Source organism: Oncorhynchus clarkii, chromosome 9 (genome assembly GCF_045791955.1).
Source record: "Oncorhynchus clarkii lewisi isolate Uvic-CL-2024 chromosome 9, UVic_Ocla_1.0, whole genome shotgun sequence".
NCBI lineage: Eukaryota > Metazoa > Chordata > Actinopteri > Salmoniformes > Salmonidae > Oncorhynchus > Oncorhynchus clarkii.
In genome coordinates, this window is record NC_092155.1 from 24,935,371 (window position 1) to 25,039,805 (window position 104,435).

A 104,435-nucleotide genomic window follows, 5' to 3' on the forward strand; every position below is an offset into this window, starting at 1 on the left:
GGAATTTAGCCTTTCCTCCCATAGGGCCAGTGAACCACAGATTTATGTGGACAAAATTCCAGCTATCAAATGTCAAGTCTAAACCAGGCATTAAAAAATATCGCAGCCTAGGGGTCAATGTCTTGCTTAAGGGCAGAATGTCTTCTTTCTTCACCTTGCTGGTTTAGGGATTCGAACCAGCAACCTTTCGGTTATTGGCCAAACACTATTAACCGCCAAACACTATTAACCACTAGGGTAACTAGGGGTTCGAGCTAAAATTGGGCAGGAAGAGCAGGAAGAGGAAGAACAACCCACTACTTAACAGTCAAACATCTGATTGGTTGTAGCTGTAGTTCTTTAAAAACGCAGCCATAACTGTGGGGGAACGATTATCCGATTTGATCCGTGACAACCGAGAGGTCCCGTTAGTTGTAAACGCAGAGTGGATAGGTTGACGTTTGTTTGCTATTTACAGTGTTAGATTGTGCATTATTCTACTTTTATTATCAGGGTGACATCTGTGTCGAGGGATAGGCTACAGTATGTTTATTTTATTTGGATGAACCGAGCAGACAGCAAGTTTCAAGAATTGGATCGCCGAGGAGCTGAACCTGCCGCCTGCGAGCCTATGATCCGGTATATTTATCAGTCTATGAAGCCTACTGTATGAAATTCAAGTATGTCAGGAAAACATTTTAAAGGCCATGAAGTCAGTTGCTGCATCAAATATTTTATTTTTGGATTTAACATAATATTTTGGGTAAGTGTGTTTCTCTTCTTTCTATTTGCCACTCTTATTGTCTTACATTTGGGCAATTTTGAATCTGCAATCTGATGTTGTAAAATTCAACTGTAGGCCCAGCTAGAGGAAATGGCTTAAGTGATATTATAATAGCCTAATTATTGTGAATAATATTCCTATGAGGATTTTACGACCAAAGATGCTACACAAGCTGTTGGTCTATTGATGTATTAAATTATCGTCTGTTAAAAACTATAATAAATGAGAGCATGTGATCTTTCGATGTGTGTATAGCAGCAAACCACTTTGGTTGTGTTGCCATGCATTGCAAGCTATTTTTTAACTTGCTTATATTGGTTTGTGAATATGCACAATAGCCTTCACATAGACTGCTACTCAGAGCACTTTTTAATTTTCAGTCTCCACCGTTCCCGGTAATCCGCTTTCTGTCCTCGTTTGTCGGGACCAACGAACATCATTGTGAAAAGTTTTTCCTCACATGCGAATGGTTGCATAAACATGAATATGTACTAGTTATTATCATCATCGGGACTACATTCCCAGTAAGCAAAATTCTGTTGAAAAAACGTTTAAAATCCGAACGTTGAAGTGGCATCTTTTCTGGAGATTGAAAATAAATATATTACAGGCGTTTTTCGGTACTGAATGAAAGTGGAAAATATGTAATTTATACGTATTTTTTTGTCGTTGATTCTATGGACACATTTCAAATGCACATACTGTACATGCTCAAGTAATCCATATAATATAGAAAAGATTGCAATATAGAATATTTATTATTGCTGCCATATGTCACATGCACTTATGTTAGCTTTTACAAAAGCTTAAAATTGTCAGTGATAATGTTCAAAGTAGTCCTACTAAATAAACCAACAGTCCACTTCAACTACAATAACAGTCTCAGTAATTGACCTGTTGTTGTTTATCTACCCTAATTGAATGCATTGATTGTACGTCGCTCTGATTAACAACATCTGCTGAATCACCAAAATGTAAATGTGAAAATTAAACACATGCAAAGCATACTGTTCTAATGAGCTCCGCCCCCAAACATGTACACATTTGGTCAGTCTAGACTAGTCTGAAGGAATCATAGACGTCTAGTCTATATTTCATTAGTTTGAACAGCACTATAGAGTATGGCACAGCTCGGTACAGTAGAGTACAGTACGGTACAATACGATACAGTACAGAAGATTTGTATTCCGTAGAGTATTGTATAGTTTAATTTAGTAGGGAACAGTACAGTAGAGTACATCAGAGTAAAGTAGGGTACAATACAGTACATTATACTGTACTCTACTGTGCTCTACTGTATTGTACTACACTCTACTTTTCTTTACTGTACTGTACTCTACTGTACTGTGCATTGCTGTCTAAACTTGTGAAACACAGGTGTCTATGATTGGTTCAGATTTGGTCTGATCCGGACCCATCAAATGATTGGTTCAGATGTGGTCAAGTCCGGACCAGACCAAATCTGAACCAATCATAGAAAGCTAAGTTGAAGTCGGAAGTTTACATACACCTTAGCCAAATACATTTAAACTAAGTTTTTCACAATTCCTGACATTTAATACTAGTAAAAAATGTAACTGAGTCAGGTTTGTATGCCTCCTTGCTTGCACACGCTTTTTCAGTTCTGCCCACAAATGTTCTATAGGATTGAGGTCAGGGCATCGTGATGGCCACTCCAATAAATTGACTTTGTTATTAAGCCATTTTGCCACAACTTTGGAAGTATGCTTGGGGTCATTGTCCATTTGGAAGACCCACTTGGGACCAAGCTTTAACTTCCTGACTGATGTCTTGAGATGTTGCTTCAATATACAGTTCAATATACAGTTACATACACTTAAGTTGGAGTCATTTAAACTTGTTTTTCAACCACTCCACACATTTCTTGTTAACAAACTATAGTTTTGGCAAGTCGGTTAGGACATCTACTTGGCAGTGTTATGGCAGTTTTGGAGCAGTGGCTTCTTCCTTGCTTAGCGGCCTTTCAGGTTATGTCGATATAGGACTCGTTTTACTGTGGGCATAGATACTTTTGTACCTGTTTCCTCCACCATCTTCACAAGGTCTTCCTGCTGTTGTTCTGGGATTGATTTACGCTTTTCGCACCAAAGTACGTTCATCTCTAGGAGAAAGAACACGTCTCCTTCCTGAGCGGTGTGACGCTGCATGGTCCCATGGTGTTTATACTTGCATACTATTGTTTGAACAGATGAACGTGGTATCTTCAGGCATTTGGAAATTGCTCCCAAGGATGAACCAGACTTGTTGAGGTCTACATTATTTTTCTGAGGTCTTGGTTGATTTCTGTTGATTTTCCCATGATGTCAAGCAAAGAGGCAGTGAGTTTGATGGTAGGCCTTGAAATACATCCACAGGTAAACCTCCAATTGACTCAAATTATGTCAATTAGCCTAACAGAAGCTTCTAAAGCCATGACTTCATTTTCTGGGATTTTCCAAGCTGTTTAAAGGCACAGTCAACAAAGTGTATGTCAACTTCTGACCTACTGGAATTGTGACACAATGAATTATAAGTGAAATGATCTGTCGGTAAACAATTGTTGGAAAAATGACTTGTCATGCACAAAGTAGATGTCCTAATCGACTTGCCAAAACTATAGTTTGTTAACAAGAAATTTGTGGAGTGGTTGAAAAACAATTTTTAATGACTCCAACCTAAGTGTATGTAAACTTCCGACTTCAACTGTATGTTTCACAAGTTTGGAAAGGAAAGCACAGTACAGTAGAGCACAGCACAATCTTTTCCCGACAAATCTATGTCCATGGACGTTGAAATCGAGGCCGTTCCAGATCGCACCAAAGAAGAGTAAAAAAAAAAAAGTCCACAAAAAGACTTGTAAAAGACGTTGGCCTCGATCCATGCGTAGTGGGTTATGTCTACTCAATTCCCACTCAGTTTTTCCTTGTGAAAAGTAGGCCTGGCCTAATGAATGTCCATTCCAAGACAGCTTATTGTTTACCTAACACTTAGCCTCCACACCTAATCTAATTGTGACTAGGCCTATTAGTGAATTGTCTCAGATCTACTGCGAACCTACAGTATACCATTGATTGTAGGACTGACAACACTGAAAAAGGAGGATAGCTTCTAAAGATCCCATCATTATTTCAGTGACTTCATCTCAGACAGGGAGAGCTCATTATATGATACCAAGTAGCTGGAAAAATAGGTTAATTTACTAAACAAAACCTCACTATTGTTGGGAAAACATGTTTTGGACTCACGTCTGTGTTTCTTATTCCCCTTTAGTTTTAACTGCCCTGTTAGAGAAATGCATGAGCCAGAGTTTAAGGGTCATGTCCAGAGGGACAAAGACCATAACAAGGACATTTTTATATAATAAGCCTATCTCTGAAAAACAAATTTGTCTCTTCAATGTCTTTCCTTGAAGATTCAAAAAAAGGCAAAGTCTTCCCATGATGCTTTTCTTCTTCTGTTGCCTCTGTAAGGTTTTTGGACTGGGAATAGCTGACCAAGGAGAGCTTTTCCCATTAGGATTACGTACAGGTCATGTGACTCTCTAAGGTCTTATGCTGGCTCGCAGGAGTTTGGCAGAAATGGTCGCCTGGTTAATTCAATGCTAATGTAATCCCATTCAACGTCCTCCATCGCCTTTGTTCCCCTCAACCCCTCCCTCTGACCTTCCTCCTAAAGTCCGTCCCATTCGGCATTGTCTGCTTTCAGTGCCATTGACCATGTCCATGGTCGTGAGAGCCAGTGGTCTGCTAATGGTTTGAGCATTATTGTGGTCTTAAGTGATGCGGCTGCAAGAGCCTGATTTCACCTGCCATGATAGTTCTAGCCATGTCGCTGGCATGGCTCTGCATTCTGTACTATAATGTACTTTTGATCATCTATTTGTGGTAAAGCTGGTACAGATGTTGAGATTAATGGGAATGATGGTGAAGAGTTATGGAATTTCTGGGTAATGCCTAATGCCAGTAACGTCTCTGATTCTGAGATAAAGCAAGCTAGGACCATAGAGATGGTTTGCATGTGAGAAGCCCTTTACGGTTGCCCGTTGTCGTCAACATGTGACAATATATATATATATATATATATATATATATATATATATATATATATATATATATCCAAGATCCATGTGAGAGGGCTTTGATAAACTACACAACTCTATCCTAAATGTCTTTGGAGGGTATTGCGTTGTGTAATACCGAAGTGCTCATGATATCAGATTTATAAATGGAGCTGGTGCCACTGAAGAGAGGTTGCGTCAATAATTTATTGGCCGAATTTCCAATGGGATCATGAGTGCAGTATCAGCGTTAAACTTTCTGTCACTGTGTATTCTTTTAAATCCAAGCTTTCTGTTTGTCATTGAAGCCACACATCCATGCCATGGCCAACAATAGGCCTGACTCACTGAAATCCCTATCAACCACATTTTAAAACTATCATTAATAACCCAAAGAATTGTCATTTTATCTGACATTGGAATGTAATATTTGCAGGCTTTCGCACATTTGTATCAACATCGTATCAACATTGTATCAACATTACAACGAGTTCTCATCGGGCTGTAATGAATTAAAGTCCGGTGGATGAATAAAGGCTTTGGACACAGCTACAGCAACAGAATGGCAGCCAGGAGAAACATTGCTTGTGGTATTTTTGTAATAGTTTTCTCTCTGGGGGGTCCATCTGGGACCATTGTCTGGAGTACCTCACAGTGTCTGGTGAAGTTCGAGATCACATATTACACAACTGGAGTCTTTACAAAACAGGGACCATGGAAACCAAAGGGTTTGCGTTGTGATTTGTCATTGTCACGTCACGTCAAATGTGCCAAAGAGGAGTGAGTGTGAATTATGACTACAGCTTTATACACAATGAGAATCCTCCGACTCTCTTTACCCTATCACTACAGTTGTGAGTTTAGAGTTCAGATTGTCCTCTGGCCCGTGGAGATATTACATTTTTAGTCAGCTCTTCTCCCGTATCTGACTGTGTTGATTTGAAAGATTTGTCATGGGCCCTCGTATCCTCAAAAAGTTCTACAGCTGCACCATCGAGAGCATCTTGACTGGCTGCATCACCGCCTGGTACGGAAACTGCTCGGCATCCAACCGCACGGAGCTACAGAGGGTAGTGCGTACGGCCCAGCGCGTCACTGGGGCCGAGCTCCTTGTCCAAGGCTCCGGCCACCCAAGTCAGTCTGTTACCGCACGGCAAGCGGGAGCAGTCTGGGACTAAAAGGCTCCTGAACAACTTCTACCCCAAAGCCATGACTGCTGAACAGTTAATTAAACAGCTACCCAGACTTTCTGTTTTCACCCCCTACCTACATGTACTTCAATCAATCACCTAACCAAACCTACATGTACATATAACCTCAGTCAGTCACTCCAACTACCTCATACCCCAGTACACTGACTCGGTACCAGTGGTACTCCTTGTATATAGCCTCGTTATTGTTATTTTGTTGTATTACTATTTTCTTTTGATCTATTTGTTAATATTCCTACTTGTAAACTGCATCTTTGGGAAAGGGCTCCTAAGTAAGAATTTCCCTGTAAATTCTACACTTGTTGTATTCGGCGCATGTGACGAATACAATTCGATTTGTTTAAGTATATGGATTAGTCTCGTGGTGAATCATCTCTGAAGTGATACACTTGCCTAATGTATTCTGCATCCCAAATGGCACCATAGTTCCTACATAGTGACCTACTTTGGGGTCGAGTTACCTACATTTGAATGTTTATTTGGTTTTTGGAAAGCTACCAGGTCTTGCCAGCCATTTTGATATTCAGTGTAATCTCGGGGAATTACAGAAGTGGCGTAGGTACAGTTTGCATTTTCCTACAAACGTTTCAGCCGTCTTGCTTTCAATGGCTGAAGGGATCATTTATTATAGTGATACTGTTCATAAACAAATAGCTAATAGGTTTGTGTACTAAGTAACCAATAATCGATCTTTCAACGATTTACAGAAAACCAACCCTAACCTGACATGTATGCAGTTCAACCCTACTCCCAAGGGTTATTTTATTTAGGGTGACTTTATTCATCATGGCTCATCCTTCGACGAGGACACATTCGAAACGGGCCCCAGAGGACCAGACACATTTTCTCTTTTCCCTAAATATGCAGATTGTGCTTCAAAACGCACAGTGAACCAACCATATCTAGGCTACATGACCCACAGTGTGTGTCGGCCATAAATTGCCCCTGACACAGCATTTAACAACCTGAGATTTAGCCTGACACTATTATTCTCATCCCAATTCTGGTTCACACACTGTATGACAATATCCCTTTATGGTAATACAGTTTACTTTCTCGCATTTGACTCCATTGTCGCTGAACTGGTAGCCAATAAAAGTGCTGAAGAGGAAGGAATCCGCTCAAGGATTTCACCATGTGACCAATGGGGACTTTAAAATAGTTACAGAGTTGAATGGCTGTGCTAAGAGAAAACTGTGGCTGGATCAACAACATTGCAGTTATTGCGCAATGCTAACCTAATTGACCGAGGGCAAAGAATAAAGTCTGTACAGAATGCAAACATTCCAAAACATACATTCTGTTTGCAACAAGGCACTAAAGTAATACTGCAAAGAAATGTGGCAAAGCCATTCACTTTTTGTCCTGAATACAAAATGTTTGGGGCAAATCCATTACAACACATTACTGAGTACCACTCTCCATATTTTCAAGCATAGTGGTACCTGCATCATGTTATGTTTATGCTTGTAATCGTTTAGGACCGGGGAGTTTTTCTGGATAAAAAATAAACTGAATGGAGCTAAGCACAGGCAAAATCCTAAGGGAAAACCTTGTTGTCTGCTTTTCAGCAGACACTGAGAGATGAATTCACCTTTCCAAAGTCCAAATCTACACTTGAATTGCTTACCAAGAAGACAGTGAATGTTCAAGAGTTACAGTTCGGACTTAAATCTACTTGAAAACCTATGGCAAGACCTGAAAATGGTTGTCTAGCAATGAATTTTGAAAATAATAGTGGGCAAATGTTGCACAATCCAGGCGTAGAAAGCTCTTAGAAACTTACCCAGAAAGACTCACAGCTGTAATCACTGCCAAAGATGCTTCTACAAAGTATTGACTCACAGGTGTGAATACTTATGTAAATAAGGCATTTCTGTATTTTATTTTCAATAACATGTTTTAACTTTGTCATTATGGGGTGTTGTGTGTAGATGGGTGAGACAAAAATCTATTTTTTGAATTTGAATTCAGGCTGTAACATGAGAAAATGTGGAATAAGTCAAGGGGCATGAGTACTTTCTGAAGACATGGTATGTGACCGTGAGCCTTGCTGAGATGAATGACAAGTCGAAGTGCTCTCTGTTGTCACGACAACAGATGCCTTTAGGCATTGTTGTCAAGGGGAAGGAACTTAGTAGTTAGGCTGTTCTACGAATCACCAAGCATTTTTTTTCAGGATATTGATATAATCGCCCCCCCCAAAACCTAGCCAGTTTGTTTGTGCTATCATGCCAGCTCCCTGTCACTCATGGTCCTGTTTGGCTTGACTGACAGCAATAGCGTTGGCAGGAGCACAAACAGCTCTGGGCTACCCAAAACCACCCTCATTGTCTTTAGGTAGAATTCAAACAACTCAGAGCCGTTACATTTGCCAACACCCACCCAAACAACCATTAGGGCCTCACTGTAGGCAGAAACCAAGATGGAGGAGGGTTGCTTTAACCGGGACTATCCATCCCTCTGACGTGTTGTTTTAGCCACAGCTGGGGTATCTGTGTTTTTATGAGAACATCAAGCTACCACATTACTGTGTGTATACATGCACGTGTATCACTCCATTTGTGATTTGCACGTGTGTGTGTGTGTGTGTGTGTGTGTGTGTGTGTGTGTGTGTGTATGGGTGTGCATGAGTGTGGGTGTATGAGTGCATTGACTATGTCCATCACCCAGCTGTCGAGGCTTGGCTCTTGTCTCTCATGTTAGTGTAGCCTATTGATCCAAGCCGTTTGGGTATCCCAGCCATCAGAACACACAGGACGGCTCTTTCTGGTCCTTCCTCTCACATACAGTAAATATGCAGAGCACTGACCAAACTGCGCCATCACCCTACATGTTGCAGTCATTCTTCTCCAGAGTGACAATGAACTTGTATCATTGATCATAGAACGATGTCTGATCGAAGTTTAGGGGTGTGCTGCTCTTCTTTATAGCTCTAGCCACATGTCTCTGTTGGTTGTGGCACCCTCTTTATACTTGCCCCTAGGCCTCAGATCTCAGACCAGCCCTTAGCCAACAGCTCTGTATTACAACCACATGAAGTGGCCCTGGTACACTAACAGGAGAACAGTGTTGTTCAGGATAGAGTAATAGTTTGCAAACGATGCCAGACTGCAACCAGATGGGGTGCAATGGCCACTCTGCCAGTGTCCCAATGTCCCCTGTAGCTGGCGTATAAATGCAGCCGTTTGTTCATATCATTCCGTGACATATAGCAAAGTTGCACAGCGCTGGCTGATAGGGCCTGTTCAATCCGAGCTGGAAGGTTGGACAGCTTGGGCCTGTCTCGTTCACTTCCTGTTGTTGTCATTTGGAAATGGTCCGCTGCATTCAGACAGATTCCAGACGCCTGGCCCCACCCCACAGCTTCCTCTCAGACAGACAGACGGATGTACGGACAGGCAGGCAGAGAAACAGAATAGACAAACATACGGACAGACGGTCAGATAGGGAGGGAGGCACCTCCAGACTTGTCTCTCCCTTTCAACTGAGATAGCAGTTGAAGATGTTATCACCAAGTTAGTTAGTTAGTTCTGTCAAACGTCCATCGTCAATCTATTTCATTGGTCAAACCTGGCTTTTCAGAATAAGGGTTTCACAAAATTGTCCCAGAAATCAAATCGCTAATATTCTGACTGGGCATATGTTTTCAGTTGAGTGAGGAATTCCTTGGGAGAATTGTACATTCTGGCTTTTTTAAATCCTTGACTCCTGTTTATAATATGCAAGTGAAGATGTTCAAACATGCAATTTAGTATTGGAAGGTGAAATAATGAGAGTTGTGTGTTTATGTAACTGACGAGCATCGCTGACACCCATGATGTGGAGGAAACCTTTTTAAGTGTCAAGGGTGAAATTGAAAGATAATACATTTCGACAAAGGTGAACTTGAGTGCAGGAAGGAGAGGTTTCACCCTCTTTTTTTGTCTCTGAGATTTGTGACAGCATACGATGCACGTGATTAATGTGACATATTGTCTTTCTGTCGTCCCTTTCAGTTGCTGGGTGTGGCCTTCCTTGGAATCGGACTATGGGCATGGAATGAGAAGGTGAGTAACATAAGGAGACTGGGTAACATAAGGACCCAGTAAGACCATCAAATAAGGTCTTATTTAACAAAGAAATGTTCAATTAAGTGCAATATACAATCAGTCTTTTCCCACCCATTGTCATTTACCCCCCTTGTGTCTGGAAGAGAAGGAAGCCACCTGCTGACCAGCACCAGGCTTCCAAGCATTATCTTTGATATAAGACAGCCCAAGTTCTCAAACTTGGGAGTATTTGGAGTAATTTGTGAAAATTATGGAAACAACACCAGAAACACCCATAAGGGCACTGTCTACCCTTTTGCCTTGCTCTGACATACAGGCCTTGTAGGAGCCATTTTGTCTTACTAATGTGCTTGTTGTGTTGTCTATAGTTTGTCTATCCTGGGTCTTGGGTCTAACCAGTAAAGAAGCACAAAACCAGTAAGGAGGAAGTGCATGAGTTGTTTTAGTTGAATACAAACATAGTTGTTTTTATTAGAATGATAGAATCCGGGGTGGCAGTTAGCCTAGTGGTTAGAGCGTTAGGCCAGTAACCAAAAGGTTGCTGGATCGAATCCCCGAGCTGACAAGGTAATAATCTGTTGTTCTGCGCCTGAATAAGTCAGTTGTTCTTAACTGACTTGCCTAGTTAAATAGAAAAAAATTCAAAAAATCTACTAGGGAGGAGCTGGGAGAAAATACCAAGGCTGACAGCTTGACATACTGTATTATAATAGGGAGTTAACCTTAGAATGATAGTGGTGCCTGGTACTGAGGTATCCCAGGCCAAAACAGAACCTCTGTTTGATCAAGGACTTTTTATGAATTCCTTACACAGGTTTGGGTCGTAGTGGAATAGAGGAACTCTAAATTAGAAGTCTCTGAGTTTTTTTAACACTTGACCCCTTACATGTCCTATTCATCTTGCCTTTTATGCATTCTATTCCCTCACATGGTTTTATAGCTTCCTTTTTAACCAACACTTTCTCTCTTTCTTTCTCTCTCTCTCTCTCTCTCTCTCTCTCTCTCTCTCTCTCTCTCTCTCTCTCTCTCTCTCTCTCTCTCTCTCTCTCTCTCTCTCTCTCTCTCTTTCTCTCTCTCTCTCTCTCTCTCTCTCTCTCTCTCTCTCTCTTTCATTTGTTTGTTTGTTTGTTTGTTTCTCTCCAGGGTGTTCTCTCCAACATCTCGTCCATCACAGACCTGGGGGGCTTTGACCCTGTCTGGCTCTTCCTGGTGACGGGAGGGGTCATGTTTATCCTGGGCTTCGCCGGCTGCATCGGAGCGCTGAGGGAAAACACCTTACTGCTCAAGTTTGTACGTCCACGACTCTCTCACTCCCAGTTGGCTCCCATAGACATACACATTTCTATGTGTGTGTGTATATACATCATTTATGTATGTTATATAGATGATTGGCTCCCTCTTGAACTCCCACACCTTCCCCAGACTTAGCGCCTGTACTTCCCGCGGCTCTGTCCCACATGTTTAGTCCATGATGTGTAGCCTTTTTCTGGGGCTGGGAAACCATGTCCCGTCTCACACATCAGTTATTACAGAACACTTCTGTCAGGTGTGTTAGTGCTGGGCTAAAACAAATATGTGCACTGCCTGGAGGTTGATTCCCCAGGAATGGAAGGAGAAACACAGGACCAAATCTTCAGTGCTAAATCCTAGCTTTGTGTATGCTTGTTACCCTTTATCCCTCTCGTTCCCTCTTTCACCCTCTCTTTATCCCTCTCTTTCCCCCTCTCGTTATCCCTCTTTCCCCCTCTCGTTATCCCTCTTTCACCCTCTCTTTATCCCTCTCTTTCCCCCTCTCGTTATCCCTCTTTCCCCCTCTCTTTATCCCTCTTTCACCCTCTCTTTATCCCTCTCTTTCCCCCTCTCGTTATCCCTCTTTCCCCTCTCTTTATCCCTCTCTTTCCCCCTCTCGTTATCCCTCTTTCCCCATCTCGCTATCCCTCTCTTTATCCCTCTCTTTTCCCCTCTCGTTATCCCTCTTTCCCCCTTTCTTTATCCCTCTCTTTCCCCCTCTCTTTATGACTCTCTTTATCCCCCTGTTCCTGTGTTCCAGTTCTCTGTATTCCTGGGGATCATCTTCTTCCTGGAGCTGACGGCTGGAGTGTTGGCCTTTGTCTTTAAGGACTGGATCAAGGACCAGCTCAACTTCTTCATCAACAATAACATCCGGGCGTACCGTGACGACATCGACCTCCAGAACCTCATAGACTTCACACAGGAATATGTAAGTGTTTGAAGATCAGTGTGTGTGTATGAGAAAATGCAGTTATTACAGAGGAGAAGCGCTGGTTTGAGTAAGGTGAAGAGATGGTCTTGTAAGATGCGGGGGTAGGAGCATGTGTGTGTTGGCGTGTGAGAAAGCGATAGAACCTGGTTGCCCCACTCACATTTCCCGATGCCTTGGCAACGTATACCATGTTTCTATAGCAACTAGGGGAGGCAGGGTGGCCTACGATTCTCGTCGGATGTGTAGCGCTCTTAAGAATTTTTGTGAAAAGGATGTTTTTATCCATGGCATGAGAATCTCCCATAGTATCTTCAATATTCCTCCCAATCCAGGAATCAGGTACATTTGAAATCTGCTGTGGAGTACATACCACCCAGCACAACATGTTTGCAGTCAAAAATGTGATTTTTACAGTGTTTTATATACAGTTCCTTCAGAATGTATTCAAGGTGGGATTAATTGTCCTTTTTTTGTCAACGATCTACACAAAATACTCTGTAATGTAAAATACTCTGTAATGTAAAATACTCTGTAATGTAAAATACTCTGTAATGTAAAATGCTCTGTAATGTAATGTAAAGTGGAAGAGAAATTTGAACATTTAAAAAAATAGTCTCTACAGGCTTCCTTCTTTACACTATGTAATTTAGGTTAGTATTGTGGAGTAACTAACTACAATGTTGTTGATCCATCCTCAGTTTTCTCCTATTACAGCTATTAAACTCTATAACTGTTTTAAAGTCACCATTGGCCTCATGGTGAAATCCCTGAGCGGTTTCCTTCCTCTCCAGCAACTGAGTTAGGAAGGACGCCTGTATCTTCGTAGAGACTGGGTGTATTGATACACCATCCAAAGTGTAATTAATAACTTCACCATGCTCAAAGGGATATTCAATGTCTGCTCTTTTTTTTTACCCATCTACCAATAGGTGGCCTTCTTTGCGAGGCATTGGAAGAACTTCCCTGGTCTTTGTTGTTGAATCTGTGTTTGAAATTCACTGCTCGACTGAAGGACCTTACAGATAATTGTATGTGTGGGGTACAGAGATGAGGAAAAAGTCATAAAAAATCATGTTAAACACTGTTATTATTGCACTTATGAGTCCATGAGTCCATGCAACTTATAATATGACTCGTTAAGCAAATGTTTACTCCTGAACTTATTTAGGCTTGCCATAACTAAGGTGTTGAATACGTATTGACTCAAGACATTTCAGCTTTTCATTTTTTATGAATTTGTAAAGATGTCTAAAAACATTATTCCACTTTGACATTATAGGGTATTGTGTGTAGGCTAGTGACACAACATCTTAATTTAATCCATTTTCAATTCAGGCTGTAACACAACGAAATGTGGAAAAGTCAAGAGGTGAGAATACTTTCTGAAGGCACTGTACATCTCCACACTATGAGTTTGGAATAATATTGTGAAAATTCATATAATGCTCTTTTAGAGTAAGAGCTGAAACAATATTCTCTATGGACACAAAGTTTGTTTGTTGGCAGTGTACTTGTTGCTGATTATGACTACATATACTCTTGGATGACCACTCACATAAAGACTATGATTTAGAAGGCCAGATCCAAAAGGTCCAACACTAGTGAAGTCCCGTTTGTAGAAAAGCACAGGGCAGACCTCATAGCAGATTCCCTAGTCTCACAGAATTGGACCCATTAAAAGGTCTACCCTAAGATCCAGAAGGCCAAAACCAGCCAGGATCAAATGAGGGAGCTGTACTCTGCCCTGTCCACTCCAACCCAGAAGGAGGCTTTCTACGGGATTTCGAAAGGAGAAATATCCTTGGCTTATCATGGAGAAAAACCCAGAACCGGTCAGGGATGATTACCTGGAACAGATGAAATCTGAGAACTTCTACAGTGCAAGAATATCTCTTCCACATTTGAGAGACGCACTCAATGGTCCAGAAACACAGAAACGAGTGGGAGAGAGGGCAGGAGATAAGCTTGCGCGGGGCTGCCTTGCAGAATGTTCTGAGGACCATGGACCGTCAGAACACCAGCATAGAGAGACTGTTTGAACCTGATCAATATGGAGAAGAGGGAAGAACTGTTCTATTACAAGGCCAAGCACTCAGAAAATCATGTTGGATTGGGCGTCCAGATGACTTTTTTCAGACCGTTTTTGAATGTCTTTCTCTGAATGTGCTAGCAGGTAAATCTCATTCATCGTGACGTGAGTCTCGCTGATGTTATACTGAACTGCAATCCAGACTTGAAGCCAGTTATTCCACACATTCACTCCCATCCAGAGAAGATCATCTTCAGCCTGGAAGGTTTTGATGAGTTGAAGGTTTCTTTCTGTGTTGCAGCAATTTCCAGCAATGACCTCAACCAGAAAAGATCCCTGGAAGATAATCCTGGGGACCTTTTGAGTAAAAACATCTTTACCCAGATCATTTCTACTCATCGCTAGCAGACCAGGAGCTTTAGACATTCTGAAGACACTCCTTGAAAATCCATGCTATATAGAGATTCTTGGATGTTCACAGGAGGGAGTTGAGGAATACGTTCAGAATTTCTTTGACAATTCCTGGCAAAAAACATAAACTGTGATGTATGTGAAAGGAAATTAAAAATGTGTTCACAACATGTTTCAGTCCAGTTATGTGCTGGTTTGTTTCCACTGTTTTGAGAGAGCGTTCTGGAGAAACGCACAGATCTACAGTACATCATGCTTTGGACACATTTTACTCATACATCATGGTCAAGAATCAGGTGCTCCTGCCTGAAACCTCCTTCAATGTCTTGGCAATTTAGCAAGAAGAGGAATACAGAAAAACAAGTTCTGTTTAAAGAACAAGATGTGATTCAAGAGTTTTCTGTGATCTCCCAAGTGCCATCACTGTTTTTGAACAAGGTCTTATTGAAGAAGACAACCCACTGCCAAACAGTTTACAGCTTCGATCAACACATACTCCAAGAGTTATTTGCAGCAATATTATACACTGAGCGTACAAAACATTAGGAACACCTTCCTAATATTGAGTTGCACCCCCTTTTGCCCTCAGAGCAGCCTCAATTTGTCGGTGCATGGACTCTACAAGGTGTCAAGCCTTCCACAGGGATGCTGCTGGCCCATGTTGACTACAATGCTTCCCACAGTTGTGTCAAGTTACCTGGATGTCTTTTGTGGGGTGGATCGTTCTTGATACACATGAGAAACTGTTGTGTGTGAAAAACCCAGCACGTTGCAGTTCTTGACACACTCAAACCGGTGCGCCTGGCACCTACTACCATACCCCTTTCAAAGGCACTTAAAACATTTGCCAATTCACCCTCTGAATGGCACACATCCACAATCCATGTCTCAATTGTCTCAAGGCTTAAAAATTATTCTTTAACCTCTCCTGCCCTTCATCTACACTGATTGAAGTGAATTTAACAGGGGACATCAATAAGGGATTATAGCTTTCACCTGGTCAGTCTGTCATGGAAAGAGCAGGGGTTCCTAATGTTTTGTCAGTGTATGTTCTCTGTGATGAAGAAGAGTGTCATGGCTTGACTTTAACATTAATCTGAAGACCCAATTTTTTAATTAAGTTACCATCTCCTGAATTAAACTCTAAAAGGTTTACCCATCACATCTATAAACATATTAATCATAACCTCATATCATATCATTCTGAACAGTCGTAACCTCCTTGCATCAGCCTTACTTATGATTCAGTACTACACAAATTGGTTTAATTATTTATTTACTAGCTAATTACATGGAACACAGGATAAACATACACACTCTGTACCGGTTATTGACTGGAGACTTAATATGCCAAAAACATGTCCCTAGCGGAATGACAACAACCTGGCTGCTTGTTAAAGAAGAGATGGAGAGGGACACTTAACATTGGTACATTCAGAAACTACTCTCGCCGCAGTAACCATATACTTTGCACAAGAAATGCCGCCCACTGTGAGTAAGAAATCCTGAATGTATTTACGTGATAGGCTCTGATTTTCCAAAATGGTTCCAACAACTCTTCTACTGTTGTCCTTCTTCCTAGTTGTCCGGTATCCGGTGACTTGTCATGTAGTCCTGAACAGAACTACAGAGTTGATTTTTCTTCCATTCGCTCTTGATAGGCTAGCCAGCCGTATCGATGGTTCTTCAGTGGGGTGATGAGAGTCGCATAACACAATGGTTTGAGAAGAGGAACAGGATGGTTCATATTTCGCTTTTGAAGATACTTTACTTAGGACAGCTAATCAGCCATACCAGTGATTGTCCAGGAGGTGAGTTTATCTTCTCCACCTCGTGTTGAGATTCAAAGTTCAAACCATTTTAAACGTGCAGCTGCAGCTTCACGCTTTTCTGGTCTAATCATTTATACATTTTGCTCGAAAGGGGCGGTTCCGGCAGGCACGTTCTCTGACCTCACTCCGGGGCGATGACTACTGAGTGTGCAAAGTTAATGGAAAACAATTATCTCTTATAGCTTCTCAAACACATCCCTCTCTTAAAAAAATCACCTTCATCATTTTTCATATTACATGCACCACGCATAGTATGGAAACTTCATATATGTAGTGTGTATACTTTCCAAGTTACAGTATTTCCTTTAACATTTTTAATGACATAAAATAACAAACGAAATGACATTAGTGTTCTATAGATTGCCTCTGATATTCCCTGGTTCTACGTTAGAAATATTGTTCCAGTATTCGCTTTTGAACTTGTCAGAGTTTCAGCGGGAAAAAGTCTGTTGAGACAAAGAACATTCCTTTGAATCCTGAGAGCACAGGCCTGAATCTTCTCCCTTGATTTACAACAGGGCGTGAGTTGATAATCCCCACTAGTTCTTTCCTTCCCCCTCTATGGGTGAGAGTGGGTCTAATTGAAGTTTCATTGCAAACCTTATCTGACCTATTTTGGATTCTCGTGGACAGTCATGACAAGAGCCAAAGAGAAGTATTGCTATTGGGAAGTAGTATCTCACCTCTTATCCCTCTCAGATTCTATGCACACCTGATCAAATGAAGCTAGGTTTTTCTTCTAGCTCTTTAAAATATACTTTTTTTTTGCCTTTTCTTTCTGGCCTGTTCAACAGAAAAACAAGGTGCTTCCCGAAGGAGGAGTTAAACCTTGCCTTGCCAGCTGATTCACAGTTACTAAACTGGTTAAAAGATGGGTGCCAACGCTTAGTCTATCATATTGGATTTCTGTTCAAATGTCTCTATGAGCAGCATGATAAAATGTTTGTTGGACAAATGTCTCTATGAGCAGCATGATAAAATGTTTGTTGGAGACGTGATTCAAAATCATGTAAGTATAAAGGTCGGTAGCTTCCACAAAGAATTCTCATGGCCGTTATAATATTGCTTTGACAATTGTAAACAAATTAAGAGCCTTAGTCTCAATTGCAAAGAGGTTAAAAAATACTGCAGCATGCCTTACATAAGTGTGTAAAGGTGCTTGACTTGCTGAATGGAGGATTTTAAATACTGTGCTCGTCACGGAAATCTCCAAATTGTAATTTAAAAAAATATGAATTCTGGTCCCCCACATGAAGTGATACATCTTTGGTCTGCTCTTCTGGAGTCTCACTCATTTCAATGTGGTCATGAATGATCTATTTGGTTAAGCAAGTGGCATGGCTGCTCAAGACCCTTTTTGTGAAGCAGTCGTAGTGGGTACTCTGGTGGAGGAGACTGCATCAAGTTTGGCAAGCCTCGTGCTGAGCTGTGAAAATCTGCAGACAGTACTGATTTCCATCAATTATGTTCCTGCATAATTCTTAGGTTCTTTTGGCCAGATTCGCCAGAGACGGCTGTACTTGTAACATCTCTCGGTGTAAACGCTTTTGGACAAAGGTCTCATCGTAAAGGGCTTCACGGTGAAAGATAGACACTAGTATTATTTTAAAATTAGGAGTCACAACACCGGTGATCAGATTCAACATGTTTACTTAACTCAATCTGCGCATGTCATACATCAGTACAGATGCCCTCAAGGGACACTGAAGCCACCTCAAGATATTAAAGGTGGATCAGACTGCTGACACAGGAGGCGATCAGAGTACTTTATGGAGCCCAAGGGCTTACAGTGAACTGTTACTGGTTGGAGATGTGACAAGCCAGTGGATCAGTGCTCTTACTGGATAAAAGAGGACTGCAACTCTTTTGTAATACACTGGAGATAGATGGGGGAGGAATCACAGATTAGCTACTTGGAGCAGATATTGTGGGAGAGGTCATGTGAGGATTTTCACTGGGGCTGACTTACCCAGGTTCTTGAGGGCCCCAGTGTCTACTGGTATTTGCCTCTCCCTTGAATTTAATTAATGAACTATTGCTGTGAAACTGCAGTTACTACTGTACCATTGCTGTACTTAGGTTTTGTGTAAGATTACTAATGTTGTACATATGTATCATAGTTGGTCCCTACATTTGTTCAGGTCTGTTTTAAATTTGTTTGGAAAATGTTTTATTGCTCTGTGTGTAAAGGGTATATACTTGTGTATGTCGTCAATAACATTCTGTCTGTATATTCTGTGTATCGTCTGTCTGTATATTCAGTTTATTGTGTATATTCTGTGTCTCGGCTATCTATATATTCAGTTTATTGTGTATATTCTGTGTCGTCTGTCCTGTATATTCCATGTATTGTGTATTGTCGGTCTGTATATTCAGCTTATTGTGAATCATCTCTCTGTACATTCCATTTATTGTATATATTCTGTGTATCGTCTGTCTGTATATTCAGTTGATTGTGTATATTCTGTGTATCGTCTGTCTGTATATTCAGTTGATTGTATAGATTATGTGTATCTGTCTGTATATTACGTTTATTGTGTAGATTCTGTCTATTGTGTATTCTGTTTTATTATGGCAACACCATTTCACCAGGTCACATTCCTGGTACATGCAAATGTACTTTGCGATTAAAAGTGATTGTGATTCTTCTTTAGACTGAAGGTAGCCTGACGGAGTTGTAAGTCGCTCTGGATAAGAGCGTCTACTAAATAACTCAAATGCACACATCGTAGTCCTAAGGACCTAGGACCTAAATGAACCCAAAATAATTGTCTGTTTTTAAACTGTATTTTATGGAGTTGCTTTTATAAAGACTAACATTAAAATGAGACCGAGAGAACGGTGGAAGGGAGCAAAGCAGTTGATGGCTAATGAACGTGTTCAATGCAATTTACCTCAGCACTCGTTCAACCACTTTCACTTATTGGACTGCTAATCATATCATACAATGATGAGGTGCTAAAGCTATTACCATATTAAAATGAGTTATGCTGAATTACTTTCAATGCAATACAGTGGTTCGGTAATTAAACATTAAATATGATATAATATACGATTCATTCGTTTTGCTTCACTCAATAATGTGTTTTAAAATCCTCACTCGGGCTCCTTATATTGTTATCAGAAATGAATTGATATGCTTTAGCCAACAAATGTATTGAATTCACAAGGGCCTTGTGTAGAATCTCCTCTCTGGATTGGTCTTCGTCTCAGTTTCTCTATTCAGTGGCAGGCCTTTGTTCGTGTAGCCAGCGTATTCCATCTGGGCCTCTATTCACAAAGCGTCGTATAGTAGGAGTGCTGATCTAGGATCAGTTCACCCCCCCCCCTCTTCTTATTCATTAGGATCTGAAAGGCAAAACTGATCCTAGATCCGCATCCTGCTCTGAGACGCTGTAAATATGTGCCCTGTTTTCAGCCTTCCACAATCTCTGTCAGTCACACACCACCCACACTGATGGTGTGAAATGAGAGAGGAATTCACTACAGTCATTCCCTCTAAACATTGGACTCTTTGTTTTTACCATATATGATAGCACTGCTATGCTGCAGTATGTGTGTGTGTGTGTGTGTGTGTGTGTGTGTGTGTGTGTGTGTGTGTGTGTGTGTGTGTCAGCTCTTTGTTCACCCGCACGCAATTGCTAACAACCCATCTGCAACTGCCTGACTATATGTGAAAATCTGAGGCCCGACCCTAACCCACAAATATAGAAAATGCGCTGTACAGTAAGAGATGGCAGAAAGATTTTTTGACAGGCCTTCCTAGATAGGCCTACATTTGTGCTTTAAAATTTCCAAAATGTTGGTAGGCTAATTGTTAGTCAACTTGTCTATAATTAAATACATGCAGCTTCTGTCATTACTTGTTGCACTAGAAGACTAAATTAACCCTTGCTCACCAGAATGTCATAAATTGATAGAATGAAAACTACAATCTAGTTGACATCGGTAAAGTTGGTTCTCTCTTTCAGCTATGCTTCTCTCACGCAGCAAAGATGTTTAGGGACCGGGTAGAAAATGCAATAACCCCCCCTAAAAAAAGAGTTTGGCTGATTTTAACACATTTTAAAAGCTGTTAAAACACTATTAGATTTCAGTTCGCTTTGGATGCATATTTTATGTGGTTGAAATACTATCAGCTTTTATGATGCTGATAAAGATAGCCTCACCACCTTTACAGATGATCCCTAACCGCACATTCATTCTCAGATGCTGAAACACTCCTGTTCCTGAGTCAATGTACATTTTGGTGTATCATTTTACTGCAAGAGATACTTCCTTCTGCAGGAGTTAATATTATATTAGGCTATGTGAGAGGTCATAAACTTAGTCAGTGGTTAGATATTTTTTGGACATATTTAGTCATCGATCAGACGCTCCTATCCAGAGCAATATCCAGGACTTTATTATATAATCTCGTGGACTGTGGGTTATGAGTCAACCTGTGCATTGTGAGGTAGTGGAACTTCCTGGAACTTCCTGGAACTTCCTGGAACTTCCTGGGTATTTAAAGTGAAAAACGTTTTAAATTAAAGGAAGAAACGTGGATGTGCTGTTGACGTTCTCTTCTCTGTTGCTTTTTGTCAGTGGGAGTGTTGCGGCGCATTCGGAGCAGACGACTGGAACCTCAACATTTACTTCAACTGCACGGACACCAACCCCAGTCGGGAGAAATGTGGCGTCCCCTTCTCCTGCTGCACCAAGGATCCTGCGGTAAGAAAGTCTCACAGGGGCTAGGTAGGGTTGGTCAGAGACGTGGGGTCATGGAGTTCGGTAATCAAGCCTGGATTCCAAACTGAAAAACAACTCTCTTCCCCTTTGTCCTTGGCTTGCTGTTGCAGATCTGAAAATACTGGATGGGTAAAAAGCAATATGGTGGAAACTCCTTTTAGCCAGACTTATACAGATATACTGTATACTGGCTCTTCTTTTAGCGGTATTTAGTACACTGAGCCAGTCTCCTCAAATATGTGAGGGGGAGTTGTCAAGGACGGAGGAAAGTGAGTCTCCTATTTGGAACACAGCCCTAAACTGCTTTCATAAGAGTGCCTCAATTGGAGTAGAGGGAGGTAGTAAGAAATATTGAGTCAGAGAGAATGACAAGCAAAGTGAGCAACAAAAGGGTTTGACTGAAGAATAGATACTGTGACACTGGGACATAGGAGAGGTAGAACGTGACAGAAGAGAAAAGAGGGAGGGAACAAAAGTCCTGGCAACAAAGGGAGGGAGAGAACACTAACAATGGCCTCCACACATGCAGAAAACATCAGTTACATGGGACTGCCTGTGACGAGCATCAAGGGATAAATTATGTTCATAATGGTATGGGGGAGATCAGGACTAATACAGTAACGTCTTTCATCATTGGGGCACTTTTCAACAATGAATCCTACAAGATGTAGTGGAAATTGTGTTCCCTTACTCTCTGATGAATGTGTCACACTTTTACAGTTAAAGGGGTAGTTCACTGAAAATTATTTTGCTTCTGGTTAGTCCCAAGTGGCTCCCGAGTGGCGCAGCGGTCTAAGGCACTGCATCTCAGTGCTAGATGTGTCACTACAGACCCTGGTTCGATTCCAGGCTGTATCACAACCGGCCGTGTTTGGGAGTCCCATAGGGCGGCGCACAATTGGCCCAGCGTTGTCTTGGGTTGGCCGTGGTAGTCCATCATTGTAAACAAGAATTTCTTCTCAACCGACTTGCCTAGTTAAATTTTCAAAATGGCAGTATCTATGAGATAGCAAAACCCATTTCTCAGACTGGCATTAATGCTAACATGCTCATATTATTGGTCAGAAACTCAAACATGAATTGACACACGAACAGGAAATGGTCATGGGTGTCAGTAGTATTAGCAATGGGGGGTAATTGGGGGGTATTGGCAGCTGACTTCTCTTTTTGATAACACTTGTATTTCTCTTCATTAGGAGGATGTGATAAACACGCAGTGTGGCTATGACGTACGAGCCAAAACGGTGAGTGCCGTTCCATTTCTCTCCTCTTTCCCCCTCCGCCTTCCTATTTCCTTCCCTTACATTTGTCCTCTCGTTTCCCTGATATAGTAGCCTCTATTATTATGATGTAAGAGACATTACTGAGAATATATAAAGTTCTATAATATAATGAAGGGCTATGTAATACGATGGTTGTATAATGAAGGCATATGCTTGGTTTTCATGCCATTTGGAGGCTAAGAAGCTCCCTGTACGGGAGACCCATAGGGCAGCGCACAATTGGCCCAGCGTCGTCCGGGTTAGGGGAGGGCTTGGCTGGCAGGGATGTCCTTGTCCCATCGCGCACTAGCGACTCCTGTGGCGGGCCGGGCGCAGTGCACGCCGACACGGTCGCCAGGTGTACAGTGTTTCCTCCGACATGTTGGTGCGGCTGGATGCCGGGTTAAGTGGGCATTGTGTCAAGAAGCAGTGGGGCTTTGTTGGGTCGTGTTTCGGAGGACGCACGGCTCTCGACCTTCGCCACTCACGAGTCCGTACGGGAGTTGCAGAATTGAGACAAGACTGTAACTACCAATTTGATACCACAAAAAGGGGCACAAAAAGAAGCCTCCCTGTAATAAACGTGTCATTGTCGTAGGACGCAGAGCAGAAGACCTACATCCATGTGAAAGGCTGTGTGCCACAGTTTGAGAAGTGGCTACAGGACAACCTGACAGTAGTGGCTGGGATCTTCATAGGAGTTGCACTGTTACAGGTAAGAGAAACATTTCTTTGACTACTTTCAGCTTAGAAAGAGAGCAAGCCACTCTGATTCAGGACATTAACTTGTCTCAGCAGTATATAGTGATGTTTAGACACACTACACATGACTGATATGGCTGGTGTCCATCATATTAGTATCTTGTGGAGATAAAACACATTGCATTACAACTGCCAATCCCAAATGAATCCGGGACGTTATAAGTATCGTCGAAGAGCAGAAATTTAGAGCATGAGCAGCTTGCATGTGACTCAGTTAATGAAAACATTTAAGTACAACAGACATCACATTCATAATTTATTTTCTTTCTTTTACAGATATTTGGAATATGTCTGGCACAAAACTTAGTGAGTGACATTGAAGCTGTGAGAGCAAGCTGGTGAGAAGAAAATACATCTCTCAATTTCATTCTGTAACGTCTTATGCATTTCCCTACATCTTTCATTATTATCTGGATTCATTATTGATTTCCATACTCCTTAGCATAAGCATTAGCGGCATTGAAAATCAGAGATTTCAAAGTTCTACAATTGTTTTATTTTGAAAGTGGGCCACCATGTGGGCTAAAGTTGCAGCACGGCGACATGGAAATCCTTTGACCATGGAATCACATTTCAAAACCAGATTAACATTTTAGAAAAAGTGCCTCCCTCATTTGGCACAGAATAAGAGTCGGAAGACCTTGGGCCATATGTATCAAGCTGCTGAAAATTAAACAGTGGTTTAATAAATGGATGAAACCAGTGAAAATGTACTCCTACTGTCAGAATGAAGAAAGAAGTTACAGCATTGATGTGTGTAACCACTACATCAGCCTTTTACCAGATTCTTCGTTTTTCTGATGTACACATCGATCCAGAGTAGGCTGTCCAGTAAAACTTTTAGTTGTAGTTTCTTTGGCTTTGCTCTGGTTACTCACGTCACCTCCTAGTTTGACAGAGTTATTTCACATAGGTTCTGCCCCTCTCATTTTTACATTTGTCAGACACCGTTATCCAGAGTGACGTGTAGGAGTAATTAGGGTTAAGTGCCTGGCTCAAGGGCACGTCGACAGATTTTTCACCTAGTCAGCTCGGGGACTCGAACCAGCCACCTTTCGGTTACTGGCCCAACACTCTTATCCGCTAGGTTACCTGCCACCCCAGCTGGCCACTCAACTAGGAGACAGGAGCACAGCACCCCCCACTCACTCATGCCCACCCCCAACCCTGGCAGGGTGACTGGGGGATTAGCTGTTACACACGCCTACTCTGCCACACCATCGTCATGCCAACTCACCTCACGCTTCATTCTTCCTCCCCCATGCTTCGTCAGGGTGCCCCCGCCCTCTCTCTCCATGCGCCGACCCCCGCCTCACTCTGGAAAGAAAGGGTCTGCGTACTACGCGTGAGGAACATGCTCGCGAGCGTGTGTATGTACTTTAGCCGGTGGGTGTTGTTGTTGTCCTCTGTGAATCAGTACTAGCCACCGTAGTCAATGATATACCACAGCCCAGACCCTGCAAGACCCCTGCAATTCGACCCAATGAGTTGAGGAATATGATATAATATATAACATAAATCTAATGCTTTGCTGGCTTACAGTATAATGTTAGACTCTTTAAGCTAAAACGTCTGTGGGTAAACACAGGCTGAAATGACAGACTTAAATGCAGGTTTAACTAGCCTGCCCTGTATACACTGTCTGCCAGGGGTGTAGTGGGTTCTGTACATTTCCAAAGACACATTGCCCTTTTTCCAAAGCCAACGAATAGCCAAAATGTCTGCCTATAGAAGGACCCGTCAGTTCTCTCCACATCCTGTTGTCATGAAGAATGGAAACGCTTTCAGACTATTGAGAAAGGATTCCTCCACCTCCCTCAGATCCCTCCTCCACTCCGTCACTGTGCCAAACCGTCCCTCCGTGCCCCCCTGACCATGCCCACCCCAACCTATCCACCAGGGGTGTATTCAGGATGCATTACATGTTTACCGCACACTCAAACGCAAATGGACTTGGTTCCAGAGTATTGTGAACACTACTGAAAAACACTTGATAACATTTAAAAACTTTACGCATTTTGAATACACTCCCTGGCTTTGCTCTTGTGTACCAGAAAGAACATGCTTTAGCTTTTTTTCTTTCTCTTGCTGTGTAGTTTGTTTACCTGATGTCACGGTTTACCTGTCTTCACCCAGGAATGCACAGGTAAGGATTACCAAGTTAGCTAGCTGTGCTTTATAGTGCCCTTATGTCACAAATACAACTCTGTTGTTGACATTTCTCAAAGTTCACCCCAGTAATACATTGACATGGGACTAGGATTAGTTTGTTTTAAGAGCTGTGACTGACCTTGATGTCTGTTTCTCCCAAGGTCTCTTCAGCATGGCTACGCCATTCTCGGCGCATCAGACAATGCTCAAAGCCTGCTACCACTGGGAAAGATTCCTGAGAACACCTGCACCATGGTGACCTGCACATTCTGATCCTTTTTAAAGATGGCTTTAGGGTTGCAAATTTCCAGTAACTTTCCAAAAATTCCCAGGTTTTCCAGAAATCCCAGTTGGCAGTTTTCTGGAAAACCTGGGAATTTTGGGAAAATGACCCTGTTTTGCATCTCCATTGTTCCATGGGATTCCATCCATGTGACAAACACTTTGTGTAGAAATGTACAGAAAATAATGACCCCAAAAAACTTGGGGGAAAGTTGTTTGTAAATGCACTGCATGCCTGTCCCACATAGGGTGGCCACATTTAAAACACCCAAATGCAAGACTACAGGATGATATTGCGGGACAGTGTAGCCTACATGAATAAAAACATTTGGCAGCCCCCCCCCCCCCCCAATTTAGACTGAACTGAAAGGATTTTTACAAATGTGATTGGTTGATGATATGACATTGCCTACGTCTCGTCTGGCGCTGGGCAAAATATCAGATCTCAACAACGATTGGAGAAGTGTTTAACATCACCAGTATTCTTAGACTACCACATCCTAATGATATATCTTTTTCATAAGCGCATATTAGTGGTGCTTGAATTTGTTGATAAAATGCGGGACATGATTGTTTCGTTGCAGGACGCGGTACAAAGGGGGAAAAATGTGGGACTGTCACACGATCCGGGACATGTGGTCAACATACTGGTCACGGTAGCATGGATTCTGGTTTTGTTTCATTAGAATGTGCAAAAGTTATCTTATTGACACAAGTATTTTTAACAGTAAAATAGTAGCTGTATTTGTGGTGACACTGTGAGCTTAGGAAAGAGAGTAATGGTGCTAGAGGGCAAATGTACAGTAGTAGTCACAGCCTTTAAGTCACGTTTCCTTTGAACTGCTGAAGCGTTGTCGGTTCAAGCGTTTTTTGTCGCACAAATGAGCATTCGTTATATCCCATGCCATCTCTACCACCTGGTGAAATACATACAGGTATTTCAGATACTTTCAAATACTTGAGGTGTGCTTGATTTAGCATGTTTGCACTTTTGGGACTAGTCTCTTGGTTCCATTTTAACAGGCAAACTAAATCAAGCACACTTAAAGGTCCAATGCAGCCGTTTTTATCTCAATATCACATACTTGTTGGATTACAATTAAGTACCTTACTGTGATTGTTTTCAATTCAAATGGTTGAAAATAAACACAAATATATTCTTGGCCTCCCGAGTGGCGCTGTGGTCTAAGGGTCTCCTACGACCGGGAGACCCATGGGGCAGCACACAATTGATCCAGCATCGCGTTAGGGGGGGGGGGGGTTGGCAGGCAGGGATATCCTTGTCCCATCGCGCTCTAGCGACTCCTGTGGCGGGCTGGGCACATGCACGCTGACACGGTCGGCAGGTGTAGTACGGTGTTTGCTCTGACACATTGGTGTGGCTGGCTTCCGGGTTAAGCGGGCATTGTGTCAAGAAGCAGTGAGGCTTGGTTGGTTTGTGTTTCGGAGGACGCACGGCTCTCGAACATTCGCCTCTCCCGACTCCCTATGGGAGTTGCAGTGATGAGACAAGACTAACTACCAATTGGATCCCACGAAATTGGGCAGAAAAAAGGGATACAAAAATTATAATAATTGTTTCAATCTCTTCTTAGCAAAGAGCAATTTCTCTAGGACTGTGAGTGGTCTGAGTTAGGAGGGGGAAAACTGAAAATTAGCTGATATTGGCAGAGAAGTTTGGAACTCTTTCTTATTGGGTGGCAGGTAGCCTAGTGGTTAGAGCGTTGGACTTGTAACCGAAAGGTTGCTGGGTCAAATCCCTGAGCTGATGAGGTAAAAATCTGTTGTTCTGCCCCTGAACAAGGCAGTTAACCCACTGTTCCTAGGCCGTCATTGAAAATAAGAATTTGTTCTTAACTGACTTGCCTAGTAAAATAGTAAAAACATTTTTTTTTGTCTATTTACTAATTTACAGCATGGTGGTGTCAACAGTGAAGGGTAAAACTACATCCACCAAAACAGGATGACATTTCAGGTGGTATTTTCAAACAGCTCTGACACTAAAATAACATTATCATGTTCACAGTATAAAATAGACTTAAAATATAGGAAAATCACATTTTTGACTGCACTGGGTGTTTTTAAGTATCAATGTATTTTGTCTGATCTCTGCACACTCTACATACAGGTTTTTAATGGTTAAAACACACTTTCAGTTCATGTCCACTATGGTGGTCTTCTGTTTTCAATACCTCAAAGTGAATAGTGTCAATCTTTAGGAATCCCTGCTACTCCTTATTCAATTTTGTTCTGAGGGCTGAATGTGATTGGTTGGATGAAAGCGAAACAACCATTGGTGGGACATTACAACGGCCAGAGTGAAAAGAAAACTCAGTTGCTGTCATTTGTAGGTGGTGGATTGTGTAGCACTTGGGTTGCCATGCTGAATGTCCCTGTTTCAAATCCCTGTGTGGTTTCAGTTGTCTAGCTAAAGATAAGGCCAAGTGGGAGGTTTGATTGGTTTTGACAAGATGGGATACCACTTTTGTCAGATTTGACTTTTCTTAGCAGGTTAGGAGAATTTACATAGCAGGTTAGAAGAATTAGGATAAGGGTTAGATAAAATGCCCCAAAAATTAACTGACTTAATTTAACAAACGCTTATAGCCATGACCGAGGTGGATGGACTTTTAACCAAGTTAACCAATCACAGCCAGGACCAGTGACAGGTGAGAGTTCAATCAAATAAATCCTGTTAGGGAGGTAGGAGGGCATTAAACATGGGTTGTGAGACACAAAGTCCCCGGTTTGAACCTTTCTAAAGTTGACCTTTAACATTTATTTTGACTGTTTAGAGTGAAAAGACCAAAACGTTAGGCTGGTGGGTGGTGTCCTGGGTGGCAGAGGGCATAACACAAGGGTTGCCATTCAGTGGTTTCTTCACTTGATTCCCAGTATGGCCTTTAACGTGACTTTTATGAACTTGAACAATCTCACTCTTTTCTGCCCTCAGAACAAGTTCCTGTTTTTCTTTCATTTCCATGAAATAAATAATTTTCTTTGTTGACCTGATGACTTTGTTAATAGTGTTAATTGTTAATAAAGAAGGGACATGACAAAGTGATTTGGCTTCCTCTTTCACTGCCGGACTCCATGACACATTCATTTCTTTGTCAACGGTGCTTTGTAACTCAGTTGGATGTCTCGAGTCTGAAGGAACGATTTCTAATTGATTGTGGACTACAGGAAAAGGAGGACTGAGCACGGCAAGCGGTACCAAGAGGCTTCTAAACAGCTTCTACCCCCAAGCCATAAGACTCCTGAACATCTAATCAAATGGCTACCCAGACTATTTGCATTAATAATAATAGTGATTTATTTCAGCTTTTATTTCTTTCATCACATTACCAGTGGGTCAGAAGATAACAAAATTGTTAAACTTGGGTCAAACTTTTTGGGTAGCCTTCCAACAAGCTTCCCACAATAAGTTGGGTGAATTTTGGCCCATTCCTCCTGACAGAGCTGGAGTCTGGTTTGTAGGCCTCCTTGCTCGCACACACTTTTTCATAGGATTGAGGTCAGGGCTTTGTGATGGCCACTCCAATACCTTGACTTTGTTGTCCTTAAGCCATTTTGCCACAACTTTGGAAGTATGCTTGGGGTCATTGTCCATTTGGAAGAACCATTTGCGACCAAGCTTTAACTTCCTGACTGCTGTTTTGAGATGTTGCTTCAATATATCCACATAATTTTCCTTCCTCATGATGCATCTATTTTGTGCACCGTGCACCAGTCCCTCCTGCAGCAAAGCACCCCCACAACATGATGCTGCCACCCCCGTGCTTCTTCGGCTTGCAAGCCTCCCCCTTTTTCCTCCAAACATAACGATGGTCATTATGGCCAAACAGTTCTATTTTTGTTTCATCAGACCAGAGGACATTTCTCCAAAAAGTGTTTTTTCTATGGCGGTTTTGGAGCGGTGGCTTCTTCCTTGCTGAGCGGCCTTTAAGGTTATGTCGATATAAGACTCACCTTACTGTGGATATAGATACTTTTGTACCCGTTTCCTCCAGCATCTTCACAAGGTCCTTTGCTGTTGTTCTGGGATTGATTTGCACTTTTTGCACCAAAGTACGATCATCTCTAGGAGACAGAACGCGTCTCCTTCCTGCGTGGTCCCATGGTATTTATACTTGCGTACTATTGTTTGTACAGATGAACGTGGTACCTTCCGGCGTTTGGAAATTGCTCCCAAGGATGAACCAGGCTTGTGGAGGTCTACGATTTGTATTCTGAGGTCTTGGCTGATTTCTTTAGATTTTTCCATGATGTCAAGCAAAGAGGCACTCAGTTTAAAGGTAGGCCTTGAAATACATCCACAGGTACATCTCCAATTGACTCAAATGATGTCAATTAGCCTAGCAGAAGCTTCTAAAGCCATGACATAATTTACTGGAATTTTCCAAGCTGTTTAAAGGCACAGTCAACTTAGTGTATGTCAACATCTGACCCCTGGAATTGTGATACAGTGAATTATAAGTGAAATAATCTGTCCGTAAAACAATTGTTGAAAAAAATGATTGTGTCATGCACAAAGTAGATGTCCTAACCGACTTGCCAAAACTATAGCTTGTTAAAAAGAAGTTTGTGGAGTGGTTGAAAAACGAGTTTTAATGACTCCAACCTAAGTGTATGTAAACTTCCGACTTCAACTGTAGGTGTTAATCTGATCAATGGACATTCCATCACCACTGTTAAAACTACCAATGTATGCCAGAATTATCAAAGGGCCTTAAAGCCTGGCATGTGAGGCTAGATTCCATTCTAGATGGGGCTCCTACTCACCCCTACCTAGTTGTCCCAGATCCATGAAGAGGAGTGAACTAGGATAGAAGGGAGGGGGCAACCTTCTGGAATGGAATGCAGCCTAGGTGACACCATAGCTCAGAAAACCCTGTTTGGCACACAATGAATGAAACATGAATAGAGTGGCTTATGAATGATACGAAAAAGACTCCCCCCCCCCCCCTCTTCTTAATATATCAACAGGCAGTACAAACTCTAGGAACAACAAATACATTATCGCCAGCAATCATCTTTAATTATCTGTTCGAGTTACAATCTTCCAAATGTACAACTCATCAATGACATTTACAACAAACATTTATGTTTATAATATCGTAATGCAGTTACTTTGTGGTTACATCTTGATTGGATTGTGTCTTTGTAAGGTTACAAATCGGATAAATTACCATTCATACCTGACAATAAAGAACAAAGTGCCGATTAATAAACAAATAATTTATAATAAAAAAATGCCTATGTCACCAGACGGTGCCTAACGCAGTATCCAACATGCTGGAATGTGCATGTTATCGATACTTTGAGTGGGAGAAACCATCACACATGCAAACCAAGAACTGGCAGGGAGAAACCATAGAGCAGTACCACAAGTCGACAGGGGAGGGTGTCCCCAGACTGGCCCATTCTGATAGGCTTATGGGGGGGGGAATAGTGTTAAATAACTTAGGAACCACTTAATATGATATAGGAATCTTCTGAAATGTACAGCGCTACCCCATTGGTCCCCGACTCATGATAAAAGCAACAAATCCAGACAGTATATACCTGGTATGGCTGACTGCTTCACTGTACACTCTCAGAGACCAGGGAGTGAGTAACTGGGTTCTTCTGGAGGTTCTAACTTCTAACCTACGCATGATCTCCTCCATGTCTGAGGACGCTCAGGTGGGCACTTGTATGTGCTAGTGGAGCTCAAGCCTGGGGTATGTTCAGTTGGGGGTGAAACGTTCACAACATTGCAGATAGAAATGTAACAGGAGTCAACAACATACCCTATTCTACTTGACATATCTGTTCTACATGATATATTTATTATATATATTCTGTAACGATTCACCATTCTAAACATTCCCCTGATATAACAGTAAGGTTGTTTGGGACAATAAGTCAGGTTTAGTTTGGGTTTGTATGAAAGTGAAAGGGGAGAGAGAGGATTGAGTGGGATTATCAAGCAAACTCCTTTCAAACGGCAGTTTAAGTACAAACATGATTGAACACTATTCTCTGTAAGATTTGCCACAGGGCTGTGGTTTCGTGTACGTGACAGGTTCAAAATGAACACGGATACACCATCAACTGGACTAAAACATGCACGTCGACTTCAATTCGGGCTGGTACTCAAGCTAACATGGGACACGGAAGTAAAGAACACAGCAAGGATGCATTGGCTGCTAAATTTGTTTTCAAACCACCAAACTTAAATCGTTTTTTTTTTTGTGTTATTTTTTAAACATTTTTTTTAACGTTATCGGCGAGTTATTGAAGTGAATGGGTTTCACAGCTATGGTCATCATAAAAAGTGTTCTCTCTTTGTATGTCTATCTATTGCGAAACGAAAAGGCTGTCTACTGGTGCCTTGTTTTTTTAATATGGATGGAGCTGCTGCTTGGAACGGAGGATGAATGCACGGGGGGTGGTGGGGGGGGGGGGGGTAGTTAGCTGGAACAGCTGGCTGTTGACAGGGGAGAGGAACAGGATACCTTGGCACGTGACGATGGGAAACACACAGAGGGAGGAAGGTTCTGTAGAAAGGAATGGGGGGGCAGGGATTGGCTATGAGGCAGGCATTGGGGGTCGGGGGGCTGTGGGAGTTAAGAGTCATTTAGCTCTGTGCCGTTAGCCTCTGCTCTGTGAGCGACGCCTGGTGGGACACCGTTTTGTTCTCGTGCGACCGCAGCTTGGAGACCACGTCGATGAAGGCCAGCCCCTGCACTTCTTTATGGAGAGGCTCTGGAGGAGGGTGAGAGAAGAACAGGTCCAAAGCAGAAGTGTCTTTAAAGGAAGCACAAATCTAAACCCTAATTCAATACCGCTATGTCCATACTAGTATACTACTCTGTGCAATGCCCTAGTTTGGATATTGGCGCAAAAGTTGCAGCTTAGTTCTTCCAAGTGGCTGATTCAAAATGTCCGGCCTTTTACCTGAACCCATGACTGCACAGATGATGACCATAGAGTTGTATTTGACCTCCGGCGCACTCATCTCGTCTGACAGCAGTTTGTGGAGCACCTGTACCAGGCCAGCCCCAACAAAGTCCTTTTCGGCCCCCACTGAAACCATGACAAACACACTGTGACCAATTATTTTGTACAATTGTTTAAATGCATTCCAATGCACCATCAGAGTCAATGTTTTGCCTCTGAGATAAGGGTGTGTATTGAGCACACTAACAAAAGCTTCAACAGTGAATTATATTTATACACTTTCACTAGGTCCCAAATTGCTTTGCATTGTGTGTTCTTCTAACCCGCCCTGTACATCCTCAAACTACTTTCATTTTATTCTAGCGATGCAATACATCGGGTCATGTTCAGTAAGCACGGGGATAGAAAATATTTTGAAACAGAGTAAGACAGGGAAGTGCTACCTGATCTTGTCCGGAAACAGTTTTCTTTTCATGTTTTAAAACATTTTAGTACAGTGTGCCCTACTAAACACAACCCAGGCACTGTTAAAGAAAGTGCTACCAATCTGGACCTTACTATACCATGTGGCTAACACAGTAGTTAGAATTTGGCTGCACCGTGACATCATGACCTTGACTCTTACCCAGGTCCAACCCGGCGATGAGGCCCAGAGCCACCAGCGCCTCGTTCTGCATGATCATGTGTTCACTCGTCGCCATGACTACTAAATGCTTCACTCCTGCCCCCTGGATGACTGTTTTTACGACGTCCTGAAAACAGAAACAAATTAAGAAACAAATACATTTCAAAAATGGGTGCACAAATCTAAATCAGGGGAAGCCAACCCTCATCCTGGATGTAGATTCTGGGTGTGCAGGGTTGTGCTCCAGTCATGCACTGACACTCCTGCCTTCACTAATCCCGCTGCTCATCAGGAGCTGAAATCAGGTGTTAGAGCACGATAGGAACAAAAACCTGCACACCCAGTAACTTTCCAAGAGGGTAGGCCACTAAAGTCAGTCCACCTCAACTCTAAATAATATAGGACTCTTCTGTACAGTGCACTTGTAGGACCTACAGTTGAAGTCAGATGTTTACATACACCTTAGCCAAATACATTTCAACTCAGTTTTTCACAATTCCTGACATTTAATCCTAGTAAAAATTCCCTGTCTTAGGACATTTAGGATCACCACTTTATTTTAATGTCAGAATAATACTAGTGAATTATTTATTTCAGTTTTTATTTCTTTCATCACATTCCCAGTGGGTCAGAAGTTTACATACACTCAATTAGTATTTGGTAGCATTGCCTTTAAATTGTTTAACTTGGGTCAAACATTTCGGGTAGCCTTCCACAAGCTTCCCACAATAAGTTGGGTGAATTTTGGACCATCCCCCTGACTGAGCTGGTGTAACAGAGTCAGGTTTGTAGGCCTCCTTGCTCGCACACATTTTTTCAGTTCTGCCCACAAATGTTCTACAGGGCTTTGGGATGGCCACTCCAATACCTTGACTTTGTGGTCCTTAAGCCATTTGCCACAACTTTGGAAGTATGTTTGGGGGTCATTGTCTATTTGGAAGACCCATTTGCGACCAAGCTTTAACTTCCTGACTGAGGTCTTGAGATGTTGCTTCAATATATCTACATATTTTCCTTCCTCATGAAGCCATCTATTTTGTGAAGTGCACCAGTCCCTCCTGCAGCAAAGCACCCCCACAACATGATGCTGCCACCCCCATGCTTCACGGTTGGGATGGTGTACTTCGGCTTGCAAGCCTCCCCCTTTTTCCTCCAAACATAACGACGGTCATTATGGCCAAACAATTATTTGTTTCATGGAGGACATTTCTCCAAATAGTACAATCTTTGGCCACATGTGCAGTTGCAAACCGTAGTCTGGCTTTTTTATGGCGGTTTTGGAGCAGTGGCTTCTTCCTTGCTGAGCGGCCTTTAAGGTTATGTCGATACAGGACTCGTTTTACTGTGAATATAGATACTTTGTACCGGTTTCCTCCAGCATCTTCACAAGGTCCTTTGCTGTTGTTCTGGGATTGATTTGCACTTTTCACACCAAAGTACATTCATCTCTAGGAGACAGAATGTGTCTCCTTCCTGAGCGGTGTGACGGCTGCGTGGTCCCATGGTGTTTATACTTGCATACTATTGTTTGATGAACGTGGTACCTTCAGGCTTTTGGAAATTGCTCCCAAGGATGAACCAGACTTGTTGAGGTCTACAATTGTTTTCCTGAGGTCTTTGCTGATTTCTGTTGATTGTCCCATGTGTCAAGCAAAGAGGCAGTGAGTTTGATGGTAGGCCTTGAAATACATCCACAGGTAAACCTCCAATTGACTCAAATGATGTCAATTAGCCTAACAGAAGCTTCTAAAGCCATGACATAATTTTCTGGGATTTTCCAAGCTGTTTAAAGGCACAGTCAACTTAGTGTATGCAAACTTCTGACCCACTGGAATCGTGACACAGTGAAATAATCTGTCTGTAAACAATTGTTGGAAAAATTACTTGTGTCATGCACAAAGTAGATGCCCTAACCGACTTGCCAAAACTATAGTTTGTTAACAAGAAGTTTGTGGAGTGGTTGAAAAACAAGTTTGAATGACTCCAACCTAAGTGTATGTAAACTTCCGACCTCAACTGTACCTCTCTGGTGCTTCCACAGGGTTCTATTCTATCTAGCGATCTGCAAATAGGACAGAAATGTTTAGAGCCTGGAGCTCATAAATCTACAGTCTAAGAATGAGACAACCAGAGTCTGAGGTGCCCCCGAGTCATTCTCCTCAGATGAGGGACCGGGTAGGAAATGTAGCAGAACTGACAACGCTGTCTCTGGGCGTGAGTCAACAAGGAACACCGTATATCAGGAAGAGTTAGAACATGACTCCCACCTCAGTTGTTCTGTTCCCTTGATGAATAAGGCAACATAAAGCATGGTTTGGATTTTGAGCTGAGAGTTAGATTAGTAAAGACAAGCTAGTTGATACTGCCTTTGATTAAAATATAGCTGATAACATATACATTCTGTGTGTGTGTATGCAGTCCAGATATGGGTCAGGATGTAATCTGTGGTGGCAGCCAGCCAGCCAGCCACAGATGGTGTGTTTTCATGGCAGCCGGCCCTAACCTTTGACTTGCTGTGGCGGATGAGGGCTGAGAGCAGCCTATTGGACTCTCCCATGACCCCTGCGTGGTCCTTTGCCTCACACCACTCTACCAGACGCTCCACCAGCTTCCCATTGGTCCCCAGCTGGTCTGCCGCATCCGCTGGGGGATTGGGGGGGGGCACAACATAAGGTAATGCTTTATTTCTCAGCTCTATTACCATTGGTAGCTTTCTGGTATATAAACTAGAATTACTTGGTTCCTAATTATTATTATACTTGGTAACTTGAAAATACAAAAAAAAATGGGTAACTTCTTGGTAACAATTGGCACTTTCTAGTATTTGGTACAATGAATCTCTGAACTCCAGGGAGGAAGAGGTAGAAAAAAACCTCTCAGAATGACATGGTCAGAAAAAGTGCACGCGTTAGTTCTATCACCTTGAGTAGACTGCTATTCTAACACCCTGTCAACATCTCACTGTCGCACTCCGTTCCATAGCAATTCAATCAAAGATGGATGCCATCGATATCCATGTCACTCTGGATCTAACTGGTTTGCACTTGGCCTTGCCCGGTCCTCCCCAACCCAACCCCTTCTTCATGAAGATTCAACAACATTTGACAGAAACGTATCGTATTCCGAGGCTCTTTTGTTGGAGTACTTTCCTATCCAACTTTCTGCTGAATAAAAAAATACATACGGGTCAATTTAAGGATAAAAAGTGAGGTACAGAACGCTTCAAGGTTAGCGCATCATAAGGAAGGAATTCTAGCCTCTATTTTGGAAAATGTTGCTATATATCTTTATGGGTGGAAACATTTACACCTGTCACTGATACTGGTCAATTTGAAGACGGAGCGCGAGGCACTGAAGACGGAGGGCGAGGCACAGTCCGATGGTTTATGGCATCATTAGGAAGGCGTTCTACAGTGCGTTATAAAGGTTATAAATGTGCTATAAATGTTATAAATGTGCTATAAAATGTGTTCTACCTTGTGTGTCGATGAGCATGCGTAACGTGCCCAGCAGTTTGAACTGGACAGGAGGCATCTCTGACGGGAGGAACTTCAACACCGTATCTGACACACCCGCCGACAGCATCTTAGCCTTGTTCACCACTGAAGGGACAGGAGAAGAAGAATAACCAACGATGAAACATGTGAAATAAATCAATACATAAATAAATACATACAAACTATTCTCCCTTAAGACATGTAGCAATGAATTATTTTACTTATTTAGGTATGGACTATACAATGCAATTCAGCTCTAAGCTGCCAATGCAGTACACCATGAAAATAAACAAAATACTAACTTTGTTACTATTGTAATCAACCAGTATTAACCAATTAAGGCTCAAAGAAAGAACAACTTCTAGTCAAAGTGCTGCTCCTGTACTTGTTTGCAGTTACATTTGCCAAGACCTACCCCCCCTACCCACAGATAACAAATGAGTGCAGGGGAAGCACATGGAACAGGAAATGAATGTTAATACACAACATTGACAGTATACTCAATCAGGCTTGGAATGCCTTGGGAGTCTCACCAGGAATGGCCAGGTTGCGCAGGGCGCTGAGTGCCGCGTGCTGCACGGTGACGTTGCCCTCGTCCACGTGGCGATCCAGCAGCTCCAGTAGCTTCTGAACGATGCCTGATTCCACCATGTGGATGCAGTTACCATCTGGGGGAGAAACAGAATGTCATAATTTAACCCACTGCTCAGTAAAAGCTATGGGCTGTGCAGGCATTTGCTCCCACCATGCTCTAACATGTCTGTTTCCACAAATCAAAGTTCTGAAGAACCCCCTATCCCCAGATCTAAAAAAGGACTGGATAGGTGTTAGGAGAATGTTCCAATGCCATTTCCTTCTGACCGTAATTTTACCTTCATCGTTTGATAGAAAAGAGGAAAACAGGTTACATATTATTCTCTTCACATCCATGTACGGAATAAATCATTCGGCTATAATAATAAGGACTTTTATTTATCAGGGTGAATGTTTGAAGTCAGCCTGGATGCAGGATTCGCTGACACGGGACAAAACGCTGTGGTTTAGATGAGTAATGATATGGAATGACTAATGGCCGGGCCTGTGATCTATATTCAGCACACTGAGGCAGCAGGTTTTATTAGGGGGAAAACTGATCTAGAAGACATCTGGGAGAATGTGGAGCGATGTGCCGAATGCTGATTAACTGTTCTACATGACAGAGAAGCATTTCTACAACCTGAGTGTTGTGCTGATTCCCTATTCTAATACACTGAAAAGTGTGTCTGTTCTACACACTATGTTCTATACATTTCTACAGTATCGCAACGTTCTGTGAAGTCACACCCCACGTAACGTGACCCAGATTGTGGTCAATATTAATGCCATCCGAGGGGAGTTTTATCCTGAATAAAAACCCTTTTTTGGTTCAATCTGTTACCATAGGCAATGTGTACCCTCCTTCATAGAAATAGAGTGGTCTAAAGGGCTTTGTCCCTTCTATTAACTGTATTTCTATAGCCTCCTCACCGTTGCGGGCGAAGTTAGCGATGGCCAGTGCCCCTGCCAGCTGCAGCTGGTGGTTGTGGGATGGCACCCAGGACAGGACCCTCTGGAACACACTGCCCTTGCCCCCCTCAAACAGCTTCTGCATGGACTCATCTGAGGAGAGAGGTGGGGAGAGGCTGTCAACACAAACACCTACCTACTGCAGCAGTAAAATGACAAAGCAGTTATTTATTGAACAGAAAAGCATAAAAAAGACCACACGCGTGTGCACCAACACACAGAGACACAAACAAGCATGTATGTTTTGGTCAGAAAAGGTTACAGGATAAATGTCCTCCTAGCGTCAGTATAAATGAAAGTGGATAGGAAGAATAAGGAGTCTAGGAGAATGCTATGGAAACCAGATGATGATATCGAGGCCTCTAACGCACCTAGATCTACAACCACATTCTCCCTCACATTCGGTTGTCATAAAATATTCACAAATGGATTCACAATGTATTCTCCAGCACTCTGCTCTAAGTAAGGCTGAGAGTCCCTCTGAAGAATTACTCATCACACAACCATCGTATTCCCCTTCATATCTTTCTTTTCCCAACCTGCTCTTTCTTCCTACCCTATTCTTATTCACTCGCACACTCTCATTTCCTCCCGTCTATCATTTGGCCTGAGGGGAACGGTTTCCATGCACGCGCTTGAAACCCAGTCAAAGCAACCACAGCACAAAGGGTCAATACATAGATCTATGGGTTTTTTATCTAGGTTTGAATCATAGGCACGGAATCATCCTTATCGAAGACATGTTGATGTTGCAGTCGAGATGCGACGGAAGCATTTTATTGCGTCGGCAGGACAGAGCGGCTGCATCCGGTAAGACCAGGGGGTTGGGTGTGTGTGTCTTTGTTAACAACAGCTGGCGGACGATCTCTAATATTAAGGAAATCTCAAGGTTCCGCTCGCCTGAGTTGGAGTACCTAATGACAACATGCAGACCATACTATTTACCAAGAGAGTTTCCATCTATATTTTTCGTAGCTGTCTATTTACCACCACAAACCGACGCTGGCACTAAGACCGCACTCAACGAGCTATAAGCAAACAAGAAAATGCTCATCCAGAAGCCGCGCTCCTAGTGGCCGGTGATTTTAATACAGGAAAGCCGAAATCCGTTTTAGTTCATTTCTAACATCATGTCACCTGTGCAACTAGAGGGGGGAAAAAAACTCTAGATCATGTTTACTCCACACAGAGACGCATACAAGCTCTCCCTCGCCCTCCACCTGGCAAATCTGACCATAACTCTATCCCGAGTGGCGCAGCGGTCTAAAGCACTGCATCTCAGTGCTAGAGGCGTCACTACAGACACCCTGGTTCGATTCCAGGCTGTATCACAACCGGCCGTGATTGGAAGTCCTATAGGGTGGTGCACAATTGGCTCAGCGTCGTCGGGGTTTGCCCGGTGTAAGCCCGCATTGTAAAGAAGAATTTGTTCTTTACCAACTTGTCTAGTTAAAAAAAGGTTAACAATTGACTCCTGCTTACAAGCAAAAATTCAAACAGTAAGTACGAGTGACACGCTCAATACGGAAGTGGTCAGATGAAGCTGATGCTAAGCAACAGGACTGTTTTGCTAGCACAGACTGGAATATGTACCGGGATTCATCCAATGGCATTGAAGAGTTTACCACATCAGTCACCGGATTCATTAATAAGTGCGTCGATGACGTCATCCCCACAGTGACCGTACGTATACAATGCATTAGGAAAGTATTCAGACCCCTTCCCCTTTTCCACATTTAGTTACGTTACAGCCTTATTTTAAAATGTATTAAATAAATGTTTTTCCTCAACAATACCCCATAGTGACAAAGCGAAAACAGGATTTTTGATGTTTGCAAATGAAATATGAAACAGAAATACATTATTTACATAAGTATTCAGACCTTTTGCTATTAGACAAAAATTATTTCTACAACTTGGGAGTCCGCCTGTGGTAAATTCAATTGATTGGACATGATTTGGAAAGGCACATACCTGTCTATATAAGGTTCCACAGTTGACAGTGCATGTCAGAGCAAAAACCACCACAAACCGAGGTCGAAGAAATTGTCCGTAGAGCTCCGAGACAGGATTGTGTCGAGGCACAGATCTGGGAAGGGTACCAAAACATGTCTGCAGCATTGAAGGTCCCCAAGAACACAGGAAACTCCATCATTCTTAAATGTTAGAAGTTTGGAACCACCAATACTCTTCTTAGAGCTGGCCGCCCGACCAAACTGAGCAATGGGGGGGGGAGAAGGGCCATGGTCTGAGAAGTGACCAAGAACCCGATGGTCACCCTGACAGAGCTCCTTTGTGGAGATGGGAGAACCTTCCAGAAGCACATCCATCTCTGCAGCACTCCACCAATCAGGCCTTTATGGTAGAATGGCCAGACGGAAGCCACTCCTCAGTAAAAGGGTCACGACAGCCCGCTTGGAGTTTGCCAAAAAACACCTAAAGGACTCAGACCATGAGAAACAAGTTTCTGAAACCAAGATTTAACTATTGGCCTGAATGCCAAGCGTCACGTCTAGAGGAAACCTGGCACCATCCCTACGATGAAGCATGGTGGTGGCAGCATCATGCTGTGGGGATGTTTGTCAGCGGCAGGGCCTGGGAGACTAGTCAGGATCGAGGGAAACATGAATGGAGCAAAGTACAAAGAGATCCTTGATGAAAACCTGCTCCAGAGCACTCAGGACCTCAGACTGGGGTGAAGGCTCACCTTCCAACAGGACAACGACCCTAAGCACACAGCCAAGAAAACGCAGAAGCTTCGGGACAAGTCTCTGAATGTCCTTGAGTGACCCAGCCAGAGCCTGGACTTGAACCCCACCGAACATCTCTGGAAAGACCTGAAAATAGCTGTGCAGCATGCTCCCCATCCAATCTGACAGAGCTTGAGAGGATCTGCAGAGAAGAATGGAAGAAACTCCCCAAATACAGGTGTGCCAAGCTTGTAGCGTCAGTCCCAAGGAGACTCAAGGCTGTAATCACTGCCAAAGGTGCTTCAACGGAGTAAATGGTCTGAATACTTGTGTAAATGTGATATTTTTTTATTAATTTACAAAAATGTGTAAAAACGTATGTTTTTGCTTTGTCATTATGGGGTATTGTGTGTAGATTGATGAGGGGGGAAAACATTTGCAATCCATTTTAGAATAAGGCTGTAACGCAACGTGGAATAAGTCAAGGGATCTGAATACTTTCTGAATGCACTATATATCCCAACCAGAAGCCATGGATTACATCTACACTGAGCTAAAGGCTAGAGCTGCTGCTTTCAAGGAGTGGGACACAAATCCAGACTCTTATAAGAAATCCCGCTATGACCTCCGACGAACCATCACAGGCAAAACGCCATTACAGGACTAAGATCAAATCCTACTAAACCGTCTCTGACACTCGTCAGATGTGTCAGGGCTTGCAAACTATCACGGATTACAAAGGGAAACCAAGCCGAGAGCTGCCCAGTGATGCGAGCCTACCAGAAAAGCTAATTGCCGTCAATACTCACTTCAAGGCAAGCAACACTGAACCATTCGTGAGAGCACCAGCTGTTCTGGATGACTGTGATCATGCTCTCCATAGCCGATATGAGTAAGACCTTTTAACAGGTTAACATTCAGACAGATTACCAGGATATGTACTCCGAGCATGCGCTGACCAGCTGGCTAGTATGACATTTTCAACCTCTCCCTGACCCAGTCTGTAATACCTACATGTTTCAAGCAAACCACCATAGTCCCTGTGCCCAAGAATGAAAAGGTAATCTGTCTAAATGACTACCGTCCCATAGCACTCACATCTGTATCCATAAAATGCTTTGAAAGGTTAGTCATGGCTCACATTAACACAAGCATCCCAGAAACCCTGGACCCACTCCAATTCGTTTACCGCCCCAAGAGATCCACAGATGACCCAATCTCTATTGTACTCCACACTGCCCTTTCCCACTTGGACAAAAGGAACACCTATGTGAGAATGCTGTTCATTGACTACTGCTCAGCCAGCTTTCATGACCATAGTGCCCTCCAAGCTCATCACTAAGCTAAGGACTCTGGACTTCCTGACGGGCCATCCCCAGGTTGTGAGGGTAGGCAACGCCATATACGCCACGCTGACCCTCAACGCGGGGGCACGTGCGCTTAGTCCCCTCCTGTACTCCCTGTTCACCCACAACTGCATGGCCATGCACGACTCCAACACCATCATTAAGTTTGCCGACGACACGACGGTGGTAGGTCTGCTCGGCATCCACTTGGCATCCAACCGCAAGGCACTACAAAGGGTAGTGCACACGGCCTAGTACATCACTAGGGCCGGACTCCTTGCCATTCAGGACCTCGAAACCAGGCTGTATCAGAAGAAAGCCACCCAAGTCAGACTGTTCGCCGAGTGCCAAGTCTGGGACCAAAAGACTTCTGAACAACTTCTACCCCTAAGCCATAAGACTGCTGAACAGTTAATCAAAATGGCTACCCGGACTATTTACATTGACCCACTTTATTTGTATTCATTTGCATTCTCTCTCCTGATTGCCTAGTCACTTTAACCAATACCTACCTACATGTAGATACTACATTACCTCAACTACCTTGTACCCCTGCACATTGACTCGGTACCGGTACTCCTTGTATATAGCCTCATTAGTTATTTTATTGTGTTACTATTTCCTACACACACACACAACCGTTCAAAAGCTTGGGGTCACACAGAAATGTCCTTGTTTTTTAAAGAAAAGCACATTTTTGTCCATTAAAATAAAATAAAATTGATCAGAAAAACAGTGGAGACATTGTTAATGTTGTAAATGACTATTGTAGCTGGAAACAGCTGATTCTTTATGGAATATCAACATAGGTGTACAGAGGCCCATTATCAGCAACCATCACACCTGTGTTCCAATGGCACCTTGTCTTAGCTAATCCAAGTTTATCATTTTATAAGGCTACTTGATCCTTAAGAAACCCTTTTGCAATTATGTTAGCACAGCTGAAAACTGGCCTGATTAAAGAAGCAATAAAACTGGCCTTCTTTAGACTAGTTGAGTATCTGGAGCATCAGCATTTGTAGGTTCGATTACAGGCTCAAAATGTCCAGAAACAAAGAACTTTCTTCTGAAACTCGTCAGTCTATTCTTGTTCTGAGAAATTAAGGCTATTCCAGGCGAGAAATGGCCAAGAAACTGAAGATCTCGTACAATGCTGCGACCCTACTCACTTCACAGAACAGCGCAAACTGTCTCGTAACCAGAATAGAAAGAGGAGTGAGAGGACCCGGTGCACAACTGAGCAAGCGGACAAGTACATTAGTGTCTAGTTTGAGAAACAGACGCCTCACAAGTCCTCAACAGGCAGCTTCATTAAATAGTACCCGCAAAACACCAGTCACAACATCAACAGTGAAGAGGTGACTCCGGGATGCTGGCCTTCTAGGCAGAGTTACAAAGAAAAAGCCATATCTCGGACTGGCCAATAAAAAGAAAAGATTAAGATGGGCAAAAGAACAGACACTGGACAGAGGAACTCTGCCTAGAAGGCCAGCATCCTGGAGTCGACTCTTCACTGTTGACGTTGAGACTGGTGTTTTGTAATTAATTGTAATCGAACCCACAAATGCTGATACTCCAGATACTCAACTAGTCTAAAGGCCAGTTTTATTGCTTCTTTAATCAGGACAACCATTTTCAGCTGTGCTAACATAATTGCACAATGGTTTTCTAATAATCAATTGGCCTTTTAAAATGATAAACTTGGATTAGCTAACACAACGTGCCATTGGAACACAGGAGGGATGGTTTCTGATAATGGGCCTCTGTACGCCTATGTAGACATTCCATTAAAATAAATCAGCCGCTTCCAGCTACAATAGTCATTTACAACATAAACAATGTCTACACTGTATTTCTGATCAATTTGATGTTATTTTAATGGACCAAAATGTGGTAGTGTATATTTTACTGCTTTTTAACTCTGCATTGTTGGGAATGGGTTCGTAAGTAAGCATTTCATGGTCAAATCTACACCTGTTGTATTCGGTGCATGTGACCAATACATTTTTATTTGGTTCAGAGCCTTAATTTGGCCTTAGTTTAAGTGTTCGCACATCCATGAGTCTCTCTCTCTGTGTGTGTGTGTGTGTACAGTTGAAGGTGGAAGTTCACATACATTTAGGTTGGAGTCATTAAAACTTGTTTTTCAACCACTCCACAAATTTCTTGTTAACCAACTATAGTTTTGGCAAGTCAGTTAGGACATCTGCTTTGTGCTTTACACAAGTAATTTTTACAACAATTGTTTACAGACAGATTATTTCACTTATAATTCACTGTGTCACAATTCCAGTTGGTCAGAAGTTGACATACACTTTGTTGACTGTGCCTTTAAACAGCTTGGAAAATCCCAGAAAATGATGTCATGGCTTTAGAAGCTTCTGTTAGGCTAATTTACATAATTTGAGTCAATTGGAGATTTACCTGTGGATGTATTTCAAGGCCTACCTTCCAACTCAGTGCCTCTTTGCATGGCATCATAGGAAAATCTAAAGAAATCAGCCAAGACTTCAGAAACAAAATTGTAAACCTCCACAAGTCTGGATCATCCTTGGGAGTAATTTCCAAACGCCTGAAGGTACCACGTTCATTTGTGCAAACAATAGTACGCAAGTATAAACACCATGGGACCACGCAGCTGACATACCGCTCAGAAAGGAGATGCATTCTGTCTCCTAGAGATGATCGTACTTTGGTGCAAAAAGTGCAAATCAATCCCAGAACAACAGCAAAGGACCTTGTGAAGATGCTGGAGGAAACAGGTACAAAGTATCTATATCCACAGTAAAACGAGTCCTATATCGACATAACTTGAAAGAACTCTCAGCAAGGAAGAAGCCACTGCTCCAAAACCACCATAAAAAAAGCCAGACTATGGTTTGCAACTGCACATGGGGACAAAGATCGTACTATTTGGAGAAATGTCCTCTGGTCTGATGAAACAAAAATAGAACTGTTTGGCCATAATGCCCATCGTTATGTTTGGAGGACAAAGGGGGAGGCTTGCAAGCCAAAGAACATCATCCCAACCGTGAAGCACGGGGGTGACACCATCATGTTGTGGGGGTGCATTGCCGCAGGAGGGACTGGTGCAGTTCACAAAATAGATGGCTTGATCAGGGAGGAAAATTACGTGGATATCCTGAAGAAACATCTCAAGACATCAGTCAGGAAGTTAAAGCTTGGTCACAAATGGGTCTTCCAAATGGACAATGACCCAAAGCATACTTCCAAAGTTGTGACAAAATGGCTTAAGGACAACAAAGTCAAGGTATTGGAGTGACCATCACAAAGCCCTGACCTCAATCCCATAGAACATTTATGGGCAGAAAAGTGTGTAAGTGCAAGGAGGCCTAGAAACCTGACTCAGTTACACCAGCTATGTCAAGAGGAATGGGTCAAAATTCACCCAAATTATTGTTGGAAGCTTGTGGAAGGCAACCTGAAACATTTGAGCCAAGTTAAAATGTTTAAAGGCAATGCTACCAAATACTATTGAGTGTATGTAAACTTCTCACCCACTGGGAATGTGATGAAAGAAATAAAAGCTTAAATAAATCATTCTCTCTACTATTATTCTGACATTTCAAATTCTTAAAATAAAGTGTTGATCCTAACTGACCTAAGACAGGGAATTTTTACTAGGATTAAATGTCAGGAATTGTGAAAAACTGAGTTTAAATGTATTTGGCTAAGGTGAATGTAAAACTCTGACTTCAACTGTATGTATGTATGTATGTATGTATGTATGTATGTATGTATGTATGTATGTATGTATGAAGTCAGAAGTTTACATACAGAAGTTTACATACAACTGAGTTTAAATACATTTAAACTAAGTTTTTCACAATTCCTGACATTTAATCCTAGTAAAAATTCCCAACTGTATGTGTGTATGTAGTACCTCCCAGCAGCAGCAGCACCATGAGGTCGGATGCTGTTTTGAGCTGCGCCACATCCTCCTCCCGCACTCCATCCACTGTGTGAACTACCACATCTAACAGACACTCCACCAGGCCGGCCTCCACCAACTGCAGCTTGATCACATCTGAGAGACAGAAAAGGGAGAGGGAGAGAGAGAGAGAGACAGACAGACAGAAATTCAGTTACACAGAATTAACAATGACATACACTGCTCAAAAAAATAAAGGGAACACTAAAATAACACATCCTAGATCTGAATTAATGAAATATTCTTATTAAATACTTTATTCTTTACATAGTTGAATGTGCTGAAAACAAAATCACACAAAAATGATCAATGGAAATCAAATTTATCAACCCATGGAGGTCTGGATTTGGAGTCACACTCAAAATTAAAGTGGAAAACCACAATACAGGCTGATCCAACTTTGATGTAATGTCCTTAAAACAAGTCAGAATGAGGCTCAGTAGTGTGTGTGGTCTCCACGTGCCTGTATGACCTCCCTACAACACCTGGGCATGCTCCTGATGAGGTGGCGGATGGTCTCCTGAGGGATCTCCTCCCAGACCTGGACTAAAGCATCCGCCAACTCCTGGACAGTCTGTGGTGCAACGTGGCGTTGGTGGATGGAGCGAGACATGATGTCCCAGATGTGCTCAATTGAATTCAGGTCTGGGGAACGGGCGGGCCAGTCCATAGCATCAATGCCTTCCACTTGCAGGAACTGCTGACACACTCCAGCCACATGAGGTCTAGCATTGTCTTGCATTAGGAGGAACCCAGGGCCAACCGCACCAGCATATGGTCTCACAAGGGGTCTGAGGATCTCATCTCGGTACCTAATGGCAGTCAGGCTACCTCTGGCGAGCACATGGAGGGCTGTGCGGCCCCCCAAAGAAATGCCACCCCACCGCCAAACCGGTCATGCTGGAGGATGTTGCAGGCAGCCGAACGTTCTCCACGGCGTCTCCAGACTGTCACATGTGCTCAGTGTGAACCTGCTTTCATCTGTGAAGAGCACAGGTCGCCAGTGGCGAATTTGCCAATCTTGGTGTTCTCTGGCAAATGCCAAACGACCTGCTTGGTGTTGGGCTGTAAGCACAACCCCCACCTGTGGATGTCGGGCCCTCATACCACCCTCATGGAGTCTGTTTCTGACCGTTTTAGCAGACACATGCACATTTGTGGCCTGCTGGAGGTCATTTTGCAGGGCTCTGGCAGTGCTCCTCCTGCTCCTCCTTGCACAAAGGCGGAGGTAGCGGTCCTGCTGCTGGGTTGTTGCCCTCCTACGGCCTCCTCCACGTCTCCTGATGTACTGGCCTGTCTCCTGGTAGCGCCTCCATGCTCTGGACACTACGCTGACAGACACAGCAAACCTTCTTGCCACAGCTCGCATTAATGTTCCATCCTGGATGAGCTGCACTACCTGAGCCACTTGTGTGGGTTGTAGACTCCGTCTCATGCTACCACTAGAGTGAAAGCACCGCCAGCATTCAAAAGTGACCAAAACATCAGCCAGGAAGCATAGGAACTGAGAAGTGGTCTGTGGTCCCCACCTGCAGAACCACTCCTTTATTGGGGGTGTCTTGCTAAATGCCTATAATTTCCACCTGTTGTCTATTCCATTTGCACAACAGCATGTGAAATTGATTGTCAATCAGTGTTGCTTCCTAAGTGGACAGTTTGATTTCACAGAAGTGTGATTGACTTGGGAGTTACATTGTGTTGTTTAAGTGTTCCCTTTATTTTTTTGAGCAGTGTAGTTAATCCTATGGTGAGAACGAGCACCGCCTGGTCATGCACGCTGTGAAAAGATGTCAAGTCAGCAGTTTATCAACAACTTGTGACACACACACAGCATCTCTCCCACAGACACACGCCAGGTTTGTTTATACACCCCACACACACACATATACACACACACATATGTGTGTATATATATATATATATGTGTATATATATATATATACATATGTATATATATATATACATATGTATATATACATATATATGTATATATGTATATATGTATATATACATATATATATGTATATATGTATATGTATATATATATATATACACACATACACACACACACACACACACACACACACACACACATATATATGTATGTATGTATGACATACATCATTGTCTGTTTTTTTGTCCAGCAAAAGAGCAACTAAAATGAACTATTTCAGAAGCTTTGTGCATTTCTTGTTGGCTAATCTTCCACAGTTGCCATTCATCCGGCAACGGATGACTCCCATTGGCTTCATCCAAAATTCTCAGACACAAAATCCCAGTGTGCCGGCAGTCTTTTCTTTTTTAGGATGCATACCTTACTTGTGATGTTTACTTTGCGATTATTACTTTTTCAGACCTAATTCCACTTCCCCTGCTCGAGTGTCAAAGGGTCCAGACATAGGTGCATGTCTCTAGTCTACTCTGCACTGGGGTAATCATTATGAAACATCATGTTTGTCTTCGTTTTGTTTTTCAAAAGTGCGAGTGAGTCATGAGACTGGTAGCAGCACCCTTGGCGTTCCTTATAAGGCAGTAGACATCTCAACTGTAACATAAATATGTCTTAGATAATGAAGATGTGTGAGTATATATATATATATATATATATATATATATACATACTCACACATATATATATATATATGATTCAAACCTAGATAAAATGGTGATTGATGCACTGGCCTATTGTGCTGTGCAGTACTACTATGTAAGGAAAGTCAGTCTTTCCTGGCAAGAAGTCAAAGTGAGAAACAGGAGGGTGGTATAGACGACAGTTGGTTCATCAAGACATGCATGGTAGCAGGGTGAACTTCATTAAAATAACATCCATTTAACTTGTTCAAATACCGGTTGCATGCAGTCAACTCAAGAACATGGATATGAAGTGGAAGTCCTGGCTCACTCAAGAAATCCCGCTTGTGGTGATCATTTTCAATAAACATCTGGGGGAAAGCGTTTTGAATGACCTACTTATAACCTAAATTGGAACGCAGTGGCTGTACAAGTAACATACTATACATGATGTCCGAGCTCTGGGTCTTCATTTCACAGCTCTGCATGGGTTTTGACTGACGGCCATTCCGAACTTGAGCACCACGCGCAAAGTTGCCCCGTCCCTCCCGTTAATTGGGTAACCTTTGCAAACGTTTTGTTGTCGGAGCGAGGGAATTGCTGTAAATTACGAGGACTTGATGTATTTTGAAAGATGAGACGTTGAGGATAATAAATACAGCTTCGAATACTGCTATCGTGGTTATGCATATGCTTTCCATAATTATTCTGTAAGAAAATGTACAATTTAGCCCTATCCATATATGCCAATTAAACTGAAATTGCGGTTGTCAAGGTCATATAAAATAGCAAGCTGTTACTTGAATTTCCTGAAACGCTTCACTGTGTGTTTATTTTTCTGTTGTTGTGTTCATCCTGTTGAGGTGTGGGGTAGAGGCCTTCACGGGTCCAAAATAAACTGACCCGTCCTGTAATGGACCTGGGACTTTTGAGAAAAAGAGAGAAAGAGAGAAAAAGAGCGAGAGAGAAAAAGAGCGAGAGAGAAAAAGAGAGAGAAAGAGAGAAAAAGAGCGAGAGAGAAAAATATATATATATATATATATGGCCCGTTCTGAACAGACCAGAGGACAACTAGACCCATTCCGTATAGATCCGGTAGGTTCAATCTTTAAGCTACTTTATTAACCAGAGCTGATAAGGTCTGAGGGAGGGAAAGTAGCGAGAGGTGATGCGGTGTCTGTAGGCTACTGTGAGTGTAAGCAAGTGACATGGTGAGCAGGGAGATACCAACAACAACAAGCTACATGTGCCACTCTCGTGAAAAGCAAGAACAGAATCTCACACACACACACACACACACACGGAACCCGGATCGTGTATTGGGTATTCAAGTGGATCGGTGAAAACTTCTAGTGTAGGTTACAAATCAATATACATTGTTTTATTGTACCAACTCCGCAGATTGTCCGATCTGAAAAATGTATAGGCTAAATAATGCTAAATGCTTCACTTGTGGGGGGAGGCCTTGGTGAATGCAACCGTTTGTTTTCTTTCTTGGGACTAATGTGTTTGTAAAGCCCAAAGAAGACACTTGAGGAAATTGAAATAAAACGGTGCAGAATGTACCCTTAATTAGTAGTTTATAATACTTCTTATTTACATTGACCCATGTATATTAAAGGCCTATATCATAACATTGTTCAATATTTATAGAAATTAATTAGCAACAGTCTTGGAGCAATCTACAGTCTCTGGCCCCACCCTACGACGACACAGAAATGAAGTACTCATGTCACACAAATGACTTTGGTTCCGTTGTCACCCACAAAACCAGGGTTAACTTATAACGGAGCCTATTCCTCATACAGCAGTATTGTCAAAGATAGGAGAGAAGGATACAGGGTTCATACAGGGTTTAAAATCAGGCGGTGTCAAAGGAAGGCCCGAAAAAAATGGACAAAGACTCCAGCCACCCAAGCCATAGACTGTTCACTCTGCTACTGTCTGGCAAACGGTACCGGAGCATCGGCTCTCGGGCCAATAGGCTCCGAGACAGATTCTATCCCCAATCCATAAGACTGCTCAATAGCCAGACTGTGAAAGTAAATAGTCAATGAATGGTACGCCAACTATCTGCACTGACCCTACGCACACTCACAAGACATTATAAATACACATACATACTGACATAACAAAAGCACACATATTACACACTTTTACACTCATCATTTGCTGCTTCTACACTGTTGTTTATTTTACTCTTATTATCTATCCTGATGTCTAGTCACTTTACCCTGCCTTCATGTACAGTTGAAGTCAGATGTTTACATACACCTTAGCCAAATACATTTCAACTCAGCTTTCCACAATTCCTGACATTTAATCCTAATTAAAAATTCCCTGTCTTAGGACATTTAGGATCACCACTTTATTTTAAGAATGTGAAATGTCAGAATAATAGTAGAGAGAATGATTTATTTCAGCTTTTGTTTCTTTCATCGCATTCCCAGTGGGTCAGAAGTTTACATACACTCAATAGTATTTGGTAGCATTGTCTTTAACTTGTTTAACTTGGGTCAAACGTTTCGGGTAGCCTTCCACAAGCTTCCCACAATAAGTTTGGTGAATTTTGGCCCATTCCTCCTGACAGAGCTGGTGTAACTGAGTCAGGTTTGTAGGCCTCCTTGCTCGCACACGCTTTTTCAGTTCTGCCCTCAAATTTTCTATACAATTGAGGTCAGGGCTTTGTGATGGTCACTCCAATATTAAGCCATTTTGCAACAACTTTGGAAGTATGCTTGGGGTCATTGTCCATTTGGAAGACCCATTTGCGACCAAGCTTTAACTTCCTGACTGATGTCTTGAGATGTTGCTTCAATATATCCACAATTTTCACCCCTCATGATGACATCTATTTTGTGAAGTGCATCAGGCCCTCCTGCAGTAAAGCACGCCCACAACATGATGCTGCCACCCCCGTGCATCACGGTTGGGATGGTGTTCTTCAGCTTGCAAGCCTCCCCCTTTTTCCTCCAAACATAACGATGGGCATTACGGCCAAACAGTTCTATTTTTGTTTCATCAGACCAGAAGTAATTTCTCCAAAAAGTCCGATCTTCGTCCCCATGTGCAGTTGCAAACCGTAGCCTGGCTTTTTATGGCGGTTTTGAAGCGGTGGCTTCTTCCGTGCTGAGTGACTTTTCAGGTTTTGTCGATATAGAACTTGTTTTACTGTGGATATAGATACTTTTGTACCCGTTTCCTCCAGCATCTTCACAAGGTCCTTTGCTGTTGTTCTGGGATTGATTTTCACATTTTGCATCAAAATACGTTCGTCTCTAGGAGACAGAACGCGTTTCCTTCCTGAGCGGTATGATGGCTGCGTGGTCCCATGCTGTTTATACTTGCGTACAATTGTTTGTACAGATGAACGTGGTACCTTCTGTCGTTTGGAAATTGCTCTCAAGGATGAACCAGACTTGTGGAGGTCTACAATTTTGTTTGACGTCTTTTTCCATAATGTCAAGCAAAGAGACACTGAGTTTGAAAGTAGGCCTTGAAATACATCCACAGGTACACCTCCAATTGACTCAAATTATGTCAATTAGCCTTATCAGAAGCTTTTAAAGCCATGACATCATGTTCTGGAATTTTCCAAGCTGTTTAAAGGCACAGTCAACTTAGTGTATGCAAACTTCTGACCCACTGGAATAAACATTGTGCGTGATAAAGTGAATTATAAGTAAAATAATCTTTCTGTAAACAATTCTTGGAAGAATTACTTGTGTCATGCACAAAAGTAGATGTCCTAACCGACTTGCCAAAACTATAGTTTGTTAACAAGAAATTTGTGGAGTGGTTGAAAAACTAATTTTAATGACTCCAACCTAAGTGTATGTGAACTTCCGACTTCAACTGTATCTACCTCAAATATCTTGTACCTCTGCACATTGATCCGGTACTGTATAGCTCCATTCTTGTGTATTTTATTTTATTCCTTGCATTTCTATTTTATTTTTAAACTCTGCATCGTTGAGAAGGGCTTGTAAGCAAGCATTTCAAGATAAAGTCTACACCAGTTGTATTTGGCACGTGACAAATAAAATTGGATTTTATTTGTATGAAGGGAGAAAGAGATTAAAATACGCTTGAATCTAGGATTGTATTGTGTGTGTGTGCATGCGACAGAGAGAGGGATAGAGAGAGACCGAAAGAGAGAGAGACTTTTCTCTGCAGTAGAGTTAAGTAGGATGTTGTCTAGGAGACTGGCAGAATGGGAGAATCCACTGTGCTGCCCAGAATGATAACAGTCAGTGACTCTCTCACACACACACACACACACACACACACACACACACTCCTTCTCCCCCACCCACACACTATTCCAAGCATGCTCTTTTTTTGTGCTAAAAACAGCTGACACATTTTCATACAGCAGCCTCAGCCGTGCAGCTGACAGCTAAGGATGCGCGTGCCGCTTCACTCCAATGATCAGTTACCAAGGCCACAGGTGACTCCACATAATGTAGTCCCGAGTGCCGTGAGTGAGAATTCAGAGGAAAATACGCAGTGTGAAATACATTCAACTGGTAACCATAATTCTCCCTTTAAATGATCCTCATATAATTCAATAAAATCACTCTGCGTACGCATTGAAGCCAGGATATGTCTTTACTTGGTTTTAGGCACGGACCCAAATATTGCAGTGGTGGCTATATTTATTTTGCTGTTCCAATGTGCAGTGTGACTTCAACAAAGGTAGTTTCCTCGCCAAACTGTGACTTCAACTAATTCATTATTCACTTCTGACAAAGGGGAGTTTAAAAAAATCTGAACTAGATCATTTCTAATGTGCATGCCCGCCCCACACAGACCACTGTTTCTGTATGCTTATTTGAAGTGTAATCATGGCTAATGGAAATGGCCATATGGATGCAATCATTTGTAATGCTAATTCTACAACATCAAAACACTGGCTCAATAATTCAGTACTATATTCCTGTACCCCAACTAGGTTTGGGCGGAATACCGTATACTGGTGTATTTTGAAATACAGACGTGTTTTTTTTTTTTACGGTATTGAAAATCATATCTACGTTAATACATTCATTACGGATAGTCCTGAATGAATTGTGAATAATGAGGAGTGAGAAAGTCAAAGATCATACACCGCAGACATGCGAACCTCTCACCATTACCAATAACACTCAGCACTTTCTCAGTCATCATTCGCAATTCATTCAGGATTATCCACAATCATGGTAGCCTCCACATGAATGTAGAAGTGTTTAGAAACATATTCTACTCTTAATTACAATAAGTGGCTCCAACAAGACAATAAATCATTTACTATTCATTTCAATTGGTCACAAAATAATCTGAAACAGAACCAAAATGAGTCACAAGCTTGATGTAATCACTGCGTGTTAGTTTATTTATAATAATCTTTATGGGTGTCAATCATTTTGAGAAAGATTTTGTTTAGCATGTTAGGTAAAATATAAATTGTTAAACAAAATCTATTTCTCTGAGAAATTAATTGTATTAGTATAAAATAATAGAATTTCCCCAGATTTTTTGGGGCATATAGCCTAGCTCAGTATTTACATTTTTGATTTTACACAGTTATTATTGCTTAATAAGGGTGTCAATCATTTCAGACCCCACTGTACTTACACAGTATGACATCACATTCCCCTGACAACAGTATGTGGATCGGAAAATAACTCCCGCCTACTGTATTATACGTTGACATTTGATAATTGTAACCCGACTTGCCCGTCTTAATCACCTCTGTAGGGATAAATAAAGTTGTATGGAATTACCGTTCTCAGCGAGTGGAGCCAGGACCTCAAAGATCATCTCCTTCTTCTCGTGCTCCGCTTGCCTCTGGAACAGACGCACCAGCTCCTCGGCGATGTTCGTGGAGGCAAACTGCTCCTTGCTCGACTCTGCAGAGAGGGAAGGAAAAGTTCAATCAAGACGACATGACTGGTCCAGTCTGTTTGGGATTCAGCGGAATCTTCCCTGTGTTTATTCATCATCGCAACGATCGCAGAGTTAGCACCAGGCTAGCTAGCGAAGACAGACACAGGAATCGGTTCTGTCCCTGGTTTATATATGACAAAAAATGTGAAGCGAGTCACCGTTCAACTTCCTACTAGGGTTGACAGTTTTGAATTATACGGCAAGATAAAAATATATGGTACGCTTTTGTTATCTATGCCGATATGGTATGGTATCTTGAATTACATATCGATGGTAGGTTTATGCTCAAAATCCCAGACAGTATTGTAGAAAAACTGAACCGCAACCAGAATGGCAGATCAACAGTGTTCTGATGTGTGTACCCACAGAATTAGAACTCTACATCTATGGCAGGCATACTCACCGAGCTCGGCAAGGTTTCCGAAGGCAATGAGGCACATCTCTGTGAGGGCTGTGTTGTCAGAGTGGAGCCCCAGCAACTTCACCAGGGTGGGGATCACTCCCATGTTGATCAGCTGGGCCTGCAAGGAGTCTGGAGAGGACACAGGGGGAATAACAAAGGGGAGGTATGAGCACTGCCATCTAGAGTTTGGGAGTTGAAATTACATTAAGGCCAGTGCGGGGGGGGGGTCTGTGTGTGTGTTTAAAAGTGTAATCAAGCCAAAAGGGAGGTGTCAAGAAATAATTCCAAAGTCTTAAAATAAGAGTCTCAAGAGGATTGTAAAAGGCCATTTCTAAACAAAAGGGAAAGGGGTTGCTGCAAACAAAGAAAGAAATCTGCACAATTGTTTTCTATTTGCATAATGTAGACGAGCTATATATTGTCCTTAAGGTCCATGTCATATACAGTACGTCAGAGAGCAGATGTATTTCCCTGGGTATAGTAAGCTCTGCAAAACCAGCTCGCGCCTATAGAGGGGAGATAGGAGAAAGAGTTGATTAAGTTCATTTTAAAAGATGACCGACACTGACAAACAAACAGATGACAAAGGAAGGATGGATGAAGAGAGAGGAAGGGGTGGAGGGAGGGGGGGGAGAGAAGTAAAAAGAAGGGACTAAAATGAATGAATAAGCACATTTTAAAGACAAAAAGATAGAGATTAAAAGGGTATAAGGAGAAAGGGAGGGGAAGCGAGTGAGTGAGTGAGAAAGGAAGGAAGTAACCAATTGATAAAAAGTTATCTTGGTGAATTAACGAGGGTCCTCGCTGAAATACAAGTGAGGTTTGTTATTCTTTCAAAACATTAACCATAATCCACATTATGCCTCGACACAACCACAGGCCTTACGGGAGGCGAGCGAACTCCAGAAACATAAACCAACTTGGGTCACAAAGTTATCATGACCCAAAATCTCCAAAAAATAAATAACATTTACAAAATCTCGATTTCTATGTGTTAGGGAATGTCAAACAAGGCCTTGTAGAAGTAATTGTCAATTTGCACAGCCGCTGTAAAAACCATTGGATGTGCGGATCCTCCTATAAATATTAGTGAAGGTTACATTAGCTGTGGTGACAGTTTACAAACAGCCAGCTGAAGGGAGCGGACCGCTGGCGGCCACAGAAACTAATTTGCATGGTGTAATTGCAAAATGCTCCGGCCCGCGATGTGCAGAGTGGATCAACTCCATTACTCTGACGTGTTAGATTCCGTAGCCCAGGGTAGAGGACAAGACCGTGGTCGCTCTCCTCTCTTTACAGTTCCAAGGACGTGTAGCGCATGTGGTAATTTTACGCATTATTATCAACTAGCCGATCAGTACTATTTTTTTGCTTTACCGATTTCTTTGTCAAAATCAAGTCCCGGCCAGAAAAAGGTCAGTTCTTTGAAAATATATAGGGCAATTATCATACTTTCTATCTAGTTTAAGATGTTCAAGTGTGTTTGATTATAACTCACATATGTCAAACAGAACATTCACGATGTTCAAGTTTGGACTGGAGTGTTTTTTTTTTTTTTAACCAAAACAATAATTCCCCCATCCAATGGGCTGGATTGAATGGGCTCATGGGCAAAGCCATAGTTTGCCTACACCTGGTCTAGAGGCTATATGAAGTGTTTCCGTCCTGTTTTCTCAAGCATCCTTCCCATGGAGCGGCGAAAAATGGCCTTAATTCAAAGCTAAACAGATTAGTCCATAAATAACCATAATTGAGAGAAAACACGTCTGTGTGAGATATTTTAAAATGGGATTTGACTTGAGGCTTTGCTGAACCCCGTGAAGTGGTTTCATTTAGTGCCCTGATAGTGGTGCGTGGCGACTGGGGCTAAACGTTGGTGGCACCGCTATAAAGCAGAGGACAGTGTAATCAACATATAAATAGAATTCTACCCATCATGGAACATTGACTTGAATGGGGATGTCCATTCTAATAAATATATTTCTACTGAGTAATCACAGCACTGTTTAATGTTTGATGATTGGGGTTATGGGTTATGGAGAGAAAATCCACTTAGCTCCATGTTTAATTGTGGGAAAGAAACATTTGACATTGAGAGCCTGAGGGGTAAATTTTGAGCTGTCGCATGTGCCTCCCCTGAACGCCACGTTTTCGTACGCATTTATTTTTCCTCAGTCTATTTTGGTGAGTGACCTTGGACTGGTCGGGGATCGTACGGGAGAGGCGATAGATCGAAAAGTAATTACTGTTCCGCATCTTGCCGACGGAGGAGAGAGAAAAAAAAAACTTGGGCTATTCATTAATTATTTACAAGATTCAGAGAGCAGCAGTACATCGTGGAACCTCAGAGGTGTAAACACCCGTGAGCATCCCTCTCTCTAAACCACAAACCAGCCTTGGGTAGATTCATTAATGCAAACCTTAGCAAAACATTTTGCAACAGAGAGTGTTTTGCAATGAAAACGAGTTTCTAATTGGACAAATTCAGAGAGATCTCGCTCGGTTTCTGCCCATTTGCTTCCTAGTGAATACACTCCTGGTGAACCAACAGTCCAACCAAGACTACAACTCAACTTTCTGCCCTGGGTTCCAGTTACATTTTCTACTAACTTTAAAAGATGTTAGGGTTGTACGTGTACAGTAACTTGCAAAATAAAATGTTACATCATTATGACAAGACTAGTTACTTAGCTACCACAGTTAAAGGGTGCTAAACCATGTGTTCATGTGAATAGTGAAGCTATCTATGCATAGTTTCTTTAATAACTCTACCTACATGTACATACTACCTCAACTAACCGGTGCCCCCACACAGTATCGGTACCATCCCTGTATATAGTCTCGCTATTGTTATTTTACTGCTGCTCTTTAATTACTTGTTACTTTTATCTCTTATTCTTATCTGTATGTTTTTGAAACTGCATTGTTGGTTAGGGGCTCGTAAGTAAGCATTTCATTGTATTCACCTGTTGTATTCGGCGCATGTGACTTATACAATTTGATTTGATCCCAAATGGCGCCCTATTCTCTGGTGAAAAGAAGTGCACAAAACAGGGTGCCATTTGGGAAGAAGGCTAATTAAACTAGAAAAAGGTTTTAAGGTTGACAGCAGAAGTGAACATTATTGATTACACGGGACCTCGCACCTGGATAGACTATAAAGGCTCTGCAAGGAAGGTTGTGGGAGAAAAGGCAATCTAATTACAAACCAGAGAGTGACATGTAAGGGGGACAGAGAAATGGCTACAGCATAAGCTAAGGAGGGACACCCCCAACTACAAGACAAGCCGTCACTACTTTAAGAGGAAAATGACTAAGAGCTCAAGCAGGACACAACAGAAAGCAATGGACAGACCACTCTCCAAGGGACACATATGCTCTTGCACCACGACCTCCTGTCACCATAGTGAGTAAAGTCTGAGTAGCATAAACTTGAACACTGGCTAACATATAGGCTAGAGTGACAATGACTTAAAGGTCCAATGCAACTGTTTGTATCTCAATATCAAATCACTTCTGGGTGACTGACCATTAAATACCTTACTGTGATTGTTTTCAATTAAACGTTCAAAACCTGTCTAGGACTGGGGTTCCGCTGCCAACAGCCAATGAAATTGCAGTGCGCCAAATACAAATCAACAGAAATCTCATAAATCACATTTCTCAAACATACAAGTATTAGGCACCATTTTAAAGATAACATTCTCGTTAATCCAGCCACAGAGTCTGATTTAAAAAATGCTTTACAGCGAAAGCTCCACAAACGATTATGTTAGGTCACCACCAACTCACAGAAGAACCCAGCCATTTTTCCAGCCAAAAAGAGGAGTCACAAAAAGCATAAATAGAGATAAAATTAATCACTAACCTTTGATGATCTTCATCAGATAACACTCATGGGACTTCATGTTACACAATACATGTATGTTTTATTTGGTAAAGTTCATATTTATATCCAAAAAACTTTACAATTATTTTACATGGTATGTTATGTTCAGTAAAACATGCAGTTCCAAAACATGCAGTGATATTGCAGAGAGCCACATGAATTCACAGAAATACTCATTATAAATGTTGATGAAAATACGTGTTATACATGGACATATAGATAAACTTCTCCTTAATGCAAACACTGTGTAAGATTTCAAAAAAACTTTACGGAAAAAGCATAATCTGAGTACGGCATTCAGAGCCCAAACCAGCCAAAAGAAATATACGCCATGTTGCGCAGTCAACATTAGTCAGAAATAGCATTATAAATATTCACTTACCTTTGATGATCTTCATCAGAATGCACTCCCAGGAATCGCAGTTCCACAATAAATGCTTGTTTTGTTCGATAATGTCGATCATTTATGTCCAGTTATGTCCAAATAGCTTCTTTTGTTAGGGCGTTTGGTAAACAAATCCAAAAGCGCGTTCGTTCAGGTCCAGTCGGACGAAAAGTTCAAAAAGTTATATTACAGGTCGAAGAAACTTGTCAAACTAAGTATAGAATCAATCTTTAGGATGTTTTTAATCATAAATGTTCAATAATGTTCCATTGTCTGTAGAAAAGCAATGGAACGAGAGATACCTCTCATGTGAAATGCGTGCGACAGAACAAGGCTGCTGGCAGACCCTTAGTCAAACAGCTCCCATCCGGCCCCCCTTCACAGGAGAAGCCTGAAACAACGTTCTAAAGACGGTTGACATCTAGTGGAAGCCTTAGGAAGTGCAACATAACCCATATCCCACTGTGAATTCTATAGGGGCTGAGTTCAAAAACTACAAACCTCAGATTACCCACTTCCTGTTTGGATTTTTTCTCAGGTATTTTCCTGCCATAGGAGTTCTGTTATACTCACAGACATCATTCAAACAGTTTTAGAAACGTCAGAGTGTTTTCTATCCAATACTAATACTAATATGCATTTATTAGCATCTGGGACTGAGTAGGAGGCAGTTTACTCTGGGCACGCTATTCATCCAAATGTGAAAATGCTGCCCCCTATCCCAAAGAAGTTTTAACAATGAGAAATTTCTCAAGCAAGAATTTTGCTAAGACTGGGAGTGGTCTGAGTGGCGAGGGGAAAACTGAAAACTAGCTGTTATTAGCAGAGAGGTTTGAAACTCTTTCTTGTTGGTCTATATCAATAAGACTTCACAACAAGGTGCAGAATGGTTCAATTTGCATGATGGGGGGGCAAGAAGATCCTCAGCTCCACGAAAACCATTGACAACTGTGTGCCGTTTAAAGCGATGTTAAATAAATGTTAACTATTTGGTTCTAATATCATCACCTATTGAAGAACATAGTCAGAACTACACATGTCCGATTATTCCATGCAAAACAGTTAACGGTCTTGTTCAGGGGCAGAACGTCAGATTTTTACCTTGTCAGCTCAGGGTTTCGATCTAGCAACCTTTCGGTTACTGGCCCAACACCACTAGGCTACTGCCGCCCCAAAGGTAGCTTACACAATAACTCTAAATATTGGCCACCATTAATTGGATATTTCAGTGATATAAAATAAAACTAGACGTGACAAGTATGAGTGGTTTAGGTTCATTTCCCATGCTTTGTGGGCTGTCTGTCAGTCAAAGAGCAGAGGGGCGCATTTGACGATTTACTGTCATCTAACGATGTTAGTTTACGGTAGAGCTACCGGTAGAAACTTACTACAGTTGGCTAAACAGTGTTAACTAGACCTAATGTACTTTTTTCTACACCCAACGTTGGCCTACCTAGCGAAGTTAGTTAACACGATCCCCTTTTCAACATTGTTTTTAAGAGTGTTTAATCACGATTGCTGCTGACAGACACGATTACATTGATTGATGGACCACGTCAAATTGGCTAGCTAGCTAATAACAGATCATGTCAATATGGCTAGTTAACGAGCTAACTTTCAGTGGATAAACTAGATTGCTATATCCAAATAGTTTGATTTGCTTGCCATCTATAGTGGTGATAATATATGATCAACTGATGTTACTGATCATAAAAAGCATGCAGTTACTTGCTGTATATCTCTGATGATATAGCAAAAAATGTGCACAATTGTTTAGCATGAAATAATCTGACATTTGTAGTTCTGACTATGCTCTTCAAGAGGAGGATAATAACAAATAGTTAACATTGATTTCACAAAACGGCACATAGTCGTCAATGGTTTTAGTGGAGCTGGGAGTATCCTTGCCCCTCGGCAGCCAAATCGAACGCTCTGCACCATATTGTAATGTTCTATTGATAATGACCTATTAACTAATTTACTGCCTGGTAATGTCACCAGGCAGGCCAAAACTCCAACCCACCAAAACAGCTGTTACACTAAAAGGGCATTAGCATAATTTCCCCTATTTGCCCATACTATTCCAACCTCATAGTGTATTTAAAAACACAGCAAAATATCATTTTTGACTGGACCTTTAAGAACTGAATGGGCCTTTAAGAACTGACTTTGAAAGACAGTTCACTTCAAAATCCGTCAGACATTTTCAGACCTCAATAGCAGTCGATATGAATCTATCCCATCTAATGAGAAGATCCAGTTAAATTAAAATATAGGCACAGTCTAATAGTTTGAAATTAGACTGTGCCCATGTTAGCAACTGATTTGGATTTGAGGCATATAGCTGAATCAACCCAACAGATGGCCTGGGACGTGGACTCATCTCACCAATAGACTACATAAATGTCTGAATTTCAAAAATAAAAATCACACAAACGTTCATATTAAAGTGAACTATCACTTTAAGACTGGATAAAAGCTGTCAACATAACATCTAGAACAGTCACCGACACTACCAAAGTAGATTCATTCTTAAAAAAGGTTTACTCTGTTTAGTTTGGTTAATGTAGTTTACCCGGGGGGAGTTGGTCATTACCATTATCATTGCTATAGTTCATCAGCATGCCACAAAAGACAGTCAAGAGCTTCCCATTGTCCGGGTCAGTATTTTGGGACAGTGACTTTATGTGTCCAGCAACTATCTGAGCCCCTCCCGCCAGGTCAACTGCACTCCTGCCCTCATCTGCAAAACAAAGAGGTCAGGGGGAAATCAAAAAAGAAGAAAAATCACAATCACAACAACCAACCTGGGGAGAAAAAAAATCTATAAAAAAAAGGGAGAGAAAGTTAAGCAAGCAGTAAAAATAAAATAAAAAAATCCACAAAATCACATAAGTAAATAACACATGCTATAGAAATACGGCCATAAATAATAATTATAATAATGAATCATAACGTGAAAAAGGAAAAGGCAAAACAAAAAATTACTTGAGGCAGCTAACTAGAAATTAAATCACACATAACCCAAGCTAATACCTGTTGCACATAGCTCAGAGACATGAAATTACATATTGTGCGTTTTGCCGTTTGTTTTGGTCATCCCCACCCCAAACCTCAAAATGTATTGGTGCGCTTGTGGCGATCAGTCTGAAGCAAAGACAAATTTAGTGACAGTGCTGATGAAGCCAATTAGTTAAAAATAAATCCAAATGACTGAATGCTAATTGATTTTCATCACAGGTAGATTCTTCCAGATTTCAGAATCATGGTCAAATTCTAATACAGTGTGGATATGAGTGGAAGAGACAACCGTACAACAGAAGTAATGGAGAAAGGATATGTATATGAGCATGACTGTGAACAGCAAATGTATGGTGGTAGAGTGACTGAGTCCCAGCTGGATTGAATAGAGAATAAATCTGTTCGCTTTGTGCAATAAAAAAAATCCTGCATCTTGGGAACTGAAGACCAGACAGCCTAGGGACCATGGGAATTGAAGTTGTCACACTCAGTGACTCCAGTCTGTTTTTATGAAATCATTTTTAGCAGACGCCTCATTGAGTGGCCTTAATTAGCACCGTATTACTACAGTACCCTTTTAGGACTCTGCTCTGCTCAACATAGCAATCTACTACTGCCATGAAAATATATGCTAAACAAAAATGCAACAATTTCAAAGATTTTACTGAGTTACAGTTCATATAAGGAAATCAGTCAATTGAAATAGACTCATTAGGCCCTAATCTATGGATTTTACATGACTGGGCAGGGGTGCAGCCTTGGGTAGGCTTGGGAGGGCATATACCTACCTACTTGGCCGCCTGGCCTACCCAATCAGAATGAGTTTTCCCTACAAAAGGGTTTTATTACAGACAGAAATACTCCTTAGCACTGCCCCCCCATTCCCCCTCAGACGATCCCGCAGGTGAAGAAGCTGGAAGTGGAGGTCTTGGGCTGGTGTGGTTTCATGTGGTCTGCGGTTGTGAGGCCTGTTAGACGTACTGTCAAATTCTCTAAAACGAAACATGGGACCAACACTTTACATGTTGGGTTTGGATTTTTGTTTAGTATAGTATTATTTTTTTTACATGATTTTGGACACAATTAGCCTATGTCATATTTATAGAACATCAAATGAACCTCACTAAAGGGTTAAACATGTTGTCAACAATGTTAGATATATTTTTTTACCTATTTTAAAAAGTCGATTAGTTGGTGCGCCCGAAGTTATTGGTTAAACTTTAAGGACATCACCTTTGCCTGCAGACACCACATGTACTGTAGACCAGGATTGCTTGATGTGCCAAGATATAATGTAGCAGGATAGACCATAGACGTAGGGAGGCCATGTGCTCTCATGGTAGCACCATCATGTGACAGTACACTAATGTTAGACATAAAAGGCAAAAAAAAAAAAATATATATATATATCTGAATTGTGTTAGCCGACACGGGAACATAGACACATAATAAAGTGTGTGCTTGATGATGGCAGAGGAAATGGGGATGTCTGGGACGTAGCTAGCAGAGGAAGTGTTACAGTATGGGTCTTGTCAGTATATTATTGTCTTCATTAGTTGTTTTAACACAGGAACATATTGACACATTATACAGTCTGTGCTTAATGATGACGGACAAAATAAGAATGTCTGGAACGCGCAGCTGCATAGCTTGCAGAGGAAGTGGTAGATGATGAGTCAGGAAAAGAAAAGAGGTGAGAGAGCGAAAGAGAGATGGGCAGGGAGGGGGAGAGAGAGAGTTGTAGGAGAAACAAAGCAGAGAAAGCAAGGGAGAGGGACTAAACAAATTGCATGGAATCTGGTTGCCATTGATGGACAAAATGATGGTACTGTTTTTCTGCTGCTCGGTCTGGAAGTTGTTTGAATGCACAACGATTGGCAGTTGAAGTGGTCAGTTTGTCTTGTGGTAATTACATTTTGAAAAAGGGCCAGTACCGAACAACTACAGACTCCTTCTAAGCTGATTTCTTCAGTGGTGTCCCCGTTAAGAGTTGAAAACAGCTGCAGCTCCGACTGAAACACACATTTCTGCCACTATGCTCTTACACTCTTTATGACCCTATCAAACCATAGACGTCTCACCTTTCAGTGATGGGAAGAACAATTCACCAGAAACAATAGCTGCCATTAAGGCCTCTATGCAACACATTTTCCCCTTAAATGTATTCACGACAACTCTTGATTAATTCCCCTAAATCTTTAGTCTAGTTACTTTTTTGAAGCGGGGGACGCATTTGGTCTCCAACGAGGTCTGGAGGGTCCAACTGAAATGTGGTTATATTTTCTCGTCGTCAAGATAAAAAATAAAAAAATCCTCTATCCATAGTTGTTTGAATTTTCAATGCTCCCTGACTGTAAAGCTTTCATTTTGGTGATTATTTAACGAGCTGGACACAGTCAAAAAACTATATGAATGTAGGTCGTCTAATTTCTACACTTCCCGTAACCCAAAAATGTGTTTTACTCAAACCAGACTGAACAAGACCCTTACGGGCCGGATCTGTATGTTTGACACCCGTTCTAGAGGCATTGGGGGAAGTGATTGTAAGCAGTTTTATTTTTGTGTGACAGACTTTGAAGGTGAGGGTGTCCGTCTGGGGAAAGAAGTGCTGCTCTCAGCAGGAACTCAGGGCTGACTAGTTCCCCAGACTGACAGGGGATTGGCAGTCACCATGGCGCCTATTAAAATGGACAGAACAGAATTCCTGAATAGTGTTATATTAGAGCTGCTTAGCGAAGCTTTTGCTACTCAGATGAAAAATTATGGATTTCACATTGACTTTCGGGTTGAACCATGGAATATCATAGTCATCCCACAGTAGAGAGCCTGTATTTTCAGATACTTTTGTCCCTTTATTGCCAGAGTATTCCAAATTATACCCAGAGTATTTCCCACTTGTGAAACAGGCTAGTCTATATCCCATTACGATGACCTAAGACTAAACCGATTTTCAACATATCAATGCCATACAAAAGGGCAGATATTGCTAATAGCCGGTTCGGATTCTGCTGACACCAGTATTCCCCAAGATGTAAGGCACCTCCTCAGGGAGAGCAGAGGGGGGACAGTTGTCAAATAAAGGCACTTCAATACTTCCTCTACAATTACACCTAAGGCAAGATGGCCCCCCCCTCCTAATAAAGTGACTTCCCCATATAACATTTTTGAATATATTTTTTTTAATCTATTTGAAAATGTTGATGGTGGACCCATTGACACCGATCCCGGGTCCTTTTCCACCCGGTGAGAAACATGTCAGGGAAACCTATGACAGGGTGTACTTACGGCTGTCGTAGCAGATGTTGCCTAGGGCACGGCCTGTCTGCAGCAGCACCTCATGGTCCTTGGAGTGGAGCAGCTGCACCAGGGGGGGGATGAGGCCCGCCTCCACACAGGGGCTACGCATGAACTCTGGAGGGGAGACGAAGCACAGGCAGGAATAGCAGTTAAGCTTGAGAGTGAAGTTTCCCCTAGGTACAGATCTAGGATCTGCTTCCCTTCCCCACAATCCTAATCTTAAAGGGATACTTCAGGATTTTGGCAATGAGGCTGTTTATCTACTTTCCCAGAGTCAGATGAACTTGTGGATAGCATTTTTATGGCTCTGTGTGCAGTTTGAAGGAAGCTGCTAACTAGCGCTAGTGCAATTGCTAATGTGACGACCCTCCCACTCTGTCTGCCGAATTCTCTCTCTTTGCCCTTGTTTTCCTTATTAGGATGTCGGTGGGCGGAGCTGGGAGGGTCGTCAGCAAAATGGGACACACCTGGGTTCGGGTATGTCCTGGGGATAAATACACCTTCCCATTCATTGAGGAGGCTCTCGCCATGCAGACACACTGTTGGATTTTGGCTGTGGCATTTTGTGTCTGTTTTGGCCCCTCATTATCACATCAATGTATGCAACCACTCACACCATTGTTACTTGTTTATAGGTTACTTTAGTTAATAAATATATTTTGTTATTCCTTGAGCTCCACGTTGTCTCCTTTTTTAGGAGGCTGTTTGTGACAAGTGGGGGCCCATCTGAGATTATAAAGTTGGTTCCTAGACATTTTGTTGGATATTATTTTGCTGCATTATGATGGGGTAATGCTATTTGGTATGCGCTTTGGTTGGTATTCACTGCATAGTCTTATAGGTGTGCGGTATAGTGCCTTAGACGTATCAGTGTTTTTGGTTGTCCGGTGACCTCATCAAACGTGTTCCATGGAAAAGTATGCCAGTAGGCCCAATACTAGTGTTAAGCTGACTGGTATGAGTACTTTGTTTGGGAGAAAATATGGAATTAGTGTTTGAGGACTTTGTTTATATTTTGTGACAGTTATTTATTTGTTTGTTTTTTTGCGCTGTTGGGTAGGCCCAGTGTTGGTTGCCTTTTTGTTTTTTTGGTAAACTTACCACTGCGGTGGATAGATGGTTGTGTACTGCGTTGGATAGAGTAACATTGGTTAGTTTCCAGGTCCCTGCCCAGATTGGAAACGCTTTCTCTACTTGCTGTTGGGACAGCGGTCTGAGGTGAGAAACAATCTGCTGTGTACCTCAGTGGGAGATTTGGGTAGGGTAGTGCCATTTGCTACCCGGAGCTATAGCCTGTCTTTCCCCTGTTAGGCTTAGCGACGTGTTCCACTTTGGAATACGTTGGGCATGGTTGTTTTGTTTGTTATTTTTGTCTGTGGACTGAGCAGTGGTCTCGCGGGCACATCCTTGGCTTGAGGGTAATCCGCCAGTGAGCTGGGGTGTTTTTCCATGCCAGTGGGATTTTCCATGCCAACGGGCTACAGTGCATAATTACCCACTGCGAATCTGCACAAAGACTAGAGTGGAGTTATTGTAGGATTTGGGGGAAGTTCCTAAAATATCTGATCTCTCTCCTGTGGTGCCCTGTGTGATTGGTGCTTCTCTTGTTGTGGTCTGGTGTGTTCAGCAGAGGGGAAGAGTGAGATTATTTTTAGTAGTGACTGATGTCTAATGTACACACTAGTTCATACGTGTTCCATCAGAGGAACTGTTAGAATAATGTCCTAAAGAACAGGTGTTGAAGATCGCTGATCACGACCAGGTTGAAATTAGTGATAAACGTCTTAAATTATGTTAGGTTGATTTGAATGCCAATCTGATGGAGTGTGGTATACTAGAAGTTAATGGCCGCTCCGATCTTACTAGGGCTAATGGCCGCTCTGTCAGTTATCCCTAGTAGTCCGTTTTTTGAACAACAGAAAGAACTGCTTCTGTTACAACTAGCGCATGAGCAAGCTAAACTAGAGCATGAGTGGGTTCGGGAGTGGGTGTTAGAACAAGCTAAACTCGAGCATGATCGCGTTAAGTATGGAAAGAAATTTGAATTTAAACAGAATTTGGAGAGTGGAAATATCAAGCTGCGAAACAAGGGTGGCTAGAGTTGGTTAGGGAAGGAAAGCGCTCTGGAGTTTGCTCTGGGAAAGTGACCCCGATTTTCCTACTGTAGGGGTCGCTCCTCTCTCGATCAAGTCCCAGACACTGTTGCCAAAATGTAATGAGAAGGACCCTGAGACGTTCTTTTCATTGCTTGAGCATGTTGCTGACGCTAGGAGTTGGCCTGATTCTGATAGCACTTTAATGTTAGTGTTGAATGGTAAAGCGCAGGAAGCATATTCAGCTCTTAGTGTAGCTGACAGTGTCAGCTCTCTGCTAAGGTTCAAATGGCTGTTACAGATTTACGAATTGGTTCCTGATGCTTACCGCCAACGATTTAGAACTTTAAAAAAAAGGCTGATAACTCACGCAAACTCAACATGGGTCTTATCTTCAGTTTAATTGCTGGTGTACCGCTTCTGCGGTTATGACTTTCCATGAGCTGTGTGATCTGATTATGCTAGAGCAATTTAAGGGTACAATCCCTGATCGTATAGCCACGTACGTGAACGAAAAGTGAAGACTGTCTCTGAAGCTGCGGTTTTTGGCGGCGGAGTATGTTTTGACTCAGAAAAGTGTCTATGCAGAGCCCCGTATTCGGAGTGAGTGGGGACGTTTGGCAAGATTTGGTCCTCGCCCACTGGTTTACGGGCAGAGTTTCATCTAAGGTTGAGCCTGGCTCCCGTGGTAAAGCTGACTTTTGTCAAGAGTGTAACTACTGTCATGGTTCAGGTCATTGGAAAAACGAATGTCCTGTTCTCAGGGCTAAGGGTAAATGCAGTACTCGCGCTAACGTTAAACCTAAACCTACGGCGTTAGCAGTGCCTGTCCCACATCTGTTCAGTCCTGTCACTCTGTTTCATGTCCAGGGGCATGTGAAAGTCCCAACGGACCCAGATTGTTTACCTTTCGTTACGGAGGGTTTTGTGTCTCTCGTGCCAGTGAAGATCCTGAGTGAAACAGGTGCCTCTGAGTCTGTGTCCGAGTCTGTTACCCTTCTCTGCTGAGACTGATTCTGGATAGTGTCTTGATTAGAGGAATCGTTTTGAACACTGTCAGTTCCATTGAATTCTGAACTGGTGAAAGGCGAGGATGTTGTAGGGATGCGTCCTTCGTTGCCTATTGAGGGTATCGATGTTATCCTTGTGAATAACTTGGCTGGTGAGAGTGTATGGCCTGTCATGTTCATCTCTAGTGGTTTCCTCTAAACCGTCACTTGTAGGGATTCCCGATGAGTGCACAGTTTCCCAGAGGTGTTCTGTGCGGTGATGCATTCCATGAGCTGTGGTGACCTGGTCGCTGCACCGGCTAATGACGATGTTACAAAGAAATCTGTCAATACTTTCCTTGTTATTCTGGTTTCTGTGCCCTGGTCTAATCAAGGAGCCACGGGCTGACCCCACATTAGAAGAGTGACGTGGCCACTGTTTAATTTGCTGTCCTGTTCTGTCACTCCTGTCTGTTCCCTTCTGTTCTCGTTATCTTCTTTCCTCGTAAATGTTGCTTTATGCAAAGGTTGCTGAGGTCTAGGGAGGACGAGGTTGGCTGGAGCAGTATTTTGTTTGTTTGGTTGGTGTGGTGTGGTGTTCCAGGGTCATTGGTGGTCCCCGGTTTTATGGGTGTGTGTGTGTCGACCCTCTCACTCGGTCTGCCGAATTCTCGCTTTGCTCTCGTTTTCCTTATTAGGATGTCGGTGGGCGGAGCCGGGAGGGTTGTCAGTGAAATGGGACACAACTGGGCCCGGGTGTGTCCTGGGGATAAATGCACCTTTCCCCCCATTCATTGACGAGTCTCCACACAGACACACTGTTGGATTTCAGTTGTGGCATTTTGTAGCTGTTTTTGTTTGCTTGCTTTGGCCCCTCAACATCACATCAATGTACACAACCACTCACTTACACGATTGTTACTTGTTTATAGTTTACTTTAGTTAATAAATATATTTGTTATTCCTTGATCTACACGTCGTCTCCCGTTTTAATTTTTTTACGGGCTACGAGCCGGTTCGGGACACTAGCTAGCGTTACCCAGTGACTTCCAGTCATTGAGCGATCTTCTGTACGCTAGCCGATACAATAGACTTCCAGTCATCACCCTAATGCTAATTAGCATTGGCTTGTGCAACTGCCTCCAACTTCATTACATTCTGGACACAGACAAGTGGTATCCATGAGTTCATCTAACCCTGGGGGAGTCGATAAAGGGCCTCATGGCCAAAATCCCCAAATTACCCATGAGCAGTGTCTCGGTGAAACTTCCCCCTCTGAATGGACCCTAGAGAAAGGTGGTGCCGTGCGGTCTCGATTAAAGATGCAGTCCGGGATCCTAAGTACTTAAATATTGTACATACAAACGGCCAAAAAACAAATGTAAAAAACTCCAGGGACTCGTTTTGGCTTGTGAGCACTACTTTCAAAACTACTGACTGAAATTATACAAAACCTTTGAAGCAACAATTTAAAGCTGTAATCAGAAGTTTAAACAAAGCATTTCCATGCCCTTGTTTCAGTAGAAGGCTGAGGGAAGGGGCTTCAGAAATGTAACCACTCTCAAATTCATAAAGCTATGAATGCAATGACTAACCATCCATTATATCATAACGCTACCAACACTACTTACACAGCATGGTAACCTAACACCAGCACACTATCCAGGGATTTTCTTGGTGGCCTTTGATACATTTTCAGGATTGAAAATCGCTTTCAATGTGAACTTAAACAAGAGAGGTCCATCTTTTTATTTGAAAACAATCACCAAAATAAAAAGCACAGATTGTTTGATCAAAACACAGCATTCTTTGCGACTTAAGTGCGACTCGATTCCGAGTCTCAGACTCTAGTTTCCATCTCTGCATTCTCATTGTAAAAGGTACAGAGAGAGAGTTCTTATTTTCATAAAGTCTAAAATGTGTATTTATAGATAAAAAGGAGTAGAAGCATAGCTAAATGAATTAATCATTGTGGCAACCAATGTACTGGCTCTTTTAGAATTAATTCTCATAATGAGATGATATCATGATTCAACACGTGAGGTAAGAATGTTCTAGTTCACTGGTATTCAACTCTTACACTACGAGATTCGGAGCCCGCTGTCACGATTTCCGCCGAAGTTGGTCCATCTCCGCCCCCTCATGTCCTTGTCGGTGATTGTTTATCGTAAGTGCTTGCTCACGTCTGTCCTGGTGTGCGTCGGGTTATGTACCCATTATTTGATTGTTTTGTTTTCCAGTGGGTTTTTTTGTTATTAAACTGTGCCGTTTGGAAACACAGTTTTTGCTCTCCTGCGTCTGACTTCTCTGTCGCCAGTAACGCCCCCCTTACACCCGCTGGTTTTCTGTTCTACCTCATCCTTAAATGGCACGCACCTGGTCTTCCAGGTCCAAATCAGTCTGATTAGAGGGGAACAATGAAAAAAAGCCGTGGAAATGGCTCCAAGGTCCAGAGTTGAATTTCTAGATCATCAAAAGTGTTATTAGCATGATGCTTCTTTTCAGGACCATAGTCCAACAGCACGACAGTTGTACAGCAGCCCGTGTCTTGAGTCAGTCCAGCTAGAAGACATTGAACTGTACAATACACTGAGACCTGTGCAGGAGAAGACCGTGTCTTTAATTTCCTGCACTCTGACATTAGCCCTAATCATAAGAATACATGATTTTTTTTTAAAAACAGGCTATGCATTTCCCAATCGAAATGTACAACTATTACTTCCCATTGCAAACATCTTGATCCTTTTTAGCACACAAAGTAACTGGTGATCTAAAGTTTAAATGCATAACGGATCATTTTCAGAGATATCGCTAACAGCAAGTAAACTGCAATCAAAAAAAAAAAAACCCAGTTCCACTCACCTGATTTGATTTGATTAGGATCTCTTTTAGTACCCATTTGGACTAATCTTCCAAGAGTCCTTAAACATTAACATACAATTTATAATACGATCACATTTTCACATAACACACTGTTACAAACAGACATATTGACCAGATAAATACTCCAGCACAACTTTCCTATGTATTGTTTGAATTTATATATTGAAAAGGTTTCTGGTTTGCTCAGATAAATTATTACATTTCTTAACTGCTCTAAATCAAAATGTTATTTTGCCTATTTCTCTTTTCTGTCTGGATAACACAGATGGTGGCCAATCTATTCCTATTATTTACTGAATGTTTCTTACCAACTGAATACTGTTGCGAATAGAGTTTGGCCGTTTCAAATGGTGTATATGACATAAAATGAGCATGTCTTTTTTTTATTATCTTGATTGATAACAAACCAAGAGCATTGAGCATGACTACAACAAAAAGAAATCATATCTCCACCTTAACAATCCTTGCTGCTTTGTTCTGTGCAATCTGCAGCCTCCTCATTTCACTCGCTAATGCATTTCCCCAGAACACAGAACAGTAGTTCACCTGACTCTCAATTAATGGTTATTTTCTTAATCTTTCCTGGTGAATATTTAGCCATCTTTCTGATCATGCATGCAGTTACATCTTTTTTCATACATACATACATACATATATATACACATATATACATATATACACACACACACACACACACACACACACACATACATACATACATACATACATACATACATACATACATACATACATACATATACACACACACACACACACACATAATTAGTTATTAGATATTACCATGATAAGCAGGTGTCTAGCTGCACTCCGAGTAGTTTGGTTTCTGCCACGTCCTCAATTTGTACCCCTCCCATACTTCATTGTATCCCATGCTGTGTTGGCCTTTTCCTGGTGGATCAGACCAACTTAACTTTGGTTTTCTTGGGTGTTAAAAACAAATTTGTTCCTGCAAACCCACTCCCTGATATTTTCCAAATCTACTTGAGGTTGCTGCACCTGTTGAATCAATTGATCATTTGAAATGTAACTTCTTGTTGAAAGTTAACCACTCCTATTTACCATTGTTTCAATCTAAACCTACAGGAAAGTGTGTGCTCTCAGGCCTGGAAGGAAGCTAAATTAATTATGCTACCGAAGAACAGCAAAGCACACTTCATTGGTTCAAACAGCTGACCAATCAGCCAGCTACCATGCCTTAGTAAACTTTTGAACAAAACTGTGTTTGACCAGATACAATGCTATTTCACATTAAACAGATTAACTACTGAATTTCAGCATGCTTATAAGGAAGGGGACTCAACATGTATGGCACTTACATAAAAGCAATAATTGGCTGAAAGAAATTGCTAAGAAGATTGGGGGAGCTGTTTTGTTTGACTTCAATACAGCTTTTGATATTATCAAAAACAAAATATTTTCTACTGCTGAAAAAAAACAAAGGTGTTATGGCTTACATCCTCTGCCATATCATGGATCAAGAGTTACTTGTCTAAGAGAACACATAGGGTGTTCTTTAATAGAAGTCTCTCCAACATAATCCAAGATGGCTGCCAATCAGTCTTTCCGTTTGTATGTCTGATCCTTGAGATCCGAGTTGTTTTAATGACCCGATCATATCTACAGAAGTAAACACTTGATGTGAAGGTGGATGCTGCATATAACTATTTTTAGATCTGTCTCTATTTTACAAAATGTGTTTGTACAAATATGTCTGATTGAGAAAGCGTTTTTTTCCCCTTACTCGAGCTGCTCGTAACTGTAGCCTACACCTTTTTGGAGTTGGAGCGAACAGAGTCGGGAGAGTCTGTCTGAGCGCAAGGCCTGCTACTCGAGCGCAGGTGCGCACTGAAGGCTAGGAGCAGAGAAGCAGTTGACAGATTGGAAAACCCGATGCACCGTGTGGAAAATCTACGTCGTTGTCTACTGGTCGTCACCTGTGCTGAAAGACCTCTAGACCCTTTACTCAATGCCTTCCTGGATGAAATAGACTGAGTGATCAATGGGGTGAGTTAGTTATCGTCACCTTATGCCCTACAATTTGCAAACACTCTGACGAGACCATGTTAATACCACCAGGAACTTGGTCTCGCTCTGTAACTGCATTTGTACCACTCTCAAACGCAAGTGGGGCCACACATGATAGCACACTTCCAAAATCGCAAACTCTTGAATTACTTTTTTTCCTTGTGTCGAAAGACTCAGCTCGTTTCATTGACAATGTGTGCTGGCTCTGCCAAGTCCTCACGCATTGGGCAACTGAGATGTATTGTTTACGTTTGTATTGTTGCCCTCCGTTAATGTGCGACCAAACCCTGGGCCGGTTAGATATCATGCAATCTACCGACTCCTATGATTTTAAAAACAGCAGGTTTTGGCCTCTTGCATGTTAATGTCAGTCTATTTCCAAAAATCGACATGATTCGAATATGGGCCAATACGACATAATGGTTATCATCAGAACCTGGCTAAAGAAATCTGTTTCAAATCTCTATTGGTGGGTACACGTTTTTTTAGAACTGATCGGATGAGTAAAGGAGGAATGTTATGTCACATGTGCGGAATACAACAGGTCTTGCAGTGAAATGCTTACTTACAATCCCTCAGGACGGTAGTTATTAGCATCTATCTCCAAACTCCCTATCCTGGCCAAAGTCTATGAATCCTCAGTTAAAAAAAACTTCCCCATTGAAAAGAACATGCAGGGTTCAGTCTGGCTTTAGATCGGGGCACAGCACCACAACTGCAACTATTATGGCAGTGGCAAATTACATCATGCACTTGATAAAAAGCAACATTGTGCTGCTCTGTTTGTTGATTTATCAAAGGCATTTGATTCAGTTGACAATGAATTGTTGCTCGCTAGACTCAATAACATTGGTCTCAGTGAAGGGGCAGTAAACTGGTTTAGGAACTAATGTTCTGACAGAACACTATGTGTATATGCTGACAATCACAAGTCTAGCTTTCTTGAGATTAATAGAGGTGTGCCCCAGGGCTCCATTTTAGCTCCCGTGTTGTCCTCAATTGTATTAATGATTTGGGAAATGGGAAGCAACCAGCAAAGTTGCAGATGATAGTCATATATTCATGTGCTCCTTCTCTGGTTCATGCTGTTGAAGAGCTCCAGACTGCTTTTCAGTCACAGCAGGCCTCCCTTTATGGTCTCAAACTCATGAATGTAAAAAAAAACATGACCTTTACCAGAGCTCACACTCAGGCCAGAGAAGGTTAGCATTGTCACATATGGTGGCTTATCCATTGAAAAAGTGTAATCCTACATATACCTAGATATATGGTTGGATGACAAGTTGTCCTTTAAAGTAAATTTGGATAATTTTGAGAGGAAGCTTAAATTGAAATTGGGGTTTTATTTTTCTTAATAAGGCTTGCTTCCCACTTATGGCTAGAAAGAAGCTTGTTTTCTCTCTAATTGATTATATACTTGTTGTATATGCATGCAGCCTCTTCTGTCTTATAGAGGCTGGACTTTGTTTATCATGCATCCTTGGGCTTTATTACAAATGCCATGTCACTAACCCACCATTGCACCAAATGGTAGGTTGGAACTCACTTTATATGTGCAGAAAGTTACATTTGTAGGTGTTTCATCTACAAAGTAACTGCTGGTGGTCTCCACCACCAGCAGTTACCATACACCATCTGCTAGGTGGTTGCTACTTAAAGTCCCCAGGACATGGCAGTCTTGCCTAATACGGTACTTCTCTTCTTGTGCACCAGAGGCATGGAAAAGTCTACAACCCATGCTGTATCTAGATATGTTTGTGCCATTGAATTAATTAAATATTTTGATGGAAGACTGTTACAGAGGAGTGTAAATGCTTTTTTTTTAGGCTGGATCATGTTGTTGAATTGTATTGTTGTATGTTTTAGTTCTGTAATGTATTGATTGTTGCGGCCTTCTTGGCAAAGTCTCCCTTGAAAGAGAGACTCGGTCTCAATGGGCTTTTCCTGGTTAAATAAAGGTTAAATAAAATAAAGTGGGCATACCCCAGGGAAGCTGTCTAGGCCTCTTACTATTAAAAATGTTTACTAATGACCTGCCAATGGCACTGAGTTAAGCCTGTGTGTCTATGTATGCTGATGACTCAACATCAGCTACCACAGCAAGGGAAATCACTGCAACACTTAACAAAGAGCCACAGTCAGTTTAAGAATTGGTGACAAGTAATAAGATCGTCCTAAATATTTATAAAACACAAAACATTGCATTTGGGACAAATCATTCACTAAATCTTGAAATGAATAATGTGGAATTTGAGCAAGTTGCTTGATGTAACCCTGGATTGTAAACTATCATGCTCAAAACATATTTATGCAACGGTAGCTAAGATGGGGAGAGGTCTGTCCGTAATAAAGAGCTACTCTGCTTTATTGACATCACTATCAACAAAACAAGTCCTACAGGCCCTAGTTTTGTCGCACCTGTACTACTGTCCAGTCATATAGTCAAGTGCCAAAAAGAGGGACATTACAGTTGGCCCAGAGCAGCACGACTGGCCCTTAAATGTACACGGAGCGCTAACATCAATAACATGTCAATCTCTCCTGGCTCAAAATAGAGGAGAGATTGACTGCATCACTACATGTCTTGTGAGAGGTATTGACATGTTGAAAGCACAGAGCTGCCTGTTCAAACAACTAGCACCCTGCTCAGACACACATGCACACCCTGCAAAACATGGCACCAGGGGTCTCTTCACAGTCCCCAAGACCAGAACTGACTCTGGGAAACGCACAGTACTACATGGAACTCTATTCCACATCAAGTAACTCAAGCAAGCAGTAAAATCAAACTTTACTTAAAACTACGCCTTATGAAACGGACTGTGAAGAGACACAAACAGGCGCATAGTCGAAACTTACAAATACATTTTACTCAGGAATGAAAGAAAAAAAAAAGAACAAAAAAAAAAGGTTATTTTAGTCCAGTAGGTTTGACACAGTGAGCCTGCAACAGTGAACTGGGCATAGATATTTCTAGGGCCACTGACAGATAAAATGCCAGCGGGATGGTGTAAATGATCAGGCTGGCACATCAGCAGGCAGCGATCATTAGATGCTGCTAAAAGTACATTAATTATCTCAACCGTTTCCTCCCCCAACTTGGTCACTTCCGTTCAATTCGGTGCCTGCCTCTCTGAAACCCACTCATATTTACCCTACAAGCATCTTCTGACACTGCAGCATCTGGGTTGAGGGGCCATGCATATTATAATTTGTCACATGGCAAATGGAAGACTACTCGAGTCCAATATGTGGCCAAGAAAATGTGACTTCTTTACAATTGGAGAAGTCAAGAAGCTGTCAACTTATTTTAAATGACCAATCTCATCCGTGCTATCGTAAAGCACTATTTAGCTGTTATGTCATGGGTAATAAGAGTGTTATTAATGCCTTATGTTGATAGAATGAATAAATCTATCCCCTAATCTCACCTTTTATCTTATGGTCTCTAACAAACAGTTCGTGAATCTCAACAACCAGCCACTCACTGCTGTGCATGTTCCTTTGATCAAGCCACAGTATGGCATGGAGTAAATAAATGATTCACTGTGCCGATGTGTTAAAATTTCTACTGTCTAGGAAAGCAAGATAGATGGCAACACCAACAAACAGGTCTCCTATGGTGCCTGCTGTTAGGAGTCTGAAGCCATCTGTTGCCGTTCGAACGGGAAAATGCAGAATTTCCAATTGTGAGTGGGGTGTACAAACAACAAACAAGGACAAGTACACAATCTAGGCTACACAGCAAAAATATATAGACTATCACCCATACGAGACTATCGAAGATTGAAAGCACGCGACATTTTCATCCATAGTCTTGAGCATCAGCCCACAAATAGATAAATCACCATCCCATTCAATAAACCCTTTTGAACCCAAAGTGGCCGTCGACCACCTTTCTTTAAATTACTATAGCGGCTGCGAACGGGCTTGTTTTTATAACAATACCGGTGTCAACCTCGCAATATTATCTTGCTAACGACCCGCTGTCGCATTCGCGTGGATGTTGTCATCAACCAGAAGCAGGGTATGCCGTCATTTGACTAACTTTTTTTTCCCCCAATTCATTACTCAAAATGACAGCTCCAAAGCAGACACGACTTTTCACTGTGAAAGAGGCTTTATCCATGTTGGTTGGCGATACGGATTCGCACAGTTCCTTGCACTTAAAAAAAAAGAGATGATGTCGAGGTGAGTGAAATGAGGAAACAGCATATATATGTTTTGTGTTGTGGATGTTTGATGCTGTGTTTTATCTGTTGGGCTTAGGTTATGGTTTGTCATGTTTGCTTGGGGCAGATATTCATAGGCTATACAATGCCTCGTATCCTGTCGTGTTAGGGTGGGAGATGCCAGCGCAGTGGAGCTCATTTGATGAGTTGGATTTTTTTCTTCATAGCCAGCTAACAAGTTGCTTGTTTTGTACTGTTTCTACCGATGCAATTAATTTGGAAACTGTCCGAGCTTCATAACTAAATCAGCTAACATCGGCAAACTCTGCAGTTAGTCTGTCAGGCAAGAAAGCAAGAGTTGATTGGAGGAGAGAGATAGTGTGTGTGTGGGTGGAACGGGAGGCGTGTGACTGTATCACCCATTATAGAAACCCCTTATTAGTAAGAGAGTATGTGTATGTTGAAAAAAAGAAAGAGGACGGGAGAGAGAGTGTGAGACATTATGTTCCTGACTACAATTGTATCCTATTTGTTGCTCCTCTCACTCTGTTCTTGTAGGTCAGTGAAAGAGAATGAATTGACGTGGAGAGTCAGGGCTCAGCAGCAAAAGGCAGGGAGGAAGAGGAGTTAGAGATGACTGGAGAGTGGGAGGGAGAGAGGAAGAGAGTAGAAGAGGAGGTAGAGGAACACGAGGGAGAACGAAGAAGAGCACAAAGTCCCACTATTCACCCTTGTGCCACACAGCCTGGGGCTAAAGCAGGGGTGTCAAAGTCAAATGGACGGAGGGCCAAATAAAAAAATCAGCTACAAGACGAGGGCCGGACTGTTCATTGAAAAATTTTTAAATGACGCATATAGTCTAGTGAACCTAATTGAACCTACTGAAAACCTAACAAATATATTACAATATGATCAGATAAATAAAGCAATATTTTCTTATGGCTCTGTCAGTAATCTTTAATTTTCAACAGACACAAAAGACAAATTTCCTTTATATAAATATCCCCATAACATGAACATTAAATGAAAGAAACCGGTATTCAAGGCACCATCAGTAGACTATATTTTCTATTTTAGCAAAAGTGGGCTAAATTTACTTCAAAGAAAAAACAATAATAGCAATTTTCTATCATCCACTCAACTGAAATATTTTTAAAATATAATTGGATTGAAATACAAAAAAATAAAGTGCAAAAATCTATTAATCAAAAACAACACTTTGTTTAAGGAGAAGTAACATGCAGTGAAAACAAATATTAAATTTTAACTTTTAAACTTGAACTGAGTAAAAACTCTAAATATGTGATTGCACAGTAATGTTCACTTGTTTGAGGTTGAGGGTGATACTTGGTGGTGTCCCATCTTTTCCACAAGTTCATCAATGTTCGGGGTAAGGCTCTGAGCTGAAGAAATCCTCAGAATTGAGTGGAGGTGTTCAGCAGTAAGTCGACTTCTGTGTGATGTTTTGTTCAGGTTCATCAAAGAAAACAGTTGTTCACACAGGTATGTGCTGCCAAACATAGACAACGTTTGAGCAGCCTGGATGCGCAGCTGGGGCATTGTGCCGGGGAGGAAACGGGCGAACTCCGCAGCACCCACTGCCGCATATTTTGCCCTCAGTGCATCATTGCATTGGAGGTCAATCAACTCCATTTGGAGGTTTGGTGGTGAGCTTTCCACGTCAACAGCAAATGGGTTACCGAGCAGTTCCAACCTGCTTTTTTGTGCTTCAAAGTCAGCAAATCGGCGTCGAAAGTCAGCGGCAAGCATACCTATTTTATCAGCCAACTGTGTGCTCGGGAACGCACTGGTAGAGAGCTTCTCTTTCATGGTCTGGCAGCTGGGAAAGTGGCTCAAATTTTCTTTCCGCATCTGCGTCTCCCACAGAGTCAGTTTGGTTTTAAATGCCTTCACTGTACTGTACATATCAGAGATGACACGATCCCGACCCTGCAGCTGCAAGTTTATTGCATTCAGATGACTCGTAATGTCACACAGAAAAGCCATTTCACACAGAAACATTTCGTCTCGGAGTTGTGTTGTGTCTTTCCCTTTGCTGTCCAAGAACAGACAAATCTCCTCACGAAGCTCGAAACATCTTTGAAGCACCTTTCCCTGGCTTAGCCATCGCACCTCTGTGTGATAAGGCAAATCACCATGCTCCGTTTCTAACTCCGTCAGAAATGCCTTGAACTGGCGGTGATTCAAACCTTTGGCTCTGATAAAGTTAACTGTGCGCGTGATGATGCTCATTACATGCTCCATTTTCAAGGCTTTACCGCACAACGCTTCCTGGTGTATGATACAATGATAAGCTGTCAGCTCACCTGTCGCGTTTTCCTCTTGCATCTTTTCCCGTATCTTCGCCACCAGTCCGCTCCTGTGTCCACACATCGCAGGTGCTCCGTCGGTTGTCAAACCCACGAGTTTTTCCCAAGGCAGCTCCATCTCATTTACACATCTTGACACCTCTTCATACAAATCATGCCCCGTAGTTGTGCCATGCATAGGACGTAAAGCCAAAAACTCCTCTGTCACGCTTAGGTTGGAGTCCACTCCGCGGATGAAAATTGACAACTGGGCAATGTCAGAAATGTCGGTGCTCTCATCCACAGCCAAGGAATATGCAATAAAATCTTTTCCCTTTTTCACAAGCTGCTCTTTTAGATTGATGGACAACTGGTCTACTCTCTCGGCAATGGTGTTTCTGCTCAGACTCACATTTAAAAAGAGTTGCCTTTTTTCTGGGCAAACTTCGTCACAAACTTTAATCATGCAGTTTTTGATGAAATCCCCCTCCGTAAATGGCCGGGCTGATTTAGCGATCTCTTCTGCCAAAATAAAACTGGCCTTGACAGCAGCCTGGCCTTGTGATTTGGCTTTTTTGAACAGAGCCTGTCGAGATTTGAGGCCTCGTTTTAATTCCTCTGCCTTTTGTAGCCTTTGTTCCATGTCCATATTCTTGTTTTTGTCCGCGTGTTTCGTTTCATAATGTCGTCTCAGATTATACTCTTTCAGTACCGCCACACTTTCTCCACACAGAAGACACACAGGTTTTCCAGCTACCTTCGTGAACATATACTCCGACTCCCACCTTGTTTGAAACCCCCGGTTCTCAGTATCCACCTTCCGTTTTGCCATTTTTGATGGGTATCTGAAAGTTAATTTTACTGTGATGCTGACGACTGCTGTGCCAATAAATATTGAAATGAAGCAGCCTACTGCTCGGTGCGTCACCTTTGCATTGTGGGAAATGTAGTATTGGTGCGTGTAAAAGATCTGCGGGCTGCCGGCTTGCTGCGGGCCGGTTCTAATAATAAATCAAGATCATCCCAGGGGCCGTAAAAAACCTTCTTGCGGGCCGGATGTGGCCCGCGGGCCTTGACTCTGACATATGTGGGCTAAAGTGACAGTGGCAGGGGTTTTGGAGTTGTTTATAAAGGTGGTAGGAACGTATCTGTTCCAGAGCTTGTAATGTTTCACAACAATAAAATGGGAGGGGTTGACCATCTTGACCAACTGAGGAGCTATTCCAATGTTGGACGCACAGGCAGAAAATGGTGGAAGTACTGTATGTGTTTTGGGGGATGCTCAACATTGCCATCATAGATTTGTACATTGTGTGGGGGGACCCTGCAAAAGCCACATCACAGAAACCGCAGGCGCTGGTCCCAGAAGGCATTCAAAACGCAGCTTGTGCATCGACTTTGATATGGCTACAGTGCCAGGAAGAGGAGAACCAAGAGTGTGACACCAGGGAGTGTAGACTGAGTTTTAAGTCATAATTTGAAAGCAGGTGAAGTTTGAAGGGCGCGAGAGAGGGTGTGTGGTGTGCATCCTGAGTAGATTCAAGGCAAAGAGTGGGAGATGTGTAGAAACCTCCTTTGGGTGCTCTACGTATTTGGCAACACCTTGCATGATGAGGCCGTGCTTCCAGCAGTTCCATGACATGTTGTAGGCTAAATGCCCTGCATGATGAGGCCGTCCTTCCAGCAGTTCCATGACATGTTGTAGGCTAAATGCCCTGCATGATGAGGCCGTGCTTCCAGCAGTTCCATGACATGTTGTAGGCTAAATGCCCTGCATGATGAGGCCGTGCTTCCAGCAGTTCCATGACATGTTGTAGGCTAAATGCCCTGCATGATGAGGCCGTGCTTCCAGCAGTTCCATGACATGTTGTAGGCTAAATGCACTGCATGATGAGGCCGTGCTTCCAGCAGTTCCATGACATGTTGTAGGCTAAATGCCCTGCATGATGAGGCCGTGCTTCCAGCAGTTCCATGACATGTTGTAGGCTAAATGCAAACACTAACGTGACGGTGTGAAATATGAATTTGTCCTACAGATCTTTTACTGTGTCTGAACAGTTTTTTTTAAATGTATCTTCTCTCTCTAATGCTGGTTGCAGTTACTGAGTTGTCAAAGTAGGCTATTATTTCTACATTTTGTGTCAGGCCTGGTCTGTACTAAACCTTATTGAGAGAGGTTATCTACATGTTGAAATAGTCTCTGAACAGTTGTTTGCATTTTTACAAGAATAGTTGTCAAATTCAAAGCCTACTTTGTGTGGGTTGTGAAATACTTTCTGAATATTGTCCTATGGTCACATTTTGGATACATTTTGTACATTATGTAAATAATATTTCTAAGTATAATATATTATACTTGCTACATTTTGAGTGACTAATTTAGTAAAATTTACTACAATTGAAATACTCTAGGGTTTGTTGTTAAGTGCAAATATTTTTTGATAGTGTCTATACACAATGGAAGACAAAATTTGTGTTATTCCTACTGACATGAATGTGTCATTAAAGAGCTCTTTAAAACTAAGTTAAATTGTAATTGACATTTGTTCTTTGTTTTTGAGCCATGTCTGTGTGTTTGAAATGTGTGAGAAAAATTTGCTTTATCTTAAATTCTCAGTAAGCTACAGCAGCATCTTAGTAATTATATTGGGGTCTAAAGGCTTAACATCAACTAAATGAGAAATACATACATACATACAAATGTAGGCTAAATCGCCTGAGAATAAACAGAGTGTAAAAATTGGATACTGACAAGATGGCGGAACCAAAAGTGAGAAGAATGATGCTTCCTGGGGAGGATGAGATGAGTTGAGAAACCAAGCGAAGGGTGCCTCACCATTCTTGGCCACCTCGGCTATGATGTTGGCTACTTTGGGGGTGCAGGAGGACTGTGGGGCCAGCAGGGTGGGAAGCAGGGGGAGAACGCCCATCTCCTGGATCTTCTCACTGGCGTCAGCATCTAGGAGGGGAAAGGAGAAGGGGAGAGAGGAGGTGAACAGTTGGAAAAAAAGGGCTTTCTCAATTTGCCTTTCGATGAATCCTTGCATTCTATCCCCTTGTCCCCATCCGAGTCAGCAGGTAGCCTAGCGGTTAGAAGCGTTGACCCGTCAAGGTGGAAAAATGTACCGTTCTGCCCTTGAGCAAGGCAGTTAACCCCAAACAGCAACTGCTCCCCAGGCACAAATGATGCAGACGCTGATTAAGGCAGCTGTCCACACCGGTCTGATTCAGAGGGGTTGGGTTAAATGCGGAAGACACATTTCGGTTGGATGCATTCAGTTGTACAACTGACTAGGATTTGCCTTTCCCTTTCCCTTTTGAAGGAGAAGATCCAAGACCCTGCCCTCTGTCCTTCTCCAAAGCTTTTTGAAAACGAGGCAAGTGGAGAGGACGTATGGGTGAGCTGGGCAAGGGGAAGCGGATGATCCTTTCCATCCCATCCAGGTCGTTCAACTTGTTGGGCTATTTATGATCATCCCAAGCCAGGCTCCATGAATAAAATGACTAGCAGTTCGAAAATAGCGCAGCCATTAAATTATTATTGTAACCAAATATTTTTTATTATTAGGCTCCAGGTGGTATCAGAAAAAGTGTGCAGGCATTTTATTTATTTTTTTCTTGGTCAGCACCTCACCCAAACAGAACATTCACTTGCCAATGCCAAGAGACAGGAAGTGGGTGGGTTGTGCTGCCAAGTGCAGTAAAACATTAAAGCTACAACAGTAAACACAAAGCTAAAAGATAGCTGAGGATGCAGATAGCCAGCAACTCAATTAACTTAAAAAAACACAAATAAGACCAATAAAATGCTCAAACAACAAGATACTGGATAGGCCGAGCCAAAACAGGCAGATGGTTATGTTACCCAAACTAAGGAGGACGGACAGATGTGAATAAGGCTGGCTGAGATGGGCCTTGCACGAAAACAAATGTGAGCCTGGTGACTAGAAAGTTAGATACTATATGTTCTCCATCATTTTCTTTTGATATTTTCTATGGTTTTGATAGTCACACAAGAGGTCGACCGATTCATCGGAATGGCCGATTAATTAGGGCCGATTTCAAGTTTTCATAACAATTGGAAATCTGTATTTTTGGACACCGATTTGGCCAATGTTTTTTTTTTTTTTTTACACCTTTATTTAACCTTTATTTAACTAGGCAAGTCAGTTAATAAGAACACATTCTTAATACCACTGACGGACTAGGAACAGTGGGTTAACTGCCTTGTTCAGGGGCAGAACGACAGATTTTTTACCTCAGCTTGGGGATTCAATCTTGCAACCTTATGGTTAACTAGTCCAACGCTCTAACCACCTGCTTTACATTGCACTCCACGAGGAGCCTGCCTGTTACGCGAATGCAGTAAGAAGTCAAGGTAAGTTGCTAGCTAGCATTAAACTTATCTTATAAAAAAGAATCAATCAATCATAATCACTAATTAACTACACATGATTGATGATATTACTAGTTTATCTAGCGTGTCCTGTGTTGCATATAATCGATGCGGTGCGTATTCGCGAAAAATTCTGACTGAGCGATGGTAGGCAGCAGCAGGCTCGTAGGTATTCATTCAAACAGCACTTTTGTGCGTTTTTGCCAGCAGCTCTTTGCAATGCTTCAAGCATTGAGCGGTTTATGACAAGCCTATCAACTCCCGAGATTAGGCTGGTGTAACCGATGTGAAATGGCTAGCTAGTTAGCGGGTGCGCGCTAATAGCGTTTCAAACGTCACTCACTCTGAGACTTGGAGAGGTAGTTCCCCTTGCTCTGCAAGGGCCGCGGCTTTTGTGGAGCGATGGGTAACGATGCTTCGAAGGTGGCTGTTGTTGATGTGTTCCTGGTTCGAGCCCAGGTAGGGGCGAGGAGAGGGATGGAAGCTATACTGTTACACTGGCAATACTAAAGTGCCTATAAGAAAATCCAATAGTCAAAGGTATATGAAATACAAATGGTTATAGAGAGAAATAGTCCTATAATTTATATAGTAACTACAACTTAAAACTTCTTACCTGGGAATATTGAAGACTCATGTTAAAAGGAACCACCAGCTTTCACATGTTCTCATGTTCTGAGCAAGGAACTTAAACGTTAGCTTTCTTACATGGCACATATTGCACTTTTACTTTCTTCTCCAAAACGTTGTTTTTGCATTATTTAAACCAAATTGAACATATTTCATTATTTATTTGAGGCTAAATTGATTTTATTGGATGTACTATATTAAGTTAAAATAAGTGTTCATTCAGTATTGTTGTAATTGTCATTATTACAAATAAAAAATAAAAATAAACTATTGAAAATCGTCCGATTAATCGGTATCGTTTTTTTGGGGGTCCTCCAATAAATCGGTATTGGCGTTGAAAAATCATAAATCGGTCGACCTCTAACCTCTAAGCCCCTTAGCTATCAGAACTATTGCATTATCTAGAAGGATACACTAAATATAACCCATTAAAGGGCAAATGTGTCAATGATGTTTTGAGCGTGGAGTTAATCTACTGGAAATGTCAGAATTCTGACTTCAGTGATTTGACCTTGTTTTAATCAGTTCCCAGTGGTCTTGAAAGCACCATAAACTTGCATCCATCCTGTACTGTGCATAAGGTCCTGAAGGGTACCCTCCAGCAATGTCACAGTCTGAGGAGTGTGGGTCAAACTTACTGTTGTGGGCCAGTGCTTTGAGCAGGCAGTCCAGGCAGCTCTCCACACTGTCTGTGGTGCTGTCAGCTGAGGCTAGCTTCAGCTTCTTCAACGCATCACTCAGGTTATCTGCTGGGAGAGGGGGAAAAGTGAAAAGATAAATGGGCAGTGGTCCTGACCTCAGTTTACTCCTAGGTCTTAGGTAGCCTACACTGTTTTTATCAAGGGCTGGATGGCAAATTTGACCACAGCTGCTACCTTGAGCCATACAGTATAGAGCAACCCACAAGTAATATCACACAGTTTAAAAGGCATATGAGAAGACGTATAGGCTACACTAAATTCACCATCCATAATTTTGTCAATGTCTGAATCTGACTGTTGAACAGTCACCATTCGCCATCCTCTGCCAAGTATCCTGCCCCGAACCTTAGTCACTGTTACTAGCTGGCTATCACCCGGTACTCTACCCTGCACCTTAGAGAATGCTTTGCCCTCTGTACATTGAGCCATTGAACACTGGTCACTTTAATAATCTTTACATTCTGTTTCACCCACTTTATATGTACAGGGCATTCGGAAAGTATTCAGACCCCTTGACTTTTTCCAGTTTTGTTACAGCCTTATTCGAGAATGGATTACATTTGGGGGTTTTTCGCTCATCAATCTAAACACAATACCCCATAACGAAGAAAGCAACAACAGGTTTAGAATTTTTTGCAAATGTATCACATTTACGTAAGTATTCAGCGATGTTGCCAGGTTTCCTCTAGACGTGATGCTTGGCATTCAGGCTAAAGAGTTCAATCTTGGTTTCATCAGACCAGAGAATCTTGTTTCTCATGGTCTGAGAGTCGTTTAGGCACTGTCATGTGCCTTTTACTTAGGAGTGGCTTCCGTCTGGCCACCCTAACATAAAGGCCAGATTGGTGGAATGCTGCAGAGATGGGAGAAGCTTCCAGAAGGACAACCATCTCCACAGAGGAACTCTGGAGCTCTGTCAGAGAGACTTTCAGGTTCTTGGTCACCTCTCTGACCAAGTCCCTTCTCCCCCGATTGCTCAGTTTGTCCGGGCGGCCAGCTCTAGGAAGAGTCTTGGTAGTTCCAAACTTCTTCCATTTAAGAATGATGGGAGGCCACGGTGTTCTTGGGGACCTTCAATGCTGCAGAAATGTTTTGGTACCCTTCCACAGATCTGTGCCTCGACAAAGTCCTGTCTCGGAGCGCTACGGACAATTCCTTCGACCTCATGGCTTGGTTTTTGCTCTGACATGCACTGTCAACTGTGTGACCTTATATACCAGGTGTGTGTGCCTTCCCAAATCATGTCTAATCAGAAATATCTCAAGGATGATCAATGGAAACAGGCTGTACCTGAGCTCAATTCCCAGTCTCATCGCAAAGGGTCTGAATACTTATGTAAATAAGATATTTCCGTTTATTATTTTAATACATTTGCAAACATTTCTAAAAACCTGTTTTCGTTTCGTCATTATGGGGTATTGTGTGTAGATTTGAGAGAAATTGTTTTAATCTATCTTAGAATAAGGCTGTAATATAACAAAATGGGGAAAAAGGAAAGGGGTATGAATCATTGTAGAATGCACTGTACTCACGTCATGGCTAATCCTATACAACTACTGTTGTACACCTTCAATATTCATATACTGTCTATACGCACCATTCCAGACACTGCTCATTCTGATATTTCTTAATTTTTACTTTTTGGATTATGTCTGTATTGTTTTGTACTGCTATGTATTATTACTGCACTGTTGGAGCTAAAAACAAGCATTTTGCTGCACCTGCGATATCTGCAAATATGTGTACGCCACCAATAGAATTTGATTTGATTTGAATAGAAATGTGTCTCAAAACAAGAGACCGAAAAACACTTCTGTAGCGTTATTACACAATCAGAGACTGAAAGGTCGACAGACAGACAAACTGACTTAAAACCAAAGCCCTTCTGGCTCCTCCTGCATAAGGATGCACACAGCTGTGTGCCGCACCGCCACTTCCACTGTTCCATCTCCCTCCATTCTCCTTCTCAGATGGTGGCTCTAGACAACACTGTGACAGATTGGTCATAGAGCAGTGGTCCCCGGTATAAATCAGGACATGAGCAGTTGCAGAGCTCATCCCTGAGGAGCTCTACAACCGTAGGCAGAGCTGACATGTGGCAGTGGGCATCAGACCATTAGGACTGCATCAACAAAACATTGGGTAAACAGGAGCATGTCAACGCAATAATATTGTATGGATATGAGTTCAAGTCATGATGGGAACTGCCTCAGTCACAGGCAGTACTGGGTCCTTATCATAATGGACATTCTCCGTCTAAGCAGTGCGCCTGGTATGCTGGGCCAACTCTAATAATTATTTAGAGATTTTGACATCCAGAGCTGTTACAGAGCTCAGCTAATGGGCTGCCCCAGGGGAAGAGGAGCTGAGGTGACAGCCACACACTCACAGAGAGGGTGGATGAGTGAGTGAGTGAGTGAGTGAGTGAGTGAGTGAGTGAGTAAAGACCCTGACATTCCCCCTCCCACAGATGGTCTCTAATGTGTGCAATGAGGATTTGGATTAAACAGTGTGACAATTTTAAAACCAGTCAAACAAGTTGTTTTTTTCCTTTTCCAGCCTGGCCTCCATTATATAATGGATTTTTCTTGCCATTCAGATTATGGTATCAGTCAGGCAGGGTCCCTCCCTATGGCTAATGAGGCCTGAGTGACACATTAGCGTAACACAAGACATGTCATGAAAATGTTAGAAACATAACAGGCCATGTTTGCATAAAGACTACGCCAGTCAATTATCCATAACTCATAAGTCCAGCTTGCTGTGCCTATTGATGATTCTACCCACCAGTCTTCAATCAAAGCATTGATAAATGCAATTAATGTAGTGTGTTACTGCTTGGTAGGAGCAAAAGCCTGCACCCACACTTACCTTCAGGGTAAGATGACCAACCCTGTCCTATAAAGATATGTGTCTGTGGATGGATGGGTTCATCTGACCTCCTTTCTGCAGAATCACATAATGGAAAATTCTGGAGGCTAGTACCGTGTGCCTGCACATTGTATGGATATACAAAATATACCCCAGGATTCTGGAAGAATCAAAAACCCTGATGAGACAAGAGTACATCCTACTCAACAATCCAATGCAAGTCACTGGGAATAAATGATTCGAGTTAAAATGAGAGTAGCTACATTACTCCCAAAAGAGAGCATCCTCAGTCAATGCATTTCTCTTACTAAGTGTCAGGCACACAATTACTATAAAAGGCGACATGAACAGCTCGATTCGTCAGTGTGTGAGTGTAGGACTATTGCATAACAGTGTGATATTGATGGCATACATGTCTGCGCTGACCACAGTGCAGTACCCTGATGATAGTAAACAAGTAGTACGGCTGTCAACATGTACGCATGTGGTAATGTGGTAGTAGCTAGAATTTGTGTTTAACTGAATAATCCGTAGTTGAGGATTCAATGCAACAAATTCCATACGAGTCTCGAGCTGAAACCAAAAAAATACAACGCTGGCAGAATGGCTGTCAAGAATGCAGGTTCTGTCTAGCAATGCTCGTGTTACATAATGCCATTGCATGGGCAAGCGAACAGACAGCTTCCCGTTTCCTCCATCCACCCCACCTACTCGAATGAATCAAGAACTCAAGACACAGAGTGCGGTCTTCTAGTTGGCTGCAAACATGGGACATATTTAGTTAGTTAGCTTGGCTAATTACGATACGCACCCACCTACCCTTACATGTGTGGGCTACTATGTCCACGTCGGGTCTGTGTAATCTTTACAATAATTGACAACTGGATGACGTATGATTCAGAAAGTGTTGCTACTCACCCATTTGGCTACTGTAGTGCGCGTGATAGTCCCAATCAGTTTCGAATTAGGATGCGCCCAGAAGGCTGTCAAATGGGTATTCACAGCAACAACAACAAAAATGATAAATTATGTGTTGGTCAACACTTGATTTTATATTGTTTGAAGTCGCTAGATTGCTAGCTGGCTGGTCAATCAGATATCAAGGCCCACCTTAGCTAACCCACGCCGTGTCGTACCCGGCAATACTAGCAAGCCACAACCTCACCCTCCCAGATGGCGCCGGGGATGCTTGCAGCGTAGCCTATCGTACGACCCCGAACTCACAACTACGATGGTATGGTTCTGTAATTTATCCGCTGGTAATATTGATCCACATCGACGCCAAAATTCGCTACTTCAACCACAGAGTTTTGCTCCAACGCTACAAGAAACGCACTTCCTATACTCGCTTGCTTGCAGTTGCGGCACAGAATCCATGCACAGGGAATAGCAGCCTATTGCTTGCAGTTGATTGGTTATTGGCCTGTACATAAGATCTCGTTTTCCACGATTATTGGCCAAACTCTGTGTCGTTGGCTCGTGCCACGCCCTAAAAGTGTTAAAAATGCCCACCTTTCAAGGGACATCCACAATCCATAGCAATTAAGTCACACAAACAGAATTGTAGCTACAAAGTTTGGTCTGGTTGCTACTTCACTGGAAAACTAAGGCACTCTTTTCATTGGACTATCTGGGTTAGGAGGGATTGGACCATAGAAATAGAATTGATAGAAATTAGAATGTGCTGCTGTCTTTTGGATTACCACAATCCATGACCGGGAACTGTCTGAAAATCAATTCTCCTGAGAAGGGCAGAGATGTATCCATATGTAATTTTACTGGGCAGAGGTTTTGTATCCATATGTATGTTTACAGCTGTAGATTGGTACTTTCAACATTTCCCCCTATGTAAATAAATTGAATTAAAGTTTTGAGCATGTCGTTTGAGCGTGTTGTTCCAGCTAAAATAGCCAACCTGGCCCATCCCTTACTACTGTATTTATACAGTAAATCTAATAATTATAAAATTACTGTTTTGCAGATTTGAAAATGTACATTCACAGAAATACTACATTATACATGTAATTCACCGCTCACACAGACGATACCAGTTTCCAACTTCCCACCCACACATGGGAGATGGGTTGCGTAACGTTCAGTACAACAGAACGGTGTGCAACGTTGAAATCAACAGAAACGGTACGGTACTGAATGACCAATTGAAACACGTTGTGATTATGGTGTCTCGGGGGACTATTATAATATGGTCTCCCATGGGGCCTATTATAATATAACGGTGCGCACCGTTTTGGTGAAAACGTGCCGTTCAGTAAAAACCGTCACGCAACGTAGCAAATGTTGAAGTGAACTGAATGCGCCCCTGATGTAAACTACCCTATGTGTTACTGCCATCTAGCGGTGTGTTTATTAACCAATGTTTTCCATCTAGGCAGGTTCAGTGTAGACTGGCTGACCGCAGAGGGGTATCCTAGGGAGCAAGCAACATCTACTTCTAAAGCTAAACAGCTTGTTAGCGTCACATTCCAGCTCAGTCTTCATCCGTACTATGACGGTGGATTTTGCTCGTCCGCCTGTCGAACTCTAGCAGGTACGGCGAGTGCATGTTGTATATGGATAGTCGAACTCAGAACTCTTCATTCCCTTTACCAAAAAATATAGCAGTTTTGAATTTGCCTTAAAAATGCTGTGACTGCAGTCGACTGTGTCATTTTGGTCGCAATAATTGCAGAATAACTGCAGTGTACTGCATTTTAATTTCAGTTCAACTGCAAAGAAAAACTGTGTTATTTTGGACGCAGTATTTGCAGCATACATTTTTTTCGTACGTGTTGAGACAATGCTGAAACATCAATCCACGAGAAACTCAGTGCAACATTTTCATTTGTGCGTAAAATAAAAGTTGTCTTGCAATAGGCTTTCAGAAGTACCGTCTTTATTTTATTACTTAACTTTAATGCCGTCTTTGTGCTTTTGTAACCGGTGTGAAATGTCTAGCTAGTTAGCGGAGTGCGCGCTAATAGCGTTTCAATCGGTGACGTCACTCGCCCTCAGACCTTTAAGTAGTTGTTTCCCTTGCTCTGCAAGGGCCGCGGCTTCTGTGGAGCGATAGGTAACTATGCTTCGTTGGAGATTGTTGTTGATGTGTGCAGAGGGTTCGAGGAGAGGGACGGAAGCAACACGGTTACACATTGCGGTGCTTCTCAATGCACAAACATCACTCCTATCGATATACACTATATATACAAAAGTATGTGGACACCCCTTCAAATGAGTGGATTCGGTTATTTCAGCCACACTCATTGCTAACAGGTGTATAAAATCGAGCATAATACAGCAGGTCGGTTTGTCAAATTTCTGCCCTGCTAGAGCTTCCCCGGTCAACTGTAATTGCTGTTATTGTGAAGCATCAGCCGCAAAGTGGATGGCCACACAAGCTCACAGAACGGGACCGCCAAGTGCTGAAGTGTGTAGCATGAAAAAATCGTCTGTCCTCGGTTGCAACACTCAGCACAAGAACTGTTCGTCCGGAGCTTCATGACTACCTCTTTCCCTACTGTATTTATTTTTATTTATTTATTTTGCTCCTTTGCACCCCATTTATTTTTATTTCTACTTTGCACATTATTCCACTGCAAATCTACCATTCCAGTGTTTTACTTGCTATATTGTATTTACTTTGCCACCATGGCCTTTTTTTGCCTTTACCTCCCTTATCTCACCTCATTTGCTCACATCATATATAGACTTGTTTCTACTGTATTATTGACTGTATGTTTGTTTTACTCCATGTGTAACTCTGTGTTGTTGTATGTGTCTAACTGCTTTGCTTTATCTTGGCCAGGTCGCAACTGTAAATGAGAACTTGTTCTCAACTTGCCTACCTGGTTAAATAAAGGTGAAAAAAAATGAATTGGGTTTCCAAGGCCGAGCAGCCGCACACAAGCCTAAAATCACCAACGCCCAATGCTAAGTGTTGGCTGGAGTGGTATAAAGCTCGCCGCCATTGGACTCTGAAACAGTTGAAACGCGTTCTCTGGAGTGATGAATCGCGCTTCACCATCTGGCAGTCCGACAGACTAATCTGGGTTTGGCGGACGTCAGGAGAACGCTACCTGCTTGAATTTATAGTGCCAACTGTAAAGTTTGGTGGAGGAGGAATAATGGTCTGGGGCTGTTTTTCATGGATCGGGCTAGACCTCTTAGTTCCAGTGAAGGGAAATCTTAACGCTACAGCATACAATGACATTCTGAACGATTCTGTGCTTCCAACTTTGTGGCATCAGTTTGGGGAAGGCCCTTTCCTGTTTCAGCATGACAAGGTCTCATCACCCAACATAACTGCTTGACCTCACTAATGCTCTTGTGGCTGAATGGAAGCTAGTCCCCACAGCAATGTTCCAACATCTAGTGGAAAGCTTTCCCAGGAGAGTGGAGGCCGTTTATAGCATCAAAGGGGAACCAACTACATGTTAATGGCCATGATTTTGGAATGAGATGTTTGCGGAGTAGGTGTCCATATACTTTTGGTCATGTAGTGTATATATTTTTATTGATTCATACAAAAGGGTTATTGCGTGAAGTTCAGCCCAAAACACATTCTGTCATTGCTAAATGTATTGAGCCATATTTGAACATTACCATTTGTATTTTTTACCCCTTTTTTCCACCCCAATTTTGTGGTATCCAATTGGTAGTTAGTCTTGTCCCATCGCTGCAACTCCCGTACGGACTCGGGAGAGGAGACGGTCGAGAGCCGTGCGTCCCTCGAAACACAACCCCGCCAAGCCACACTGCTTCTTGACACAATGGATGAAGCACCATACACCTGGTGACCGTGTCAGCGTGTATGTGCCTGGACCGCCACAGGAGTTGCAAGAGCGCGATGGGACAAGGACATCCCGACCGGCCAAACCCTCCCCTAACCCAGACGGATCTGTAGTGACACAGCAATGTAACCGATGTGAAATGGCTAGCTAGTTAGCGGTGTGCGCGCTAATAACGTTTCAATCGGTGATGTCACGCGCTCTGAGACCTTGAAGTTGTTGTTCCCCTTGCTCTGCAAGGGCCGCGGCTTTTGTGGAGCGATGGGCAACGATGCTTCGAGGGTGGCTGTTGTCGATGTGTGCAGAGGGTCTCTGGTACGACCCCAGGTAGGGGCGAGGAGAGGGACGGAAGCTATACTGTTACACTAGCACTACGATGCAGTGCCTTAGACCGCTGCGCCACTCGGGCCGGCCAAAATTAATGTTTTAACACAAAAAAACGAACATTTGTTTAATACAATATCAGACATCTTCCTCACATGAAGGGGATGATGAAGCAATATTTGCAAGAAGAAGGGAATCTGATTTCATTGGTCCTCAACTCACGGCTCAGTCATTTCTTTCAAGGTAGCCTAAGTGGAGTTAAATGTGAGTTAATCTGCCCTGGAGTAGGTTAATTCTAAAGGATTTGCTGCCATAGGTTGAACTCCGTTGACCAAAGTTACCACTAACACCTCAAACCGTCTCTAAGTTCTACTGACTGAAACCAGGGTGAAAGAGGAAGAGAGGAAAATATGCCTCCCTCTGCAGGTGCCATTGTTTCGCCCTCAAAGCAAGGAGTTTTTTTATGGCGGTCAATGAGTGTCAAATTTGGTCAACAAAAAAAATGAATGGTTTATTTGCTACGAGAGGTTTATTTGATCGAATCAAAGTTTTGTAATGCTTAAATTGTTACGAGTGTACTGATTATAGGTAGGACATGTAACATCCCGGGCAACTTTGAGATGGCTATGCATATTTATGGCATGAGGCTAGTATCATAGCATCTCTCTCCATTGACTGCAAGTGATTGACATCAACTACCCTCATCGAATATTCAAAAAAGGATTGCAATAAGGAGATTTATCTGTTGTGAAGTAGGCTCAGTAACATGAGGACGCGATGGGCATAATTAAGGGCAAGTTTACTCGGCAAGCTTAGCATTCCATCACGGCATACATCAGCACATGCATACTCAAAATCAAATTTTATTTGTCACATGCGCCGAATACAACAATGAAAAAAAATCTAATCTAATCACAAGAAATGTAAATGACAATATCAAGGCTATATGGCGGAGGTACGGGTTAATTGAGGTATTTTGTAAATTGATTATGTGTAGATAATAAACGGCGAGTAGCAGCAGTGTAAAAACAAATGTAAATAGTCCGGGTGGCCATTTGATTAGTTTAGTTGTTCAGTAGTCTTCTGGCTTGGGGGTAGAAGCTGTTAAGGAGCCTTTTGGTCCTAGACTTGACACCCCGGTACCATTTGCATGTGGTATCAGAGAGGACAGTCTATGACTTGGGTGACTGGAGTCTGACAATTTTTTTGGGCCTTCCTCTAACACTGCCTAGTATATAGGTTATGGATGTCAGGAAGCTTGGCCCCAGTGATGTACACACTACCCTCTGTAGCGCCTTCCTGTCAGATGCTGAGTAGTTGCCATACCAGGCATCAATGCAACCAGTCAGGATGCTCTCGATGGTGCAGCTGTAGAACTTTTTGATGATCTGAAGACCCATGCCAAATCTTTTCAGTCTCCTGAGGGGGAAAAGGTGTTGTCGTGCCCTCTTCACAACTGTCTTGGTGTGTTTGGACCATGATAGTTTGTTGATGTGGACACCAAGGAACTTGACACTCTCGACCCGCTCCACTTCAGTCTCGTTGATATTAATGTGGGCCTGTTCGGCCCTCCTTTTCCTGTAGTCCACGATCAGCTCCTTTGTCTTGCTCACATTGAGAGAGAGAGGTTGTTGTCCTGGCACCACACTTCTAGGTCTCTGACCACCTCCCTATAGGCTGTCTCATCATTGTGTTGTCATCAAACGTAATGATGGTGTTGGAGTCGTTCTTGGCCACGAAGTCATGGGTGAACAGGGAGTACAGGAGGGGACTAATCACACACCCCTGATGGGCCCCAGTGTTGAGGATCAGCGTGGCAGATGTGTTGTTGCCTACCCTTACCACCTGGGGGCGGCCCATCAGGAAGTCCAAGATCCAGGTGCAGAGTAGAGGTCGACCGATTAATCGGAATGGCCGATTAATTAGGGCCGATTTCAAGTTTTCATAACAATCGGAAATTGTTATTTTTGGACGCTGATTTTGCCGATTTAAAAAAAATAGATGTTTTTTTATATATATATATATATATATATATATATATATATATATAAATATTTTTTTTTTACACCTTTTTAACTAGGCAGGTCAGTAAAGAACACATTCTTATTTTCAATGACGGCCTAGGAACGGTGGGTTAACTGCCTTGTTCAGGGGCAGAACGACAGATTTTTACCTTGTCAGCTCAGGGATTCAATCTTGCAACCTTACGGTTAACTAGTCCAACGCCCTAACCACCTGCCTCACGAGGAGCCTGCCTGTTACGGGAATGCAGTAAGAAGCCAAGGTAAGTTGCTAGCTAGCATTAAACTTATCTTATAAAAAACAATCATTCAATCATAATCACTAGTTAACTACACATGGTTGATGATATTAGTTTATCTAGCGTGTCCTGCGTTGCATATAATCGATGCGGTGCGCATTCGCGAAAAAGGACTGTTGTTGCTCCAACGTGTACCTAACCATAAACATCAATGCCTTTCTTAAAATCAATACACAGAAGTATGTATTTGTAAACCTGCATATTTAGCTAAAATAAATCCAGGTTAGCAGGCAATATTAACCAGGTGAAATTGTGTCACTTCTCTTTCTCATTGCACGCAGAGTCAGGGTATATGCAACAGTTTGGGCCGCCTGGCTCATTGCGAACTAATTTGCCAGAATTTTACGTAATTATGACAACATTGAAAGTTGTGCAATGTAACAGCAATATTTGGACTTAGGGATGCCATCCGTTAGATAGAATACGGAACGGTTCCGTATTTCACTGAAAGAATAAACGTTTTGTTTTCGAAATGATAGTTTCCGGATTCGACCATATTAATGACCTAAGTCTTGTATTCCTGTGTGTTATTATGTTATAATTAAGTCTATGATTTGATAGAGCAGTCTGACTGAGCGATGGTAGGCACCAGCAGGCTCATAAGCATTCATTCAAACAGCACTTTCGTGCTTTTTGCCAGCAGCTCGTTGCTGTGCTTCAAGCATTGCGCTGTTTATGGCTTCAAGCCTATCAAGTCCCGAGATTAGGCTGGTGTAACCGATGTGAAATGGCTAGCTAGTTAGCGGGGTGCGCGCTAATAGCGTTTCAAACATCACTTGCTCTGAGACTTGGAGTAGTTGTTCCCCTTGCTCTGCATGGGTAACGCTGCTTTGAGGGTGGATGTTGTCGATGTGTTCCTGGTTCGAGCCCATTTAGCGGCGAGGAGAGGGATGGAAGCTATACTGTTACACTGGCAATACTAAAGTGCCGATAAGAACATCTAATAGTCAAAGGTATATGAGAGAGAAATAGTCCCATAATTCCTATAATAACTACAACCTAAAACTTCTTACCTGGGAATATTGAAGACTCATGTTAAAAGGAACCACCAGCTTTCATATGTTCTCATGTTCTGAGCAAGGAACTTAAACGTTAGCTTTCTTACATGGCACATATTGCACTTTTACTTTCTTCTCCAACACTTTGTTTTTGCATTATTTAAACCAAATTGAACATGTTTCATTATTTATTTGAGGCTAAATTGATTTTATTGATGTATTATATTAAGTTAAAATAAGTGTTCATTCAGTATTGTTGTAATTGTCATTATTACAAATAAAATAAAAAAATTGGCAGATTAATTGGTATCAGCTTTTTTTGGTCCTCCAATAATCGGTATCGGCATTGAAAAATCATAATGGGTCGACCTCTAGTGCAGAGGGAGGTGTTTAGTCTCAGGGTCCTTAGCTTACTGATGAGCTTTGTGGGCGCTAGGGTGTTGAACGCTGAGCTGTAGTCAATGAACAGCATTCTCATAGGTGTTCCATTTGTCCAGGTGGGAAAGGGCAGTGTGCAGTGCTATTGAGATTGCGTCATCTATGGATCTGTTGGGGCGGTATGCGAATTGGAGTGGGTCTTAAGGTTTCTGGCATGATGGTGTTAAATGGCGCCATGACCAGCCTTTCAAAGCACTTCATGGCTACCGACGTGAGTGCTACGGGGCAGTAATCATTTAGGCAGGTTATCTTCGCTATCTTGGGCACAGGGACTATGGTGGTCTGTTTGAAACATGTTGGTATTAAAGACTCGGTCAGGTCCGCTCATGCTTTGAGTACACGTCCTGGTAATCCGTCTGGCCCTGTGGATTTGTGAACGTTTAACGTTCAAAGGTCTTGCTCACATCGGCTACGGAGAGCGTGATCACACAGTCGTCAGGAACAGCTGGTGCTCTCGTCTTGCCACATCCAACGAGCGTCAGAGCCTGTGTAGTAGGATTCAATCTTAGTCCTGTATTGACGCTTTGCCTGTTTGATGGTTTGTCTAAGGGCATAGCGGGATTTCTTATAAGTGTCCAGATTAGTGTCCCCCTTCTTGAAAGCGGAAGCTCTAGCCTTTTGGCTCAGTACGGATGTTGCCTGTAATGGTTGTGGTTGGGAAATATACGTATAGTCACTGTGGGGACAACGTCGTCGATGCACTTATTGATGAAAAAGGCGACTGAGGTGATATACTCCTCATTGCCATTGAGGAGTTCTTCTCATCTAAACATCCTGTTCTCCATGTACTTCCGTTCTGTGTCAGAATATGTAGAATAAAATACCTGTATGTCTCTAGTGGTAAACTTGAGTAGTGCAGCAGAACACACCCTCTTGTGAAAGTAAAACTCTAAGCATAACCCAACTCAAGCATTCCACAATTCTTGAATTGAAGAGTTATTCTTATACAAATCACATAATAATAACAGTTAAAAAGCACAACATAGTAACCATAACGACAGTAACATCAGAATATCACATTGACACTTTAGCAGTCAATCACAGTACTCACAATTTTTCCGATTTTACTGAATATAGTCCTTAAACCAAGCCGGGCATCTTCTGACTCTCGCCTGACTCTGAATCTCTGTTTGAATAGTCTGTTGTGATTGCAAGGGAACTTGGGGGTGGGTGAGCAGCACTGTTTAATAGTGTGGCCTGCTCAGGACACGTCTTTCCGTTGTCAAGGACATACGTGTTTGGTCTTTTCTTTTGGATAACTTTGCATGGCGCACTGTAATTTGGTGCACCCTTTTTGACATGAAAGGGAAGATTTACCCACACATGATCTCCCTCTGATGCTTGATCGTTTCGCCCTCCGTTTGGCGTCCGTGTAGGATTGAACTTTTTCTTGTGTGGCACACACGGCATCGTCGGACACGGAGGGACTGTGTAGCGGGAGAATGTCCAGTTTTGTGCGCAGCATTCTGTTGTTCAACAGCACATAGGGCGCAGCTCCTTTAGTGGCATGAGCTGTCGTCCTGTAGTGCATAAGGAATTGTTTCCTTCTCGGATCGCGGTTTGGAGACCGTCATTCCACCGCGCCATTTGCTCGTGGGTAGTACACACTTTGGAGTGTTTAATGTCTCTGTCATAGAGGAACGAAGTCCATTCCTTCTAAGTGAATTAAGCACCATTATCGCTTACACTTTCGTAGCAATTTCCCTTGCGACTGAACATATCTGTTAAGAATTTAATGACAGTCTGGATAGTTACATACCTGGTAAACGCAACCTCAGGCCATTTACTGTAGTAATCCACTAGGGTGATCGCGTAACTACAATCTGCTGGGGCAGTTTCAAACAGACCAACAATGTCAATTCCAAGTTTTTGCATGGGCCTTCAGCAATGTCTGACAGAGTGGATATTGTAGTTTTTTAGTGTTTTTTTTGTTGTCTAGAGTTGGATCAGTTTTAATTGTCTGCGTCATTTCCAAACCCCCATATATTTTTGGGGGATGGATATTGTTAGGTGAGAATTATCGGTTAATTGAATGATTAGAATATTCCGCCCTGAAATGTATAATTGTATGGAAGTGATTAGAATGTATAAAATCATAATCAATAAATGTGTAGTCCTAGTCAAAGTTAGGGTAAAGACAATATGTCTTTATGGTATTATAAACAGACTGTCTGAGCTTGGTGCCGACCTGACTAGAGATTGGGAGAGAACAGGGAGTACTTGTCAAGAACAAGGTCACAAAGCTCTGGCGGCTGGGTAGCAGGACATGGGTGTGTGTGTGTGTGTGTGTGTGTGTGTGCGCGTATGGCTGTGTGAATGTGTGGGCGTGAGAAGTCAGTATAAAATGAATTGTTTTGTATTCTTGACTTTAGAACGTTCTCTGAATAAATTGTACTAACCTTTTGTATAAACTGAGTCTTTGACTTGTTATTATTATACGCATGGTCTTACAAACCTCGGGAATTGGTCAGAGCTATTGATTGATTGTTATTATCATTGGGATTGGAAAGTCTCTTATCATATATATATATATATATATATATATATATATATATACACACACACACACAGCACAGTTGAAGTCGGAAGATTACATACATCCAAGTCAAATACATTTAAACTCAGTTCTTCACAATTCCTGACATTTAATCCTAGTAAAAATTCCCTGTCTTAGGTCAGTTAGGATCACCACTTTATTTTAAGAATGTGAAATGTCAGAATAATAGTAGAGAGTGATTTATTTCAGCTTTTATTTCTTTCATCACATTCCCAGTGGGTCAGAAGTTTACATACACTCAATTAGTATTTGGTAGCATTGCCTTTAAATTGTTTAACTTGGGTCAAATGTTTCGGGTAGCCTTCCACAAGCTTCCCACAATAAGTTGGGTGAATTTTGGCCCATTCCTCCTGACAGAACTGGTGTAACTGAGTCAGGTTTATAGGCCTCCTTGCTCGCACACTCTTTTTCAGTTCTGCCCACAAATTTTCTATAGGATTGAGGTCAGGGCTTTGTGATGGTCACTCCAATACCTTGACTTTTTTGTCCTTAAGCCATTTTGCCACAACTTTGGAAGTATGCTTGGGGTCATTGTCCATTTGGAAGACCCATTTGCAACAAAGCTTTGTCTTGCTTCAATATATCCACATAATTTCCCTTCCTCGTGATGCCATCTATTTTGTGAAGAACACTAGTCCCTCCTGCAGCAAAGCACCCCCACAACATGATGCTGCCACCCCTGTGCTTCACAGTTGGGAAGATGTTCTTCGGCTTGCAAGCCTCTCCCTTTTTCCTCCAAACATAACGATGGTCATTTTACTGCTCGTTTTACTGTGGATACAGATACTTTCCTACCTGTTTCCTCCAGCATCTTCACAAGGTCCTTTTGCTGTTGTTCTGGGATTGATTTGCACTTTTCGCATCAAAGTACGTTCATCTCTAGGAGACGCAGTCGGAGACAGTCGACTCTTCACTGTTGAAGTTGAGACTGGTGTTGTGCGGTTACTATTTAATGAAGCTGACAGAATAATCTCAAACATAACACTTTTTGAGTTACTACATGATTTTATATGTGTTATTTCATAGTTTTGATGTCTTCACTATTATTCTACATTGTAGAAAATAGTAAAAATAAACAAAAACCATTGAATGAGTAGATGCTCAAACTTTTGACCAGTAGTGTACATATACACCATTATTATTCCCCACAAACCCTACCACCCCTCCCCCAATTGGAGTAAACGAATAAACAATAACACTTAGGCTACAACTTCCAGCTTATACGTACTAAACACATTTTTACACAGTCTATTTTACAATAGTTATATTTAGTTTGTTTTTAGTCCTTCCTCTATTTCTGATGTCCATCCAGTTTGATTTCTATTTGCCATATACAGTGGGGCAAAAAAAGTATTTAGTCAGCCACCAATTGTGCAAGTTCTCCCACTTAAAAAGATGAGAGAGGCCTGTAATTTTCATCATAGGTACACTTCAACTATGACAGACAAAATGAGAAAAGAAAATCCAGAAAATCCCATTGTAGGATTTTTTTATGAATTTATTTGCAAATTACTCATCCATCCGGACCTGACTCGTCAGTTTGTGGTTGAGGTTGACGCTTCCAACGTGGGTGTAGGGCCGTCCTTTACCAGCGATCTGTCCAGGACCAAAAGCTTCATCCCGGTACCTTCATGTCCCATCATCTCAACTCCGCGGAAAGGAACTATGACGTTGGGAACCAGGAACTCCTGACATCTAAGATGGCTCTGGAGGAGTGGAGACACTGGCTGGAAGGGGTGGAACATCCATTTTTGGTGTGGACTGACCAGAAGTATTTAGAATACCTCCGCACTAACAAGCGCCTTAACTCAAGGCAAGCCCGTTGGGCCCTGTTCTTCACCATCTCCTACCACCCAGGGTCCAAAAATGTGAAGCCAGACTCCCTATCTCTCACCTGTACAGTTCTGCTGCCACACCCTCTGAATCTGAGACCATCCTCCCTGCCTAATGTCTGGCGGCTTTGGTTGTCTGGGGTATTGAGGCCCTGGTCCGCAAGGCACAACATTGAGGGGGGCCCGGCTAACCGGATGTTTGTCCCTGATTTGGCCTGACCTCAGATCCTGGAAAGAGCTCACTCCTCTAGGCATACCTGTCATCCTGGTGCCCGTCGTAACCTGGCTTTCCTCCGACAATGCTTCTGGTGGCCCAACATGGCTCTTGATGTCTCGGCCTTCGTTGCCGCATGCATGGTGTGTGCTCAAAATAAGACTCCGCGGCAAGCTCTGTCTGGCCTCCTTCAGCCACTCCCTGTTCCTCATCGCCCTTGGTCCCATATTTCCCTGGATTTTGTCACTGGGCTTCCCCCGTCAGATGGCAACACCACTATCCTGACGGTGGTGGATAGGTTCTCCAAAGCCGCCCATTTCATACCTCTCCCCAAGTTACTGTCAGCCAAAGAAACTGCTCAGCTCATGGTGCAGCACGTCTTCTGAATCTATGGACTCCCGGTCGACATTGTCTCTGATTGGCGTCCTCCGTTCTCGTCCCGATTCTGGAAGGCGTTCTGCACCCTTATCGAGTCGTCGGCCAGTCTGTCCCCCGGGTTTCATCCCCAATCCAAAGGCCAGTCGGAGCAAGCCAATCAAGACATGGAAACGACACTTCGGCATCTCTTCTCTAGTAACCCCACTACCTGGAGCCAGCAACCAGTCTGGGTGGAGTATTCTAGGAACACTCTACCCTGCTTGGCCACTGGACTCTTCCCTCTTCGAGTGCTCCGTGGGGTGTCAGCCCCCGCTCTTCCCGGAGCAAGAAGTAGAGGTCAACATACCCTTAGCCCAGATGTTCGTACGCCCATGTCGGCGTACCTGGAAAAGGGCTTGGTCGTCTCTTCTCAAGATCACCTCCAGGTATCGTCAACAAGTGGGGCACCACCGGACTTCGGCTCTCCGCTGTTGTCTCGGGCAGAGGGTATGGTTGTCTACACGGGATCTTCCCCTCTTGGTGGAATCCCGCAAACCTTCCCCCCTTTTCATTGGTTCATTGGTCCTTTCCCCATCTCGAGTCCTTAGTTCCACTGCTGTTCGCCTGCTGTTACCCCGTACCCTCCGTATACACCCTACTTTTCATGTGTCCAGGATTAAGCCCTTGTCTCACAGCCATTTGTCTTCTGTTTCCAGGCCCATCCCTCCCCCTGTGTCATCGATGGCCAGCCAGCGTACACGGTGAGACGCTTTCTGAGGGTTTGACCATGGGGCAGGGGTTTCCAGTATGTGATTGACTGGGAGGGTTATGGCCCGGGGGAGAGGTGCTGGGTTCCCGCTAAAGGTAGGACGCCAGGTGGCGCCTCTAGAGGGGGGAGGTACTGTCACACCCTGATCTGTTTCACCTGCCTTTGTGATTGTCTCCACCCACCTCCAAGTGTCACCCGTTTTCCTCATTATTCCCAGGGTATTTATTCCTGTGTTCTGTCTATCTGTTGCCAGCTTGTCTTGTCAAGTCAACCAGCGTGTTTTTCCGTTCTCCTGCTTTTTCCAAGTCTCTGTTTTTCTCGTCCTCCCGGTTCTGACCTTTGCCTGCCCTGACACTGAACCTGCCTGCCTGACCATTCAGCCTGCCCTGACCTCGAGCCTGCCTGCCACTCTGTACCTCCTGGACTCTGACCTGGTTTATGATATTTTGCCTGTGCACAACCTTTCTCTTGCCTGCCCCTTGTTTTATAATAAATATCAGTGACTCGAACCATCTGCCTCCCATGTCTGCATCTGGGTCTCGCCCTGTATCGTTATAAGTAAAGGTTGTCTAGAGTTGTTTTTCCCTCTGGTTGCACATGTGACGTGCTGGTAGAAATGAGGTTAAACGGATTTAAGTTTGCCTGCATTAATGTCCCCGGCCACTTGGAGCGCCGCTTCTGGATGAGCATTTTGTCCAGTTCAAAGTGAGTAATCACGGTTTTGATGTCCAGAAGCAATTTTCGGTCATAAGAGATGGTAGCAGCAACATTATATACAAAATGAGTTACAAACGATGCCAAACGACAACAATACCAAATACCACAGTTGGTTAGGAGCCCGTAAAACAGCAGCCATCCCCTCTCGCGCCATTATAATATTTGTGTGAG

General features: G+C 42.4%; 2 protein-coding genes across 8 annotated transcripts; one reads left to right on the forward strand and one right to left on the reverse strand.

Annotated features, from left to right (window-relative positions):
- The first annotated feature begins 353 nt into the window (after positions 1-353).
- On the forward strand, positions 354-28,831 carry LOC139416116 (tetraspanin 5a). Of its 3 annotated transcripts, none has more exons than XM_071164414.1 (11): positions 375-742; positions 10,030-10,080; positions 11,227-11,373; positions 12,134-12,304; positions 21,167-21,292; positions 22,507-22,554; positions 23,171-23,287; positions 23,611-23,672; positions 24,608-24,720; positions 25,431-25,480; positions 25,647-28,831. In XM_071164414.1, the coding sequence occupies exons 1-9, from the start codon at positions 662-664 to the stop codon at positions 24,681-24,683; spliced, it is 879 nt and encodes a 292-aa protein (XP_071020515.1). In that variant the 5' UTR covers positions 375-661; the 3' UTR covers positions 24,684-24,720; positions 25,431-25,480; positions 25,647-28,831. The 3 variants fall into 3 exon arrangements, with proteins under 3 accessions (XP_071020517.1, XP_071020515.1, XP_071020516.1); XM_071164415.1 differs by having other exon boundaries at positions 24,608-24,704; XM_071164416.1 differs by lacking the exon at positions 24,608-24,720 and having other exon boundaries at positions 354-742.
- A 1,955-nt stretch (positions 28,832-30,786) lies between these two features.
- Positions 30,787-90,345, reverse strand: LOC139416111 (RAP1, GTP-GDP dissociation stimulator 1). Of its 5 annotated transcripts, XM_071164405.1 has the most exons (16): positions 90,065-90,154; positions 89,873-89,937; positions 86,021-86,131; positions 83,193-83,315; positions 65,853-65,978; positions 62,143-62,289; positions 55,273-55,401; positions 54,707-54,832; positions 46,323-46,466; positions 38,344-38,475; positions 37,371-37,505; positions 36,817-36,942; positions 35,844-35,983; positions 33,341-33,467; positions 32,713-32,841; positions 30,787-32,520 (listed from the first exon to the last, which is right to left on the reverse strand). In XM_071164405.1, the coding sequence occupies exons 2-16, from the start codon at positions 89,874-89,876 to the stop codon at positions 32,393-32,395; spliced, it is 1,827 nt and encodes a 608-aa protein (XP_071020506.1). In that variant the 5' UTR covers positions 89,877-89,937; positions 90,065-90,154; the 3' UTR covers positions 30,787-32,392. The 5 variants fall into 5 exon arrangements, with proteins under 5 accessions (XP_071020506.1, XP_071020505.1, XP_071020507.1 ...); XM_071164404.1 differs by having other exon boundaries at positions 89,873-90,345; XM_071164406.1 differs by having other exon boundaries at positions 86,021-86,128; positions 89,873-90,335.
- Positions 90,346-104,435: the final 14,090 nt, after the last annotated feature.

Bases quoted from the DNA above. Each gene is read 5' to 3' on its own strand.
- LOC139416111 (XM_071164404.1), bottom strand. The intron at 62,290-65,852 runs GTAAGTACACCC...TTTGTTTTGCAG, and splicing joins CAACATCTGCTACGACAGCC to ATGAGGGCAGGAGTGCAGTT. The intron at 35,984-36,816 runs GTAGAACACATT...CCAATCCCCCAG, and splicing joins CATGCTCATCGACACACAAG to CGGATGCGGCAGACCAGCTG.
- LOC139416116 (XM_071164414.1), top strand. From the start codon at position 662: ATGTCAGGAAAACATTTTAAAGGCCATGAAGTCAGTTGCTGCATCAAA. The intron at 743-10,029 runs GTAAGTGTGTTT...CGTCCCTTTCAG, and splicing joins GATTTAACATAATATTTTGG to TTGCTGGGTGTGGCCTTCCT. The intron at 23,288-23,610 runs GTAAGAGAAACA...TTTCTTTTACAG, and splicing joins TAGGAGTTGCACTGTTACAG to ATATTTGGAATATGTCTGGC.